Raw genomic sequence first — 144,179 nt, 5'->3', positions numbered from 1 at the left:
TTGACCCTGTACGCTGCCTTTACAGACGACGAAAACATCAACCCGGAATAGGTGCACATTGGCACTCTTTTCCTGCCAATTTTGAGGGTATCTTCAAGTATACACGCGCGTACCTTTATTCAACATCATCTCCAAACGTTTCTGATCAATTTGATATAAGTCTTATTGTTGAAATTTTCCGGAAAATAATGATGGTTGAATATGTCCCACAAGCTGTTGTGGTGATATGTAACACGTGGGTAAGATTAACCCTGCTATTAAACGTAAGCAATGTCTGAACCATCATCTCCGCTACATCAGTTGGCGTCACAATTTGCCGTGGCGGAGATGATTCTCTATAGGAATTCGTGTAGAAATATCATCTCCGTCACATCACCATCATCTCCATCACATCACCGGATCTTGAGATACAGCGAAGTCCAGTTTAGTTTATCAGAAAATGCTTACCAATTCTAGACCTTCTCATCTGTATGAATTTAATTTTCAAGTAGTGTGAAAACATTACTGAAATCAAATGTCTGTGACGGAGATGATTCTCTATAGGAATTTGTGTAGAAATATCATCTCCGTCACATCACTATCATCTCCATCACAGCATTGTCATCTCCATCACAATTGTTGTTGACCTTTATTTGACCTTTGACCCAGACAACATGGAATTTACTATTTGGAAATGTAATTGATATTGTATGTGTTTACTATGTCAATAGAAATTTATTTAGTTATTTCAAGCAAAATTATGAATATACTTAAGTTTGTATAAAAAAATACTAACAGACATGACATTTTCCGTACAGGCTGCCTCTCATTGTCCCAACTAAATGACGAAAGTACAAAATCATATTTTTTTAAATGAAAAAAGCAAACATGAATCAAGCAACTTACAAGTTATCCATAAAACTCATAATTAAGAGTTTTAACAATTTTTTGTCCTTATTTCTTTTTTGGCCTAAATGTGACGGAGATGATGCTCACCTGGCACAACCTGCAGATTACGCCCTCTATAATATAGAGGGCGCCCTAAAGATTGCGCCAAATATTGTTTTCATGCACTAGAGACTTACATCCTTACAGATATGTAAAGGAAACATTTTTATAATCATTTTCAAATTCATATTTGCCTATCTTCAAATAGTACACCTTTTCAGAGAAATACCCTTATATAATAAAATTCACTTTTTCGATACACTTTTAAAACAGGGTAAACCTATGGGCAATGCAACCACTCATAACATCATGCTGGCTAGAAGTAACAATTTCGGCTCTCCGGTTCCGTCGCCGCATCAGAAATTAAAAGCACAAAGAAACGAACCAAAGGGTGTGACAGCACCAGCACCAGAGCCGGAAGAGATTACGTTACCTTGCGAACGAGATGCATCACCAAAACCAGGGCCCGAAGAGAACGCGTTACCTTGTGAGCGAGAGAATAATTCAGATTACGAGCATCTACAATTTGATAAGCGTAGGCAGCAAAAGACTCTACGATTCGCCACCGAAGTGGATGGTCGCATTAAAATATTAGATCAAATCGACACGAATGACGAATGCAATGAAAGCACCTCTAGAGCAGCTCAAAATGATAGTGTCCGTGGTAAGACGCAATGTGCCGCGATCTCAAAATCTAGTGCGGCGAGACAGTTGCAACTGCAGATGTGCGATGATTGCGCATTTGTCGTGATCAATCCGAACTTACCAGAGTCGCAGAAGGAGGTCAAAGTGATCGACATGGTGCAGTATTTCAATACCAAGCATGGATATCGCGTTAGCGAGACTCCATTTGTTTTCCCAAAAGGGAAAGTTTTGGAGCCAGATGCCGCTATCAAGTCAAAAGTTAATCGCAAATCGCAGGTAGATTCGTCGAAGGAATCATACTGTGATAGTGATCGCGATGTGGTTACGCTGGAAATGCCGCAAACATCGCATGCGGTTGCGTATAAACGATGCACACCTTATGCAGGATCAGGAATGCGTAAAGAGGACGAGACACAACCACCCACAGCTATTGACATTAAACTACCGCGTAACGATGAGGGATACCAAAGTGATAGTGAATCGGAACGTGGTCCATCTGCCACCCACAAAAGGCAAGGTGGCGACCACGCTTCTACCAGGTATCTCGACGAGGGTCTGGTAGTAACCGATCATCGCCGTCCCGCCGCACTCCTCGACATCATTGCTGTGATCCCTCACCACCGTCATCAAACAGGGTACCAGACAATGAAAAACCTCTGTATTGTACACCAGTAGCCTCTTTCCAGACAACTCAAGATTTACTAAGTACCAGGCGACTTCAAGTTGACGACGCAGAATCAACTGCTGAGGAAGATATTACGAAGAATCGGATGCCGCTGCGCATGTGTTGGAAGAAAGATTGGGTGCCAGAGGCGAGTGCACGAAAGAAAGTTGAGGAAATGAAAACCAAGAATAATGCGAAAGCCAGAGAGCTTATGCAAAAGAATAGTCGACGTGAAACTTACCCGCAGAAAGATGAGATGAGGTAAGCTTGGATATTTTATTTTAGCGCTAACAAACTGCCAAATGACACCTTTAGATACTTTATATTAGTTTTGTTATTTGAGACGATAGATGCACGACAGCGGCTAAAAACAATACCTTTATTCTCATTCTTCAACACTTCAATTCAAATAGAAATATCATAAGTATATTACAAATTTTAATCAAATCAAATCCTACATTTTATAAGGACCTACCTAGGGCTTAAAATCGATCAGTCCCGATGTTGCTATGCGACTCCCGATTGGTTCAAATAGCGAGCACGCGTATCGTGTTGATGCACACGCGCTGACCCGTGTGATATCGTGTCATATCACACGGGTAAGAACCAATGAGATTGCAGGAACGTTCTCAAGTGTTTAAGAATGAGAATAAAGGTATTGGTTTTAGCCCCTGGAGTGTATCTATCGTCTCATATAACACGGGCGACATCATTATTTTAAGTAAAACAACGAGGCGAAGCCGAGTTGTTTTACGCCAAAAATAATGATTTCGCCCGTGTTATATGAGACGATAGATACACGACAGCGGCTAAAAACAATACCTTTATTCTCATTCTTAAACTCTTCAATTCAAATAGAAATATCATAAGTATTACACATTTTAATCAAATTAAATCCTATGCATTTTAAAAGGAACTACCTAGGGCTTAAAATCGATCAGTCCCGTTGTTGCTGTGCGCCTCCGATTGGTTCAAATAGCGCGCACGCGTATCGCGTTGATGCACACTCGCTGACCCGTGTGATATCGTGTCATATCACACGGGTAAGAACCAATGAGATTGCAGGAACGTTCTCAAGTGTTTAAGAATATGGATTAGAGCCTTTTGGCAATGTTGTATTGAAACTTTTAGTTTCGACTGTGTTTCAATAGCGAAACAGAATTTGACGCGTTTAAATTATTTTTTATTTCATCGTTTCTAGTAACGATTACAGTTCTAATTTGCAAGTGATTTTTATTACTTTGTAACTTATGCCATGGAAAAAAAATAAAGAGTTATTAATTGTTTGTGTTATATAACAAATGGCTTGATCACAAAGTGTTATGCACTATGTCTTTTGGGCAATATTGTACACGTGGAAACTTCTAGTTTCGACTGGGTTTCAATAGCGAAACAGAATTTTGGGTATTGCAAATTTCAGAACTCCTAGCTATATGCCTCAAAATCAGTAAAAATGTGGACCGTTGCTATCCCAGGTAAATAAAAAAAGTAATCAGTTACTAAGCTAGCCATGCGCGTCGCACGGGCTTATCTAATGCCAAGCCGCTCGCGTAGCGCAGCGATACTGCGCGGGTAACGCAGCACTACGCCGGCGCGCGCGTAAACCACGCAGGGTCAGGTAATGAATGATATTACGGGTGAACGACCGTAGACACGCTATGAGGGGAGGGCGTAATAAATATGGGAAAAAGATGTGCGTTAAAAAGTACAAACAACATGAAGTGGAAGGCCTACTATAAATATAAAATAAAATAAAATAAGGACAAAAAGGTACGATGTGTGGGTTATAGTTAGTCACAGTAAGAAAATGAAAACGGGAATAAAATGGGTTAAAGAAGGAAAGAAAGAAACTGATCATGTACGGGAAAAAGCTAAAATAAGATTAGGAAATTTAAAATAAAAAAGCTATTTAACTGAGTACAGAATTAAATAAACTAGCGGGATACCCGCGCTTCGCGCGGGTCCCCGCTAGATGAGTAAATGGGAGCGTTCACTATATAACAGGAATATTTACTGAACAGGTAAAATCATTGAAAAGGTACATTTTATTTATCTCAATCTGTCTCTTCTTACATTTTCTTTTTTATTTTCTTCTGCTTAGTTTGTGATTTTCCGTTTCCATGTTATTTATTTATTTAAACCCGTTCCGATTATTTTCTAAATCTGTTCTTTCTTACATTTTCCTTTTATCTGTTTTTTATTTGCTGCTTGCGATTTCCCGTTTCCATGTTTTTTATTTAATTCTGATCTCATTATTTTAGCTTCTTTTTTCCTTACATTTCCTGATTAGTTTCTTTCCTTCTTTGTTTCTTTCCGTTTCATTTAGTTACTTTAACCCGGGATTACTCGTACCTTTTTTGTCTTTATTTTCCTTTATAGTACTGCTTCATGTTGTTTATACAACAAACATCTTTTTCCCGTATTTATTACGGTACGTCCTCTCATAGCGTGTCTGCGGATGTGTTCACCCGCATAATCCCGTGATCCGTCCATGTACCTTTTTGTCCTTTATTTTTCCTTCTTTCCATATTATCATGTTCACTGGTCTCTGGCTCGCAAGTCGCGTGGCTCTGCGCCGTTTACGCGCGCATTGGCGTAGTGCGAATTACGCACGCGGCGCCGACGCGCTGCCGGCCAGCTGCAGTGACGCGTAGGCTGGCAACTGATTTTCATAACAAAAACCCGTTTTTACCCATATTTTCACTGTTTTTGCAGCCAATTCTTGACTGTTTTCAACCAAATAAAGTTTAAACACGTTCCCGTATATTCCCCGATCTCCCGTATGAATTTGGCGACATTTGGATCGAAACTGACGGAGCCTTTGATTATCTCACATACATAGTCACAACATTCCCCTATTTATAGTAAGACTAGCGGGATACCCGCGCTTCGCGCGGGTCCCCGCTAGATGAGTAAATGGGAGCGTTCACTATATAACAGGAAGATTTACTGAACAGGTAAAATCATTGAAAAGGTACATTTTATTTATCTCAATCTGTCTCTTCTTACATTTTCTTTTTTAGTTTCTTCTGCTTAGCTTGTGATTTTCCGTTTCCATGTTATTTATTTATTTAACCCTGTTCCGATTATTTTCTAAATCTGTTCTTTCTTACATTTTCCTTTTATCTGTTTTTTATTTGCTGCTTGTGATTTCCCGTTTCCATGTTTTTTATTTAATTCTGATCTCATTATTTTAGCTTCTTTTTTTCTTACATTTCCTGATTAGTTTCTTTCCTTCTTTCCGTTTCATTTAGTTACTTTAACCCGGGATTACTCGTACCTTTTTTGTCCTTATTTTCCTTTATAGTACCGCTTCATGTTGTTTATACAACAAATATCTTTTTCCCATGTTTTTTTTATTTAATTCTGTTCTCATTATTTTAGCTTCTTTTTTTCTTACATTTCCTGATTAGTTTCTTTCCTTCTTTCCGTTTCATTTAGTTACTTTAACCCGGGATTACTCGTACCTTTTTTGTCCTTATTTTCCTTTATAGTACCGCTTCATGTTGTTTATACAACAAACATCTTTTTCCCGTATTTATTACGTCCTCTCATAGCGTGTCTGCGGATGTGTTCACCCGCATAATCCCGTGACCCGTCCATGTACCTTTTTGTCCTTTATTTTTCCTTCTTTCCATATTATCATGTCCACTGGTCTCTGGCTCGCGAGTCGCGTGGCTCTGCGCCGTTTACTCGCGCATTGGCGTAGTGCGTATTACGCACGCGGCGCCGACGCGCTGCCGGCCAGCTGCAGTGACGCGTAGGCTGACAACTGATTTTCATAACAAAAACCCCGTTTTTACCCATATTTTCACTGTTTTTGCAGCCAATTCTTGACCGTTTTCAACCAAATAAAGTTTAAACACGTTCCCGTATATTCCCCGATCTCCCGTATGAATTTGGCAATATTTGGATCCAAACTGACGGAGCCTTTGATTATCTCACATACATAGTCACAACATTCCCCTATTTATAGTAAGACTAGCGGGACACCCGCGCTTCGCGCGGGTCCCAGCTAGATGAGTAAACGGAAGCGTTCACTCAAACAGGAGGAATTACTGTACAGGTAGACTCATTGAAAATTCCTCATTCCTTCCGAATCCTTATGATTTTTATCATCTTGGTAATCTCGTAACCCCATCCCATTAAACCACAACCCCGTACCCGTAATCCATCCAAAGTAGGCCTACCTTTTTATGTCCTTCTTTCTTTTCTTTTCCCCCTCCCGTACCCTTACGATATTTATGTCTTCGTAGGCCTAATCCCGTTATCCCATATCCCGTACACCATAACCCCGAGCGCAAGTTGGCTATGCGCACGCCGCACCCGTGCGTGCAAGTCAAGTGGCGCGCGTCGTGTACGCCGACGCGCTAATGGCGCGGTTTATGCTAGACATGTAGACGCGTTGGTTGGCATAGGCCGTAAAGAAACAACCGTTATAAATTTGCCCGAAAACCCCACTTTTTACTGATTTTGAGGCCAATTCTTGACCGTTTTCAACCAAATAAATTTTAAACACATTGTCGTATATTCCTCGATCTCCCGTATGAATTTGGCGACATTTGGATCGAAACTGACGGAGCTTTTGCGTGGACACACATACAACATTCCCCTATTTATAGTAAGATAACATGAAAACGGGAAATGACAAGCTAAGCAGCAAATAAAAAAAGAAGCTAAAAGGGAAATGTAAGAAAGGACAGAAAATAACGGGGACGGGATTGAATTGGTAAAAAAACATGAAAACGGAAAATCTTTATAGCAGCATTTTTTTTTTAAATGGACCAAAATGTAGAAGAAACTAAACAGAAAGAAAGAAGCTAAAATAGAAACGTAGAAACGTAGGGAGGGTCGGCCTCAGATAAATAAAATTTACCTTTTCAATTATTCTACCTTTTGAGTAATTCCTCCTGTTTTAGTGAACGCTCCCATTTACTCATCTAGCGGGGACCCGCGCGAAACGCGGGTGTCCCGCTAGTTTGTTTTAATAACGGGTTCAAATCGTTCTACTTTAGCCTGTGTAGTAATACCAATTTTTAATTATTCACACTTATTGCCTCAGAATTCGCACAGGAAGGTTGAACACTGGACCTGGCGTAAGATCTACAAAGTCATTGTCACCATCGGCTAGAACAAGCCGAGCGGCAACATCACATCCTGTAACGGCAACATCGCGTGACAAAGTTGCGCCACGACATGCGACGTGCAGTGGAAAATCACATAAGAACGCCTTTAGGATGGAGAAATATTCTGGTGAGTATTGAAGCTACATCTAGCTTCATCTGTTAATGAGGAGCAATCGTTCAACAAAGTACGCGCACGAAAACGTTACGGCCATTCTGTGGCTGCCGCTTTTTGTCAAAGTACAATCTTGACATCTTCTGTGTAAGCGTACATATACTCTGATCAGCTCGTAATAGGCCGTACTCGAAACATCATGGATTGATATAGAATGGCGTACACACAGCCAAGGATTCTCGAGTACTAATATACTATAGGATAAGCCACACGTTTGCGCAAATGAAGTCAATGCGCGACCATACATGTGATGGCATGCGCTGTGTAAGAGATTGACCTGTGGAAGAGTTGATGCATGTTTATTTTCATTCTGTAACTTAAAATTGCCGACGAATGAATAACGAACACTCTTTTCATTACTATTATATTGTGAAAAAACAAGTAGCTGAGGTGTTAGGTCAATATGCTAGGAAAATATTATAACCGATGATGACTTTGGCTAAATCAGCTGTATTTTTCCTGGAAAGGGTACGTAAAATAGCACTCGACATCCGCCATCTTGGATAAATTTGGTGTACTGAAAATGCCCAGCAACTGTCAATCAAATACGGGATTGTCAATTAAATACGGGATATTTCACTGTTGAAGCAGTACGCACAACGTTCGTAGTGCACGTACGTAAATTGTAGGCTAAGTAGCTTTAAGTGTTACTATGTGTACTGAAAATGCCTAGCAACTGTCACTCAAACTGCCGATGTGTCAATTAAACGGCCGTAAAGTGACTTCACTTTTTATACAGGCTTTGAATACGAGTGTCACGGCTCTGACACAGCTTGGCGCAGCACCTACGCGAACTGCGCTTTGCGTATTGCGTGACCGGTGCGCGTTTTGTGAACTTACACGATCGTAAGTTGGGACTTTATTGACTTGTGCAGTAACAAAAAATGAATATTTCTCGCCTATTACGAACTGATCATAGTATAGGCACCTATGATAATACACTTTACAGCTCCATGATACCACAAACAGCATGTGACTGATTTGTTAGACACGCACTATGAGCCATAATGATATCCTAGTAAAGCCCCTTTTGACCTCGAGTTGTTGAACACGAGGTTTTGTACGTAATACATTCAAAGGTCATTCTTTTTGAGTGTAGAAGCACGTTGGGGTTAAGGAGCTGTACGTGTTCTAGAGATTGTTATGTTTGCGTTCCTTATGTGACGGGCATTCAAACGATCGGCCTCATGAATATGCGAGAATTCTCAGCATACAAAGCAGCACGGGGACGTACTTTGCCTGTTGGCGGATGGTCTGTATTATGTTTTCGTCTATGGCTACACCGATGTGGCGGCAGGGGTTGGGGGAATAGCATTTAAACTGGGGTGGAGGAGTGTAGCTGTGTAGATATGTGTGTGAGGGAAGGGGAGCCACATATGGAGTTGCCACCAGAACTGTAACGATTCTAGTCAATTTCATCTATTGTTCAGGCCTGGTGGAATCCAGAAGGTCGAATCAGTGTACAATGTAATTAACAAAAACTAAGATAGCCTATTTACGATTGCGTCATCACTATATTGATAGCCTGCTCACATAATAATAAATAACGTCGTTGTTCTGGCAAAACCTCGTAACTCCAATAGCTGCTATGTGTTAAACATGTATATAATTAACACCTAGCAGCTATTGCAGTAACGAAGTTTTGCAAGAACAGTGAAAACAACCGAGGGCAATGTTGCTATTGAATAAAAAAGAAGATCAGTATGATATGTCCAAGCTAATAGTCATATTTTGAATATGTTAATGTTATATCTTTTTACAAGGGGAATGTTCGCCGCCTGATCCGCCTAGTAATGTACTAGACCTATCCAAACAGCACCTTCTGACCATGCTACACGAGGCCTCGGCTACACTCGTGAATGAGACTAAAATGGCGGAGAGAAAACAGGTAAAACATTTAGTCAGTCAATGAAAGCATCGATTTTTTTCCCTGCAATTTTGTTAAATTTTACGATGATCACGTGCATTCTACTTACACGTCGTCTCTATAGTATAAGGGCAAAAAAGCGAAAAGAGTGGTACATGGTATTAGGGACAGCTCTTAATGTTGCGATAAAATGTCACTGTAAAATTGTGTGCGCTATTAGGAATATTATCACCTCAAAATAAAAATTCGTTACAATATGGTAAAACCTGTCCATGGTCCAAAAACACGTTTTTTTACCATATTAGGAAACACAAGCCCAATGATAGTACGCGGAAAATCTAGGTGTTAACTACCCCCTATCAATACTGATGGTATGATAACTTAAGCCCATGAGAACTACCTGCCGATTGGTCAAAATGAATATTGTGTCCAATCAAGCAAAATTGCAAGTTTGACAATAAATATTTTAAAGCCTATTTGAAATAAGCAGTTATCAACCAAACAGAAATGATGTTAGTATTGTCCAGTCAGTAGTGTCCAGAGGGTTAAATTGTTGGCTGAATTTTGTTCACCCCAAGTTCGGTAGTGACGTCAATACTTTTCGCGATTGCGCCGCAAGCGTGTCGACAAACCGCCCCAGTACGCGTGCATGTACATTCAGCGCATTTAACACTACGGGTGTGATTCGATACTGCGGCGAGCGAAATACGCACGTACGTCACTACCGAACTTGAGATGAACCAAATTATAGTACACCATGAATGTATTACATGATAAAAGAACATTGATATTATGGGATGATGTTCTCCAGACGACAGAATTACCAACCTCCCATATTAATTATTACGTGATATTACCCGTATTTGGCGAACCTGGGGACATTACGTCTCTCGGGGAATAATGGCTGTCTGCAAGCTGTGGTATTTACTTCAAAAACATGTAGATGAATAAAAAACACGAATAAAAAACACACCTTATTATTGTTAAAACCAAACAGTGTCAATCGCAGCTGCATTATTACCACCAAACCTCACACCAACATCAACCTGAAAAATCATGGCAAAAGGCGATGCATCAATTAAAGCCTCATTATCATGACACTTCCGGTCTTACAAAGCCGAAGATTACAGATGCATTGGAATCGGAAAAGAGATCGATATCGCGACCAGCGACAGTGAGAGCCTTGGGTAAGAGTCGGCGAAGTGGCGCCAGCTCGGCAAGTGGAGGAATAGCAAAGCAATTGGGCCAACGTGTGACATACGAAGAAGGTAGGGTATTGTAGATCTTTATACCCTTAAAGCCATATTATAACATTTTCAAACAAAATAGATTAGCATTTCTTTGCCATAAAATGTTAGCTTTTACTGTCAGATATATCCCTTTTATTTTTGAGCCGAACAACTACGGCAAAGCAAAGAAAATTGGAATTTACTACCAGCGCACACGTCGCCAATACGTACCACTCCTTCGGTCATGTTGTAATATGACCCTTTGTTGTGTATATCACCGTCCCGCACACCGTGTACGTACTGTGTGTTATGAACATCGTGTATGCGTTCGACTAATAATTCCATTGTAATAATAAAGCGCCGGTTCCGGCGTTTTATTCTAAATCCCGGATTTTGACAAAACTACAGCACTGCACCTAGAGTCTTGATTTTTGCAGGATATATTGGTTTAATAAAGTACAATTTAATCGTGTAAAAAAGGAATTTTAAAAACTCAGTGAGGGCGTCTTCCTCAGCAAATGTTATAATATGGCTTTAATATAACATTGGTGCTTTTATGCTCAATTGAAAGTCCAGCGGGTTTTACATCAAATCAGTGTGCTTCGGGAACTTAATTTTCATTATTTTCGATGTTTTTATAATGTCCTTGATATCCCAAGTTGTATGACACATGCATTATTCTAGCATGTCGAGGGAGTATTTTAGCGGATGATTTTTGCATGAAAGAAGACAAGATTATGGCCTCTGTAAAATTTCTGAACGCTCAGAAGCGTACGTCTGGGCTCAATGGGCTATTCCAGAAAATAGATGCACACCCCCTATAGAGGAGTTCGGATATCCAGACTTTTTGTCCAGTCGTGACTGTTGGAAATCCAGACTTTTAAAGTGCCCAAAGGCAAAAAAATCCGGCAGAAAAATAGTTTAAAATCAGAAATCCTCAATTTGAGAGCTCATTTTCAGCATTTCCGTGATTTTTCCTTCATTTGATTGGATTTCCAAGCTTTTTCCAGTAACATTGGCAACTGGAAATCCAGTCGTTTTCAGAAAGCAGACTTGGAAATCCGGACATTTTTTGTTTGAAAATTTACTCCTGTATAGGGGGTGTGCACCTATTTTATGGAATAGCCCAATCCAACCCATTTGATGGATGAACGACAACTTGAATACAGTATTGTCATTATCAATGTATGGTTCTATTTCTAACTCTACCTAGGTACCCTAAATCCAAAAACAGGACGCCCGCCAACTGTCCCGCCCTCTAAGCAAAGGAAACAACCGGTCTTTAATATGGAATCGAGTCGAACACCAGACCTGCCAGTTGAAAAGGTCAATTATCGGCTACCAAAAATGAGTAATGATCAAACCGGAGCTTGGGAAACATCTAAGGTAAAGAAGTCATCCATATAATGTGGTGACTTGATATTGCTTATATTATATTTAATGATTCCTCGTCAAATGCTTAATGAAATACTTAAGTATTTGCAATAATTAAAAAGGAATTACAATCTTGAAATAGCTTTGGCACGTTAGACACAAATACCATTTATTTAGCTGTAATGACTTGGCATGTGGTTACATGTCTAGCAAGTCAATATTGTGAGTAAAGGCTCTAGTACGCACTAGGGTGGTTTCAAATACTTATGTGCGCGGGTTTGGCCTTTGTGGCATAAAGGGTTATCTATTTGTGTTATATTATGTCACGTAAAATCAGGGTATCTTTATATTTAACATACGAGTATATATTCCTGGGCTAATCCAATTGAAATCCTACACCACCATCGAAGACATGACCGTAACCCACAAAGTCACCCAATAATTTCCATTTGAAATTTACACTCCCTCTGTGGAAAATTAAGATCATATCTTCATTAGGTGTGTATGGATTTCAACTGGAATAGCCCATATCACCTCTGTTATCTTTAAAGACCGAATTAAAAAGACTAATTTGCGTCTGACGTCATGACAAAGGCGCGCCGTGATTGGTTGCTGACCTGCGCAGTATGGCATTTTTGGTCTGATTGACAGGACGTCATACGCAAACTAGTCTTTTTAATTCGGTCTTCAATTATATCTTAATACAGGAATGGAGTGTAGGATACGCACTGGAAAGGAAACTAAGCAACACGTTGAAAGGAGGTGATGTGATCGCACAGATGAGGAGAACACCGTACGCAATGTAGGAGGGGGAGGGAGACATCGCAATGGGTCACTCACATTCTTCTTATGGAAATGGTCGATATTTACGCCGTGGAGTGGGGGAAGTAACAAGTTTCCACACAGTTTCTCCATTGATGTATCTTAAAATTGTCGTGTTCCTCGCTGATTCCACATGTTTCTTAACATATTTTAATCATGTAAAATTTTGTGTTCCTCTCCCATCCTCTTCACCTTACACAAAATCGCGCCCCTTTTTCCTGGCAAAATTGTGTTCCTCCTACAATCCACCGACGTAAAAATCGACCAGTCCCAACAATTTTAAAACGTCAGGGGGAAATTTTACCCAAGGTTGAATCAACTATAAACAACTGTTAAAATGGTTGGGTAATATCTTTGCGTTTTTTCAATGCAATGTTTTTACCCAAGTTTTAAGGTTGTTCATAGCTGAACCAACGTTATGTAAAAATGACCCATCGTTTTCACAGTGTAAAGCAGGGTTGCCACTCTCTTGGTGGGAATTATAATCACTCATTGACATTGTAATCAGGTAATAAGCCAAAGTGAACTTCATATAGAAGTCCCAAATATGCTAATTAGGATTATGAATACAATGTCACGCTCAAACACACATGTAACACTGGTACTCAATAATGGAATGAATCTATATTCCTCATTAGCATATTTGGGACTTCTATATGAAGCACCTACCAAAATAAGTAGGCCCTATTAACCGTTTTGGAGAATGACGTCATTCATTAGTGCAGAACAATATCAGTTAGCCAAGGTCGTGTCATGCTTGTGTTTCTAGTCATAACAAATCTGACCAAATATTTGAGAGGAGCTCTAGGCAAGCAAAATATAATGGAATATGTTGGACATTTATTGTTGAGTTGAAATGACAATATTTTTTTTGTAAAATGTCAAGCTCTGATAGTTCAAAAAGCGCTGATAGTTCAAAATCGTTCGGATGGAATTTTTCAGATTATTAACCCTTTCCAAAAATATCAAGTCAAATTATGTCTTCTAGTGAGTTAATCTTAGCACCTTGATTCTTAAAGTTTTACCATTCCTGTGTATGGGCAGTTAGTGATGTGGAGCAATATGGCACCGTCGCGACGATGTGCATTGATGTATGACGTCACTCTCCAAAAAGACTGAATATAGACCTGAAATGAAATAAGATACCAAAGTTACCGTCTCCACTAAAGAGTATATACGCTCTGTTCGAACTGTTAAAGTCATAATGTACGATCTTTTTTCAGAATTTACCTTTATTTTTTTCAAAACCGATTTTTTGGCATATTTGTAATACTTACACATGTTCTAACTTAAATCTATGAGCAAACTGTCAAATTCGTCCTATTTGTAGTAAAACAGGACGATTTTCTGTTGGTCCGACATAAAGTCATAATTTTTAGATTATGACTTTATGTCGGCCACGATCGCAAACCGTAGTCTCGTACAAAACTAGCTCGAGTTACGCTCCCTCCACATGTGGAGGGAGCGTAACCAAACTAACCGCGTAGGAGACTAACTCTGAGGCCGCACTCGCTGTCCTAATCCAAATAGTGCGAGATGTTTTGAGTGATAGAGGTGAAGTTTATGATGTTGTTTCTCTGCAAATTCCCAATGTTTTTCGCGTCCAAATGTATTGGGAACTTTCATAATGATTGCATATTATCATTTTAGAAGAAAAACAGAAAAATCTAAAAATTTAAAAAATCGTACATTAAGGCTTTAAATCAAGTGAGTATTTTCCCAAAATATCCCGGATTCTACTTATTTCTGCAACATTATTTTAGAGATCGTGTTTTTTCAAGTCAATAATTGAAAAAGTGCATGATAAAACTAGTGTTTTTTTATAAATTATATATTAAATTATTTTGTCATGTTGTGATGTTAATTTGTCAATCAAGGCCTCAAAAAGAGCTGCAGCATCGGTCAGTATAATTATGAAAAAAGAATGACAATAATAAAAATGCGATTAGGTATATATGAATTCTTGATTTGTTGAAATGTTATGTTTTAAAGGAACGGGTATTCATAATTAAAATCATGTCATGTGTGTGAAAATAAAATCCCTATTGTCATAGACCTACGAAGATTATTATACCATTCCAGTTTGCGGACCCTTGAACTATTTGCTGACCAAAATGTTTCAATTCTCTTTTTACACTAATAACACAACAATAATTTGTGCAAGAATAACTCGATACGTGACAAAAGACAAAATATACAAACAGTTACACGTACATGACGTATTGCTAATAACAGGGTCGTGACACTCGTATCAAATCCTTATATTAAAAGTGAAGTCACTTCACGGCAGTTTGATTGACAGATGCTAGGCTTAGCTTAGCCTAACCTAAAATTTACAAACGTGCATAATTGACAGTTGCTGGGCAGTTTGGTAGAAGTTGACGAACACCGACTGCTATCAATTCGGACGCACCGCGCGAGAAGCTTAACGGAATGATTACTCAATCGCATCACGTGGGATGCTTGTTGTTGCAGTCGCTTTGTAGAGTTGGGTAGTGTTTACCAAACAATACTACTCTACAAGTACAAAGCGACTGAAACACCAATCATCCCACCACAGTGTCAACACGCTATATTATAAATATTTTTTTCCTTCATAAAGCCCCATACTCCGTTGGTGATCAATATTCTATTGTTGACACAGATAAAGAAAGTTTACATATGCATTGTGATATACACATGTGATCGAATTTTCTATTATACAAGCACCTGGATCATACATGTGTTCCTTTATATAATTGTAATTCTCAAAATTAAATATATCACAATTTTAACTTTCGATTTAAAAAATCGTTACACCAAAAATGCAGTAAAGATGTATCCAGAGCAGACAGTGATGGCCGCTAATTAGTGTATTTAATTTCAAGTTAGTGCATTTAAAACAAAACCTTGGTTTTGCCTCAAAACAAATCGAATTTCCTTGTAATAGCAACATCATATGGGCTACTAGAGCATGCGCAAATCGTAATAATGTGTAGACTAGAACTTGATGGTATCTCATTTGATAGTCGTACTATGCTTAGCCTGAGTCGCTCGGCCTATCTCGAACAAAATCGCCATGCGTAGCTATTGAAAAACGAGAGGATTCGCCGTACTATCACTGCAATTTTTGACACGATGATATAGCGATGATGACGTTGTGCCCACCTGATGCGATTGAGTAATCATTCCAAAATCACATACACACAAAACCGAGAAAAGAAAATAATTTTTCGCTTCACCTTCTTTCTTGCTTCACCAAAAAGCAGATGGGCGGTTTATAGAAACTATAGTTTGATCAGTTCGTAATCGGCGGGCCTTATCGCGCATTAATATCAATTTATATGTGCTTAAAAGGGCGTCAAAATTCGGAACTCAAAATCTATTATTTATTATCGAATTGAACTGTTTTTGTTTAATGAGTCATATGTGGTGATAGGCACTAAGTACACGCATAACTGAACGTTGCTTTAAATTACTGGATTCATTAGAATAAGACAGGAGTTACAGGTGTCAAGCAAGACAGGAGTTTAATACATAATCAATATGCTTCGACTATATTTATAAACTTATCAATACGCCGGGACCATCTCCGCGCTGCCATAACAGCTTGTGTAGACAGAAAGTCTCACACCTCGAAGTGACCTTTTACATAGCGGTGGTCTTCCTCTACATTTGAATACAAAGGCGGTAAACAACACGAGACTGTGTGCAGCAAAATTGTCTATGTTGTTCAATTTTACGATTATATTATAAACGTTTCCCTCGACAAACATTTTTTCGTCGGCAAAAGATACTTTCAAAATGTTGTTTGTGGTAACATAATATTATTACAAATTCGGAATCCCCCATATTTAATAATTCGCTATTCAATTAATACTTAAATTGGATGACATTTATCTTAAGGGTTCTTATGCTTTTCAATGACATCATGATTTGGTCATGCACGCTTGCTGGTCTTGGTATGTCGTGCCCATGGGTCACGTGCGTATTTACAAATACGCACTTATAAACATATTCGAAGGTAGCTGATAGTAAATAGCTTAGATCGTAGGTAGAGTGCAAGACCATCTACAGTGCATATTGCATGGTTTTGCAGAAGCAGCATTTCTCTGTATTCCAAAGCCGTTCATTTACAATTTTGACCAATATTGTATAGTTTTATTGGATTATTCAAGACGTTGATTAAAATTGCTGTAAAAATAAATTCATGATAACAAACAAACGAGTTATGATTAACCCTAACCTTAAATTGACCTCTTATTTAAACAAACCCTAACCTAAACCTCTACATATTTACGCAAAAATCAACAATGCATTGGTATTATTAATACTAATTAAATTTAAATACGTAATCAATACTATGTCAGTCATCAACTTCTAGATCAGGATCACAAGATTTCACACCACCAAATAGAATTATATCGTTGTGCGCCCTTAATTTCACTTCTTAGAAAAACCCATCTCAATTTAAGCATTAAAATGAGCAGAAATTTGCATAATTTTACCCAAATTTGGATTGGTCATGATTAGTAATATTATTGCCTGCAAGTGTACCACAGATGGGCGAGATCAAATAACTTTTAATGATTTTAAGCAGCCTTTTCTTTACAGAAACACTGGCATGGTTTTGCCTGTAAAATAGCCAATTCCCAGACATCGTAGACTTCGAGGGCCAGTCGTAAAAAATAATGAGGGATCAGGCAAGGGCTGATTTCAACCATCACAGCTGTCGCTTAAAACTGAGTCGCGCCTGTGAAGAAAAAATGACGTTTTCTTAAGGCAAATTTAGCACATATCTCTATGGGACTCTGATTTGGTGGTGTGAGATCACAATGATAAAACGTAAAAGCTGAAAACCTGACAGGGCTGAAGTCATTGACTTCCAGTTCCATAGGGCCCTCAAGACGCTAAGTTGCGGACGGAATCAAATTTTTGTGTGATAGGAATGATTTCTACATTATAATCAAAATATCAGAGGCATAATTTATATTTTGGTAAACTCTGCACAATTCTGCAGCCTGTATTAACGGCCATGTTGGATGTGCACATTAATTAAGTGTCAACCAGAACCATAAATTACATGGTGGGTGTGTTTCCAGCGGATATTGCAGGGATATGGCATATATTAAAAATAAGGTTATATTTATCTGCATCCTAGCCTTGATCAAGGCTTCCTCCTTACTTTTTCTCTATTCATGCTCTTCACAGGACCCATGTATAATCAGTGGTAGAAGTAGGCCTATCATTATACTGGACTCTCTAAACTTTTTAGTCAGGTCAGATTTTTTGTGTGGCGCTGGCAACATGAGCTAGGGAGGAAGTGTGCCTTGTGGGGTGGGCGTGGTGGGCATTTTGCTCAAATACTACCCCTACAGTGCACAGTATGCCTGGAGTAAAGTAAGATAAGAAAGTCAACTATCTGGCCTCAACAATTCAAATGTCAAATAAATTTGTACAAAGTTATGATGGTAAATAATTATTTCGAAAGAATAACTTTTAAAACAGAAATTTTTAGAAGATGTGGCAAAGCTTCCATGAATTTTACATTCTCTAACTATGGACGCCAAAGGACTTGAAGCAAGTCTATCTGCATCGTTGAGGTTTTGGCAAATAAAGTATGGTCTGTGTCAGAGGATCCGCTGCAAATGCTGGTAAAACGTGTATCAGTCGTGCGACGATTTTGACGAGTATTCCTACCGGATACCGTGACCATGGAGACCATGCTAACAACGCATGCTCTATAGCATCTGTTACGAGGTGGAGTCTCGGATCGGCACCTTTCTCTGATTCCTTAATAACGTGTTTCACTGGATGGAAAAACATATATAAAATGAATAATAATTTGGATAAAATTATCTTTGAAGAGAATTTAAACCATGATATAATTTAATCTTTTGATCATGCAGTAGCTGTTTTATGGTTGGTTAGGGACCAATTAATAAAGGGGACAGGTGAATTTCGGGTACACGATTTCAGGAATATTTTTACATTAAAAAATAGTGGGAGGGGCACGCACTTTTATCCAGGGGGGGCCGGCAAAGATTGGCTGAATTTTGACGTTGTCATTGGTTTTACACGTAAACACAAAAATGTCTCAAATTATTCCAAAACTGTACGTATGTTATTAAGCACTATTTTATCAGTCTAAATCCGTTGAGGTTCGCCAGTGAACCTCATTGTAAGTACTGTTTTTTGAATGTTTTGTATGAATAACGCACGGTATGTTTATGATATATACCTAAAATTTCCGCCATTGTGTATCACGGTTCGCTTGGTCTAATGGTAACGGGTCTCGCCTGCGGTGCATAGGGTCCCGAGATCGAGTCCCGCTCACTCCCGGCTATAATTTTTTTTTTCTTCACATTTATTTTGAATCCAAAAATATTTATTTTTGTGTGAAAATTTATACATTCACTGAGAAATATATTTTGTGCATTTTTTTTCTGTAACGGGGCCAATAGAGCTAAAAACACAACTCAGCACGGGGCGTCCAATGTCCAGGCAGTGTTGCCGTCATATTGTCTGTTTTGTTTACGATATTGGCTGTTGCCACAGTGAATAATGTAGTCCACCATCGTCTGCTTTTATCCTTGTAGTAGAGAGGCCACATCGGTCTATCTGCTCTAGTTACGGTTTTCGTGCTGTATTTGTTGACAAAGGTGCCAGCTGGGTTAAAATTAATCAAAAGAGTCTCATCTTTCTGATTAACCCGGCTGTTTGTTCTGAAAATTGACGTAAACTGAGATATTTGGGTTGAAAATGCAGTTTTTGTGATTGTTTTCCATTTTTAAAACCAAAAATATTACTCTGAAAGTAAATATGGTATGAACTTCATATTTGCTGTGGAGAATAGGCCTACGTGTCAAATATGTATTCAATATTTGATAACAAAAAAAAATTGTCTTTATATCTTAAAGGAGTATTTCTTGATCCTAGCAACCACTTTTTATGGCATTTTCACTAGATATCCACGAAAAAAGATTATTCCCAACATTTTAGTTGATTCCGATTTTGCGTTTGTGAGTTATGCATGATTATGTGAATTACACTGCTCCATAGACAATGTTTTATAATTTCGTTCTGGTATACCAGAACGAAATTCAAATTTCACGATATTTTTGCGAAACGAATTAACCTGCAAGAAATATTTTGTGCATAAACATAACGTAGCCGGAGGTTTCCAGTGGTATAAATATCTCAACTTTTTTGAGAAAAATGGGGGTATGAAGCTATGGATCACGGAATGCCCTTTCAATTAAAGTTTCATTTTTTCCATGCTTTACCACGTAAAATTTTTAGTCAAAATTAAGCAAAATCACCGAAATAATGTATGGTCAAACTATAAAGATGAAATATGAGTATTGAATATACATGTGACATGTATTCTACACAGCAAATATGAAGTACATACTTTATTTACTTTCAAAGTTATAGCTGTTTTATTAATTGACATTTTTGGTAAAAAAGGTAAAAATAATCACAAAAACTGCATTTTTCAAATCAAATATCTCAGCCCAAGTCACTTTTCAGAAATACCAGCCGGGTAAAATGAAAAGATCAGAGTGTGTAGATACATTTTAACACCATAAGAAGCTCTGTCCAAAAATGTTGGACGAAAACTTCAAAATCCCTGTGGCCTTTCTAAATCTTAGGGGGGAATTATACCCGGATTTTCATCAGTACCCCTCTTCTTTTTTTTCTTGCAAATTTATGAAGTACATAAATATGTTCATCACCTCATATCCTGAACTTATAAAATATATCTACATACAAAGTGCTTTTAAACCATTTTAGTTAGTCATTTTAGCCCTATATATTTTTTGTTTACTGTATCCTAGTAACTCAGATGTGTGTTTCATTACAAACCATAATTTATTCTATTCAACATGTTCAAGTAGGGTACATGAATAGAATACATTAAATCCTTTGTTATACTATAAATCTAGTGGTGCATGCAAAATATAACACTGAATAAATTAAATAAACACTTACACAATGGATGCATAGTCATTAGTCAATTTAATACTATAATGTGTTGTTAGGAGAAGAAAAGGCTATTAGGTCACCGTATGTCAGGTTATAGGTCAATTGGTTCAGGTCAAATTTAAGCATCAATTTTGAATACACATGTGAGAGTCTGTGATATCATAATGAGGCATAATTTTGATATTCTGTCTTTAACTGGATATAAATCGAGAAGTGCAAGGTGGATATACTAATATACCTTGGGATGTAAATGGTGAGTACAATTTAGAATGTCTAGTTGAGATGGATTTCACAAATAAATATAAAATAGTTACCAAAATCACAAAAGTTAAGCTTACGGAAAACTACCCAATATGGTGGTATAGGTGACAAGAAATTGCTGTAGTATGGTTGTGGTAACCTGTTACCTATGGCTTAATTAAGTTTCTGTGAAATAATGTCGCAAGTTAAAAATACAAAATATAGCTCAACATTGAAAATAGAAGCATTTTAACCAGTTCCTTTTTGATAGTTGTGGAGCACCAAGTTCATGAAGTCATAAAAGAAATCAGGAACCACTTATTCCCATTTTATATATCATCTTTATTTCCCTAATGTGTTAGCAACACATATCCAAAATTTTAACGAAATACGTTGATAGTAAGCTTTCCAAAATGAAGTGAATTTAAATCATCAGTGATGTACCATCTTTTGGCTTCGTTGATACCGATGCCACCAATAAAACGAGAAGATTTGCCCCTTCATTTTGCATACCACTTTGTCCAATTTTTTTTTGTAATTTCCTCACAAAATGCAAAAAATGCACAAAAAAAAAAAAATCAATGGGTGTAGTACCCCCTTAAATCATAGGACTTGTTATTGCGGCCTATGTATTTACATGTATAAAAGTGGAAAATCCAAAAAGCTATGAATTTCATGCTGAAATGGCCAATGGTTTTCTGGAAAGCATAAGTCAAATGGGTCACAGAAATAAGTCACTGAACTTTTTGAATTCAAAGATCCAGCTCAATACATTGATATCCATTTCTTGTCAAATAAATAAATTTTCGCTCCAAAAATATAGCGTAAAAATGGCCATTTTTGGTAAAAAAAGATAAAAATCATGAAAAAAGCATAGTTTAACCCAAATTTCACCTCAATATGGTATGATGGAATATTTTTGTTCACAGATATAAAATATTCATATGCCCTTTGTTACTCAGAACAAAAATTAAGGTTGCAGTCAATTTTCTTTTTAAAGTTTAATATGGCTGCTTTTAGATTTGACATTTTTGGGTAACAATTGGAAAAAAGTCTTAAAAACACATTTTTCAGTTCACGTCACTTTTCAGAAATGCCAGACGGGTTAATCAGAAAGATTGGACTGTTATAGTTAATTCTAACCCGACTGGCACCTTTGTCCAAAAATGTTGCACGGGATGTAGCCAGAAAGTGACATCTACTATTGCCCTTCTCTCCCCATCTGAATGGTTTCTCTTGTCAAATTTGACAAGTTTCTATAAAAAAATTAAAAGTATAATAATGATACATACATTCTTCTATGCACTTTCTGCCATAAAAATCCTGTTGACTCCGAGTCATTCTGTTCCAATTCATTTCAATTTTATCACAAATGTTGTTCGCATTATTTATGTTCGTTGCAAAGAACGCTGGTTGTACGATGTGAACAGAGACGGACGAATGACGCATTTGCCGTCTGAAAGATGACATAAACAACAAAATGTAATACAAGCATCAATGCATATTCAGGGGCGTGTCCAGAAACTGAAACCCCGGGGGGCTAAACTATATACCAAAAATTTCGGCGGGATGCAGGCGCTTGTCTGAGGATGTGCCCCCTTTAGAAGTAGAACAAGTGAAAGCCCCCAATGGAGCCATTTGGTGCAACATTTTTATACTTTTATTGGTTATTTTCGGAGCACTATAATTATATTTTAAACAGATTAATACATATTGTATTTCCAGTGGATGACCTGACTTCCGGGTTACCAAATTCAGGCACGGGCACATGCTATATGACTCACAACGTACTCTTCCTCTTTTTTTCTTGTTTTCTTCCTTCTTTTCTTTTCTTTAAAGAAAACAAAAACACTAGTAAATCAATCAAAACATTGATATCGAGAATGTCTTTGTACATTACATGTATAAGATGTTGATTTTCTGAAAGCACCATTTGCCCACGCGTTTTGAACTCGCCACCCAAAAATGGTGGTTTTGTTAGGCTTTTCCAAATCAAGATTCGTTGAAATTGTTATATCTCTGCTTAAACAAAAGGTATTGAAGTGTGTTGTAGCTAAATGTGTGCCCTAACAGACCTCCAAAGGAGAATTGTTTATCAGCTAAGATAGTGGAGTTAGAGTTGTTTGAGTTCAGAATGACCGAGGTGGGGGATGAGGCGGTGGCGGATGAGGCGGTGGCGGTATGTGCAAAGTCTATGGGAAATAAAGATTTTGTGTGTGCGCGTTGAATCAACTGATCATATCTTTGCATCCATATGGGCTACAGACATGGTTAAGAGCTCTTTTGAAAGATTATTTATCCTGCTAATCGTTTTTAATCATTTTGAACTCTTTATGATTGGTTTAGTCTATGAAATGCAAACTTTTATGTGCAAAACTACCTGTTTTCATATTAAACACTGTAGTAAGCAATGCGGATGTCTTCAAAATCTAAAAGTTGCCCTAAATTTTTAATTACTTATCCTATCACAGTCAACGTTTACATTTTCTGAGAGGAAATTTGATGTGGAATCTAAATATGGACTTACTTTTTTGTGTGTATGGGTTAGGGGTAAAATGCTTCAGTTCAAAATATGTTGAATTGTAAAACAATTTGAACATATTTTGGGACACCCTGTATTCCGAGATTACCAAACAGCTGTGATTTTTTCTTCCAAAGTCAGTAGGCTCCCCTAACCTCTAACCAAATCAATGTTGTTTACTTTCAGTTTATAACTGCAAGTTAGTAATAAGCAATCCATTAAGTGACCCATTTTTATTTGGATTTCTTTATTCCACCCTGTATAACTTCAAGGTCACCCTGTACAATGAGTTGAAATGTGTATATTTAAATTGCTTTTGCCTTCAGCTTTCCAAAAATGTATACTTTTGCTAGTTTAGGGTTGATAGTTGTGGAGATATTCTAATTTGAAACTTGATTGGAGTAAAAATTCATAATATTTGTGATGTAACGCTAAGGGTGGCGAGTTCAAAACACATGGCCATTTTTGAAAAATGTGATTATTTTTGGCCCAAACAAAAAGATTTTGAGAAGAACGAACTTTGGAAGGGTAGGAAAACGATTACTTTATTCACAGGTTTTTAAATTTTTCAAATCAACAAAATGCAAAAACACTGGTCGTACCTAAGGCAGTCAGAGAATGCTTCCAGACCGCACTTGGACATTTCATATCCGCCAGAGGGCGTTGGAGCTAATGTAATACCGCTAGACATATTCACGATACGACCTTTGGCCTTTCTCAGTAGAGGTGAGAAGACATTGGTGACCTCAATAGGCCCAAGCAGATTGACTTCTAATACTCTGCGGAATTCGTCTCTTGTTGACCATTCGTAGTAGCCGCCGTTTCCTAAAATACCGGCATTGTTAACTAGACCCCATAGACCTGAACAGAAACAGAGAAAGAACAAGCAAGGGGTGACACTAAATTCACGGTTGTTCTATGAAGCACGCATACCGAATGATAAATCCCGCTGGTTTGCTAGCTAGAAAATGAGGCCAGTTATCGATAAGTCGGTTATGAATAATTCATATTCGATCCCTTGATTATGTTAATTAAGACTGGCAAATAACGACGCCGTTGATTTTGCGAACTATGTCTGTTCAATGCGAGTAGCAAGCTTGAAAGCCCGTCCGCTTTAAGACCTGAGAGCAATCCGGTGGTAGCGTAATAGTATTTCCCATCAAGCACCAGTGATTTGTTTTTTACAGAAAGTCTACTACTAATTTGATAATGGAATGACCTTTCGCAATAGTAATGTCGAAATTAGTAATTGGTGTCAATAATACGACGGTAGTGTATCACTTGAATTTGATACGATATCAAGCCAGTAATTTAGCGATTAAAGGGAGTCTCCGGCAATCATAACATTATGACTTAGGCCTATATGTTAGAAAAATAATTATCAAGCAAGAATCACATTGTTTTATTTAAAACAAACTCATATTGAGCATAAACATTAATAAAAACAGTCGGCTCTCAACACGCGATATTCAAAATTCCCGCGCCGAAATTGTCTAAGTGCAATGACGTAATGGTTATTTGTGCTCAATTGTCGTCAGCCGTCATTGTATTACTGGGACGTCATTGCACTCGACAATTTCGTTGCCCGGGAATTTTGAATATCGCGTGTTGAGAGACGGATGTTTTTATTCGTTTGTATGGTCACTATGAGTTTGTTTTAAATAAAACCACGTGATACGTGCTTGATAATATTTTTCTTACATATAAGGCATAATGTTGTGATTACCGGAGACACCCTTTAAAAACCTTTGTAAACTGACCTGACCTACAGCACGTGAAGCGGCATATTCGTTTGTTCTTATTTCCTCGTGTGATAATAAATATCATTCAATCGTAAACGTAGTTTATTAGTGGCATAAGGAGTTTGTTTTTAACACCAAGAAAATAATCATTACTCTGTGAATTTCAGTGTTCATTTTGAACAATTCCAAGTAAAAACGAAGTTGATTTACTCACGTTTTTAGTGACGTTTGGCTTCTTCAGACTGGCAACTCATCACCTCTGACTGCTTGCTTTTATAGGCAACAGGATGCACCGTGGAGGGCGTGATGAGTTGGTCAAAGATGTTGTTGAGTGAGTAGATGGAGTGATTTGTAGAGGCCACATGATCAGTGATGGCGGATTTGCCGAGTCAATGGCTTTGATTCAAATTTCTCCACCTCTTTCTGGTGCTCTTTAAGTCAGATACCGAATGGGCGACCAGTTTCACCAATGTAGGAACTGGGGCAGTCACCGCAGGGGATCTCATAAATGGCTTCCGCTTTCTGTTGAGGGAGAAGTTTATCCTTCGGATGGACGAGCATATTGCGGATGGTACGATGTGGCTTCATGGCTGTGGAAAATCCGTGTTTTTAAACAAATCCGCCATCACTGATCATGTGGCCTCTACAAATCACTCCATCAATTGGACTCGAAAGTTATTGATCGTGAAGCCGACAAGACCACCAGGTGGCTGAAAGAAGCCATCTGGATCCGCCGAAAAGGACAAGACACTCTAAACAAGGACGAGGGGGCCTACTCACTCAACAACATCTTTGACCAACTCATCACGCCCTCCACGGTGCATCCTGTTGCCTATAAAAGCAAGCAGTCAGATGTGATGAAGCCACTATTGTAGTGGTGAAACGTCACTAAAAACGTAAGTAAATCAACTTCGTTTGTACTTGGAATTGTTCAAAATGAACAAAATTCACAGTTGATATCAACATTCCTAATGAACTTGTTCAAAAAAAAGTCATTACTCTATAGTGCACTTATGCTGCACAGCAAACATGATTCGACCTTTGCAGTACTTAAAAATGGTTAACATGAAATTACTCCAGCCAAATCAATCGATGAAGTCTAGTCTATCCGCCACATTGAATTATGGACTGCACTTATGCCCAAATATGGCACTTGCCAATCAATAATCACTCACTTGAAATCCCCTGGCTCGCTGCACTGACCAAAGTTATGGACAGATAGGGGAGCTATTTTTGCTGTTATCCGTCATTTACATATCAGGGAAGTACGATGAAGTTAATTAATGAAAACTATTGATCAATCGTTTTCCAATAATCAATCCCATCAAGTGATCGGAAAATACCTTCCCAATAAATAATCAACCCGACCGATCAATCGAATCGACCAATTCCCTTTCAAAATTTGTATGAAAGTTGATTAATGAAAATTATTCATCAATCAATTTTCAATTTAAACAAAGTTAAAGCTTACAAAACCATTTTTTTCTCGTCTTCCCAGATTTGCGACGGCCACACACTCATGTGCTAAAATTTTCAGCACCCGAGGTTAATTTGTTTCTCGAGAAAACCAGACACCAACATTCATGAACGAAGACATCATGACCTTGTTGATTATTCAAATTGAATTGCGCAACTAAATTTTTCAACAAAAGTGCCCCTTCACACCGAAATGACCACAAAATAATTTGTATGTGCATCCGCGGATACTGCAAATACAAAAGTGCAAATCTTAATCTTACCAGATATATGACATCAATCAATTCTGAATATCCAAATATACACAAATTAATTTTCGGAATTCCGAATAAAGAAGCCGCAGCATTCAAAACGCAATGGACTTTTTAAAATTTGAGGTAAATTACAAAAAGTGCAATTCTTAAGCTTAACGAAAATATGACATCAATAAATTCAAATTATCATAATATGCGCAAATCAATTTTCGGTATCACCGAATGAAGAAGCCGCACAGCATATCACAACGCTGTGGACTTTTTAAAATTTGAGGCAAAGGTGTCTGAATTTCTCGCAAAACAGCAAAAATTTTCCCCCATTTGCTATTTGTGTCCCGTAATAGAACGCCAATATAATTCCTCACACATCCCAGATAATATTTTTAAACATGGATAAATGGAGGGTCAGTCAGTCAGTGGAACAGATATTAAGGTTTACGACACTCACCAAGCCATCAACTCTGTATGTAGCGAATGGCCTTGGACGCCATTTTTATCTCAAAATTTCACACGTGTTTATTTTTTTAAACACATTTCTTTTTGTTTTCTCGACGTTGGTCGAGCTAAAATTTTTGACCAAACTTGTGCAGGGAATTCACTCTCAAGGTGGAGTTATTCCTACACTAAATTTGAGATGAAAAACCTATAAAACAAATTGAAACATTTTTTAAGCAAAACCAGATGTACTGTCCCTATTTAACATAAAACTTTTAAAACAGGGAAAACAACTTCTTGACAATACCACACTGGTAAGAGCCAATAAGATTGCAAGAATGTACTCAAGTGTTTAAGAATTAGTTTTCTTTATACCATTACGGTGTGAAATTCAAATAAAATATCATAATATAAGTATATGTATTACAAATTGTAATCAAATTAAATCCTACATTTTACAAGGAACTAATTACCAACGGCTTAGAATCGACTAGTCCCGTTGTTGCTTAAGTGTGTGATATCGTGTCATCACACGGGTAAGAACCAATAAAGTTGCAAGGACGTTCTCAAGTATTTAAGAATTGATTCTGGTGTATCTTAATAATATTGTTTAACATTAATTTTGGTGTCAAGTCATATTCCGATGTTTTGTATGCGATATGCAATTTTAAAACTTAATGTATCAACAGGATTGGTACCCATCAGGTTACATGCTCTGTGTGCTTTTTGCTAATGAAACATTAAACCCAACAGCCTGTGAGGTATTCAGATGTCAAGATGAGTGTTGTATTGATGGAAGAAGTGATATGAATCCATAGCGAGGCAAGCGAGGGAGACCTTTTTTGTGCTCATGCAGTGGGGTAAGGGGTTTTGTTTCAAAATTTTTTTTCACACTACTTTAAGATACGTCTGTGACTACAGGCTGGCTATCCAGTCTAACCCTAATCCTAACCTAAAATACCTTGAAACTTTTTCGGAATAATCTGCAACATAACAATACCGACTGGGGGAATGTAAATACCCCATCATCTCCCCACATTTCCCGGCTTACGGGGAGTTGGGGAAGTACATTGTAGACAAGAATGTCACATCCAAATACAACATGAGTTCCGCTGCACTAGTCGGTAAGGGAACAACCCACAAGTTCGATGAAGCCCTATAAACGAAAGTCCTTTCGTTAGTGGGGAGGGGGTCAGAAAGTCCGATTACGTTTGTAAAAAGTAGTTAAAACATCGGTCAAAGTTGATCTTTTTTTAAGGATTTTTATATCATTTTCAAATTTGAGAATTTTCCGAAGTACGATATTGACATTTTACAGTGGTTTCTTCAAAATGATTTCAAATCAATGGAGTGCAGTACTCGCAACCTACAACGTCATGTAAGTTCATTTTTAAAGCAGCTGTCCCAGCAAACAAAAAAAAATGTTATATTTTGGGGTTTTGGTTTTGGTAAAAACGTTTTAATAACATTAAAATGACGGGTTATATCAGGGAACTTCGATATCTGGGAATTTCGATTGAAAAAGGTCACGATTCAGACAAGTGGTATATCATCTCTACGAACTGAATTGACATAGGTCAGTTTATTTCCAGGCATTATATATTGGTCACATTTAATCAATATGATAAAATAGTTTAAATATATTTTATGGTATAAGAACTATTCTATAGTAAATCAGTTATACCAAGTAACTGATGAGGCATAATATACAGGATACTGGATATTATTCATCTTGCTATATATCACAAGGCGTGGCTTTTTACTTCCGCAAATGGCCGTAGTGGAATATCATCTCTTTTCAAATTGTGAGGTCCCGACATTTAACCTGACTCGAGCAGTCTCATCCCCCTGGTTATATAAAGGTCATGAAAACGTTTTAAAACGTTATGTATGTCAACACACTACAAAACTATTTCTAAAATGCCTTCAAAATGTTATTGTAAAATATTTTTTAAAGAACATTATGTTAGAATATTTGCAGGAGGTTATCAAAAATGTTTTTAAATAAATTATGAAAACGTTTTTTACCCTTTAGATACCCTTTATATAACCAGACATTTAACATTTTCTGGCAACCTTTTCTAACCTTTGGCGAATGATGTCGAAAACGTTTTATGTTAGAATATTTGCAGGAGGTTATCAAAAATGTTTTAAAATAAATTATGAAAACGTTTTTTACCCTTTAGATACCCTTTATATAACCAGACATTTAACATTTTTTGGCAACCTTTTCTAACCTTTGGCGAATGATGTCGAAAACGTTTTGTGCGATACTACATTCTTTTTTATTTGAAAATCCAGCAAGTCCTATTTTTTTCCATGCCAAAAAAGATAATGAAGAAAAATATTTTAAAATTTCTTCCATATATACCTGATCAATATCCTAGCATTGTCACATCCCCTCCACAACCCCATGCACCATAGCGACGACCCCTGTATCCTATATGAATACGGGTTGGAATTTCCGATATTTGTCACTTACGTTAGAGGGGAGGGGGAAGGGGGTTAGCCTTCTAACGAAAGGACTTTCGTTTATAGGGCTTCATCGAACTTTTGGGTTGTTCCCTAAATGTTATAAGATTTCATGAAATTTAAATTTCAAGAAAGAACCAATGTCCCATTAAGGGGATTCTTTTATTTTAAACATTCAAACCAATGGATACGAAATTACAGCCTTATTCTCTATATACTCTTAACCAAACTCACCAGGTTTGTCAATGAGCACTTTGTCTACCACCTCAAATGCTACTTGTATACTCTCACTATTGCTGACATCCATTATCATAGCATGCAGACGAGCCGAAGACACTTTCGTCAAGGATTCTGCTCCTGCTGACGTCAGACAAGTGGCGAAAACATGACATCCTTTCTTGTCAAGATTTCTGGCTAGAACATTGCCAAACCCACTATCGCATCCGGTAATGAGAATATAGCGGTTTTGAGGATTGAGTTTTATCTTGTCTAGAGTCCACATCAGTAGAAACACCACAATGATAAGAACGCTAAGCCCTAAAAGCCACATTGCTGTAAGTAGCGTTTCTAAAGAAAATTATAATGAAAACACCATATCAAGAACAAAATATGCAACAGATGAAGAGAATATCGATGGCTTTCATCCAGGACCTTTGACAAAAGACGCATGTCCATTAGCTATAGGATTGTGTGTCGTGATTTTTCGCTCGTACATATTGCTTACACGTATGCACATTACATGGAATCATACAGCAAATGGTTACGTGTTTCTGCGTCTTAACCAACGCGTTGATGCTGTCACTATTAACGCCAAACGAAATGACCTTGAATTTGTGGAAACTAATAAAAAATAGTGACACAATTATTATCAGTCATATAATAATCCTTGTTTGCACAGCATTTGTTCTATATTGCACACAGCTGACGACTGAAGAATATCAATGACTTGATAATTATTGTATTTATTCATAGCTTGTCGTAAGTCACGGCCGAACACAATATCTGAAAATGATGAGGATATAAAGAGAGTGCAATAACTAGAGCGCTTCTCCGGTTGCGCGGTTTTCGGCCTACGCGTTTGGTGGGTAAGGTTGTTAAGTTATGACATGGTTGTGGGTAAAAAGCATGTGTGGTGACTGTGATGGTGTTTATGTGCATGTGTTGTTCTGTGCAGAGGGTGCATCGCTCAGTCCGACACGCCGCTAGTCCGACACGCTTCTAGTCCGACACGCTGGCTAGTCCGATTACACATATTCCTTATATACATAGGGGTGCGCCAGTCCGAAAATGAAAAACACTGCCTTTGGAACGAGGACATGTCCCGAGGGATATTCCGAGGTTCAAAGAAAAATATTTAAATTTTTCACAAAGCCTTCCAATTAACTGATGCGCAGTTATTAACCTATAATTACATTAGGTTCTCACATTGTGTACCAAACTATTCAAAGCTAAAAACTGCAACTTCTACTTACCTTCTAATATAAAGATGTATTTTTTCACGATACTGATATATAGTGCAGGGTCTTGCTTAGACGCGACATACAGTGAGCGTAGAACGTACATGTAAAATTAAGTGATAGTAACCTTAGTGCTCGGTAATAACTGTCAATAATAAATAATGTAAAGGTCCAAAATTCAATAGATTATGATATAATCATTTGGCAAATACCTTAGTACTGCAGGTTAAAGAATTAATTGAGCCCAAAGTGATACAAGCATCAGAATTTGCACACTGTGGTTCACTTATTGGGAGTAAACCCTTCACATGCGGATTTGGTGGTATGAACCCATGAATGACCAGGTTAAACTTTCCTGGAATGACGACCATCTTGACAATTTGCGTCGCATTTTTTTGCGCCCATCTTTGATTTTTTCCCCTGCAAAGTGATTCAAAGGGAAGGTTACTGCAAATGTTGGTGCTTGTATGGCCATCTGATCCTTTATAACATTAATATTTATCTTAGCTTATCTTTTCCGGCCGGCCGTCTTGGAAATGGTGGTCATCTTGGATTTAGAATAAATTGGTAACGTTTTTAGTGACCAAGAACGAATGCAGGTACGAATTATATAGCACGTATACCAAATTCTACTATCTCCAATCTGACAGAGTCAGCGCCACACAGCCTTTGCATCGGGGCTTGAGATTGGAATTCCAATTTCCTTTCGCACGAAGTAAGGGCTAAGAGTAAAATTGTACAATTGTGTTTGGGAGTGGCCTTCTCTCCTTTCACCTTTCCCTTGCTTTTTTCTTCCATTTCTTGCTTTGTTTATCAAAGCTATCTGGGCCAGCATGCATATTATTAGCATACACTAGCAATCCAGGCTTACGCATTTTTATTGTATGAGCTTGGAACCGTCCATGGTTTTCCCATGGATTAGCATCATGTGTCCCTCACGGACCAACTTGAACAAACAAACAAACAAACAAACAAACAAACAAACAAACAAACTTACTTGTTGAGAAAGCCAGGACTGAAATAGAGGTAGTCATTGTGACGTCAACGCCGCCATCTTGTGGGTACGGAGTGACTTGTTGTTAAGATCACCGCGTTGACGCATGACTGAAAAGGTGCATCACGCGCTGCGACTTCCGCGTTATCAGGGGCGTAATGTATAACGCATGACATGCAGAACGGCAGTACCCACAAGATGGCGGATCCCGCGGAAAAGGCTGACGGCCTCTATTGGTAGGACATACTCCGCTTGCGATGAGCCTGACGATGAGCCAGTAAAAGAGTATGCATTGTATGTCCCAACTCACGGCAAGAGGAAACCCGGACGGCAACGAACCTTCTTCTGGAAATACAGCCTGTCTCAAAAAGAATTGTGCAAGTGAAAAGCGCCCTCTTTGGCAATTAGAAAATACCGTTGTGACACAAACGTCACGGGCGCAGTCTTAGCTCTCAAATGCCGTTTGTTTTGCTCAATTTGCTTGTTCCAATTTCGAGATATGTTTATTTAACAACGAAACGGTAAAATCACAATTGTGCCACATTTACTAGGGAAGAGAGCTGTACATGTAAATCAATGATAGCTGATGTTGATGCGTCTAATGCACTCCCCCCTTTCGGGCGCATGCATTAGACGCATCAACATCAGCACGCGTGCATTATTTTGTCTAATATCTATCCCAACAAGTAATACGCGTTCATTAACCTATAACATGTATAAGTGCGTAATATTTGTTTGTCTTATAACATGTCTTAAGTGACTAAGAGAACAGTATTTACCATGATAAAATCATTGACATTCACATGCAGAACAGCAGAATGTGAAATCCATTTTTACAGCAGAATGTGAAATATTTATTTATCTTTTAATCTGTTTTAAGTGGAAAAAGAGAATCATCATTCCTGCATCATAATCAAACAGTAAAAACAGTCAAAAAATGTTGTATTGTGTAATTGATGCATTCTTTTGATTTCACGAAGGAACTCTTGATAAACTTGATGCTATCACAATTATAGTGTTACATGTAAAGCCTTCTTCCCTAGTAAAAGCGGCACAATTGTGATTTTACCCTTTCGTCTTTAACTAAACATATCTCGAGATTGAAACATGCAAATTGAACAGAACAAACGGTATTTGAGAGCTAAGACTACACTCTTGACTTTGATGTAAGCAATCTGTCACAACGGTATTTAATCTAATTGCCAGAGAGGGCGCTTTTCACTTGCACAATTTTTTTGGAGACAGGCTGTACATCCAGTGTCTTTTGGGGGATATGGACAGCATGCTGGGTCAAGGTCAACTATCAGCAATGGCTCCTGACCGCTGTAGCTGGAGGAAACTTGTAGTCGCCTGCTCCGCAGCCGAATGATGATGATGATGATATAGCACGTGTCACCTTGGGGTTAAATATGGCCCAATAATATATTAATCTGTAGTACTACCTGTTCCACTGTATAAATACAGACAGTGTTTTACATTCGATTACTACGCAAAATGTGTGACTAGTTCGCCAAGTAGTAATTATTAAAGATAAAGTTCAAGTATAAGCCCACACTATGAGCCAATATACTCTCATTCCCTATTGCAAATTTCATTAACCTCCATTTCACCATCATAGCCCAAAACTTGACCTCAAGTTATTGAGTATGATTTTAGTACCCGATATATCAAAGGTCTCTCCATGAATGTACGATCATCTCAAGTTATTGAGTATGATTTTAGTTCCCAATTATATAAAGGTCACTCCATGAATGTATCATCATCTTGGGATCATAGAACTGTGCCCTGACAGATGGGAATATTGGAAATCCTAGTGCCAATTGGTGTCTTTTGGGAAGTACATCTCGTACCTATTTGGCTATTCCAGTAACCTATACATTCCTATGGACCAGACCAGACCAGACCAGTCAGCTTCATGTAATTCTGCACATGCTGCCTGGCTCAAGAGATGCTTACAAGTCCTACGGTCCAGAGCTGCAGCCTCAGCCTCCTTCACAGTCCACCCAAGTAGGTCCAGCCTTGAGATGTCTCTGTGGATGACGTCTCTCCATGATGTCTTAGGACGACCAGGTTTGCGTGTCCCATGGGTTGGCTTCCAAAGATAGAGCCTCTTGGTGGTGCGTTGTTCATCCATTCGTTGTAGATGGCCAAACCACTGTAGGCGGCGCTTCCGGATAATATAATATTGATATTACGATCCTTCAACACCTTGTCCAGCTCTCTGAAAGCTCCTGTGGCTCTACCAATTCTGTTGTTCAGTTCTTTGACATTAAATGTAGACCCGTCAGCACTGCAGTAGGCACCAAAGTACTTGAAATAGTCGACTACTTTGATGAGACCTTCATTGCCTAGAGGGACAGCTGGTTTTGTAACATTGGCTCGGCTGATGGACCCGATCTCTATCTTCTTATAGCTCATCTGGAGTCCTAATTTACTGGCAGTAACACAGTCTCTTCAAAGAGAGTTATATCATCAGCGTAATCTAGATCAGCTAACTTTTCTTCTGGGTCTCTTGAACTCCTCCTTGGCAGTAGGATTAATCCTCTGTTGTTGTCATCAACAGCCCTCTTCATGGTGAAGTCAATGGCTAAGTCAAACAGTAATGGAGACCAGATATCACCCTGTCTGACTCCAGTGATGATCTTGAACCAGCTAGAAAGATTCCCTTCTGCTTTCACTGCACAGGTTGTGTCCCGATATGAACTGCTTATGATGTTGATTATCTTGGGAGGGAATCCGTAGATGCGGAGAATTTCCCACAGGGAGGGCCTGTGCACTGAGTCAAAAGCAGCCTTGAAGTCAATGAAATTAATGAGGCAGGGTAGCTGTTGGTCCAAGCACTTCTCAATGATCTGGTTTAGGCTGAAATTTGGTCTTGACAGGAACGACCCTTTCTGAAGCCTGCCTGGTAGTGTCTCATTTTCAGGTCCACTTCATCCTTTACTCTCTGGAGTTGAATGGTGGAAAAACTTTTCCAGCGATATCAATGAGTAGGAAAGGTCTCCTTCTTTGGCAAGGGTAGTATTATGCCTTTTCCCCACTCTGCTGGTGTAACCTCGTTCTTCCATACATGCTGGCAAATACGGAGCAACCATTCTCTGGTGGCATCTCTGCCGTCCTTTAGGATTTCGGGAGTGATATTGTCTACTCCCGGACCTTTGTTTGTTTCGTTTTAGAAGACCAATGGCTTTATCAACCTCCTCCCTAACTGGTGGATCCATATTGATGTTTAGTTCCTCTGCTTGGGTGAAGACAGAGAAATCTATGGTTTCCTAAGGTTCGTCAGCATTGAGCAGACCTTTGAAGTACTCAGACCATCTTTGAAGTCGTGCAGCTTTATTCTTGATGTTGTTGCCATTGACATACCCCTGACATACTCCAATCTTCCACAGTGAATTTTAAATGGGGTTATGTGTGATTTACACCCCCTGTCATGTCTTCTACAGGGCATGTGTGGATTTCAACTGAAATAGCCCATTACAGGGGCTATGCAATAAGATCTGCCCGGAAAAATTTCAAAATGACCTGTCAAAAATGCTTTCCCCCTCACGGCATGCCAAAAACACCTTGCACCATCCTCTCGAATTACTTGTACCCCTTGTTCATTTGTTAATATTTGCATATAAGAACGTTTCCGTTTTCCGTACTGTGTTTTCCTAAGCCTTCTTAGACCGTTTTATTCAAAAAAAGTACCCCATATTATAAATGTGTGCCAAAAACCTCTTGCCATCATTTTGACATGTCAAAAATATCTTGCCCCCCCTTTCGACTTGCCAAAAGTATTCTTGTCCCTCCTCTGTTTGCCCATCCTGAGGTACAGAAAATTATTGCACAACTTTACCTATAGTACTACTCTTGGAAGGTTGCTGATTAAAAATAATGAAAGATGACAAGCAATGTCTTTTAAAAAGACATCCACGATAGTTTGCGATCTTGGCCATGACCTTGGTATGACTGTTAGTATTAAGACGGAGTTTATGGTAATATCAACTGGTCGTGGCCAGGGTAAAAAAAAATCATATTCATATATTTGGGGCCGACATTTCAAAAAAAAGAAGAAATTTTGCGTACAAATATTTGTTACCATGGTAACGGCCAAAACATGTTTTCGCCATATTTGCCCATTTTCCAGCTATGGAAATAAAATAAAAAGGTCAAATTCAACAGGAAGTCCCGGATATAAAGGACTTATATTTTTGTATTGAGTAATATACCTCAAAGGGGTGGTCTTTACACATTATGCTGCCAATCATTGGTTTGCCAGATATGTTGTCAATAATATAGACCGCTAAATCGAAGACTATGTTGGCAGATTTTCAAAAATAGTAATTTTTGCCTGGCTTTGATGGCATATAACAGCTACGATAATAAGTCAGTTACAATAATATTATGCTATATGTGACCTGTCACGGCGAATGAGCCGTAAATTCCTCCCCCGGTCAAAATTGTTTTATTTTGTGTTTAGAAAATATACATCATAAGCTTTAAAATGGTATATTATTTGACTTCAAACGATATCCTGTAGCGGAGTTATGGTTTGTTGAACTTTGCTCCTTCAACAAAATGGTAGCTTTTTTCGTTTCTACGTGTGTCTCTTTTTCCACATTGCTGGCAATAAATATCAAGCAGTCATAATTGGCGGTCATATAAAATCATCCCCAAGTCAACGAGGTTCAAGAAAGTTCTCTCATTGTTAATTGTTGGTTATACATACCTATACAAAATACAATGTCTGGTAACCCACCACTTGAACAGGATTTAAGCCAAAGCAAACAAAGACCAGAGCTATTAAAAATTCTATTGCCATCTAAGGTAGAAGCTTATTATCCTCTTCAATAATAGGATTATTGATTGGAGTTTGACTATCAAAATGAGACTGATGTTGCGCCAGCTAGAGATATTGATGAATACGACCTGCATGCAGATTTTACACTGTAACTCAGAATATAATTTAGGGAATTTACGGCTCATTCGAGCTGTACGGTCACATATGTATATTGGTCCTTGGTGAACCCCTATATGAATTTGCATCTTGGGCAACGTAATTATACAGTTACAGTGTTGCCATATATGTTGACTATATGCGGTTTTTAATATAAGCCTAAACATTTACTTAAATCTTTAAGATTACTTATTTTTTCCCTATACACACTTAGGTAAAAAATGACTCTGGAGGTTCTGCATACAAAACAACTGCAGAGAAAAGGGTTCTATGAAATTGTAAGAACACCGAAATGGTTCTTTCTGCATTTTACAGAATTTAGTTTTAATATCTGAAATTATTCTTTCTGACCTTTGCGCAACCCATATTAGTTCTTCATAGAACTATTTGAGGTTATATATACAGGACAACTTAAGAACCTTTTTAGGTTCCACTTTGAACCATTTTCTAAGAGTTAAAGATATGTAAAACCGGTTTCCAGAGGAACTTCGGGCCTAGCAAATTTACAAAGATATTTTAGAAGAAAGTATCCAATTAATTTGTATGATATCAGTATTGCCAGTATGAAATTAATAATTTTGCACCATTCACTCACTATTACTTAACAACATGATTTTCACAAAATGCAGTTTATGGGTTAATGGCATCATATCAATTTATAAGCGCTCTTTAACAAAGTCATAGTTCATTGAATTTACAACCGTATGACAAAACAGGCGAACATAATAACTTTTTGCACAAGATTTACAATTTAAAGAGAATTGGCCATTGCTCATTAAAATTAAGCTAGTGTATGGACAATATAAGTGTGCTCTTTCATTTAATGACATAAAATTTGAAAAATATTGTAAGGACACTTGAGGTTTTGACTTTTAAAACCTACATTTTGGTCAAAAATTGTGCTGGATAATCAGCTTCGAAATAAGGCGCGTCTTTGCGTCAAATACCCATGAAAGTAGGCGCAGACCCGCAAATTTCATACGGTATGGGTCCGTATGACCCGTAAAAATTGAACCAAGCAAAGAGCAGAAAATCCTAGTTTTGTTGTTCCACTGGAAAATCTGGTTCACATGATACGTCCAGCTCCCTGAGTACACTTTCATTTTAGTTTCCCATCAAGTTTTCAACCCGGGTTTCAATCTACATACCATGATCGCCGTAGCTAATTCTCTCTCTTGAAATTTCAAAGGCAAGGGATTTTTTTTTCTTATTACGAGGCCTGGCTGGGACAGGTAGTTTTCAACACATTTACCACATTCGCCTTGCTATAAACATTGAATTGCGTTATCTGTTGACCTAATGAAAAAGGGGTTTTTAGGGGAAGTGTTTTCGTTCGATATAAAAAAAATTCTGATTCGATGAAGGGAACACATGGAAGTTTTCACAAAAACCAATCACAGATGCATATTTTCCAATAGATATTATGATGCTATGCACTCAACCGTGTAGTATAACACAGACTGCGTAAAGACTAGACTCGTTGCGCTTGGAAATTTCTGTGTGCTCGGGTGTATCGAGGTGGGAACTGTGCGTAGATGCATTTACAAGAGAATCGTTTTTGTAGTCAAACCTTTTCATATATTAAGGCATTTATGGCAACTTAACAAGAAACATATATCATGTACATACAAGGAATCTGGTGATGAAACATACGCCTTGATACATTCGCCTCGTTGTTTTACTTAAAATAATGATGTCGCCCGTGTTATATGAGACGATAGATGCACTCCAGTGGCTAAAACCAATACCTTTATTCTCATTCTTAAACACTTCAATTCAAATAGAAATATCATAAGTATTACAAATTTTAATCAAATTAAATCCTACATTTGACAAGGAACTACCTAGGGCTTAAAATCGGTCAGTCCCGTTGTTGCTATCATGCGCATCCGATTGGTTCAAATAGCGGGCACGCGTATCGCGTTGATGCACACTCGCTGACCCGTGTGACATCGTGTCATATCACACGGGTAAGAACCAATGAGATTGCAGGAACGTTCTCAGGTGTTTAAGAATGAGTCATGTGTGGTGATAGGCAAAGTACACGCATACCTGAACGTTGCTTTAAATTACTGGATTCATTAGACTACAGTGATCTTGTCAAGCAAGACAGGAGTTACATAATCAATATGCTTCGACTATATTTCTAAATACGTATTTATAAATACGCACGGGACCATCCCGCGCTGCCATAAAAGTCTATAGCGAGTGGTCTTCCTGTTCATTTGAATGCAAAGGCGGTAAACAACACGAGACTGTGTGCAGCAAAATTGTCTATTGTGTTCAATTTTGAGATTATATTGCAAACGTTTCCGTCGATAAACATTTTTTTCCGTCGGGAAAAAAATACTTTCAAAATGTTGTTTTTGATAACATTATTACAAATTCGGAATCCCCTAGGTGTAATAATTTGCTATTCAATTAATACTTAAATTTGATGACATTTATCTAAAGAGTTCTTATTCTTTTCAATGGCATGATGATTTGGTCATGCACGCTTGCTGGTCTTGGTATGTCGTGCCCATGGGTCACGTGCGTATTTATAAATATAGTCGAAGGTAGGTGATAGTAAATACCCTAGATCGTGGTCAGAGATCATCTTCAGTGCATATTGCATGGTTTTACAGAAGCAGCATTTTTCTGTATTCCAAAGACGTTCATTAAAATTTTTTTACCAAGATTGTATGGTTTTATTGAATGATTCAAGAAGTTGATTAAAATTACTGCAAATAAATTCACGATAACAAACAAACGAGTGATGATTAACCTTATAACCTTAAATTGAACTTTTATTTTAAACAAACTCAAACCCAAACCTCTCCATGCCCACGCAAAAACCAACCAATACATTGCTATAATCAATTAATGCTAATTGAATTTAAATACGTAATCAATACTATGTCAGTCAGCAACTTGCAGATCAGGACCACAATGAGAAAACTTAAGGTTGGTCTGAACCCTGGAATCATGGAAACTTTCGGGCCTCATAACTTCTAAATTGTTCATAGTAAGGACTTGCAACTAATGAAGTTCCAATATTCGCCGTAGAAATGACGTGATAATTGGATTAACTAACATTACAATAGATGAATACAATATTTGAATAGAACGCCCTGCACTACACGCAGATTGCACTCTTGCCACTCAATACGACGACGACGACGACGACGACGATGATGATGATGATGATGATAATTAATACACAAACGACAAAGAGGAACAAACATGCCTAGCATGTAATTCTATTTTTAACATGGAAACATTTGACCTCTTATCGCAAACTAAGATTATGCATATCTTATCTCTTCAATAAACATTGTAAAAGTCGATTTGGCCTTGGCACGTGGGCCTTGCCGAAAATATGTCACATGCTGTTCAAATTATAAAGACACAGTTTATTGACCTTATAATGTCTGTGCACTCATAAATTGACCTCTGAGCGTATTGGGTATAAACGCGTCATCCTCTATAACAGCAGGTTAACTTTCTTGTTGAATGGAGGCCTCGAGGTCACTGAACTGTGTATTTGGAGATGATGTATTTTTTGCTCATAGCACACGTGTTAAGCAAAAACATATACATGAGAAGTAAAGCATAAATACTAAAAATAAGTTGTATAAGAGGTATGTACAGAAACCATGTAATGAAAGGCTTAATACATTCTAGAAAATTTAATACAGAAACAAATTAAACAGTTTAATACGAAAATCTAAAAGGGAGTATTACAAAAGGAAATTTGAAACAGTAAAGCATAATTTACGAAAAACTTGGAAAACAATCAATAATATCATTGGCCGTAATAAGAAAAGTAATATTCAAACTCAATTCAAAAGTACACAATTAGGTCATGTGATCTCAGATCCTCAAATGATTTCCGACAAATTTAATGACTTTTTTACAAGCATTGGGCCAAAATTAGCATCCACAATAGTTACAGATGGGAAGAACTATTATGATTACTTGAAAACACCATCAAATAGTAGCATGTATATGAAACCAGTTGTAAAAGAGGAAATTGTAAAGATTATACATAAGTTCAACCAAAATAAAAGTGCCGGTCATGATGATATAGGCAATTTTGTTGTCAAAAGGATAGCAAATGAAATATCAATACCTCTCACTGTAATTTTTAATATTTCCATTACTACTGGAAAAGTTCCTGATGAATTGAAGATTGCAAAAGTAATCCCTATCTACAAGAAGGATAGTCATGACGTGTTTTCCAACTATCGACCTGTCTCTGTTCTTCCATGTTTTTCAAAGATTCTTGAAAGACTAGTGTTCAACAGATGCATGAATTACATTAATAAATACAATATTTTAAATGAAAAACAATTTGGTTTTAGGTCTAATCATTCTACGTATATGGCAATTTTGGAATTAGTTGATAAAATCAGTACTTCAGTTGAAAATAATGAAACTACAGCAGGAATATTTTTAGATTTGTCTAAAGCCTTCGACACAATTGATCACAGCATTTTGTTATACAAGTTAGAGTATTATGGGTTCAGGGGAAATGTATTAAATTGGTTTACAGATTATTTGTACAATAGGAAACAATATGTATATTACAATTCATGTAAATCCACCTATATGAGCATTTCGTGTGGTGTACCTCAGGGGTCGATTTTAGGCCCATTACTATTCATACTGTATGTTAATGATATTGTAAATACTACCTCTGTTCTAGAATTTGTTTTGTTTGCAGACGACACTACTATTACCTATTCACACCCAGATATTATATCTAAACTTGATCTCATTAACAAGGAACTAGAAGAGGTCAATAATTGGTTTAAAGCAAATAAGCTGTCTGTAAATGCAAGCAAGACAAATTACATGCTACTCGGTACAAGTCGTAAAACATGTATTTATAATGATAGTGTTAACATTGTATTGGATAACACGAATTTGGAAAGAGTTAAAAATACAAAATTTCTTGGAGTAACTATTGACGAGAACCTGACATGGAAAAACCAGATCGATAACATTGCAAAAAACATGTCTAAGGGTATAGGAGTCATTAACAAAATTAAACATTTCGTACCTGAGCATATTCTATATTCATTATATTGTACACTGATACTTCCTTATGTTAATTACGGTATTATAGCATGGGGCAGCACTTGTAAAACATACTTAGATAAACTTTTCAAGCTGCAAAAGAGGGCACTTCGAATTGTATCAAATAGTCATTACCTAAGTCATTCCGCTCCTCTGTTTCAGAACTATAAAGTACTTAATGTCTACGATACCTATGGTCTTGAATTAAGTACTTTTATGTATAAACATTTTACAAATCAACTTCCAGAAGCATTTCAAAAGTATTTTGTAAGGCAGAGTACTCTGCACAAGTACCACACGAGAAATAATGAAGATTACCAGGTTCCTAAATCTAAAACGAATTTCGCTCATAAAACCTTAAAAATAGCGGGCCCAATTAAGTGGAATTCACTTGAGAAACATATAAAGAATATCAAGACGATCAAGCATTTCAAAACCAAAGTGAAAGATAATATTATTCTTAATTACATTTAGTATTTTATCTAATTTCCTTGCACGGCTTAAAGTAATTTAATTGTGTATCGTATTATCTGTAATACAGTTAATGTATAGTATTGAATTTATCACGGTAATTCTTTTTTGCATATTCTTGATCACAAAACAGGCTTTTTTGGTTTTTTGGTTAGGGTAAATGAGGGTGGGTGGGTTGTGCATTGACATTTTGCGGTATATTTTGTTGTTGTTGTTATTTTGAAACTTTTTTGTTGTTGCTAGGACAGGGGGTTCTTAATACAGGCCATCCGGCCTTCCGAGAACCTCCTCATTCAATGTATGTGTTTAATTGTTGTGCTGTTATATTTTATATTTGAATGAAATAAAGATGAATGAATGAATACTGTGATCATCTTCTCTGCTGTGAGTGATACCATAGAAACGTGCTCTTTGTTTAAACATTACAAGTAACATGAGTGGCAAACATTAATGTTTCATATTGCTTGCAACCCCTCTCCCCCCCAAAAGCAATGTTGGAGCCAATACTAGACCAATTGTCCGTTCCTGTCTCAGTATCAAAACAACATTGACTGGTGGGTGCGGGAGGGGGGGGGTTGAGAATTTCATACTAAATTAAATCCCTCATCACTGCCAACATCGTCACCATCACGACTCTAATAATCATCTGACATCAGTTGTATTATCCATCATCATCATCATCATCATCATCAACATCATCATCATCATCATCATCATCATCATCAACAACAACAACAACAACAACAACAACAACAACAACAACAACAACAACAACAACAACAACAACAACAACAACAACAACAACAACAACAACAACAACAACAAAAAACAACAACAAAAACAACATCATCATCATCTAAACCATCATCATCATCACCATCATCATCATCATCGTCGTCATCATCATTTACACTATAGCCACACAAATAGAAATCTTACATTAACTGCAAGTCATCAAAAAAACAATATATTTTAAACAAATTATTGTTTTATTACTTGCGCACAGTTTGCAACAACAACATCAACTGCTAGATTATGCTCAAATGAAAAATACAATAGACTCTCAAAAATCTATAATGAAATAATATTTTGTTATAGAGTGTTTTTGGTGAAAGCTAAAAAAGTTTGAGCAACTAAAGTACCGATACAAGCGTATACGAACAAATATTATAGTAAAGCCAATCAATTGTATTGGCATATTTATAGCTGTATGGTATAAATTTACCTTTAATTAAAATCACTTTATATGCTTCTAGACGAGGTTTTACGTTACCTGTGTATGTCTGCAATCATAGATTGAATACAATACCGCTCTTTTCAAAGATACTTATCATACAGGTGCGAGTGATCAGCATTTCTTTGACGGCTATGGTTCTATGGACAGGTACCGCGCGCGTGAAAGTTGTAGTGCATTGCGATATATTCAAAAATCTATTGCTATGGTAGTTAATCCGATTATTACGTCACTTATACCAGTCTACGGCGAATAGAAGAGCCCGGAAGACTCTAAATGGAATTTTGGTAGTGTATCACAAGTTAAGGACGGAGTCAGATTTTTGTGTGATAGGAATGATTTCTACATATAATTAAAATATCAGAGGTAATTTATATCTTGGTAAACACTGCAGCCTATATATATTAACGGCCATGTTGGGTGTGCGCATGAAGTGTCAACCAGAACCATAAATTACATGGTGCTTATGTTTCCTGGGGATGTATAATCCATATTGTAGGGATATCGCATATAATAAGGTTACATTTATCTGCATCCTTGAGGTTTTGGTAAAGATATGATGGCCTGTGTCAGAGGATCCGCTGCAAATGCTGGTAAAATGTGTATTAACCGGGCGACTGTTTTGACGAGTATTCCTACCGGATACCGTGACCATGGATACCATGCAAACAACGCATGCTCAATAGCATCTGTTACGAAGTGGAGTCTCGGATCGGAACCTTCCTCAGCTTCCTTAGCAACGCCTTTCACTGGATGGGAAAGACATATGTAAAAAGAATAACAATTTAAATGAAATTATCTTTGAAGAGAATGACATGACATGACTTATTCTTTGATCCCCCCCAAGTTGATTAAAAAATACGTATGGTAATAAAGTAGCCTGCTCCATGGAAGAGCTATATACATGTAACGTGGATAGGAACCAATTAATTAAAGGGGACAGGGTAAAATTCGGGTACACGATTTGTGGAATATTTTCAGATAAAAAGAGTGGCAGGGGACACTTGTCCCTGTTGCACTAAACGCTCAAATAAGCGTGCAAATCATGAAATTGATAATCACTTGAGCTTATTTTAGCGAATATGTTGTTAGATCTGCCACCTTTCCCGGGGGCTTAATTTCTTTTGTTGCAACCAACACAAATTAAACTAGACATAGCTGTGGTCTAAGCTGTGGACCCCTTAATGACATTTAACACCAAAATCTTTGAACACCCTATAGACATTAGCTAATGTCAATGCATGTGTGCACGTTTCATCACTCTATGTTATTTGTGGCAGAAGAGGCATTTTGAAGGTTTTCGTCTCTGACCTGAAATGACCCTTAATGACCTTTGACTCAATTAAAAATACCACGTGTATACTGGGTTACATCAATTCATGTGTGAACATACCGTCACTGTGCTATGTTTTTGGTTTTATACCGGAAGTGACCCCCAAATCAGTGTATGATTCATAGACACTGGGTAATAGCGATGCATGTGTGCAAGTTGCGCGACTGTCCTACGCGTAGCTGGTCGAATCCAACCAAAAGTGTCCACGGGCCAAAAATAAAAGTCCGAAATAAAAATGTCTCCACAATTTTTTCCTTTTGCCCATTGATTGATGACATATTGGCCTTATAGGAACCAAAAGTGCCATTACTAATCTTGAAAAATAAATCCAGGACGTGTGATAGTAAATGTGATACCAAAACCCAATGTTACCTACGAATACCACTAGGATGCTTTCACTATCGCAATACTAATCAACCTAAAACAAATGGAATATTCCCATTAATGCTTTTTTCGTGTAATGTAGATCACAGGGTGTCAGGAAAATGCTAACTCAACCAGAAAATATTTGTTTTTATTTTTATAACGTGATCAATATGATCTTAGTCAATTTATGCTAGTTTATTTTTGAAAATGAAGTTTAGGTCAGTTTCTGTATTTTATTTATCAAATGAGGATGAATCAATTTACACATTGTATAAGAACGAGTATGATATATGTTTTCAAGAATATTGGGAATTATACGCATACACCTAACGCTTTATACAATGAAAAGGTGAATAAACCCGGGTATTCGTAGGTAACATGAGCGATTTAACAATATCTATATTGAGTTTATAGGTTTAAATTTTGCTATTATGGTAATGAATTAATAAAATGGTAGTTTTAGATCCCTTTCAGATGGTACGTCCAAATGAATAAATGCTATTACCTTAGATCAACATTTTTTTGATGCTTTTAGCAAGATTTTGACCACTTCATTTTGATATACAAGTAGTTAATCAGCAATTTTACATAATAAATAATTGTTGAATGAATCCATATATGGGTAATAATAGTGTCCTGGGGTACCGCTTAAAGTTTTTGACAATTAATTTCCATTGGTAGGGACACTTCATTACACATGTCATGTATTATGCTGTATTCGTAAGTAACATTTCAGTACTTGTAGGTAAGAATTAGACTTTTGGTGGATATCGCAATCAAAACTTCATTTTATAAAGCACTTTGAATGTATTATTTTCTTTATGTGCGTTTATTGATACTTTAGACCCTATCATGTATTAATAATGTCGGTTCACAACGGTTGAAAGAGGATTGAAGTAAGAAACAAAGGCACTAAAGTGACTTTAATTTGCTTAATTGCACACAAATCGCCCTAAAACCGTTATTGCAGACTTGTGAAGTCCATCTTGGAGTCAGTTACGTCTTGTGGCCTTTCGTTTGAGGGCAACTACAATTAGCTTTATACCAGGGTCCATCAATGTGTTGTCTAGATCATGAGACAATGAGAACAGTCGTTTTTTCCATGGTATTCGTAGGTAACCTTAGCGAAAACGTCAAAAGTTACCTTCGAATAAATCAATTTGGACACAAATTACTAAGAAACCAGAAGGTCGGTAACCATTTAAAATGAAGCACACATGACAGCTGACAAATCCAAGTATTTATCCCCTTCTAATCTTCTTTGAATCTGATTTTTCTTTCAAATGAGCAGACCGTCGTCTATTTCAGTACATATTTTTCACCAATTAAGCCGTATTCAGTTTTGCATGGTGGGCATGTATGTGAATTCGCAACTTTCATTGACATATGATTTGATAGCAAACATACAGGCCTTCGTTATGTACCAATATGGGCATTGGCATGAATGGCGGTGTTTCACAATACTGTCATGATGTCAAAGTGTATTCGTAGGTAACATTCGGTTACCGAAATTTACCTACGAATACTTGCTTTTATTGTTGACTTCTCAGAAATATTTAAACGCAGGTTATTGAAACTTGGTAGAAATAAAGAGTGTATTACCCTGCACCTATTGCTTAACTATTGTTTACTATTCTCTCACTTTGTGGAAATGGCACAGCTTTTAAAATGTATTCGGAGGTAATGCATATTTTTACCAAACCTACCTTTGTGCCATTTAGAATTTCTGGCAGCTAAACACAATAATAAAGATGTCCGAATGCAATGCATTTCAGTATTGGACATATCAAAGCTTGTATCAATTGCGCATTTATTAGTGATTTCCATTTTTAAAGATATATCTAGTGCTATGAAAAATTGTATTCGTAGGTATTGTAAAAAAATACCACTCAAAGAATTATCACAAAAAATTCATAATTATGTACAAATATGTGAAAAATTGAACAGGCAATCTTTGAATACACACCTTTCAGGAAATCAATTTAGATTCAATCCAATGACTTCTTTTCATAACTGATTTAGATGTTTTTAAAATACTTTAAGAAATATTTTGAAAAAATGGGTAAAAAATAGCATGTTTTGGGGTCTCTGTGTCTAAGTTTTTCACAGAAGGAGGTCTTATTATATATGGCGCGAAGCGTATGATCAAGACGAATAAACACAATACAAAAACGAATGCCAATTGATTAATACTTTTAAGTTATGGCCCTGAACATGCCGTGTACACTTTTCGTTGGATTCGACCAGCTACGTAATTTGGGGGAGAAGTATCATTTTGAAGGTATTTCGTTTTATACCGGAAGTGATCCCTTAATGACCTTTGACCCAAATAAAACACATATTGATTGCGTATCCACAATTTATGTGTGAACATACCGTCACTCTGCTATGTTTTCTTAGCTTATCAAAAAACTGAAGGTACAGGGTGTCCCAAAAGTCTCGATACCTTTTTAAACCATTGTATCTTTAAGAAGAAATAGTATACAGAAAATATGAAAATATATTTAGAAAGAGGACATTTGGGCCATTTTTTTGGTACCAAACGTGCTAATATTTGCATGTTGTAGTATGAAGATACGAGCAAATGTTTATCATATTGGAAAATCGTTCTTTCAACCGGAGAAACAAAAACACTTAATTAAATGCAAACGAATTGTCAAATTAACACCATCTTCTGCATTTGCTCACAATCCTAACAAAGTGACTTGGTAAAGTAATTTTCCTTATCTCAAGGATTTAATAATGTTTTGATTGAGTTGATACCCTATCATTACTGAATTGTCACATTGAAACTCCCCTTTTCATGCTATAAAGTCAGAAGACATTATGCATGAATATAGCGCATATGCAAAAATGGTTAATGGGAACAAATCACCAGGAACATTGTCAAATTGAAACACTATTCCCAACAACTTCACATTATTTTTATTTTGTTCTTCCGTAGTTTGGACTTTTGTTTTGTTTTGCAAGTAGTCTATTCGGAATATGTTCAAGATGTCCATCATATAAATTCGCACACTCGCGTACTCTGACGGTGAAGTACTGAATGACGCTTCTGCAAGTGTCTCTTTCAAGTTTTCTTATCTCACTCTTTATGTTTTCCTTCAAGTCTGGTATGCTGCGAGGTTTTGTGCTATACACTCGGTCTTTGAGATAACCCCACAGAAAAAAATCAGGTTGACTTAAATCCGGAGAATGAGGTGGCCAAGTTTGATCAGTTTTGAGGAACATGATCTTCTCATGGAAACGATTTTCAAGCCATTGGAGAGTCACTTTGGCTGTGTGTGGAGTCGCACCGTCCTGGTGAAACCATTCTTTTGCTCTGCTACCCCCCCCATTCAAGCGCATTCAAGCGGTTTGTTTTTGCACAGTGCTGACATTTTGTATGCACGAATAAGTGATAAATGGCGTTGTATCAACATGACTTACAATATTCAACAACACGTACACATTCACATTCTTTGGTTTTATGCCGAAACGAAATCGGTCAAACTTACTCAAAAGAAGTTCAACGAACATTATCAACTCACTGGACATGCTCGAGCACCATCAAAATGCTGCATAAAAACATTGTCAACATATTCTTTAAGACAGGATCAGTACGTGATTCAGTGCGCTATGGACGTAGGAAGACAAGGCGATACACGAAACATTGATAAAGTAAGACGTGCTGTATCAGCAAGCCCAAGAAGATCTGTGAATGTTCAGAAAAGGAATGACTGCTGTATGGTACTACGCGTTATGTGCCTATACATTCATCTAACATTATTTTTAAGTAGGAGGCACAAAAGGGGGCAAGTTTGGTACCAAAAACATTGCCTAAGTGTCTTCTTTCCAAATATGTTTTCAAATTTTTTGTATACCATTTCTTCTTAAAGATACAAAGGTTTAAAAAGGTATCGAGACTTTTGGGACACCCTGTATTTGGTTTTACATCGGAAGTAGCCCCTTAATGCAAGGCCTTTGTAATAGTGATTGGCCATACTAATTAAAGATGAAGGTCATTTACATAAATGTTGATGATACATACATTCTTCTATGCAGTTTCTGCCATAAAAGTCCCGTTGACTCTGAGTCATTCTGTTCCAACTAATTTCAAGTTTATCGCCAATGTTTTTTGCATTAGTTATGTTCGTTGCAAAGAACGCTGGTTGTATGATGTGAACGGATACAGAAGAATGGCGCATTTGCTGTCTAAAAATGACACAAACAATAAAATGAAATACACACATGTTAATATATTTTATTGCATATTCAATAGTACTATAATATTCCGATCAGCTCGTAAAGGTGTGGGACTTTATTAACATATTGACAGTAATAAATTCCGAATAATTCTCTTCTGTTACGAGCCGATCACGTTATAGCTGGCTATAGGATATCCTGCTTATTTATCCTGAATTTATGCTAAAAGCAATTGGTTTGTTGCCAATGAGGTAACACGCTTTTTTTGCTTTGAGAAGTGCGCTACAACATTGTACAATGTACCTCATTGTATGCATAGATCAAATGTCAATCGCTCGTCGCTCAGCGATGAAGTATAAATTCAGCTTGACAGAAAGAGAAAAGGGAAACTAAAGACTAAAGTGATAAAAGTGAAAATGAAATCTTTGTTTAAGTCACAGAAAACGTGTTGAAAAAGGTTAAGACAGTAATTGAATATTGGAATGAACAAAGTAAACAATTAATACTGGTCGTACCTGAGGCAGTCAGAGAATGCTTCCAGACCGCACTTAGACATCTCATATCCGCCAGATGGTATTGGCGCTAATGTAATACCGCTAGACATATTCACGATACGACCTTTGGCCTTTCTCAATAGAGGTGTGAAAACATTGGTGACCTCAATAGGCCCAAGCAGATTGATTTCTAACACTCTGCGGAATTCGTCTCTTGTTGACCATTCATAGTAGCCACCGTTTCCTGAAATACCGGCATTGTTAACTAGACCCCATAGACCTGAATAGAAACAGAGAAAGCACAATTTATGGTAATTAACAACACTTACACCAGTGGTCACGCGATCACGTGCTAACCACCGATGGGACCAGGCTCAAGCTAAGCTTAAAAGCTTATACATGTATATTAAAGCATGCTGGCCTATATGAAGAGAAAAGAAAGAAACAGAATTGAAGAAAAAGAGCAAAGAAAAGAAAGGTCACTTCCAACAAATCAATTGTACAATTTTGGTCTTAACCCATGGGTCGAGAAAATACATAGGATCATTGAAAGGCTGTAGGACGGCAGGCAAACATACGTCGTGAGGAATAAAGTTAAATCATTTTCTTCTTGCAAGGTCAAATTTCATTTATGACAAATGTTATGAAATTTTAATTTCAAGAAAAACCAGTGTTCCATTTGGAAGAAGCGGACTCTTCTTATTATAAACATTAACACCAATGGATGCCAAATCATTTATACATTGATACAGCTTTATTCACTCAAATACTCTCAACCAAACTCACCAGGTTTGTCAACGAGCACTTTGTCTACCACCTCAAATGCTACTTGTATACTCTCACTATTGCTGACATCCATTACCATAGCATGCAGACGAGCCGAAGACACTTTCGTCAAGGATTCTGCTCCTGCTGACGTCAGACAAGTGGCGAAAATATAACATCCCTTTTTGTCAAGACTTCTGGCTAGAAGATTGCCAAACCCACTATCGCATCCGGTTATGAGAATATAGCGGTTTTGAGGATTGAGTTTTATCTTGCTTAGAGTCCACATCAGTAGAAACACCACAATAATAAGAACGCTAAGCCATAAGAGCCACATTGCTGTAAGTAGTGTTTCTAAAAAGAATTGATGATTATAATAAAAACACCATATCAGGAACAAAATATCATAAAAGAGAATATCTAGGGCTGTTACCCAGAGCCTTTATAGTGACAGAAAAACGCATGCTCATTAGCTATATGTGACCGTACATGGCGAATGAGCCGTAAATTCCTCCCCGGTCAATTTTGTTTTATTTCGTGTTTAGAAATATACATCATAAGTTTTAAAATGGTATATTATTTGACTTCAAACGATATCCACAAGCGGGGTTATGGTTTGTTGAACTTTGCTCCTTCAACAAAATGGTAGCTTTTTTCCCTTTCTACATGTGTCTGTTTTACCATATTGCTGGCAATAAATATCAAACAGTCATAATTGGCGGTCATTTCAAATCAACCCCAAGTCAACGAGGTTCAAGATAGTTCTCTCATTGTTAATGGTTAGTTATACATACCTAGACAAAATACAATGCCTGGTAACCCACCACTTGAACAGGATTTAGCCAAAGCAAATAAAGACCAGAGCTATTAAAAATTCTATAGCCATCTAAGGTAGAAGCTTATTATCCTCTTCAACAATAGGATTATTGATTGGTGTTTGACTATCAAAATGAGATAGATGTCGCGCCAGCTACAGGTACCGATGAATACGACCTTCATGCACATTTTACACTGTAACTCAGAATACAATTTAGGGAATTTACGGCTCATTCGTGCTGTACGGTCACATATGCGATTCATGTGTCGTTATTTCGCTCGTACATATTGCTTGCACGTATGCACATTACAGCAAATGTTTCCCAGCAAACACAAAACGTTTTTAAAACGTTTTATACATGTTATATTTTGGGGTTTTGGTTTTGGTAAAAACCTTTTAATAACATTAAAATGTTGGGTTATATAAAGGTCATAAAAACGCTGTAAAACGTTTTGTATGAAAACACACTACAAAAATATTTGTAAAATGTTTTAAAAATGTTATTGTAAAATATGTTTTGAAACATTTTTTGCTAAATATTTTGTCAACATTTAAGGGATCTGGAATAAGCGTTTTGAGCGTTTCGACAGTATTTTTTGTGGGACATGAGAGCACATCAGACATATCGAATTGCATTCTGAATACGAAGAATGTCTTTCTGATACAATACAAATTTTATGACAAATTATTAAAATTTGATATTTTTCACATTTTTGATATATAACAGTCCCCGAAGTAAATTTTATAAATCTAATGACATATTCTTAAAGTGTATGTAGCTGGGAGGAAAAGCCGACGATCAATTGACAATTTTGACCTTTCATATTGAAGATATGGATTTTTTCCCAAAAGGACATAATTTATTTTGATGTTTTGGGAAAAAAAATCCATATCTTCAATACGAAAGGTAAAAATTTTCAATTGATCGTCGGCTTTTCATCCCACCTACATACACTTTAAGTATAAATCATCAGATTTATAAAGTATAAATCATCAGATTTATAAAATTTCAAAATATCAAAATTATTTGATATCAGAAGGACATTCTTCGTATTCAGAATGCAATTCGATATGTCTGATGTGCTCTAACGTCCCGCAATAAATACTGTCCAAACGTTCATACATTCAATAACATTATGTTAGAATATTTGCCATAAGTTATCATAAAATGTTTTTAATGTTATGAAAACGTTTTATACCCTTTATATAGATGAGGTGACATGTGTTTACATTTGATACGCCCTCTATTGGCCTGAGATCAAAATTGACAGGCAAAAAACACTATAGTTTACATGGAAGAAGTTGATTTTGTTTCATTAACTTTGGTTTCAAAGCAAATAATAATAAAAACATTATTAAACTTGTTTACAAATGCATCAAGCTATATTTATAATATCACACAAAGAGATATATGTGGTCTGCCATAGACACTCCTGTGTTATTTTGCCTGGCTAGAAACAACAGAGGGCGGTCTGAATGTAAACATGTGACATCATAGGTCACCTCATCTATACCCCGGGTATATACCCTTTATATAATCATTTAAACGTTTTCTGGCAACCTTTTCTAACCTTTTGCGAATGATGTCGAAAACGTTTTGTGTTTGCTGGGTTGTTTCTTCCCCTTAACCAACGCTTTGATGTTGTCACTATTATTAACAGCAAACGAGAATGACCTTGAATTTGTTAAAGCTAATCAAAAATAGTGACACTATCAATCATATTATAATGCTTGTTTACACAGTATTTGCACCATTATTTGCTGAATCAGGAAATGATAACTAAATGACTTCAATCTTCAATCTTTCAATCTTTTATTTTTCATCAATCTCATAAAGCATATAATGTAACAACAGAGGTAAATTAAATTATTGCACATTAACAAGTATTGATGAAGGCAGGTACATCACAAGGCCAAGAGGCCTGAAAACGATGTACCACCTTATAACATATAATTGTAATTGTACATTAAATAATCAAAACATTAATTATACACAAAAACATAAAAACATACTAAGAACCCATCTTAAGTTATAAAAATGCAAATTAAAGCAACAAATAATTTAGCAGTGTTTGATAATACATTATGGTGAATTGTGTACAGAGTCGGCAAAAACAAGAAATTATGAGATTATGAGAGGTATTAATTAGATTTTAAATACCTTATAATGCTATTTTTGAATTCGTTTACCCGTTTAGCTTCTTTAATTTCACTTGGCAAACTATTCCATAACCTAGGACCAAGTGTTAGAACATCAGTCATTTTATTGATATCAGTACGATAATTCTCTTTCTTTCTGGTATTATAATTGTGAATAGACTTCATGTTTATGAACAAATTGTCAAATGATCTTGGTAATAAACTCATATGATATTTGTACATAAAAATACCCAGTTCTTTATTAAATAATTGACATATATTAAGTAAATTGTACTTTTCGAACAGTGGTTTGGTGTGGCAAAGATACGAACTATTTGTGATAATTCTAACTGCTCTTTTTTTTTTTTTTTTATTCTGTTTAAATTATAGTTATTAGCAGAACCCCACAATACTATACCGTAAGTTAAATATGGTAAGATTAGTGTACAATACAACTGATACAAGCTTGGTTTAGGTAAAATAGCTTTACTTTGTTTAAGACGCCAATATTCCTAGAACAGGTCTTACAAATGTTGTTAATGTGTGACCTCCAAGTAAGATTTTCATCAAGTGTAATTCCCAGAAATTTGACATCATACACACGTGAAAGTTTGCATCCATCGAGAAATACATTGTGAACTTCAGTTATATTTTTTGTTTGATGAGGTGTTCCAATAAACATAAGATTTGTTTTACTGGCATTTAAGGATAGCTTGTTACACTTAAACCAGTTAACAATTTCCTTCAACTCTTTATTTAAATTATCACAAAGCCTCTGAATATTGTTATCAGAAAGAAAAACAGTTGTATCGTCTGCAAATAATATGAAAGATAGAAGTTTCGATGTTTCACTGATGTCATTCATATATACAATAAATAGTAGTGGCCCCAGGATGGAACCCTGTGGCACCCCACATTTAACACTGGTATGAGATGAATTTGCAGAATTAAAGGATACATATTGTTTACGATTTGACAAATAGTTTTCGAACCAGTCATATGATACACCACGAAAGCCATAATGGTACAACTTTTGTAATAGAATGTCATGATCAATAGTATCGAAGGCCTTTGAAAGGTCCATGAAGATACTTGCAGTACACATATTTTCATCAATAGCCTTATTTGTATCTTTAATAAAGTCTAATACAGCCATATATGTAGAATGTTTATGACGGAACCCGTATTGTCTATTGTACAGTAATTCTTTGGCATTTAAAAAGTTACTACATCTTTCATGAACAATTCTTTCAAGAATTTTGGAGAAACAAGGCAACACAGATACTGGTCTATAATTACCAAATGATTGTGGAGAGTCTTTCTTGTATATAGGCACTACCTTTGCTATTTTCATGGCATCAGGAACTATTCCTTCTGTGAGCGACTTGTTAAATATGATTTTCAATGGATATACAATTTCATTGGCAACCAATTTTACCACATCAGATTTTATTTGATTTGGATTTCATTTTCGTCAGTTGGTTGGAAAAAACAAGTAGAGTTGCTGCTATTAATTAGGTATTCATCAACATTTTTACCTTGATGTTTTATAGAAGCAGCTAATGAGGGACCAATGCTTGCAAAAAACTCATTGAATTTGTTTGCTACTTTAGGGGGGTCAGTATAATGGTATCTATATATTATTTATATCTTATCCGTAAGTCACGGTCCAACACAATATCTGGAAACGATGAGGCAATAAAGAAAGCTCAATAATTATGTAGACAAATCCAAAATTCTACTAACTGTTACACAGTTTCGTCACCCATGTCGGTCTCCCAGTAATGCGATAATCATGACAATGAACGAAAGAGATAAAGGACAAACTCCAAACAGTCTCAGCATCACCCGATAATGAAGGCCGATTGTTCCATGAAATGCGACAGGCGAAACTGGTACGCACGTACCGCGTATTTTACTTCCTTTCTCGTAAACGCTAAGCTCTGGCGTTATCGTTTAGACACGGCGCAATCGAACGATCGGCCCTCATGAATATGTGAGAATTCACAGCATACAATGCACGGGGACTGTTAATAAATAGTCTGTAGTCCCGTCTGTAGTAGTCTGTGAACGCGATGATTCCGTGAGAATTATCATCCTTAGCATGTTTAGAGTGCACAGGGTTCAACAGTGGACCGTACATTAAAGGCATACATTCTTTAAATCACATCATAGTAATCTGCTGTTGAGAACTATGCACCTCAGGGATGAGAATTCTCGTGTTTATTCTTTCCAGACACGCGTATTTCTCCGCGCCTAGTAACTCCGACCACCCGACCAAAATCACCTTGGATACGTGGCTTCACCTGCTGCCATGGTTTAGGGATGGGCACTCTTAAAGTCTAGGTGATATGTTTATGGCATTGGCTCGGGCAGCTAAAGCAGCCTCGCGCGAAATAAACCACGCAGACGACGTGGACGCATCGTTGTTAATCGGTGATGAACAACGGTGAAACATGATTGAATCCCTAGTAGAACACTGATAATTTTGATGAATATGGTATGCGTTTTAATATGATTTTCAATTTCAAGCTCTTATTTACACGCGATTATGTAATTATGTTATGAAGCTGGTCCTTTTTAAATTGCATATTAAACCGGTTGTTCACATTCACGCTAAAAATTGCAGCTTTTACTTACCTTTTATAGAGACTTAAAGATTATATACTGTATTCACGATACTAAACACTGCACTGATGTTGATTGTGTTGAGGCATGCAGGTCTTTTGTTACTGGGTAATAATTCTTGCATACAGTGAGCGTAGAATGTACATGCATTGAAGTGAGAGTGACCTTATTGCTCGGTCAATCGGGTAGTAATAATAACTGGCGATAATAAATTACTCAAGTTAAGGTCAAAAATCAATTTCAATAAATGTGGATATATTTGGCAAAATACATTAGTACTGCAGGTTACAGAATAAATTGTGTTCAAGGTGATGCAAGCATCAGAATTGACGCCTATTGTTGATAGGCCACTTATTAAATGAAAACGGATTTGGTGGTATGGTATGGACCCATGGTCGATAATATAGGCCTAATATAGGCCTAATGAATGACCAGATTAAACTTTCCTGGAATGACGACCACGGTTTGATGGGATCATCATTTATTAGTTTTTCAAACAAAACATCATGTACAACCAAATTTTAGGCTTAAACAGCTAAATGTGATATCATGCTAATGTATACAGATGCTTTTGAGTCATTCTCAACTTGAATTTCCCCTCTTTTACAAAATTATTCACTTTTATAGCATTTTTATAGCTTTTATATTAATCTGCAGTACTACCGGTTCCACTGTATAAATACAGACATTGTTTTACATCCGATTACTACGCAAAATGTGTTACAAGTTCGCCAAGTAGTAATTATTAAAGATAAAGTTCAAGTATAAGCCTAATTGGTGTCCATTGGGAAGTACATCCCGTACCTATTTGGCTATTCCACTAAGTTAAAATCTCTACACCCCTATGGAAGACACAGTGAATTTCAAATGGGGTTATGTGTGATGACTCCATTTGAAATCTACACCCCCTGTCATGTGTTCCATAGGGGATGTGTGAATTTTAACTGGAATAGCCCGTTATAGGGGCTATACAATAAGGATCTGCCCCCGCAAAATGACCTGTCAAAACGCTTTCCCCCTCACGAAATGCCAAAAATACCTTGCAACCCCTCTCGACCGCCCCAATCGCGTGCCCCACTCTTGGCCCGGCTGCCAAAAATTACTTGCACCCTGGTTAATATTTGCATAATAGAACGTTTTCGTTTTCCGTATATTTTCCATATATAAGTTTTCTTAGAGCGTTTTATTAAAAAAGGTACCCCATATTATAAATGTGTGCCAAAAATCTCTTGCCGTCCTTTTGACATGCCAAAAATATTTTGCCTCCCTTTCGACCTGCCAAAAGTATTCTTGTTCCTCCTCTGAGGTACAGAAAATTATTGTACAACCTTACCCTTTAGTACTATACTCTGGGGAAGGTTGCTGATTAAAATGAAAGATGACAAGAAATGTCTTTTAAAACGATAGTTTTGCGATCTTGGCCATGACTTTGACATGACTGTTAGTATTAAATTATTAATACAATGAGATCATCTTACTATGAAATCGTCTGGTCATAGTTTTGAACTTCTTAATTTTCATTCACTCACTCATTCATTCATTCATTCATTCATTCATTCATTCATTCATTCATTCATTCCTTCATTCATTCATTCATTCATTCATTCATTCATTCAATTTCATTCATTCATTCATTCATTCATTCATTCATTCATTCATTCATTCATTCATTCATTCATTCAATATCGATGTTTATTCAATTTGAGTACAATTTAATCAACATTGACAGTTCTATTCACTCAATAGAGTGATTTTAAGGGATGGGTTTATATGTGTGTAAATGGAGGAGAAATGGGAGGATTTTGGCATGTTTGCTGTGATTGTTTGCCTAGCAATATTGATCACAAGTACACAATTGATGGTGCATATCAAGGACCAAACTCTATAGTTTTATATTTGAGCACGATCACTTCTGTAAGGTCATGGGAAATTATGTAAATCGGCTTTTATATTTGATGTTGCATATCGGCTCACGCACTTTTTTTGGTACCCAGTATTTCACAAAGTCCCTGTACTCTGATGACCCTATGACTTTTTGCTGGTATGTTGAGCACTTTAAACAATTAATTATAGTACTTACCTCCTACTTTAGGAACATGCATATGCCTTAATGTATGTCGACCATGTCAACAACCCAGTGTAGTTTTACATGGTTGGAAAAGTCTATTTCCTTTCGCTATTTTGCCAATCATAATTCATAAATTGTCCAACTTTTTGACAAAAAGAGTTTTGCAACTATTCCGCCAGCAAGGAAACACAAATTTATGTGTATCCAGTGCGTCCTTTACGTTTAAATAGTTCAGTTTATTGTCAAGTTGTGCCTCTATACGCCATATTTACGGAATTGATGATACGAGCTGATACGGAATTTTTGAACCCAAATTTCTTGAAATATACATTACCTTTTTAACTTCTCGCCACGAAATTGGATTCATAAGAAGGTCAAATACAAGCCTTCCATTATGGCTGGTATCATCATCTCGATTGGTGTCTTGTGTTAGTATTATTCCATATTTTGCTGGTAGAAGTTCAATGAAACCCTCCATAATTCACGACTGCTGTCACTTGTGTTATAAACTCGATGTGTTTACTATATTGTCGCTCGGGTCCGCGACTAATCGCAGGGACCGGTCTATCATTAGCTATTCTATACACTTTTCAATATCCTTATTGTGATGTGTGGGAGTTTTAAAAGCCGAGCATGCATGAACAAAATATAATGCGAGCACCCGGGGGGCATCAACTTTAGAGGTGACGGTATGTGCCTGTCAATATATGCCCCTCTTTTGAAGCCGACTATACCCGATGACCAGGCACCTTCAGTTTTCAAAATATTATACCCAATGACCCCTTTTTCATTTTGATTGTACATAATGACCCTTTTTTTTAATAAAAAAAACCCCCAACGTTTTGTACTGATATGCGCCTACTTCGCGACGCTTGTAGGCACATATACCCATCAATTCTAAAGTTGAGTGCCCCGGGGCGAGCGCATACTGCGGGCCAATGAACAATGAGATAGTGGCTTTTCTGATATAGCTTTGAGGAACTGTTGAAGTATAAATCAGCCAACGAGTAGGTGTGTCCAAATTGCACATCTTGAATTGAGACCAAGACATGCTGTTATTTCAATTGTTATACCGTTCCGGTTGGTTTATTACCTACCATTGCCTACGAGATGCAGTTCTAAGGTGACAGAGGGACAGGTCTGCAATTCGATTCCACAACCATTCATCTGTTTTATTGTATTATCGTGCGAATTGCTCCGTGGTACCTTACGGGTACCTGAATTTTATTTGAATGAAGGTGACTCTGTCATGCTCGACGTCATATTGCATAATTTCTATACAGTATATGCAATAAACCAACCAGAACAGTATAACAATTGAAATAATAGGCAGTTCTAAGATAGGTTAAGAAGAATATAACGTCACAATTCTGTATTATTATTCAAGGTTGTAACGTGTGTCTATGCTGTCATGTAGGCCTACCTGGCAACAGACACGCCCCGGTACAAACAGATGAAATTTGTAGAAAAGCGTGATTATGACAAAAACATTAAAAATGATACTTTGAGGTATTGTTTTTTAATTTTTGTATGGCAGATCATACATACACATGTGCTGAGGTCAAAAAGGTAAACATTTTGTTTTTGACCCCTGACTCACCTGTCATTCCAAACAACCCCTTAATTTAGGTGTATTGCATATTAATTCATAATTATTATTACTTTATTTTTTGTCCTAAGGCATTTTCACAAAAGAATGTCTGGATGTGCCGACTATATCCCATAATACTAAAAATGGTGTGTCAAATCAAGAGGTACCAGCTAATCAACCCGGATGTGATTTGAATTTTCATTCCCATAATTGACTTTTTTGATAAATCCCATAATTTCTGGCGGTTAGACCCCAGATGTCGTCATTCGACGTCACGTCGATGCCTACATTGTATAGCGTCAAATCACGACATATCCGGGGTCTAACTAACGCAGGGAATTATGGGATTTACCGAAAAGATAAATTGTCTCAGTTTCTATATAGTGCAATCACTGTTAATAGGTATTTTGGTTTTGATATGAAGTAACTGCAGAAGCATAGGGATTTACTGCGTGCAATATCCGTGGGGTGACTGAAAAGTGATCTGCGGTATTTCGAAATGAATATAACGACGATTTGTTGCTGCGTCTGCTTCGAATTGTTTATCAGTTTTATTTTACGTGTGCTAGGAGGTAAGTGATTTGAATTTGCTCGGATTTTTCGGATTTCTTTCTAAAATCTCTAACAAGTGCATGTGCTGATTTTGACCCGATTGTAACACAATCATTGTGTTGTCTACCTCACATTAAGACAAACATTCTTATTCTAAGTTTAGAGTTAAATCGCTTCACCGATTTGGATTATAGAAGCAAAAACTGTTTACGCCCTTTCGCCTGATTTTTCATATCCTTTTGCGTGATGATGTCCCGGATGATGTAAATGCGGCGAAGGTAAAATAATGTAGATCTTGTTGATAAAATGTAAAAGAGTGTAAATATCACAGAGTACTACAGAGTACGTATCAACAATCAGAGTCCCCGTGCATATTTGTATGCTGTGAATTCCCGCATATTCATGAGGGCTGATTGTTCGATCGTGACGTGTCTAACATCACGCCAGCGTTGCGTTCCTTCGCGTATACGCGATAGCGCTTTGCGTATCTTCGCGTTTACGCGAAAGACCGTTAAAATACGCGGTATGTGCGTAGTAGTTTTGTCTGTCGCATTTTCATGGAACAATCGGCCCTCATTATCGGGTGATGCGGAGACTTTGACTGCTCGTACGCGGTCTGTTGTCTTTTTCGTCCATGGTAAATATATACAAATTTATGGAGTGCCTAAAGCTAATTGGTCACTCCAATATATTGTTCACTTTTTTGAGTGATTTCACGTAATAGCCTCCATTGGGGAGAGTGATCGATGTAAGCACTCTTTTAGAATGAAATTCACTCTTTCCAAAATCTTCATTTAAAGAGGTTAAGTCGGCGGCAGCTCCACTTGCTTGTTATAAGAAACATGTTGTTTGAATGAAACCACACCGATGAAAAATCACGTATTTCAGCTGTCTGGCTTCATTAAAATAACAAGTTCATCCTCAAATCATTATGATGAGAAAGTGGAGCTGCCATCCACATTTCTCTCTAAATACAAATTTAAAAAGAGCAAATTTACTCACTATTGAAGAGTAATTTCACTCTGCAAGAGTGACTCCAATGTTTTTTTTTATGTTAAATAGATAAAAGAATATAAAATAATAGGAATAAATAAATTTATTTTTACCATTGACGAGAGACAATAAATTTGTTTAATATTGATTTTCCATCTTCAACCTGTTCAAATATTTCAATTTAGTTGACTTGCACGATATGAAAATTATCAAATAAAAATCTACCAGTGATCATACTTTTATCCCTTGTAAGCCAAGCCCATTTAGAGTCTCATTTAATACAAATACAATGTGTCAACTATAATATTCTGTAGTTATGATCAAGTTTATTTAATAAATATCAGAGAGCGAAATTATTTACTCAAGCACCTTCTATGGCTTAATATAAAAGGGTTGACTTATTTGATTTAATAATCTCAATCCTTTTATTAGACATAATTAATTTAGATTGTCATATTTAATTTTTATCAACCTATAACTATATTAGGAATAGTATAAACTATATCAACCAATATTGTAGGTAGTTATACTTTACACTGTCTATGCATACATTAAAATTGGACGTTTTATTAGATATTGAATGTGAAGGTTTTTGAAAGGTGTTCCGACCTTTCATATGGTGTTTTCTATGCATCTGCCAATTCTATCGGTGGTTCGGAACGTCAATTTTGATTACCCAGCATAAACGTGGTGATGATACTGTCAATCTGGTAACCTATCCAATTGGTGGGATACCTTCCACGCTATGGTAGGAACCCGACTGCGTTTCAGTCCCTTTATGATAAACAATTCACTGATGATGAATCTTTATGATAAACAATTGTTTCTTCTATAAAACACAACACATCCCCAAACTATAAATAAAAAATAGTAAAAATAAAGGGTGAGTAAAAAGTTAACAGAGCAACCAAATGAGTCAAATGGAACGCAATATTGATTACTCAATGAGTACAATTTAATCAACATTGAGTTTAATTCACTCATTTTTTGTTGCTTTATTCCCTTTTTACTCAACAGTTCAGCCTCAGCACATTTTAAGCAGCTCACTATAAATCATTGCGCCCTTTTCTGCTTTTTTAAAGCATTACTCTTTTGTTTGGGTCGGAAGAATTTTTTGTTTTTGCCGCCGAATCAATCAACTATCTAGAAAGTGCTCTTTTTGTTACTGATATAAATATATTTTTAATTTTAGCTTTAATGTACTGCTAAGGATGTCACCGATTTAAAGGAACAGTCCGGCAATCACAACTTTTATGCCTTATATGTTAGAAAAATAATTATCAAGCACGAATCACGTGGTTTTAATTCAAACAAACTCATATTGACTTTAAAAACGAATAAAAACAGCCGTCTCTCACCATGCGATATTCAAATTCACCGGGCACCGAAATTGCCTGTGGCAATGACGACCCAATAACACAATGAAAGCTGACGACAATTTAGCACAATAACTATTTTGAATATCACGTGTTGAGAGCCGCCTGATTGTATTCATATTTATGGTCAATATGAGTTTGTTTTAAATAAAACCTGGTGATTCGTGATTGATAATTGTTTTTCTAACATATAAGGCATAATGATGTGATTACCAGAGTGCCTTAAAAAGATATAAAGGTATATAAGCGATTTATATAAGTGTTATCTCTAAAACAAAAAGTGTTTTTCTTATTTTGATTTACGCCAGAATCTTACATATCCAATGTCGAGTTTGAGTCTACAGCCAAAGATAACAGTGGCAAGGTGGTTGTGCACTACAATGACACGTGGTACCAGCTATGTCATACGGACGGGGATTACAGTGTAGAAGCATATGTGATTTGTAGGCAACTGGGGTATTTAGGTGGCTGGTTCAAGCCCTATGAAGATGATAATGCGTTTGGGATTGAAATCGAATGCCGATCTACGGGTAAGTAGAGCTGGATTATATGTTTGGCAGTCGAAGCTCAATTGTAGAATTGAGGCTAATAAATTTGACATTGTTTGATTGAACATATTCTATACTAAAATAAGAAATCATAAAGGTAACTTATATCGTCACTGGGCGGAAAAAAAACCTCATTATGAACATAAACGTGGATGAAGCAATCCATTCAATATATTAGTCTACACCTACAAGGCTTTATCCATGTTCAAGGGCCAAAAGTACATGAGGTTTTTCCCGCACAGTGACGAAATAGTGGATTTGTTTTATTCAACGGGTAATCCACTGCCATTCATTGAGATACATCTTTTCACTTCAACATCTCTAATCAGCGCTTTGGTTATTTTATCTTCCCATAACACCTCCGTACTCATGCGCACAACACATTGGCGCTAACGGGATTCGAACCCACGACCGCAAGCTACCCCTAATTCGGGGCGTTTGGAATTCAACTGGGATGGTCCATTTCACGCAATAGCCGAGGCAATACCTTTCAGCCAATTATAAGACCTTAATTAAGTTTAAGCTGGACATAAAGATATTAACAGTTCACGTGTATTCTCTGTGTTCACTGTATACATCGTCTCTGTGTTCACTGTATACATCATCTCTGTGTTCACTGTATACATCATCTCTGTGTTCACTGTATACATCATCTCTGTGTTCACTGTATACATCATCTCTGTGTTCACTGTATACATCATCTCTGTGTTCACTGTATACATCATCTCTGTGTTCACTGTATACATCATCTCTGTGTTCACTGTATACATCATCTCTGTGTTCACTGTATACAACATCTGTGTTCACTGTATACATCATCTCTGTGTTCACTGTATACATCATCTCTGTGTTCACTGTATACATCATCTCTGTACTCACTGTATACATCATCTCTGTGTTCACTGTATACATCATCTCTGTGTTCACTGTATACATCATCTCTGTGTTCACTGTATACATCATCTCTGTGCTCACTGAATACATCATCTCTGTGTTCACTGTATACATCATCTCTGTGTTCACTGTATACATCATCTCTGTGTTCACTGTATACATCATCTCTGTGCTCACTGAATACATCATCTCTGTGTTCACTGTATACATCATCTCTGTGTTCACTGTATACATCATCTCTGCGTTCACTGTATACATCATATCTGCGTTCACTGTATACATCATCTCTGTGTTCACTGTATACATCATCTCTGTGTTCACTGTATACATCATCTCTGTGTTCACTGTATACATCATCTCTGCGTTCACTGTATACATCATATCTGTGTTCACTGTATACATCATCTCTGTGTTCACTGTATACATCATCTCTGTGCTCACTGTATACATCATCTGTGTTAACTTTATACATCATCTCTGTGTTCACTGTATACATCATCTCTGTGTTCACTGAATACATCATCTCTGTGTTCACTGTATACATCATCTCTGTGTTCACTGTCAGCGTTCGAAATAGGGCCGGTCAGCCGGCCATTGGCCTGTAACTTTTTTTGGCCTGGCCGGTAACTTTTCTGACTGGCATCTAGTTGCCGGCCCGGCTGGCCGGTAACTTTTTAAGGTCAAGCCCGGCTGGCCTGTAACTTTTTGAGGCATATTTCGAACACTGTTCACTGTATACAGCCTGTCTCAAAAATAATTGTGCAAGCGAAAAGCGCCCTCTCTGGCAATTTGAAAATACCGTTGTGAAATAATGCTTACAGCAACGTCAAGGGCGTAGTCTTAGCTCTAAAATGCCGTTTGTTCTGTTCAATTTGCTTGTTTTAATCTCGAGATATGTTTAGTTAAAGACGAAAGGGTAAAATCACAGTTGTGCCACTTTTACTAGGGAAGAGGACTTTACATGTAACAGTGATAGCATCAAGTTAATAGCAAGAGTTCCTTCGTGAAATCAAAAGAATGCATCAATTACACAATACAAAATGTTTTTGACTGTTTTTACTGTTTTATCATGACTAGCGGGACACCCTTTTTAGTTTCTTCTATACATGGGCTAATTTTGTTCAATTTTTTTTAAAATTTTTGCTGCTAAGCTTGCGATTTTCCGTTACCAAGTTTTTTTTTTTTATCCCGTTCCCGTTATTTTCTAAATCTGTCCTTTCTTACATTCCCCTGTTAGCTTCTTTTTTATTATTTGCTGCTTAGCTTGTGATTTCCCGTTTTCATGTTGTTTATTTATTTCTGTCCTCGGTTTATTAGCTTTTTTTTTTAATTTAAATTTCCTGATTTTATTATAGCTTTTTTTTTTCTTACATTTCCTGATTAGTTTTTTTTTCCTTCTTTAGCCTATTTTATTCCTGTTTTCATTTTCTTACTGTGAAAATATAACCTGACTGTCCTCATTTTGTTTTCTTTTTATTTATAGTAGGTCTACCTCTTCATGTTGTTTGTACTTTTAAACACACATCTTTTCCCCGTATTTATTACGCCTCCGGTCGTTCACCCGTAATATAATTCATTACGTGACTCTGCGTCGTTTACGCGCGCCATGGCGTAGTGCTGCGTTACCCACGCGGTATCACTGCGCGACGCGAGGGGATTGGCATTAGATACGCCCGTGCGACCCGCATGGCTAGCTTAGTAACTGACCGATTTTTTTGTTTACCTAGGATAGCAACGGACCACATTTTCACAGATTTTGAGGCCAATTCTTGACCGTTTTCAACCAAATAAATTGTAAACACGTTCCCGTATAGTCCTTGATCTCCCGTATAAATTTGGCGACATTTGGATCGAAACTGACGGAGCTTTTGCGTTCACAAACCCACAACATTCCCCTATTTATAGTAAGACTAGCGGGATACCCGCGCTTCGCGCGGGTCCCCGCTAGATGGGAGCGTTCACCATAACAGGAATAATTACCGGTACTGAACAGGTAGAATCATTGAAAAGTTACCTTTTATTTTTCTAAACCTGTCTCTTCTTACACTTTCTTTTCTAAACAACAAACATCTTTTTCCCGTATTTATACGTCCTCTCATAGCGTGTCTGCGGACGTGTTCACCCGTTATCATAATCCCGTGACCCGTCCATGTACCTTTTTGTCCTTTATGTTTCCTTCTTTCCGTATTATCATGTCCACTGGTCTCTGGCTCGCAGTCGCGTGGCTCTGCGCCGTTTACGCGCCCATTGGCGTAGTGCGCATTACGCACGAGGCGCCGACGCGCTGCCGGCCAGCTGCAGTGACGCGTAGCCTGGCAAAGGATTTTCATAACAAAAAACCCGTTTTTACCCATATTTTCACTGTTTTTGCAGCCAATTCTTGACCGTTTTCAACCAAATAAAGTTTAAACACGTCCCCGTATATTCATCGATCTCCCGTATGAATTTGGCGACATTTGGATCGAAACTGACGGAGCCTTTATAGGCATACATAGATAGATACATACATAGATACATACATAGATACAACATTTCCCTATTTATAGTAAGATGCAGGAATGATGATTCTCTTCTTCTACTTAAAAGAGATTAAAAGGTAAATAAATATTTCACATTCTGCTGTAAAAATTAAATACATGTGCATGTCAATGATAGTCACTTAAAGGTCCGTAACCCGATCGACAGCATCATCCCCCGATTTTTTTCATTGTTGATGAGGTTTTGGTATCACATAATAGATACTATTTTTCTCATTACTATCCTGAAATTTGACGCTCCAAGTCGATGTATTTCCGGAGAAATCATGAATCACAGCGGTTTTACAGGTTACCAGTTTGTAAACAATAAAAATTTCTTCGGATCATGGGAAGAGAAAAAAGCGAACTACGCTAAGTGTAGTCTCGCGGCCAGACTGTATGTGGCTATCACGAGGATCGACGAGTGTCAGACCGACGCAAACTGGCTGTGTAGGAGACTACGCTAAGTGCTGAGGAGACGGTCCGCCGTATATAATTAAAACAATTCCTTGATTATTTCAGTTGGTGAAATAGCTCAATTGGCTAGCGCGCCGTTCTTTTACCCGAGAGGTACCCGGTTCAAAACCCGGTATCGGAAGGTTTTTTTCCTCTCCATTTTTAACCCAAACTTTTTTATATGGTCAATTCCAGCCAAAGCGGGCCAAAATTCTCTCTGGGGCCATTTTGAAAATGTTTTCCTTTTCAATTCTAGACTTATCAAATGAGACGATCATGTCTAGTGAATCATCAGGTGGAAGTGCCATCGGATTGAAAAATAACTTTTCTTGCTAGACCAAATAAAGTGTTAAATGCGCATATGCATGTTATTTACCCACGAATTCAAGCATTTTTCACCTGTTGTACGCCATAAAATTTCACTTTCTTTAATATCTTTCAATATTTTATGTGTGACTCATATACACTAGAAATCGGTGAAGACTTTGAACGTAAAATAGAATTTTATTACATATATCTACAAAGAAATATTTTGGTTATTACAAATTTTAAGAAAGAACCAGGTGTACAGTTAAGATTGTGTCAATTCTTCGAACTCTTTCCAAAGTGGCTGTCATTTAACATTACTGTATTATTTCGAAAGATTAGAATAAATGCTTCATATAAATATAAAGTTAGATTTTGTATCTCGTCCAAGGATGAGGATCTCGGATGGATTCGTGGGTAACAGCGTCTGGAAAATAGCAATTCCTATTAATTTTTTAAAATAAAAATAAAAAATACTTTTCCGTATGTCAATAATTCAGGCTGCAATGGCACTAAAATGAATTTTAATCAACATACAAACTACATGGAATATTTAGAATGGATCATTATAGCATTTTGGGTATAAAAATTTTGAGAATAATGAAGTTGCCAAATTCAAATAGACAGAGCAAACAGTTTTATATTATTATTTTAGTAAAATCATTCCATATTTTCATGCAGCAATATTCTATTAACTCGTGTTTGACAGTTCCTATGAACTAAAAACTATCAATACATTGTTAACTATAATTTAAGTAGGGATTCGTGGGTAACCAAAATGTTCGTGGGTAACACATATTTGAAGGTATGTATTGGTAAGCGGCAAAATAGAAAATATTACAGAAGGTTGGAAACCACCATGCGGTTATTCATCCATTGTGTTTCAATGATTCCCGTTTCTCTAACTGATTGCAAAAAAAAAAAAATGGTAATTTAGGATAATCAATCAAAACTTCATGATACAGCTTCAGTATACCTTCAAGAGGACGCTATTAAACAGGACTGTTTTGGAACCTATTTCGCATGTTTTCAAAATGTTAAGATGCATAAGAAACATATAATTTACGAGTAAATCCTTGGATTCGTGGGTAACGCCGAATTCGTGGGTAAAGCTATAAGTACTATAGTACTGTTTGGGGTTTGCGTTTCTTAGGTGTATAAACTGTAAGTACTGTCAAAATTATAGCATACCCATGGCTTGAATATGTGCTGATTTAAACTTAAAATAAACAATCTCCTTATTTTTCAAGGTTAGCATCTATTCGGGATTCGTGGGTAACAAAAGTTTAAACCGTCGTAGATTCTTTTTTAAAGCGGTGAACGTATTTTTACGATTTACAATTTTAAGCGCTTGTCAAACTAAATTCAGTGTCCAAAGTTATTAAATGTTAATTTAAGTTATGGCAATTATATTAGCTGGACTCGTGGGTAACAGTTGATACGTGGGTAACGTCAAATTTGATTTTATGGAATTTTATGGGTAAAATGTATTTGCATAAAATAATCACTTGGACCTCAGAATTATAGAACGAAACTTCGTTTCATGATATAGTCATTTATGGCATATTCACTTAACATTTTTCAGAACGATCATTTTATTTTTGATACGCGGGTAACAAAATTATTAGCCAAAGTGACTTAATGGCCTCTAGAGTCCACAAACTTTGGTGGAATTCAATCGTTTTACATATGATGAGAGATCATGCAAACGTCTTTCTAACGGTAATAATTTCATTTTGATTGAAGGACATTCAATGACATATATGGTGCTTTATCTTTGAATTCGTGGGTAACGCCAATTCATTTAAGCTATCATAACTTGTCCCCTGGTATGACTTGCTAGTAAAGGCCTATATGCACAAAGAGAGCACATTGAACGTGACATGATATGCTCCATCAATAACGTGATTTCCTTTATTAATGACATTTTAACGTGGAAAGTTAACATAGAGAGAATTTTGTCCCGCTTTCGCTGGAATTGACCATATTCATTTGAAATGTACATATTGCAAGGGGAAATATATTTTGTTTCCTTTTTTTCTGAAACGGTACGAAAAAACAAAAAAAAACAAATATTTTCCGTTCAATACGGGCCGGGCATTGCAGCATGTCAGCATTCGTCATACGAACGGGAATTGTTGTTGTTGCATGCCTACCCAGAATGCAATTCACGTATACAAGGTATTGGATTGCAAATTTGGCTATTTATTCACATTTACGCTGAAAATGCTCTCGTTTTTTCACAAAGCAGCATAAAGGGGAGATATTTGATATTATTATGTAATTTTAAAGACAATCCATATCCAAAACCAATAGGGTTACCCCCTTTAAGACATGTTAAAAGACAACAAATATTGCGCACTTATACATGTTATATATAGGTTAATGAACGCGTATTACTTGTTGAGAGAGATATTAGACAAAATAATGCACGCGTGCTGATGTTGATATGATGCGTCTAATGCATGCGCCCCGAAGGGGGGGGGGGGGGGGGGGGGAGTGCACTAGACGCATTAACATCAGCTATCATTGATTTACATGTACAGCTCTCTTCCCTAGTAAAAGTGGCACAATTGTGATTTTACCCTTTCGTTGTTAAATAAACATATCTCGAAATTGGAACGAGCAAATTGAACAGAACAAACGGCATTTAAGGTAGCACTATCGGATATAGATTTTTTTCTAATTTAAATATGTGAAAGTCCGTGCTCTCTTGATTACAAAACTGAAAAATTTATTTTAATCGGACCTTTGGTTCTCGAGATATGGCCTGTCAAAATGGCGCGAAACCAACAAATTGGCAACAACTTTCTTTTTTTTTCTTTATTTTTGGCATGCAGTGTTGCCAGGTAATTTTCTAATTATATATGCATGAATTATGCAAAGTAAAGTTTTCAGATACAATTAGAAGAGGTATGGTACTGTAACTTGGTACATGGGTAGTACACATGATATGCAACAAACCTACGGTCGCGTTTGGCAAATTTCCATTTGCATAATTAATTAGGGCCCTAATCAACTTTTCTAATTAGTGTCCCTAATTAATTATGCAAATTGAAATTTGCCAAACGCAACCTTAATTTTGTAGAACCTTGTGTGTACTACCCATGTACCAAGCCTCAGTACCATAGCTCTTTTATTTCTATGTGAAAACTTTACTTTGCATAATTCATGCATATATAATTAGAAAATTACCTGCAACTGACAAAAATATAGAAAATAAAAAGAAAGTTGTTGCCAATTTGTTGGTTTCACGCTATTTTGACAGGCCATATCTCGAGAACCGAATGGCCGATTGAAATAAATTTGTCAGTTTTGTAATCTACAAGGTAAGAGCTTTAACATATTGAAATTTAAAGAGAATCTAAATTTTTTGCATTAGCCGATAGGGCCACCTTAAGAGCTAAGACTGCGCCCGTAACGTTGATGTAAGCATTATGTCACAACGGTATTTTCTAATTGCCAAAGAGGGCGCTTTTCACTTGCACAATTTTTTTGGAGACAGGCTGTACATCATCTCTGTGTTCACTGTATACATCATCTCTGTGTTCACTGTATACATCATCTCTGTGTTCACTGTATACATCATCTCTGTGTTCACTGTATACATCATCTCTGTGTTCACTGTATACATCATTAATGAATCTTTTCTCTTTGAATATCACTTTGCAGGTGCAGAATCTTTGAATCATTGCAATATACAGACAGGTCCACAGAATTGCACAAAAAATACAACATTTGGCGTCTGGTGCTTCAGTAAGTGTATTGTCAAAATCAGGTGTATTTAATTAGCATAAATGTTACTATTGGTAAATTTTGTTTTACAAGTCCAATAATTTACTCACGTTTTTAGACGTTTCATCTTCCGATCGGAAGACTTCATCAGTAATGCGATGAACCAGCAACACTCCTACTCTTATCTCCAGAGTGTACAGTTCTTTGCAGTAGCTGATCGTATACATGATTTAGAGAGTATGTCTCTTCATCGCGGTTGATAACGTTGCCCCCCCCTCATCGCATTACTGATGAAGTCTTCCGATCGGAAGATGAAACGTCTAAAACCGCGAGTAAATTATTGGACTTGTAAAACAAAATTTACCAATAGAATGATACCTAACAGTCCTGATGAAGTTATTCGAGTTAGCATAAATTTTATTCTCTTGTATAATCAGTATGAATGATTATTTATTAAAACTGGTGTTTTTATTATTATTATTATTATTATTATTATTATTATTATTATTATTATTATTATTGTTATTGTTTTTATTATTATTATTATTATTATTATTATTATTGTTATTGTTATTATTATTATTCTTCTTCTTCTTTTTCTTTTTCTTCTTCTTTTCTTCTTCTTCTTCTTCTTCTTCTTCTTCTTTTTCTTCTTCTTCTTCTTCTTCTTCTTCTTCTTATTGTTATTATTATGTTGTTGTTGTTGTTGTCCATACAGATCACTCATCTGTCCATTTAGCAAACAGTCCACCAGATCGTCCAAACATTGGACAAGTACAGGTGCAATATGATGATATGTTAACAGAAGTATGCTTTACTGGACGACGCAAAACACCATGGACATTCAACAATCTAGCTAACCTGAAGGTTCTTTGCAAGCAACTGGGGTACCCAGGGGCACTTATGACGTCACAAGTTACAGGGACAGGAATGATCCAAGGAAAAAATGATTCCGTTGCCGATGTATACACAGACGACTACAAATGTCATGGTGGTACGTAATGAATTTATTGCTATTTAATTTTATAAAATACATCATTGTCCTCAGGAATGCCATCTCAAAAGCCACTGCTTAGGCCTATAATGGACATTCGAAAATATTCTGAGCGTAGAATACATAATAATATGATCACCAGATTCATGTGTTCTGTGTTTCATTGACTCATATCCATCATGTCCATCTCATTGTAAATAAACACTCATTTTGGACCATGTGAGGGTTTTATGTAAAATTCCATAGTCCATATGCACTTGGTATTTAAGATGACGATTGATAATATGTTTTTAATCACATGAATGTCATTCTCTATTTGTAACAATATTTCTCTGTACTTAACGTGACTAATAACGCGGTTAATATTCGACATTTAAATATGGGTGTGTATTATTCACTTCATTATTAATTCATCAAGAAACATTTGCTCAATATTATGGATTTATATTTTGCTTTAAATTGTAATGTCCTTAAGGGCCCGGATAGCGACATTTTCACGTGTTTTGTGGGACCTGAGAACACATCAGATATATCAAATAACATTTTGAATTCGAGGAATGTCCTTATGTTATCAAATAATTTTGATTGGCAGATGATTAAAAGATGATATTTTTGAAATCTAACAGCCCTCGAAATTGTATAAATCTAATGTTATGTATGTAGCTGGGATGGAAAGCCGTCCATCATATTATGTTCGTATTGAAGATAAAGATTGTTTTCTCAGGAACACTAAAAAAATGTTTTTGTAGGACAACATTTATATCTTCAATATAAAAGGTCAAAATGTTCAATTGATGGTCGGCTTTTCATCTCAGCTACATACAGATTATGTATATATCATTAGATTTATAAAGTTTACTTCGAGGACTGTTAAATATCAAAAATATCAAATTTTAATAATTTGCAATAAAATTTGTATTATATCGCGAATAAAATAAAAAATAAAAAAAATAAAAATGATTTGATATCAGAAGGACATTCCTCGTATTCAGAATGCAATTTGATATGTCTCATGTGCTCTCAGGTTCCACAAAAATAATGTGCAAACTTTCCTATCCAATTTCCTAGTGAACCTTTTCAAAACTCGTCTTTGTCTAATACTTTCCTTTTCCAATGATTGTTTCACTTTAAATTGTTGAAAAGGTGACGAGGGACTCCACAAATGCCTGCCTGGTATTCCAACAAATGGACCATGTGTTGGCAATGCTTATGTACACGCTGTTTGTGCCGGTAAGAAGTAGTTGAAGCTATTGATTTGTTAACCTTAGTTAAAAGGGCATTTCGTAATCCACAGCCTCATCCCACACTTTTCTCCAAAAAGGTTGTGATTTTTATACTACTGGAAACCTATAATAGCTACATAGTGTTTATGTGCAAAATAATGTCTCCCGTTTTGCAAAAATTATCATTAAATTTGAATTATGAATTTGAATTTGAATTTGAATTATGTTCTGGTACACCAGAACGAAATTACAACACTTGCCTATGGAATAGTGTAATACACATAATCATGCATAACTCGCAAACGTAAAAGCGAAATCAACTGCAATTTTGGGAATAAGCTTTTGTCGTTGATATGTACCGAAAAATGTCATAAAAAGAGGGTGCTAGGATCATGAAATACTCAGTTGGTTCCAAGTATTTGAACACAGTATTTTTGTTTTCTTTCATAATGTTACTACTAAAATGGTGACGATAATGAATGGTGATGATTTCATAGCTTTTTGAGAATAGATAAAGAGGTATTATCAGCAACAAATACTTATGTCTATAGTTTGAAAAATACACTTATTTAATTTCTATCATATTTCCGGTGAACAGCTCCAGAATACTTTGGTTGTTTCAGCGGCAAATCCATCGATTTCAAGAACGTAAATGATACAGGCACCAGTGATAGCATGACCACGAGATACTGTATCACAAAATGCCAAATGTTAACCGAGACTATGCGATATGCGGGACTGCAGGGCGGGAACAGGTGCATATGTATACGAGGAGAAATGACGACGGGATGAAGCAGTAGATGACTTGGAATGTGATAGGACATGTCATGGGGATAAGTATGATATTTGCGGCGCAGGAAGCAAAGTATCTATTTACAAAGGTAAGTGTTGTTAGCATGGTTTATTCGCTGGTGAAGTGATGCAATAATCGAATTAACTACCATAGCAATAGGGTAAAACAATTATTGAATATATTGCGCTGCCCTACAAGCAGGTTGCACTCATCACCTGCAGTCATCGTTTGAATACAATACCACTCTTTTCAAAGATACTAATCTTACAGGTGCGAGTGATCAGAATGATATGGTTCAATGCAGAGGTACCGCGTGAACATAAACACTGTTTGAGAGTTGCGTTTTGTTTTTGGTAATGATAATGGTTATCAAATTCATGATGATATTTTTGTGTAATTTGAGATGCTACTTTTTCTCCCTTTACATATGCGTTTATCATTTATTCACAAATTATTTATAAATTTTGTAGAAATTTAGGATTATTATTTCGACTAAAACATTAGTTTCGTTAGTGTTGTTCACTTGTTTTATGTTCATGCTCTTCACCTCATTTATGATGTTGTCCTTTGTAATATGAGCAGTTTTACAAGTCTTGATCACCTCTAAATTAGGCTAAAATAAATAGCGCCCTCAATATTCTAAACTAGTTAATGATTACACACATTTCTATAGGACCAAACCAGTGCTACTTATATATTATGATCAGCTAGTAATAGGAGAGAATTGTTCGGTTTTCTTACTGCGTCAGTCAATTAAAGTTTCAACTTTAGCGCGTGTAAATTCTCAAAAGCGAGCGTCAGTCACGCAATACGCAAATTGCAGTTCACGTATAGGTGGTGCGCTCAGTTGCGTGTACGCATACACATGTTATGAGTCCCGCCTATTACGAGCTATCAGAGTATGGGTTAACAAATGCGTATCACTTGTTGGGAGTGAAATTGTACAAAATTGCGTACAGAGATGTCGATGAGTTTAATGCACGAGCCCGGAAGGTGTGGTGGGGGGAGGGCACAGTGTCAACACCCTATATTATAAATATTTTTTTCATACAGCTCCATACTCCGTTGGTGATCAATATTCTATTGGAGACACCGATAAAAAAAGTTTACATATGCATTGTGACATAGACGTGTGATTGAATATATTCTATACAAGCACCTGGATCTTAGGTGAATGGGCTAAATGTGTTCCTTTATATAATTGTAATTCACAAAATTAAATATATCACAATTTCAACTTACGATTTAAAAATCGTTACGCATAAAATGCAGTAAAAATATATCCAGATCAAACAGCAATGGCCGCTAATTAGTGTATTTAATTTCAAGTTAGTGTATTAAAAACAAAACCACATGTGTAGAATAGAAATTCACAAAATTAAATATATCACAATTTCAACTTACGATTTAAAAATCGTTACGCATAAAATGCAGTAAAAATATATCCAGATCAAACAGCAATGGCCGCTAATTAGTGTATTTAATTTCAAGTTAGTGTATTAAAAACAAAACCACATGTGTAGAATAGAAACTATGATGCTTAGCCTGAGTCGCTCGGCCTATCTCGAACAAAATCGCCATGCGTAAATACTGATAAATACTGAACTTAGCGTAGCTATTGAAAAACGAGAGGATTCGCCGTACTATCACGGCAATTTTTGACACGAAGATATAGGGATGATGACGCTGTCGGGGGAGTGCATTACACACATCAACATCTCAGTAAAAGAGCATTATTTTTCATAATTTCGCGAGCAATAAATGATACGGATTTTGAATATTTAACCTATTTCATACACGAGAAACAAAAATCCATGATTTTTGCTATTTTTCTAACGCCTGTTCTGATTGGTTCTCGCTACCCTAGAGTGTATGAATAAAAGGTTATTCCATCTTTTATTTCAGTCGCTACACCATCTACAACAGATGCTAGCGAGACAACCGCTCAAATCACAACTCAAAACAAAGTGACAATGGTAACCAAAGCTTCCGCAGGTAATTTTGCAAAACAATTGCTTCATTCGAGTGTTTGATGTATAATTTGTAACTCGCAGACAAAGAAAAATTGGTCGTTTTTGTAAAGTTTTTATAATCCGTCGTAATTAATTCCATGTACGTACGTAGTAATAGCGCAACGTGTGGCGGCGCCAGAATTTTTTTCGGGGGGCATGTGGTAGGGGCAAAGTGAATTTCGGAGGGGGGGAATCAACAAACTTTGCACAGTCTAGGAAGTGATGTGAAAATGTACAGTACCTTAACCAATGTTTAGGGACGCACCATTAGATATTATCGAGGGGGCTAGGGAGTTTATTTATTATTACATCATATCCAGGCTTTTTTTTTCGCTGCCTTGGAGGAATTTTTTCAATTTGTTTCCAATTTTACTTTACTGTATAACTTTATACAAAGTTGGGTAGGGATTTTTTTCTCATCAGTGAGGCATTTTATATCATCTCACTAGTGGCCAAAGGTTGGTTTTCGTCTCTCCAGTGGGAGGAGTTTGTTTTCTTCAAAAAAATCCCTAGCCCCCCATAACATCTAATGGTGCGTCTCTTACTATACTAAAAATGTAAACCGTTTTATTTTCAATTTTAGCGTCAACACACCCCAACGATACCACTGTTCCAAACTCCACTCAAAATAAAGTTGCAGTGACAACACAAGCCGCTGTAGGTAATTATGCTACACAATAGTATGATTCAGGTCTTTGTACGGTGTCTGATCTCCGCCAAACTCCCCCTTTTATAATTCATATCCCCAAATTTTAGTTTTCCCTTTTTGCGAAATGCTTTCCCCTTTTTCAAATATTTCCCTTTTAACTTTCCCCGTTTTCAAATAGTTTCCCCCTTTTCAAATAGTTTCCCCCTTTTTTCCCCTTTTCAAATAGTTTCCCCCTTTTCGACTTTCCCCCTTTTCATTTAGTTTCCCCCTTTTCGAATTTCCCCTTTTCATATAGTTCCCCCTTTTCGAATTCCCCTTTTCAAATAGTTTCCCCCCTTTTTTTTTTTTCCCCCTTTTCAAATAGTTTCCCCGTTTTCGAATTACCCCTTTACAAATAATACCCTTTTTATTTTCACCCATTTTGTAAATAGTTCCCCTTTTACAAATAATCCCTTTAACTTTCCTCCGCTTTTCACAAATAGGTTCCCATTTTAAATAGTTTCTCCCTTTTTAAATAATACTCCCTTTTTGTTTTTATTACTCCCTTTTTGTTTGGATACTCCCCGTTTTCCGTGCGTAGGCTTTACCAGTAAGCCTGGACCCTGGAGAGTACCGTGCACTCACTAGAGCTCATTTCGCTACATCCATTTTTGGAAAGGCGTTCTACATGAATTTGGATACCAACGTAGGTAGATTTATAGCCTGTTGTGCAAGCGCCGCTAAATTCAATGGGTTAGGGATCCGTCAACTTTTATGCACGTTTATAGAGGGGCTGTACAAAGAGCAAATCCGATATGATTGATAAACCAAATGATGTTCACAATGTTAAACGGGTGAAATGGCATGCATAAATATTTATGCTGGTCAAATTCATAGCAATGATGTTTGAAAGTCTGTGAAGAACTTGTCTATAAACAGGGATATGTCAGAGACAACAAACAACTGGCTGCCATTGTTACAGAAGCCTAGATAATAAGAATTGTTTGTGCTATATATTCAAAAGCTTTTTTTTAAAGTTAGCACCAAAGTTTAAAACAAGCGGTCTTAACAGTGAAATGACAATAAAAGCATACATTTATAAAACGGGCCTGGACAAAATGGGCATTGCATATTTATGACAAGTGTGGCTGTGTGATTTTATGCAACTTTATTTTTAAGCCAGTTCCGAGTAATTTTCGCTATTCTTTGTTTGTCAACAATCCCGTTAACAATAAAAATGTGCTTTCTAATCAAAGGCTCTATGGCGTATATTCAATTGACCAGACAAATGAACCAGGGACTTCGGTCAGTGGTGCACGCCTCAAAAATCCAAAAAGAATTAGTAGGCCCTATTATGTTAGATGAAGAATTAAGTAGCAATTAAGGGCTGGGGTATGAACGTTTGGACAGTATTTATTTTGGGACATCAGAGCACATCAGACATATCGAATTGCATTCTGAATACGAAGAATGTCATTCTGATATCAAATAATTTTGATTTTTGAAATTCGCACTTTAATACACATTTTATGGCAAATCATTAAAAATTGATATTTTTGATATTTAACAGTTCTTGAAGTAAACTTGATAAATCTGATGATTTATACTTAAAGTGTATGTAGGTGGGATGAAAAGCCGACGATCAATTGAAAATTTTGACCTTTCGTATTGAAGATATGGATTTTTTTCCCCAAAACACCAAAAAAAAAGGACTGTTATATATCAAAAATTTGAAAAATATCAAATTTTTATAATTTGTCATAAAATTTGTATTATATTGTGATTTTCAAAAAATGAAAATTATTTGATATCAGAAAGACATGCTTCGTATTCAGAATGCATTGATAGGTCCGAGGTGCTCTCATGTCCCGCAAAAAATACTGTCGAAACGCAATAAACGCTCATTTTAGATCCCTTAAGCCTAGTCTTTTTTAAAAGTCGAGACAAGTCCAAAATAATAACGATTAATAAGCCAATCTAATTGATTCGAATTCCAATCTCCTGGCCTTTTCCTGGGTCTATATTTAGTTGCATGATATTCAGATTATGATTTTTCTTAAATGTAGATCTATATCCTATAGAATTCATAAATTACATAATAAGTATCATTTTATTCATTTTATTTAGCTCAAGAATTTGTATCAGACAATCACGTGCTTTCAACGTGTAGGCTGGACCTATTTCAATATCGAAGTAGGCCTACATGTATGCACGATCGAAGCATGAAGGCTGGCACTCCACGTGGTTAGAGGCGTGATTCTATAAAGCCTATAAAACACAGCCATACGCACATCAAAAAGCGGGGAGAAAAAACAAATCGGGGAATCGAATTTGAAAAGGAGAAAGTAAAATGGGATAAACCATTCTTGAGTGTAAAAAGAAAAAACTATTTACATTAAAGGGTGAGTATTAAAAGGGGACTATTTACAAAAAGGGGAAAGTAAAAAAGGAACAACTATTTTCAAAAGGGGAACTATTTGTAAAAAAAGGGGAAATTTAAAAGGAATTATTTATTTAAAAAAGGAGAACTATTTACAAAACGGGTGAAAGTAAAAGGGGATATTTACAAAAATGGGAACTATTTGTAAAAAGGGGAAATTTAAAACGGGGAATTATTTGTTAAAAGGGGAACTATTTACAAAATGGGTAAAAATAAAAGGGGGAACTATTTACAAAAAGGGGGAACTATTTGCAAACAGGGGAATTAAAAAGGGGGAATTATTTGTAAAAAGGTGGGGGGGTTAAGTAAAAAGCGGGGAATTAATAATAAAGGGGGGCATTTGGCGGAGATCAGACACCGTATCTTTGATTTAATAGGGATGTCCCCTGTCAACACATTTGCACCTAGAACAGTTTCCCACTTATTGTGTGTGAGCAATCACCCATTTACGATCGTATTGTCATAGCTGATAAATGGCGCACAGTTACATGTTTTGGTCAAATTTAGGCATAAAACAGGGTGTTCCAAGAAATTCCTTATTCCACCAGAAAACACTAGCCAAACTCTTTCCCGATTGTTCAGTAAATAGAGATGACCTTCCTTTATCAAGGGATCAACTTTCTTAAAAGACAAAATCAATGAGATGAGAACTACAACAGGTTGAGGTGACATCATTTTGTGCATCAGGTGTTGAAATGCAATTTAAATAAAATTTAACAATTTTTGAAGACAAAATGTGCAGATGTTAACAAATTGAAGAATGTTTAAGCCTACCAAAACCCATCTCAAACTATGCATTTCTGACCACCATGTCCATTTCAGATATGCTACTCATCATGGCTTCCATGCCCACACAGTCTATTGCTCAATGTAGTAAAGATAACCTTTGAGTTTGAGCAAATTTCTCAAAATGAGTATTGATTAATGTTATCAAACTTATGTCATGATGAAATATAATAATTTTTGAAGATAACATGTGCTGATCTTAAAAGATTGAACACTGTTTAAGACTACCATACTGCAGTTACTGTCCGTTTTCCTATACACAGTGCTCTCACCATTGACGCGCGACCTTTACAAATAGCGTATGTTAGAAGTATAGGCATTTGCCTAGTTAACATCACTGTGTGAAAAATAACCGGCTAATATTTAAAGTATTCTCCAAACTTCTAGCAAATATACTTCTCTAACATGACCTAAAATTACAGCTAGGTTAGATGTTGGAAGGCATAGCTAGCCAACTCCCCGTGTTAATTGAATGGAGATTTGACCGAAAATATTGGTAACGGACCGCTCCGCTCATTTCTGAAGGATGCCACAAAAAAAGGTACAAGCTACATTTAAAGTATTCTTTGAAGTTCTAGAAAATATAGTTTTGTAACAAGTCCTAAATTTTTAGCTAATTTAGGTGTTTGGAAGTATTCGCACTTTTGTGTTTTAGGAAGGAATGTAAACGACAGATAACACCAAAAAATATGAAGAAATGATTTCCAAACCGTGTTAAGTCAACAATCATTATGTTGCTCATTTTCAAGAATGCTGGTTAACAATAAGCAGAGTATTGTCTCATTTCGTGAACAAAGGCCCGCATACCATTGTTACCTTGCGTTTCCTTTATAATCGGTTACCCAACTGAAACTATAATACAGGGTGAGTCAAAAAAAGTGTAATAGAGAAAAGAATCCATTTTTATTTAAGAACCGATTTGAACCTTTTAGGTTTTAAAACATTTGATAAATGATATATCCATTAGTGACCTTTTGTGAAAAAACCAAGGAATTAGCATTTACCGTTTTGTTTTTATGATCCATTTTATAGCGATACCCAATTTTAATGTTTATCCAAGAAACGTCTAAAATTTGAATGTCAGCCCACTCTGTGTAAGGTAGATTTGGAACAACTGCTATTTTCTTAACCTCATTGGCATTGAAATAAAATGTAGCACCTAAATTGTTATTGTCCTTGGTCTTGTTTAAGAAAAAGAAACATTATTTGTTGTTATTTTCATTTTACCTTTACTTTAAATATGTTTATTCTCTATCAAAAACAAACACATTTTGTAGGCGGATTTTTTCAAATGTTGAAATGAAATGCGCGCAAATTGAAGTGGAGTGAATTATAAAACATCCAGTTGTTGGACATATTGGGATTTAAAAAGCTGGAGTTGGAGTCGAGTGAGGTATGAAGGACTTATGTAATGTTAGAAAGTTTGTTTGAACAGAAAAAAGAAATTGAAATAACGCAAAAATCAACCTTATTAAGGTAAAGTCAGTTTCAGAGCTGGTGCCTTTATCGTGCATTGTGTGCTCCCATTCAAAATACATGGTACCTTGTGGAAAAATAATGAAATTGGGTATCGTAGCAAAAGGACTCATAAAAATTAAACGGTAGATGTGATTGACTTCATTTTTGCACAACATGTGACTATTGGAATTGGAAAGTTCAACGTGGTTCTTACACAAATATCGATTCTTTGCTCTATTGCACTTTTTTTGACTCACCCTGTACCAGCTCATTGCGATACCGCACAGATAAAACAGAAACATGTGTACAACCAGAGAAGATCTGATTTAATCAGTTGAGCTGTTTTCAATGAGTGTTATCTTGGTTTAATAGCTTTTAATGGGGTTTAAGTCCTGCAAAGGTCGTGGTGAATTCTACTGTAGACTGCATCATGCCACTATTCATTTAAAATAATGCACTTATTGTTCAGCTCCTCTATGGAGATATTTTCCATGGCAGCCATCTAGGATCATGCATAATGTTTCCACCAAACAAACCATGCGTTTTGAGGTGTTATATTTTTTGTTGTATGTCAACAAAACCGTTAATTTTTCAGGATAATCTTATTTCATGCTGTTATAAGCAAATATAATGTTCCAGATAATGCTAGTTAATAAATACATCAAGAAAAAGTACCCTAAAGTCATTAAGGGATCTAGAATGAGCGTTTATGGCGTTTCGACAGTATTTTTTGTGGGACATGAGAGCACCTCAGACCTATCGAATTGCATTCTGAATACGAAGCATGTCTTTGTGATATCAAATAATTTTAATTTTTGAAAATCACAATATAATACAAATTTTATGACAAATTATAAAAATTTGATATTTTTTCAAATTTTTGATATATAACGGTCCTCGAAGTAAATTATATAAATCTAATGGTATATTCTTAAAGTGTATGTAGCTGGGAGGAAAAGCCGACGGTCAATTGAAAATTTTGACCTTTCATATTGAAGATATGGATTTTTAAAGACCTAATTTTTTTTGGTGTTTTTGGAAAAAAAAAAATCATATATTCAATACGAAAGGTCAAAATTTTCATTTGATCGTCGGCTTTTCATCCCACCTACATACACTTTAAGTATAAATCATCAGATTTATAAAGTTTACTGTTACCGAGTACTGTTAAATATCAAAAATACCAATTTTAATGATTTGCCATAAAATGTGTATTAAATTGCGAATTTCAAAAATCAAAATTATTTGATATCAGAAGGACATTCTTCGTATTCAGAATGCAATTCGATATGTCTGATGTGTTCTAATGTCCCAAAATAAATACTGTCCAAACGTTCATACTCCAGCCCTTAAGGTATTATTATTCCTTTTTGGACTTTAAATTTTTAACATGTTCTAGCAGCCCTATATAAAACCGTAACACTCGAAAGGCCATATCTCTGGAATGGAACGTCCGATTAAGATTATTTCAATACCAAAATGTTTGTTTCATCAAGTCCCAGCCAATAAGTTAGGTCTAAATAAATTTAAAAGTACTTAACATTTTAGTGGACATGCCTACTTTGATAGACAACGAGTAACTTTAAACAGACAATTTAATTGTAAATATATACCTCCATAATATTGAAAACATAGGTCGTGAGAATGCAAACTACAGTTTTTACAAGTGTTTGCAGGCTTAGTTTATCGGAAGTTTATCTAAGTTGTATTTACAATGTTTACGAAATTACAACATACTGATTTTTTTCATAGGGTCCAAAGTGGTCCTACTTTCCGAAACATATCTATACGTGCCGAAAAAATACGGTTTGAGTACAGCAAAGAAATTTTTTATTTTTTTACAGAAGTGCAACTTACGACAAACCAATCTAATGAAACATTAGCCGCTATTTTATCAAAATCGAAAGATACGACAGTTATAGGTAAGTAGTGATGTAACAGGTATAATTACCATAGCAATATGTGAAAACAATTTTTGACTGTATTGTCCTTCAATATACAGCCTGCCGATTGCAAAGGACATTTCCTATTTTCCTAGAATGACCGTTATTTTTTGGCGTCTTTTGCTTAAATTTCAACGGATTTCTCCAGTTTTTTTTTAAATTAGATTTGTTGTAATATAGGTAAAATATCCTGTAAAATTTACCCCAAATGGTGGCCGAATTTAAAAAAAAATCACGAAAATTAAAATCTGACACGCTGGTTTAGAAACTTGCTTCCCTTGCGTGCACAAAGCTCCCGTCTGCGCAAAATCCTGTAAAACTATTCAAAAGGGTTCAGAATATATTCGGTATGCAGTAAATAAGGGCACTTTTCCCCAAGTTTATCAAAAAGTAGTAATAAAACTTGGTATTGGCGCAATTTTTCAACATAAACTCCAAAAAAGATATCTTACCCTTCCCAGAATCCTTTTCAACATAATACATCCCGTCATTTCAACAATGACGCTCCCATTACTTATGTACAGGTTTCCTTTGTTTTTATATTGAGAATAGACTTTCTGAACATGGGTCGCTAGTCAAGAAATAAATATATTTTGCAAGATCTGGATGTGCTCTGTTCACTGAGGTATAATTTCCAGTGGCATGCCAGAAATGATTCACTATCGACCCATGTGGCACAACATAGCAAATCAATACAGACAATTGAAATGGAAGAGATGCATTATGGGAAGTGTAAGATGTGTTCGTTGTTTGTAAGCCACAACTGTTCCTTGTTATACATTACATTGCATTGCATTGCATTACATTACATTACATTACATTACATTACATTACATTACATTACATTACATTACATTACATTACATTACATTACATTACATTACATTACATTATTACATTACATTACATTACATTATATACTATTATATTACTGGTATATATTATCTTCATCGTCACACAGTGTCATCGCCCCGATATCTTCATGGCAGAAATCGCCATGATGGTATATCGAATCCACAGCCACGCATGCCCATTTTGTTCCGACCTGTTTAATAGTTTTGAGACGCATAATGGACCGAGGGACATCCGACTAAGGCTATTGACAATAGCCTGGTGACTCTCTGTGAACATGGTACGTCATCTGCTTTTAGACTGCCTCCATCAGTGGCCCACGCTGCGCTATAGTACCATGTATCTTCTATGACCCGAGTGTTTACGAATGAGGGCAGCTGTCATTTTTTGTTCTGCACATATAAAATCAGTTTTTGAGTTCAAAACGCACGGTTCTTTGTCAATACGCAAGCTAACGACTATCACATTCTTTCAACACATATATTCAAGTGCATGCCTTAAAATTGACTTCTTTAGAAACAAAAAATTACGGGAGATATACATCAATTTCTACCCGTTATCCAAAGATTTATCGTCTGAATATCAAATCATGCATAGCAGTTACACGTGTATTGATTTAGTTTCATTGCCTGTACAAATTAATTATTTCCCAGGCGTCGTCGCTGTGCGTCACCGGTGATCAACAACGTCGTGATTATGAATGCATTTAACCTTTCATTACAGGATCAGTAATCGGCGTGATTTCGATTATAGTACTGATGCTAATTCTCTTCTTCGGTGTACTTGGTATCATTTACTGCATTTTAAAATGGTAAGTTTCATATGATGAGCTTTGTCATCATTACTATAATGTGAAGGTTAATTTAAAGGTGTGAGAACAGATCGACAGCCTCATCTCCCAATTTTCTTAGCTTGGTACTGTATGTTTTTTTTCAAATCCTGGTGTTACACTTAGATGTGAAATTTAGGCTTCTAGTGTATGATTTTTGATTTTCACAGGCTTCAACCTGCCCCCTTTTGTACTCAACCTTTTTGATTTTCCAAGTAACATAATTCGCTAATGAAATATATTTCCCAACTTCATGTGTCAAACTTGATGCTATCATTAATTAACATGTACAGCCCTCTTCCCTAGTAACAGTGGCACAAATTTGATTTTACCCTTTCGTTGTTAACTAAACATAACAAAACAGCATTTGAAAGCTAAGACTGCGCCCTTGACGTTGATGTAAACATCATGTCACAATAGTATTTTCTAATAGTTAAAGAGGGCGCTTTTCACTTGCACGCTTTTGTTTTTGAGACAGGCTATATAGACCCGTACAATGTGCCTTATAGAGTTGGGAAAAATCTTTCTTTAGCGAAATATATTAGTTTGAAACGCGACGTTTAGGTCTGTAAAAATAAAAAATCATACCGTAAGACATAATTTCATGCCTAATTTTAACACCAGGATTGTTTTTGAAAAAAGGTATATCGAAGCACTATGTTGCTTGAGAAATGCGTGAACAATAATTATGTTTGAAGATATATTCACAAAAAGAAAGGTGTGAAAAACATTTTTTGGGAGATAGATTGATGTATTTTTAAACTTCATTGTGATTCATCTGCCATTGTATGAAAGAACCTTTGTCATCCACAATTGACCGTGCAAAAGGTCATCGTGGTTTATGATGTCTGATAAAGATATTGTTTTCTGCGCGCGTTTGTGGAAATTATTTCATTCTTCGGGTTTCATCGGAATGGATCGTTAATCATTTTGTGATCTTTTCATTTATTCCAGTCGAAAAATAGAATAGAATCTTTGCGATGCAAGAAAGGAAGGACATTGTTGTATACTAAACTATTCGTGTTCGACCTATGACCTGACTTGCTCGAGTTAGATCTATAGAGCAGTGTAGCCCTTCGGCTTCCTCCGATTCATTCTTGGTGACTCCAATCTCTCTTGGGCCTGCTGTTTAGCATCCTGTAGCGGTATCCCTGTGCTGTGTTGTACTTGGTCGACCTGGTGGCATAAGGACAGTGACGCCGTTTTGGTAGGCTTGGAGATGGTGCTTAGGCATACCTACGACATGCCCAAACTAATTCATCCGTCGTTGGGCTAATTCGTCAAGAATAGTTGTTGTTACGTTCAGCCTGCGTCTGATCTCCTCATTCCCTAATAATCAGGTTATCTATTAGTTTAATACCAAGCATAGACACAAATACTTCAATGTTGCTGTAACTACTTGCGAACTGAGACGAGTATACAACTAATTTATTATTCATTCGTTAATTCTAGTGGAGTGGATATTCACACAAAGTAGCATAAACAAAAATGACCAAGTATCATCATAAAACTGCACTAATTTATCTGGAAAGTTTTTCCTAGGTCATGGCGTCTTCCGCAGATGGCAGTGCTGTGATGATTGTCTGTCTACCTTTGAGATTTAGTCAAGAAGTCCCTTCTTGACCTTAAATGCCTTAAATATAGAGGCTCTTTCGGAACAACTACGAAGAGCATCAGAACTGCCGGTGTACGGGTTTCCACGATTTACAAACTTGTTAACAAGTTTCGGAATGCTCCTGTAGCCACCAAGACAAGACAATTTTGTGTTAATGAAATTGCTTTATCGGATCGATGGTGATGCATTATTCGCTATCGTAGACATGACGTCAAATTGGTGTTACCATAGCGACTGGATCACGCTTTTGTGAGAAACGCAATGGCGATATCAATGTATTAAATTTATAAATCATATTTTTAAATTACCAGTCATATTTAAGCCCTGAAACCTCATGACATCTTGCAAAAGCTTACTAGGCAGTGAAACCCATAATAAATGGCTAAAACTTGATTTTCAAACAGCAGAACATCGACGTGTACAGCGTAGATGGCGCTGTCATGCAACCGCTTGATCCATCACTACGGAAGTAGTTGTGACCTCGGCAGGAAGTGACGTCGGATACGATAGCGAATACAACGCAGAGTATTATCAAGAAAGAACGAGAAAATGCTCAAAGAATACAATATGTGCAACACCATTAACAGTTGAACACTGGCGTTTTAAGTCTGCGGTAAGGGATCACGTAGTCCATCTGATTGTGTGGGACAACTTTAAAGTGTTGGAGTGGGAGTAAAAACATTAAATCCGAGATCGTGAAGTTCTGGAACCATCCACATAAGAACAAAATATCCTAAGCTGCAATGGACTGGATTTAGATCCAATTTGGGATAACATTCTTATTCCTAGGGAGGGGAAGGGCGGTGAAGCAACATCGAAACATATTTTAAAAGAGTTAAAGAATTAAAGAGTCCATATGACTTCATAATTAAATGGACTACCCAAATGGACTATTTGCAATCAAGTTTAAACTATGGGATTATTTACATATATTTCCGTAAAGAGCATATTTTTGAATAATAAGGGAAATAGTGGGGTAAATAAAAACGGAATAAACGGCATACTCATATAATGACGTATGTCATTAGGGTGCACTACACTAAATCCTTCCGCATTTGGTGTAACCCTACATAGTCCCGGTAAAAAATAACGCCTATGCAAAATATATCGGCGTCCCGAGGGAACCGAATTTGAGTGACTCTTGGTTGTTTGGATAAAAACTACAAATTTGTTCAGAAAATGTTCCGAATCGAATGTGCATGGGTGATAGGCTCTCGGAAAAATATCATGGCTGGAACTGGTAAGGAGGCGCGAGTGTCGGCTGAAATCCGGGATGTTTGTCTTAACTTGTTCTAAAAATCAAATTCAAATAAAAACAAATTTAATTTTTATTTAAGACCTTGGTTCAATCAAAATATTAAAAATATTGTTACAGTTCTAAACAAACTAACTTTCTTGTATTTTCACTTGTATTTCAATGGGACGTTTATTTAGTGGTGTGAGTCCTTCGGAGACTCGTTTTTATAGGCTAGGACATGATTAACCCTAAAACTACTGGGCCATATTTTGTAACACGGACTACGAAGGGGGTGGGTTGTTGCAACCCCCCTAATTTTCAATTATAAACGTCATATACACTGTAAAAAGCGCTGACGTGTGACGCGTTTAGAAACTAAGTATGTGAGATGTGACGTGTATAGAAACTGAACACAGTGTTTATCTGGTAAACACATAAATAAAGATTGATATGCTAAACATGGTGTTTAAAATAGGTGACGTGTGACGCGTTTAGAAACTAAATATGTGACATGTGACCAAGAATGTGACGTCCAGTAGGGTTACCCCCTTTTAATTTCGATATTATTACAACAAAATCATTATATTCCCTTCTCAATTGATGAGGCCATGATAGAAACCTTTACGGTTCGAGCGACGCTTACATTCGCACTAAATAGGCAACGTTCGTTAAACTAACGCTTGCTTCGAACCTTTATCGAGGGGTCGGTTTGAGGTTTCATAGTCATCTATTACCTATATTATTTTTCACCCTGATGTGGCAGTGACGTCAACGCGATGAAGCAGCTGTTTCGCTCACGCATCTTTGAGCGCGCGTGTTTGTACACCAGCGCTTTGCCCGAACGCTAGAAATTTGAGGCTGCGCCTAATGAAATGCCACTGTACTGACGTCACTGCAACATCAGGGTGAAAATGGTATAGTCTATTGCAAAGCAGCCAAATGTGTCATAGGTTTGAATTCCTAGTAGAAAAACCGTCAATTTAGGGTCAAAAACTCTTACACATCCAAGTAGAGGTTTGTCGTTAACGTGATCGGTAGCCATTTCTAGAATATACTCCTACATGCTGTGGACAAACATGGTCAAATGTAAGTAAATAACTAAAATCGCTTAAATGTAATAATACCAACCAGCAACGGACATTGAGTCAAGACTACGTGGTAAGTTTGGTGTGAGTAAAGCTTTTCCTTGATTTTTATAGCATGTCCAAAATTAAACTTTTTATCACAATGCGATATATTACAAAACTCCATATTGAGAGGGTGTGGTTGTTTTAATTCTAGTTTAAAATCTTTTTATCACCTGCGGTCTGATACGGTTTCAGTCTAGTGAACTAATGTGGATACAAACAGAGGAAGAGGCTTACGCATCATACACCATGTACACGGGACAGGGGCGTAGCCAGCTTTCTTGGTCGGGGGGGGCAAAATACATTTTTGGGGCACAGACGAAAAAATTGCAGTTGCATCATACAATACATAGAGACTGTATGTCTTCGAGCTTCCCGAAAAGGGCCTTATTGGGATGATGTGCGCGAGTAGCGCGGAAAAAAATGGTATTTTACACTATTTTCGCCCATTATCCGGCTAAAAAAGGGCTTTATTGTTACAATGTGCGCGCGTAGCGCGGAAAATTTTTGTATTTTACACTATATTGGCCCTGAATTTTGCTAGAAAAGGGGCTCCTTGCCCTTTTCTTTTCCTTTGCCCTCCTGATTTTCTCTTTCATTTTTTGTCAGAGGGGCACTTTTTCTTTCATTTTTTGTGGGGGCACTCTGCCCCTTGCCCCCCGCTGGCTACATTACTGACACTGGAACAGGGAAACATTCAAACATTACAAACTAATGCACGAGATCAAATAAATGATGCTTAATCGTTATATCAATATACAGGGGAAAGAAGAATAACGCATCGCACACTAGCACATTTAAACATGAATTTACAAATGGAAACATAACATGTATAGGCAGATATACTATAGTAAAAACTCCGGACATACCTGCCTGTGCGGGGACTTGAACCCCAGACCTCTCGCTTGTCGGGATAGTTTTTAATGTGGATAGTTTTTTAGATAAAAATAGATACTGTTAAAAATATCGCTATTTTCGTAAATATGATTGTCTAATAAATTAAAATCGCGAGAAGTAATATCAAAAATTAGTAATTCTACATTCCAAACGGAAACCGCCTTTCAAAAACATAACTTTTTCGGGCATTCGCTGAAACCGAAATATGGAATTCCAGTCATCTGTAAAAAAATGCGTGAGCTTAAAATGGGTATGAACTTGAGACCCCACAATAATATTGTTAAATTGGTGTCAGAACTGTTATAATGATACAGCAGCTATCCCCATGAAAGTGGATTTCATTCTAACTGCGATACTTTTAACCTTTTTAAGCTATAAATAATTATTTTATCGGAAAACTGGGAACGGAATCGTCACGTTTAAGGACAAATCTCTTAACATCCATAATGCGATGTCGCAAACTCGTCAAGATAGTGTTTGACGTATACAGTCTTAAAAATACTATACATATAAACATCTCAAAAAAAAGTAACTAACCCCCTTGAATAATAGCCATTATTCAAAAAGAGGCTATTGTATTACCAACCTGTAAAATGCGTTGAAAGCGGAATTTATTTCTACGCATTTTGACACCTCATTTGATACGATAGCCCAGATAACAATAAAACACCGGTCAATTTAATGTAGTGAGGTCCAGATTTGAAAGTTGCACTTACATACAAATCTTTACAATACAAAAACACGCAGATATCATTACACAGATTTCCTTCCATTACACTGAATGCAAAATCAATAGAATTTACTGCAACTCTCAAATCTTGGGTTACATTTATTTAAATGTACGCAGTGACGTCAATATTTAGTCAATTGCTACAAATGAGGTGTCAAAATGTGCAGAAATAAATTCTGCTTCCAACGCATTTTACAGATTTGTAATACAATCACCCGTTTTTGAATAATGGTCATTATTTAAGGGGGGTTAGTTACTTGTTTTGAGATGTTTACAAGGTCTGCACTGTGCATGAGCATGATGAATATTCGTGTCTCTGTGTGGCTGTTTGAGTTGATTGCGCGCAGTAGGAATGCTTGGAAAATATAATTAACCCTAACGCCCTAGCTGCTTTTTGACGAGGAGGAAGGAAAGAAGGAAGGAAGTAAGAAGAAGAGAAAACATTTTTCTTGGGTGCGGTTTTGAACCACCGACCGCTCGGGTGCAAGACACGTGCACGGGCCTACCTTTCCACGGGGGTGTAGCTTGCCCGGCCAAGCTTTCCGCGACCATATGGCTGTTCGCATGTTGACGCAATAGCATCACGTGGGATACCTGGGATTATAGTCAATATAAATTATAACCAGTAACAACAGTATAACAGGTGTTGATTTAAGGTAAGTACGTGAAAGTAAGTATTCTGAGCAAATACAGTATAAATCATTGTCAGTTTATAAATTTAGCCGAATCTCTGCAAGCAAAGTTACACAATTTACATGGTCAAATTTTTTTGTTTTCTTAGGATATTGACAGTATTGTATTTCTGCCATTACTTTGCTGTCACATCCCAAGATCGAATAACATTAATACAGATAAGAGTCAATGAACTGAAAACTCGGCCGGCCATTGTGATGTAAAACAGCAGGACCAATGAGATGCCTTGTTACATACTAACCGTCGTTTTATCTTTTCAGTTTCTGTTTCCGTATCCGTTTTTGTAAGTCATTGTTATTCTGAAGTGGCATTCTCCCAGGTGTGACCAATCTTTTATTCTAGCCTTTTGTTAGTTACTGAAATTTGAAGCTCGTGAATTTCAGTTTTCGTTTTGGTAAGTTATATTGATTTTTTACATAAAACCTTGAGATGTGCGGTTGGGTGCTAATCTAGACAAAAGAAGAGTCTAAATTTTACGGTCCTAAATTCGCGGTAAATTGTACGGCTTCAATTGACTTGTGTTTGGTGTATATGCACTTACGCCTAGACGTAAGTGGCTCGTAAAAATTGTCTTGCATTGAAATATATACTAACCATGTTGCCAAGTTATAAGCAAAAGTCTTTCATATTGACGATGAAACGAGCGTCTGAACTAGTCAAATATCTCCCAATGAGGCGCGTACAAGTGGTGATTTGGTAATCATGTTTTATATTGAGTGCAATACAAAAGAATTGCACTGGAGCAAAGATAATGTATTCTATTCATTCGTACCAATGGCAAGCTAATCTGATAATTGGTTGGGCCTATATCAGACTCGGGTTTATTTTAAATGTTTATTTTTGCAGAGCTTATTTTCAGTCATGGATCATACTGATAAAATTCGCAAGGGAGGGGGAGGGGGAGAGATACTTGAGACTGAACAAGTGAGAGTGGGAGGGGTGAGGAAGAAAGAGAGGAGAGGGAGAGACGGAAAGACTAGAAGAGAAAGCTCGAGAGGAGAGAGTAGGGACCGGGGAGGGAGTGGGGAGCCTAATCGGGGGGGGGCAGGAGGAAGCAAAATAGGAGATAGACATTGATACGAGGGAAGGGCGACACTGTGGCCCTGCACAAGTGCATTGGGGCGCGACAGGCTCATAAGCGGACCTTTTGTGATTTAAGGGCTTATTTTCAAAGAAAAAAAAAAAAAAAAGTGGACATTATCATTCGGATTGGCATACATTTTGTCAAATTAATATAGATCAATTTAGCAATGCAAAGACGAGAGGGCGCTAGACCATTAAAAACATCGGTCTTGTCTCTCCCGCTTTTATTGACATAGGCATCTGCCTCTATTGAAATACGCTGATTGGTACAATGAAGTCAGATTACAGTAAACTTACTGAATCACTTGCGTTTTCGTATCTGAACAATAGACTTACGGAAACTGAAAAGATAAAAAGACCCTAAACAGAGGGTAATTGTGTCTGTTACATATCCTGGCTTCCATGTACTTTCATGACAATTTGATAACATGATGTACATGAGACAGCATTTTACCTCTTAACAGTATCTTTCTCACACATATAATTCACGCTTCAAGCAAACAAACAGGATATGCTAGGAACTAGTACTGAGTGTTTTGATCGGTCTGATTTATAAAACCACCAAAATTAAATAGAAACAATTCATATTGAGAACAATGACATAGTTTACTTATATAATATAGCTATAAATAAGTATCGTAGATGCATTTTCTTTATCTTTTTCTTTCTGAAAACGTGTACTCCAAATGCACGCTGACGACAAGCTTGGAGTGACTTTGCTGTTAATGTAAATGGATTAAATTTAAAATGTTTTTAAATGCTATTTTCATAGTATTCAAGACACGCACGTATATTCATGTTGAACAACGTAAACGCACTATGTAGGCTAAATTTGGACCAACTTTATATTAGTAAACAAACTTGAACCAACTTTAGTATAAACCTTTGTAGTAATTAAACGTTTACTGATCTTGCATAGTTGGGTAAACATGGCAAACGTTTTGGCAGTGTACTAAATATCAACGAAGAAGGAAGTTAATATGTTTTTGTCGAAGATCAATAACCTATTACATGTAATAGAAACAACACTAACAAAGAGCAGAAAAGGGTACGCTAGTTTTCCCACTTCCTTTAATATTTTGGTTAATTTAATTTTAATATTTCAACTTTTGTTTTCATTCAACATTTTGTTTGTCTTACATTTGTGATTTGTAGTCAAACAACAACAAACAACAAAAACAACAACAACAAAAACAGCAACAACAAAATGATACAATTATTAATATAATACATGTGTTTAAAGAGTTAAGGTTTTGTTGTTATATCAAAATATAAAAAATATCAATTTTTAATATCTTGCCACAAAATTGTGAATCGCAATTTTCAAAAAATCAAAATTGTTTGATATCAGAAGGACATTCCTCGTATTCAGAATGTCATTTGGTGTGTCTGATGTGCTCTCAGTCCCACAAAAATATTGTGCAAACGTTGCTATCCGATTCCTTAAGTAGAGCATTGTAGCATTAAATGTGCACATTTTGGCGCGCTTTGATTGCATTTGTCACAGTAAAGAACTTTTATATAGCAGCGGGCCAGCGGAATGGTTTGGAAACCCCCCTAGATCTGTAGCTCCGATACGCACCTGGCTTCATTAATAAACAAAATATAAAAATTGTACTCAATCATCGAAGCAACCATGGGTCAAAAACAAGGAAGTAGCTGCACAAAATGCAAATAAATACAACTCTACAATACACTCACTAGGATCCACAACATGTTCATCTATCAGGGCACAGTTCTTTAACCCCAATACATTTGTACAGTCATTGAATGACCTTAGAAATTTTGGTTTCAAAAACTCATACTCTGCAACTTGAGGTCAAATTTTGCACTATGAGTGTTTAATTGAGGTTATTAAACTATGCCACTGGGATTAGGCTTTTGTGGTCCATAGTGACTATAGGTAATCATATCATACTGCTTCACTGGTACACACCACACAAACGTGCATAATTTGCATGCACGGTATGTGGTTTGTCTTTATGCCGGATAAGTCAAGAATTTAAAGGCAACTTTATATACCAGGATCATGCCAGGATGAAGTCATCTGATGTCGGTGTATGGTGCCTACTGCTTTGGTCGACCATCATATTTCTTGTCCGATATGTTACATGTACAGGTATGTATTCAAACGATACATATGATAATGCTAAATAACCAAGTAAATTAGCAATGTTCAATTACAAAATAAAAGACAACTTTAGTGTTAAAGTGAACTACCTGTTTATGTTAGCAACGTTTATAATTATACAGGCTGTATAAAAATGATTGTTACCTTTGAAAACCTGCCTTTTTCATTGCAACATTGGATACTCGTGAAATGTCCAGAAAGTGTAGTTTATGACTTTTTATCTTCAAATTATATTTGGAGCTTATGTTGAATTTCAATGTGTCAGATCAGAAAACGGATGGGTACTAAATTACTAATCATTTTGATACAGCTTGTATTATATATTACATACAGCGGCTTCTTTAGTGTGCTATTACACAAGTCCAATCATGTAAGTGGACGTAACTTCCGTTGTCTTAGGAGCTTCTAGGATTCAAATTGTATCATATTTTGTATCATATTTCTCTGAATACAGATTTATCTGATGCCGAACTTATTAATCGAATATTCGATACCGTCGACGTCGGTATCATAATACTAAATACAGCTGTATCTGATGAAAAAAAAACCATATTAATCAAAATATACAATAGACCTTTTCAAATCGAAGTTTTTCGAAGTTTGTAATGGATAATCCCGTTTACAATTCCGGGTCATCGACGCAAACGCAACTATTACCCCGGTACGTCTGAACACAAATCTGCGTGAAAGACACGGTCAAGCGATGGGTATGGCTTGTGCAGATTGATATTCATATTGCGAAGACCACACGAAGATCAAATCAAATGTGCCGCAGACGACAAACATTTAAATTTTTCTTTCTGTTACTGTCACATTGTGAAGTGCCAAATAGTGGAAGTGTTAGTTCAGGGATAGTTCAATACCTTTGGAAAATATTTCTCTGTGATGACTCATGTTGAGTTTGGGTTGCTCCTTCATGTAATTATAAATACGCTGTATTTTCACACAAAAGGGTACGTGATTCCACTTGATTCATTCACGGTGCACCAATTTGACCCCCTAGCTTACTGAATAAATACTGCGGTTTTCCGATCTTGATTTGAAAAGGTCTATACCGGCGACTCAAATTGTATCATATTTCTCTGAATACTGGATTATCTGATGCCAAACTTATTGATCAAATATTCAATACCGGTGAATCAAATTATATCATATTTCCGTAAACACATGTTTATTTGATGCCAAACTTAGTAATCAAATATTCAACACCGGTGTCTCAAATTGTGTCATTATTTCCATAAATACAGGCCTGTTTATCTGATGCCGAACTTATTAACTAAATATTCAATGCCGGTGACTATACAGGGTTATCTAATTTCAAACTTATTAAACAAATATTCAATACCGATACCTCTAATTGTACCATATTTCCCTGAATACAGTTTTATTTAATGTTAAATATTCAACACCGATGACTCAAATTGTACCATATTTTCCTAAATACAGGTTTATCTGATGCCAAACTTATTAATCAAATATTCAATACCGATGCCTCTAATTGTATCATATTTCCCTGAATACAGTTTTATTTAATGTTAAATATTCAACACCGATGACTCAAATTGTACCATATTTTCCTAAATACAGGTTTATCTGATGCCAAACTTATTAATCAAATATTCAATACCGATACCTCTAATTGTATCATATTTCCCTGAATACAGTTTTATTTAATGTTAAATATTCAACACCGATGACTCAAATTGTACCATATTTTCCTAAATACAGGTTTATCTGATGCCAAACTTATTAATCAAATATTCAATACCGGCGAGGTTAGAGTAGAATATAATGGAGAGTGGTGTGCGGTATGTACAGGAATGGACTACACACGTGAAGCTCATGTCATCTGTCAACATCTTGGATATTTAGGTGGATGGACTCAATCTCACCAGAATAATGCGACACAAAATGTTGAAATTGCTTGTGCAGAAGGTAGGCGCTCAGATAAAATCTGGCTACTGTTTGTCAATGACTATTAAAATCAAGATGTGTAGTCAAAATAATAGTGATTGATGGGACCATTATTGTATGCAAGGAACGTTTGTAGAAACGAAATATTGTGAATGATATAGGCCTACTGTTTTAATTGATCGAAATAAAAAATTTCAAATATTTTGCTTTGGCATGAATATATTGAATACGATTAAAGTTTCAGTTACTTTATCATTGTGTGTATATTTTTTAATTCAAAACTATCCGATCTGGAAATACGTCTTTCTGGCAAATGTTTTTAGCGTTTTAATTAAATGTGAGTGTATATATCCCAATATTCACTGTTGTTCCTCAGATGTATTATTTCTCAAAAGATTTCATATTATGTTCTTTTCAAAAATGCAATTATTATCACAAACAACGACATACTTTTTTTTAAATTCACAAATGAGATCAATATCATGATTATGGAAAAACAATTGGAGTTCTGTAACATGTACCATAAACCAAGTCCATTATGTTTTTATTTCCACATTTATTCAGACATTTCAAATATTAAAAAATTCCTCATTACTTTTCAGTGAACACACCACTGGAGTCGTGTGATGTTTCATCGAAAGAAAGTGTCCCGGATTGTACTAAAACACTAGGAGTACAATGTTACAGTAAGCTACCAATATGTTAAAAAAACATATACATTCTTTGGTATTTTATGGCATTTCCTGTGTGTTCTTGGCGGTATTTACCAATATATTGGTATTTCCGACCGTAAAATTATTCCACACACAAAATATACAGTAAGCAAAATAATTAAGATACCACTTATGTTCACCCTCTGTATATCCTAACCAAAGACAGATCTGTCATAATTGGAACAGCCAGCTATTAGCTGCATCTTTTAGCTCGAATTTAAGCCATCATTTGTTGAAAGCGTTTAATAAATAAAGACACGATGATCCAAAACCCCAAGGAAGATGCAAATTCAAAAGTCACAGCTTGCTCCATTGCATGCCCTATTGATTTGTACACAAAGCGTTCTCGAACAAAAGAACTTAAGCCGTGCTTCCATTGATTAGCATGATACATCTAGCGTCGTGCTTTGACTGATTAGAACACAAAAGAGCAACTTTTGATTTCGTTTATCCTTAGATGTTAGATCACCGTTTCATTATTTTTAAAACGATTTCAAGAAATGAGGTCTTAAGGCGATATAATACCCTGATTTTCATCAGTACCCATCTTCTTTTTTTTTTTTTGCAAATTTATGAACTATATAAATATGTTCATCATTTTATGTCCTGAACTTATAAAATATCTCTACATACAAAGTGGTTTTAAACCATTTTAGAAAATCATTTTAGCCCTATATATTTTTTGTTTACTGTATCCTGGTAACTGAGATGTGTGTTTCATAACAAACCATAATTTATTCTATTGAACATGTCCAAGTAGAATACATGAATAGAATACATTAAATCCTTTGTTATACTATCTATAGAAATGTACTCACTGATTATAACACTGAATAAATTAAATAGGCCTAATCTCTTCCACATAGACAATTTAATACTACACCATGTATGTATCTTCTATAATCTGTTGTTAGGAAAAGAGATTAAAAAAGGCTATAAGGTCATCAAAGGTCAGGTTATAGGTCAATTGGTTCAGGCATCAATTTGGAATACATGTGATAGTCTGTGATATCATACATGTCATGATGAGGCATCAATTTTGATATTGTGTCTGTTACTGGATATATAATGGAAATGTGTGAGGTGGATATACTAAAATACCTTGGGATGTAAATGGTGAGTACAATTTAGATTGTCTAGTTGAGATGGATTGGGCAAATAAATATAAAATAGTTACCAAAATCACAAAAATGAGGCTTACGGTAAACTACCTAATATGGTGGTATAGGTGACAAAAAATACAATCTTTTTCAACATTGCTGTAGTGTGGTTGTGGTAACCTGTTACCTGTGGCTTAATTAAGTTTCAGTGACATAGTGTCGCAAGTTCAAAATACAAAATATAGCTCGACATTGAAAATAGAAGCATTTTAACCGGTTCGTTTTTGATAGTTGTGGAGCACCAAGTTCATGAAGTCATAAAAGAAATCAGGGACCACTTATTCCCATTTTACATATCAACATTATTTCCCTAATGTGTTAGCAACACATATCCAAAATTTTAACGAAATCCGTTGATAGTAAGCTTTCCAAAATGAAGTGAATTTAAATCATCAGGGATGTACCTCCTTTTGGCTTCTATCTTCAAAAGCATGTAAGCTACATTGATACCGATGCCACCAATAAAACGAGAAGATTTGCCCCTTCATTTTGCATACCACTTTGTCCAATATTTTTTTGGAATTTCTTCACAAAATGCAAAAAAATGCACACAAAAAAAATCAATGGGTGTAGTACCCCCTTAAATCAGAGCTAATGTGTACAGGTCAGGTATTGGCTGCTTGTTTTTATTTTGACATATTTGTGTTTAGGATGTACAGAATTGAATATAATTGGTACCTAAATTCTTTTGTTTACTGTATTGCCAGCATTGCAGGCACTAATCAATGCAATTAAATTATGAAACATGATCTTCATTCGTGCCGTTGTCCTGTTCTGTTTGACACTCATGGTAATGCTAGTTTTTGAGAATGTAATGATTAATTAAATGAATGGAAACAGGAAATTAGTGTATGAAAACATGTCAAAGTACATGTTCATGGACGAAACCTAGACCCATTCAGTGACCTCAGCGCAGGTGTAAAAAAATAAAATTGTTTATAAATTGCTTAAAAGTGAAGGATAAGTCATTCAAATTGTCATTTGATATTTTTTAAATGAAAAATATGGCCAAAGAAAAGAAAAAGAAAAAGAAAAAGAAACAAAGAAAACATCAGTATTGACGAAGTTGAAGCCCCATTCAAATACATGTAACTAATAATCTATAAACAATATGTAAATTACAGATCCATGTAAATGCATTTTTTTTGGTCTTAATAACACGGCTTTTGGCTGAACCACTAGTAGGCAATGTTAGCACATCTATGACAATGACAAAGGTACCAAAATCTGAATTTTAATGATCTTTATGATAGTCCGGATGAGAAAATAACTGAATGGGCCTTTAATACAGTTGCTTGAAGTAAACATGCTATTAAAAAAAATATCTACGATTCTGAGCGAATGGATGACACAATAGTAGCGTGACGGACAGGATATCATTTACCACCGTTGTGACAACTTACACAGAAGCTACCTGTTTATTTGAATATAAGCCACATTTTGAATACAACAACTGCAGATGTTATTTAAAAAAACATGTCAAAATAAGTCAACAATAACACAGAAATAGATTACATTCTATTTGAAAGTGAGACAGGCAGGATGGCTGTTTTGAGACAGGCAGGATGCTCATGTTGTGGACAGCAACAAATTTACTGACATAAATATTAAATTAACAAACTGTTTTAAAAGATAATTTTTTTAAACAATTAACAGATAAATCTTCTTTCTGTTAATTTGCATCTATTAAAGGCCCATTCAGTGATTTGCTCATCCGGACGATCATAAGAATCATCAAAATTCAGATTTTAGAACATTTGTCATTGTCATAGATGTGCTAACAGTTTGCTAGTAACAAAATAAGGCATTTACTCACTTATGAATCTGTAATTTACATACTGACAGTATATAAATTAGCTACATGTGTTTGACCGGGTCTTCAAATTTGTTGATACTGCTGTTTTCTTCGTGTTTGCCAAATATTTCATTTCAAAAATACCAAATGACAATATGAAGGACTTATCCTTCACTTTTAAGCAATATATAAACAATTTTAATTTTTTACACTTGCGCTGGGATCACTGAATTTTTCTATAAATGTTGCATGTTTTCGACACAAATCTTGTTTTTAAAGAAATACGAAGTCAAGCAATTATGTTACTGTGCGACCACTCAAATGAAAAAATCTTTTCTTCTCTTTCTTTTCGTTCCATGTTATTGTCGTATATGTATATATTACCAAAATATCATCTATTTTCCAATTTCTATAAAATGGGACGTTAATGTGGAATAAGGCACATGTAAATAAGTTTACCATGTAGGCATATATGTACATATTCTACATGAATTGGACTCTAAGGTTTTATCAGCTCGTAATCGGCGGGTCTTATAACATCGCGGATTAATATCAATATATTTTATTTGAAGAATTATCTTGTGACATCTCGCCAGAAGTATTATTATCAATTCAAGTCCTGAACTCTGTCAACATTCTTCAACACGCAATATAAAGACTGGGCATATCAACTATATCACTCTTAACGTAGATCTACTTTACGGCGTAGTGATAAAACATAATAATTCCCGCCGATTACGAGCTGATCAAAGTATATTATTCCAAGATGTATTCCATCACTCCGCACTAGGATCCACAACACCCTCATCTATCAGGACACAGTTCTTTAACCCCAATACATTTACACATTCATTGAATGACCTTTGAAAATTTGGGTACAAAAACTCATACTCTGCAACTTGAGGTCAAATTTTGTACTATGATTGTTTAATTGAGGTTATTTAACTATGCCATTGGGATGAGGCCATTGTGGTTCATAGTGCCGATTCCTTACCATAGATTACAGCGCAGTTTACCTGGTTGATAACCCACCCGAGCGTCCAAACATTGGCAGACTTCAAATCCAGTACGATGATATCATGACTGATGTATGCTTTATGGGACAAGGCGATGATCTACCATGGGATGATTCTAAACTTAATAATATAAATTTGAAGGTTAGCATAGTACTTTGTTTACAGAGTTATACAGATGGAGTCCTACAATGTTGAGTGCACAACACTAATATACTGCTCCAAAAAGTATCCTTACACCAGAGAAGATGAGAATCATCTTCTCTGCTTACACTTATCACAATTTCAAAACTGAACCATATTGAGGTGAATTTTTTTTTAAATAGATGCACTATCGAATCCAACACATTATGACACCTCATTGAATCCAATGTGACTTCAAGAAGCAAAGTTACAAGCAATTGATCAGACGAAGGTCCAGTTTTAAAAGTGACAAACTGGCCTATTAAAATTCCACGAACTAGACATCTGGTTTGAGAGTGGTAAATAATGGCTAATTTGTGCGTGCCTTTAATTAAAACAAAAGGAACAAAAGAAAAAAAAACTGAAACAAAAGAGCTGACAAATAAAACGGAACTTATGAAAAGTACAGAGAAGTAAAAACTGAAATAAATACTGCTTTAAATAAAGCTTCATTGAAGAAACTGTGTTGTTTCTTTATTGCGCTTGTTGGAATCTTTTTCCGCCAGGTATAGGCCACTTTGTCACTTTTAAAACGGGACCTTCGTCTATTCAATTGCTTGTAACTTAGTTTAATTCTTGAGGTCACATTGGATTCAATGTGGTGTCATAATGTGCAGGATTTGACAGTGCATCTATTACAAATTTACCCCAATATGGTTCAGTTTTGAAATTTTGATTATTTTTCCAAGTGTAAGGATACTTTTGTGGCGCACTATACATTCCCCTATAGGTTACAAGATACGTTACTCTGTAGAATGTCAGATATTCAAATACAATTTTATCACAAAGCAAAGTTGTTTCAAATAATTATACATCATAAAAAAGGTGTTTGATGAAGGGTCAAATCTTGAAATACAACCCGTGTAATGGAATAGCCCGGACCTGAAACTGTATTATTATTAGGGACTGATCGTTATTTACGGCAGGGGGGGGGGGGGGAATGGGTGTTTTGGCAAAATATCGACAAAAATTTCGCGTTCCCCCCTCGCGTCCGCTCAAAATTTTCGCATTCCCCCTTGTTTTCCCATTTTTCTCCATTTAAAATTTAACAATCCCCCTCCTGGTTCAACTAAAAATTTCAGGTTCCCCCCTCAAGACCACAAATTTTTTTCGTGTTCCCCCCAAAATTTCCCCATTCCCCCCCCCCCCGCCATAAATAACGATCGCTCCCTTATTGAGCAAAATCGTATCTCGAAAAAACCTCAAAATTTTCCCAAATATGACAATGAAAATAGTTTTAATAGTCCTGGTATAAGCCCTTATTTATGACTTGATAACAAATTTGGTATGGCTTCTTTATGGGAATTTTCTTGCACCGATTTGATTAATATAATATTTATATCAGTAACACACACAAAAAACACATTACTTTTATTACCTAGCTGGGGGGTTTTCAACCCCCCCGAGCTAGGTACTGTTTTGCTATCCGATTCTTCTTTCTTTCTTCTTACCTAGCTGGGGGGTTTACACCCCCCCAGCTAGGTATTCTAATGCTATCCGGTTCTGCTTTCTTCTGGCAGCAAAAACTAGGTAATTTCAAAATGCTTCTCCTCCTACATGTTACACCCTACAATTACGTAACTTGCACATATGTATCGCCTATATCCAGTGCCCATATGGTTCAAACAGAATTGGGATCAAAGGTCATTAAAGGGGCATTTTCGGTATATAACCAAATATCTTCAAAATGCTTCTTCTGCCACATATTACATAGCACAATGACGTCACTTACACATGTGCATCGGCTTTACCCAGTGCCAATACCTTGCACACGGAATTGGGGTCAAAGGTCATTAAGGGGGTAAAATCTTACAATTGCATTATCTGGACATCTGTAAGGAGTATGGGGCTCAAACTCGATACAATAAATCTCATGACCAGGGGAACATTTTGCGGGGGTCAGGTCAAAGGTCATGCAGAGGTCAAATTTTAGAAACGTATTTCCTGGACATCTGTAAGGGGTACGGGGCTCAAACCTGGTGACAACAAACTTAATGATCAGGGGAACATGTTGGAACACTTTCAGGGGTCAGGTCAAAGGTTATCTGGGGTCAAATCTTTATAACTTCATTTTCTGGATATCTGCAAGGGGTATGGGGCTCAAACTCGGTGACAACAAATCTCATGACCAGGGGAACATTTTGCAGGGGTCAGGTCAAAGGTCATGTAGAGGTCAAATTTTCTAAATGCATTTTCTGGACATCTGTTAGGGGTACGGGGCTCAAACTCCACAACAACAAAATTACTGACCTGGGGAACATTTTGGAACACTGTGCGAGGGTCATGTCAAAGGTCATCTGGGGTCAAATCGTAGAATTTCATTTTCTGGATATCTGTAAGAGGTACGGGGCTCAAACATGGTGACAACAAACCTCAAGACCAGGGGAACATTATGGAACATCATGCATAGGTCAGGTCAAAGGTCATCTGGGGTCAAATCTTAGAATTGAATTTTTTGGATATCTGTTAGGAGTACGGGACTCAAACTCGGTGAAAACTAACCCCATGACCAGGGGAGCATTTTTGGAACATTTTGTAGGGGTCACATACCTCCACAACACCAACATGCCCCAGCTAGGTTTGTGGTCTATGACCACCATTTGCCACTAGTTCTTCTTCTTCTTCTTCTTCTTCTTCTTCTTCTTCTTCTGGCAACAAACTTCAAAATGCTTCTCCTCCTACATGTTACACCCTACAATTACGTAACTTGCACATATGTATCGGCTATATCCAGTGCCCATAGGGTGCAAACAGAATTGGGATCAAAGGTCATTAAAGGGGCATTTTCGGTATATAACCAAATACCTTCAAAATGCTTCTTCTGCCACATATTACATAGCACAATGATGTCACTTACACATGTGCATCGGCTTTACCCAGTGCCCATACCTTGCACTCAGAATTGGGGTCAAAGGTCATTAAGGGGGTAAAATCTTACAATTGCCTTATCTCAACATCTGTAAGGGGTGTGGGGCTCAAAATCAGTGACAACAAATCTCATGATCAGGGGAACATTTTACAGGGGTCAGGTCAAAGGTCATGCAGAGGTCAAATTTCGAAATGCATTTTCTAGACATCTGTAAGGGATACGGGGCTCAAACTCTTGTGACAAGAAACTTACTGACTAGGGGAACACTTTGGAACGCTGTGCAGGGGTCAGGTCAAAGGTTATCTGGGTCAAATCTTAGAATTTAATTTTCTGGGCATCTGTAAGGAGTATGGGACTCAAACTCGGTGACAACAAATCTCATGAACAGGGGAACAGTTTGCAGGGTCAGGTCAAAGGTCATGCAGATGTCAAATTTTCGAAATGCATTTTCTGGACATCTGTAAGGGATAAGCCTACGGGGCTCAAACTCTTGTCACAAGAAACTTACTGACCAGGGAACACTTTGGAACGCTGTGCAGGGGTCAGGTCAAAGGTTATCTGGGTCAAATCTTAAAATTTAATTTTATGGGCGTCTGTAAGGAGTATGGGACTCAAAGTCGGTGATGCCAAACCTCATGACCAGGGGAACATTTTTGGAACATTTTGCAGGGGTCAGATACCTCTAAAACACCAACATGCCCCAGCTAGGTTTGTGGTCTATGACCACCATTTGCCACTAGTTAGAAAATATATTTGCCAAAGTGTGAAACTGCACAAGCATTAAACATTGAATTTGCATTATTGTACCACCCTACCCCCAGCAGGTTTTTATACCGCATAATAAAATGAGTTTGTTTACAAATGACTTAAGCTAATCGTAGAACCATCTTTGCACTCATCTTAATGATACAAATTTGGTGAGGTCTACCATAGGTCCCTACAGTAAAGTACTTTAGTTACCTAGCTGGGGGGTTTACAACCCCCCGAGCTTTTGCTATCCGATTCTTCTTTCTTTCTTCTTCTTCTGGCAACATACTTCAAAATGCTTCTCCTCCTACATGTTACACCCTACAATTACGCAACTTGCACATATGTATCGGCTATATCCTGTGCCCAAAGGGTGCAAACAGAATTGGGATCAAAGGTCATTAAAGGTGCATTTTCGGTATAGAACCAAATACCTTCAAAATGCTTCTTCTGCCACATATTACGTAGCACAATGACGTTACTTATATGTAACGGGCACCAGAATGGTTGGTTTTAATAATAAGGGTAGGGTTTGAAATGTTAGGACTTAAGGTAATATCATTATTTACCATGTTTATTATTTTGTTCATTTTGTGTGTCATTCTTAATTAATGTATGTAGGTTTTGGTTTCAAATCAAATTATATTTCTATCTGTTGTGTAATTAATCGATCAGGATCATCATCAAGTTCAGTTATTTTCCATCGTAATCATTATTGTCTTTGAAATCATTTTAATAGATCATGGTTTAGTTTTAATTTGAAAAGGTCATTCACCTCATGCATTGATCATGAAAACGCTGCATCCTTTGATTCTCAATTTTATGAGTTCTTCCAAAGTTTATGTCTTTATTGTTTATTGTCTTCCATTCATAGAGGTTTAAGTTAAGTACACTTAAGGTATTTCAATTGATTCCTTTGATATGACTGTGTATTGTCATCCCAATTAGTTAAGTGTGATGGAATTTATGGCCACTTATGTTTTAGCTTGAGATTGAGTGTAGGTGACCTACTTATGAATTATTCATGAGAAAGTTTTATCTCTTTATCAGGTTATGTAATGTTAAGATTTGTCATAAGGTAAATGCTTTGTTAGGGATATTATTTATGCTGTTGTAGAGATGGTACTTAAGTTGGTTTTCAAGTGTTTTCCCCATATGAACTTGTCTTAGATAAATTTACTTCACTTCCATCTGAGCATTCAACTGATTAACATCAAATATTCCATCTTAGCTGCCAACTTGTCAATATCAATTCAATCGTCATCATATTATTATTGCATCGATCTTCATTGGTTCTATCATCATATATTAAAGCCGGAGCATTAACAGCGTATATTTACAAGTCTTCCATCGTGTCTATTTATTTTGTGTAACGGTATTGGACATTTATTATCGCCCGAGTAAGCCCCTGGATCCAAAGTTGAACAAAAAGAAAATCACCCTAAAAGCCTCTACCGTTACATTGGCGTCTTCAACGTGGGGCTAAAAATCGGCGATAACTTTTCTTCAACAAATTGGATCAGGGCACCCACGACCCTTGGACTACATCATGATCTCTAATATTATTTCACGACTAGAAGCCCTGGAAGCTGCAGTGAATCATCTTCGTCATCTCCATCACCTTAGACAGCGTTTATCTCCATCATATCTCGCTCATCAAGTATCCGGACATGTAAAGTGGTTCAACGTCAAAAATGGATATGGATTCATCACCCGCGATGACACTGAAGAAGATGTATTTGTGCATTGGCGTGGAATCACCAGGAACAATCCAGCAAAAGTTCAATCAAGTGTAGGCGACGGTGAAGCGGTTGTATTCGATGTTGTGCTCATTCCTGGAAGAACTCCTGAAGCCATTCACGTCACCGGCCCTGGAGGCACATGTGTTCATGGAAGTTGCTATGCCATGGACAGACCAGATATTAATGTACAACATCAACCTGTGACTTCTTATACGCAGACAGATCATGAGAGCCATTGTAGTAACAACTCTAATCTGGATATATTGGACAGTGAATCTGATCTTGAACCTGAACATGTTGATAATGACACTGATCATGATATGTTTGAATACAATTCCGATGACTTCCCGTTTGACACTAGTGATCAAACATCTGAACACTCTATCCATGATGACATTCCTCCTGAAGATTCATCATCTGAACCATCTGAATCTGATACATGTTGTGACTCTGAGTCTGAACTGATCCAACCAATAGCAGCAACTCTTGATAATCACCTGGTTAGTGAACATGATAAAATTGCTATGTCTGAAGCTTGGGAGAAATTGAGTAATTTACAAACTGATGATTGTTGCGACCAATTACTGGACAGAAAGTTTGATTTCTTGATACTATGTCAACTGGAAGATATTTCCCGTCGTGTCCCATCCCAAGATATCTTGGAAGTATTATTATGTTTATGCCAACACCTTCTGGACATTGACCACCATGGACATCTTCGTGATATTATACCACCATTTGTGACAGTACTAAGGAAGTACCATGCTTTTATTTCCTGTGGATATGTAGCCATCAACTCTCACCCCTCATATCGCAGTTTATATTCTGATGATTCTGCCGTCCTTACATCATATTCGGACTCAGAAATTGCAAATGCAACTAGTACACATGCAAGTAAAATACTGTTGAACTTTCAAGGTAACAACCTAGAACAATATGGACATTTGCTGGATGAATTATGTCACCTATTTTACATTAGTAAGGAACAAGAACTCATCGCCACTACATTATACAATTGCTATCGGAGATGGAAGATATATTACCAGCGAGCAGCAGAACAACAAAAGTAAACTGACTTTTGAAAAACACTTCAAATGACATTATCATACAACATTTAAATTTCAAATTATTGTGCGATTTACATATTTTTGTCATCTGAATAATATCATTCAAAGACTGACTCTATCAAAATATCGTATGTAGTGTATGTTGCTAAAATCTACATCAAAGTTCAAACATTATTGTCATCATGTCTTAAACTGTCATAATTATATAAATGTCGAGGACGCCATTTCCTCGCAGCAGAGTTGAATGTAGCCGTCTGAGTAACTATATATTATGTTTGTCAAATAATGGTTCTTAATGCTTCGTTTTATGATCATGATTAAGTTTGTTGTCTTCTTTGTGTACAACTTAAATGATTATTTAAAGGTGTTTATCATGTTTATAGTTTTGCAAAGAGTAAGTTTGAACACGTGCACTTATTCAAACTTAGTTCCTCTTTCAAATTAAGAGTTGCGGTTCTCTTTTGCGATTCTACATTATTTTGCTCATTAAAATCTGAGTATATCAAGGCATTTTATTAATCATGTTATTGCTTTGAGTTTGAAGCCATTGTTTACTTCATTATTTTATTTCACTCCATGTTTTATGTAGGCCAAAGGAGTTAAGTTGAGCGTCATAACTGCTCACAGCCAATTTCTCTTCAAAACAGAGTTTTTGATAATCTCCTGTTGTTTTACATGTTTATTGATTTTCATTATGCAAACTGATGTTTTATTTTAGATTTGAACAGGTTTCCAAATTAAACCTATTGTTGTGGTATTTTGTGTTTTTGGCATATTTTAGATCATTACCAAATTTGATCCAATTTGCATGCAATTGTCAATCCAAAATTATCATCAAATCATCTCAATATTTGTTTGGCATCAGTTATTTAAACAAAGCATTTTGCATTTCCATCATGATACCATCTTGAGTAATTTGCCAACCAATTTATCTCATAATTTATTTTTATTTTTCCATGCCATTTGATATGAGCTAAGTTATGAGCTTTAACATTGCGTTCAGAATCATATCATAAAGATTATGGTTTGCTAAGATTGTATTTGGTTCACTATTTTGTTTGAGTAGTGTAGGTTATGTAAATTTAACCTATATTTTATCAATTATGTTTTTGGCATGAAGATCACAGGAAAAGATGATCTTAATTTGCGCAACATGTCATTACATTTTTTTTTCCAAATAGCTACTCACCAATGTTTTATTATTTTATGATATCATGTCTCATTCATCATCATGATATTGATTTTATTGATATGTCATCTGCATGAAAGAATTATTTGTAGAACCATCAATCATGTTTTCTATTTTGTTCTTGATTTCATTGTCAGGAATATTAATGATTAGTTAATTATGTATCTTCCATCTTAAGTTCATTAAGTTCATAATTATCGTGTCATCTTATAACTTGCTTTATTTCCATCATACCAATAGTACATTGTATACATGCAAAGTTATTCACTTGATTATTTTTGATCTGTGTCATTTTCACATGACTAAATTATAAGTAGAATATCAAAAATATATTCTACATTGATGTAGGCCTTTATTTTCTTCCAAATTAGTCTTGTTTATCATGCTTAATTTAAAATGAGGTATTGCATCGAAAACATTGTGAAGTTTTGTTTCTTCCAAAGTGTTAATTGGTTTATCATGAAAAGTTTCTTTTGATTTCTAAGTCAGATTTGGATGTGGCCATGAAAGTCATAAAAGTGAAGTGTGGTTATTGATTCTTTTGCATTGTTTGATATTACAGCAAAGTGTATCTTTTGGATTTCACACCAAATTAGAAAGTCATAAATGCACTTTAAGTTGGAAAGAGATAGTTACATCACTTATGTACATGTATTTGATTAGTATGTTTTTGTTGAAATTTACATTCTTCAAATTATCATCTTCCAAATTTCATGTAAAATGCCGAGACGTCATTTTCTTTGCAGCAGGGGTGAATGTAACGGGCACCAGAATGGTTGGTTTTAATAATAAGGGTAGGGTTTGAAATGTTAGGACTTAAGGTAATATCATTATTTACCATGTTTATTATTTTGTTCATTTTGTGTGTCATTCTTAATTAATGTATGTAGGTTTTTGGTTTCAAATCAAATTATATTTCTATCTGTTGTGTAATTAATCGATCAGGATCATCATCAAGTTCAGTTATTTTCCATCGTAATCATTATTGTCTTTGAAATCATTTTAATAGATCATGGTTTAGTTTTAATTTGAAAAGGTCATTCACCTCATGCATTGATCATGAAAACGCTGCATCCTTTGATTCTCAATTTTATGAGTTCTTCCAAAGTTTATGTCTTTATTGTTTATTGTCTTCCATTCATAGAGGTTTAAGTTAAGTACACTTAAGGTATTTCAATTGATTCCTTTGATATGACTGTGTATTGTCATCCCAATTAGTTAAGTGTGATGGAATTTATGGCCACTTATGTTTTAGCTTGAGATTGAGTGTAGGTGACCTACTTATGAATTATTCATGAGAAAGTTTTATCTCTTTATCAGGTTATGTAATGTTAAGATTTGTCATAAGGTAAATGCTTTGTTAGGGATATTATTTATGCTGTTGTAGAGATGGTACTTAAGTTGGTTTTCAAGTGTTTTCCCCATATGAACTTGTCTTAGATAAATTTACTTCACTTCCATCTGAGCATTCAACTGATTAACATCAAATATTCCATCTTAGCTGCCAACTTGTCAATATCAATTCAATCGTCATCATATTATTATTGCATCGATCTTCATTGGTTCTATCATCATATATTAAAGCCGGAGCATTAACAGCGTATATTTACAAGTCTTCCATCGTGTCTATTTATTTTGTGTAACGGTATTGGACATTTATTATCGCCCGAGTAAGCCCCTGGATCCAAAGTTGAACAAAAAGAAAATCACCCTAAAAGCCTCTACCGTTACATATACATGTGCATCGGCTTTGCCAAGTGCCCATAACTTGCACACAGAATTGGGGTCAAAGGTCATTAAGGGGGTAAAATCTTACAATTGCATTATCTGGACATCTGTAAGGGGTATGGGGCTCAAACTCAGTGACAACAAATATCATGACCAGGGGAACATTTTGCAGGGGTCACGTCAAAGGCCATGTAGAGGTCAAAATTTAGATATGCATTTTCTGGACATCTGTAAGGGGTACGTGGTTCAAACTTGGTGACAACAAACGTAATGACCAGGGGAACATTTTGCAGGGGTCAGGTCAAAGGTCATGCAGAGGTCAAATTTTAGAAATACATTTACTGGACATCTGTACGGGGCTTAATGCCAGGAGAACATTTTGGAACACTTTGCAGGGGTCAGGTCAAAGGTCATCTCAGGCCAAAGCTTAGAATTTCATTATCTGGACATCTGTAAGGAGTACGGGACTCAAACTCGGTGACAACAAACCTCATAACCCGGGGAACATTTTTGGACCATTTTGCAGGGGTCAGATACCTCCACAACACCAATACGCCCCAGCTAGGTTTGTGGTCTATGACCACCATTTGCCACTAGTTTTATTTTATTTTCTTCTTTTGAATTATTTTAAGCTAGGGATATGGACTTTAAACTATGTATATAGATTACACTTTGTATGATTACTTATGTTATTTTGTCATTAATGCTTTCAATATAACGAAGTGCTGATTTGTCAACAATCCAATTTTGTTTTTAAATACACCTGCAATGATAAAAAAAATACTCACTCTCAGGCAGGCTTGCATAAATAGAAGTTACGAAGTAACTTTGGAAGAAAGAAAGATGTAATTGGTATTATGGTTGATAATGTGCTTTTATCATAGGTTCTTTGCAAGCAGCTCGGGTATCCCGGATCACTTCTTACGTACAGTGCTGGATTAGCTGATAACAGGTCTTCTGATGCTATGTATACTGAGGATTATAGATGTAAAATTGGTATGATATTTGACGCCCTGTATTTTAGGTCGTTATGATGTCACGATGTAGCTAATACAAGTACAAGATTGGGGCAATTACATATATATATCATCGATATTGCAATTTCGACCGCGTGCATCGTTTTGCTTTGCACACTTTTGAAAATGCACTAACTGTCATATTCTGGTATCAATCTATGTCAATTTAGAGTGTTTGGTAGCAAATTTGGTATCAAATTGGAGCTAACAAGATTCTACACACGACCTTATCAATCAAATTGTCATAACAAGAGCGGAGTTTCTTTATTTGAGGTGTTTAATATGCACTCTCCATTTCCATTTTGAAAATACTCACATTATACTTCACTAAAAAAATTAATTAACCAGTAGCACCGAAGTTGCCTGTAGATGCTTTAATGTCAGATGCCAGTACATAAATTGACACGTCAAAGCAGCAATTTTATTCCTACACATTTAATGTAAATTTCATTTTGTGTTTCATTTGTGCTCAGATAGTACAGCTTTGTACAATTGCGTCCACGATAAACCAAAGACTGGACTATGCGCAGTAAATAGTTATGTTCAGGCAGTTTGCGCCGGTAAGTATGCTCTTTCTAGTGTCACTATCGTTAATGGTTGAACAATGGATTGGTGATGTAGTGATATCATAAACCACAAAATCAATGTTCTAACATTTCCATTATTATTTTTCCACAAAATGGTAGTTTTCACTTATGATCCCAAAGTTATACCCCCTTGAGAAATGAGGTGAACAAAGAAAATCACTAGTTTAATTCCAGCCCCTACATATCGCCAATGCTTGCATCATTTTTAATGAAGTCGATCGGTTTAATGTGTAATAAGCAATAATAAAGATGTACCGCAAGGACGTATAAATAAGACGTATAACATACAGAATAAAGGGTCATTTATACGCCAATACGCCAATTCACACATGCATATTAGGCATATGCAAGTGCGACTAATCGATCATTGAATTAAATCTCGTACTACGAGGTCATGGTGATTCTATTAAAAAATTCTTGCCATAAAATACAGTATGTAGCCTGAGGCCTTTTTTTGGACAGTATGTTATTAAGGGCATGAACGTTTGGACATTATTTATTTTGGGACATTAGAGCACATCAGACATATCGAATTGCATTCTGAATACGAAGAATGTCATTCTGATATCAAATAATTTTGTTTTTTTGAAATTCGCAATTTAATACACATTTTATGGCAAATCATTAAAAATTGATATTTTTGATATTTAACAGTACTTGAAGTAAACGTTTATAAATCTGATGATTTATACTTAAAGTGTATGTAGGTGGGATAAAAAGCCGACGATCAGTTCAAAATTTTGACCTTTCGTATTGAAGATATGGATTTTTTTTCCCAAAACACCAAACAAAAATAATGTCTTTTTGGGAATAAATCCATATCTTCAATATGAAAGGTCAAAATTTTCAATTGACCGTCGGCTTTTCCTCCCTGCTACATACACTTTAAGAATATATCATTAGATTTATATAATTTACTTCGAGGACTGTTATATATCAAAATGTGAAAAATATCAAATTTTTATAATTTGTCATAAAATTTGTATTATATTGTGATTTTGAAAAATGAAAATTATTTGATATCAGAAAGACATGCTTCGTATTCAGAATGCAATTCGATAGGTCTGAGGTGCTCTCATGTTCCACAAAAAATACTGTCGAAACGCAATAAACACTCATTTTGGATCCCTTAAGGATTTAATATAAAACCTTAAATTTTATTGTAATTATAGCATCTCAGGCTTAGTGTTTTACATGGTATTTTAGTACATCATTGGACATGATGGGCAATACAATCATGCAAAAAGTAGATATTCAAGAAAAATTGAGGGCGTTGCTGTGGAGCAAATCACACACTATGGCTTTAACATTCTTTTTTCTTTTTTCCTCTATGTTGTGTCAATGCGCCATGAGCATCATCATTCATGCCCGGTGCATAACAAATGTCTATTATTATCACTATTTGCCAAATAAGTTACCACTGTATTTTATCATATTAATTTGTTAAGGGGTATTTCGTGTTTTTAACATTCTCCTTATGGTCCAATTGGGTATACGGTTCAAAAGATATCAACGAAAAAAAACTTATTCCCCAAAATTTCAGTTGATTCGGACATTAAATTTGAATTTGCGAGTTACGCATAAACATAAACAACGAGACTTGCAATAAAATTTATACAGTCGACAGCCCGACAATACAAATTGGACGATATCTTTGTCACTTTGTCAAACGACGACTGAATCGGCAAGAGATTTTAGTCGCACAAACATTATAGTCCTTGGGTACTGATGGTAGAAAAGTATCAACCTTTTTGGAGTAAATTAGGGCGACGTGGCTGTTGATATACTGATCTATCGATTACAAAATGCCCTTAAACTTTCACTTTTTATAAAGTAGTTCATGATCAATAATATACCGGTTAATATTTCCAAATCTTATTATTTACAGTTCCAGGTTATGTCGGATGCTTCAGACGCAATAACATCGATATGAACGTACTCAATATTGATTCTAGTCAAAACATGACATCACGATTGTGCATAAACCTGTGTCAGAAAGAATATGGTACTCTACGCTATGCGGGTTTGGTTGACGGCAATATTTGCAAATGTCTCGATGAAGACTTTCTCAAGAATACTCCTGATATGTCAGAGGATATCAATTGTGATGTTCCTTGTTCAGGTGATGAAAATGACGTTTGTGGAGGCGCTTCAAACTGGTACTCTGTTTACGATGGTACTTACCTTGTTTAAATACGAACTATACTTAAGTAAAAATTGTAAATATTGCAAAAGTATATTAAACGTTTCTAATAACTTATAATTTGGTAAAATACCAAGATATTTAAATTGACAACAACATTGTTGCTTGGTGTGGATTTCATGATTACAAAAGCCTATATGTGACGTGTCATGTCAAAAGGAGACACTTTTGGGCAGGATCGTAAATGGAGAAATAGCCAAAAATCTGACCCGGTGTGATTTTTTTCACAATTTGGGTTTGTTGCGAATTTGTGATGTTATTAATGTTAAAAATATTGTCTGATAGTTTCAGACCGGAATATAACTGGCATCTTTTATTTTTTGAGACTTTTTCAAGGTAATTCCTACTCTCAACATTGTCAATAATATTTTTAAAAGGCCGATATCTCAATTTCCAATTTTTTAATATCATAACTTACGAACTAAATATCTTCGATTAGGAATGTCTGATTTCATGGGGGAAAACGGCGTTCTGAAGCAAAATATCTCTATATTTAAGATATGTAAAAACCTCAAAATTGATAACCTGCCCAAAAGTGTCTCCTTTTGACATGACACGTCACATATGTTTCAGTGCCGAACGTAATATTCTGATTGCATTTGAGCATGATTTCCAAATGCCTTGTACCTGAAATCCAAAACAACAACAAAACAATGATTTATATTTATTTCGAAGTAATTATATGTCACCACTTCCTATTTGTATCTTTTCAGTCACATTAGGAGTTTGTGAAGATCCTGGTGTTCCAAACAATGGATCTGTTAGGAATAATGTGACTAGGACCTTCCAATTCGGCAGCATCGTTAGCTTTATATGTGATACTGGTTTTATATTGGTTGGATCTCCATCCATACAATGCATTCTAGGTACAATGCCAAACGAAACCAAATGGAATAGTCCAATTCCTATATGTGAAGGTAAGTGATTTAAGAAAGATAAATTTCCGGTAACACTTCCGGTTGGGTGTAGGCTTTAAGGTTGCTTTAGAATGACATCTCATACATTGATGTTGGAAGTCAAATTTTATTACTTATGTTGTTCTCATACCAGGGTTGTTTAAATCACGCCGATTTAAATCACTTGATTAAAAAAAAATCACTGATTTAAATCAACTTTTTTCATTTGTTTTTTTGTCTTTCAAAGCCCGTGAGGGTCTTTATTTTATTTTTTTTAACTCACAAACATTACAAAAAATGCAAATACAATAATATCATAAAGTAAATACAATGTACCTTAATATTTCTATTTGCATACAAAATAAAATAAAACACACAACTTTTTTCATTTGTTACCATTTTTGATAAATGTAAGTTAATTTCTTTCTTAAATTGACTGTTTTACTTCATTCCCAATGTTTCTACAACTTTTGGATACAATTAAAATACCTCTATGATGTCACTTTATCTATTGCTAAAAATTCAAGGTGCATAATTCAACAGGTTTTTTACCCATGATTTTACCAAATATTAACATGTAAAAACATGTTTTGATTTTGTTTTGTAAATATCTAGTAGGATTGTGCATATGACTAGCATTCCACTGGTACTCTTTTGACTTGATCATGGTGTATAAAAAAGTAAAAAAATCCGATTTAAAATTTTTAAAAATCTGATTTTTTTTTTATTAAAAAAAAAATAAATCAACAACCCTGTCTAATTATAAAATTAATACTTAATGTTTTGTTTACATTCTTACCAACCCTGGACAGCGATACCAACGACAATCCCACCAACGACATCACCGACATCTCTCTCCACTGGTTAGTAAAACCCGCTCGTGTTAATCGATATGTCATGACTCATGAGTTTCATTACAGTACTATTAAACCTGACGCTCTTTTATACTTATATACATGTATATAAATTAATTGATATGTCATACTAAAACAGATAAGCTGTCTCTTAGTCTCAACTCAATGAAAGCAAGTTCACTACTTTTGTATTCCCATTGATCCCAGTTGTGTTTGCTGTGGGCCTTGGAAATTGTCATTTTTGGCTATCTAACTTTACCTACTTCTTTGTATACATTAGCTGTTTTTTCCCTCTGCGCCCCGTCTAGTCTGTATTTTTTCTTGTTTCCCAACGTCAACTTGGTATACCTTGCCCCTTTTCATTCTAATATTATATTCATTTTACAAATGCATGTAATTATTTAGTAAGGCTAAAAAGAACTACGATTGATATAAAAAGCAAGTTTTGTCTTTTAACTATTTTAAACCAAAGAGGTAAGTTTAGAGATTATAAATAATTTCATCGCATATTATTTAAATGAGTAACATATTGCTCATATTGCTAAAATGAACGCAACGGTAAATGTTATATTCTTGACCTTTCAGATGTTATCATCGGTGTTGCCATATCAGGATTTTTGTTATTACTTGTGTTCGCCGTGATGGTCTTTATAATCATCAGGTAAACTAAATTTGTTCCTGGAAGTGAGAGATAATTACCAAGAAGAAATGTGTCTGTATTAGCCTGGTCATTGCCATTATACCTGGTTATAATTTTACTCCTTTTGGGGAGTTTGGAAAATCAAGAAAATTCCGATATCAACCACATTAAATCTTTGGTTTAACTTAAAGGTCAGGTCTATTACAAAAACAAGTTTATCTCTCTTCGAAGAGAATAATAATGTAATAAGTATTTGTCCTGAAAAAGGAGAAATTGTGTGGGTAACGTTCATCCTCGTACGTGTTCTTCCCCCGTTTGAAGCGTACGTGTTCTCCCCCCGTTTGGTTGATGATGACGTAGGTAAATGAAGCGGACACTATATCATGCTGTCATCATACAATCACAATCACATTGACAAGTTTGACATTAGCAATAATGAGTTGTACTATCATTAACCATAACAATGCTGCATAACAACATGCAGACTATTGTTCTCATTTTGCAAACAAAGCAACACAGTATTGTTACCATGCGTTTGCTTTGTAATATTTCATCCAACTGAAACTATAATAACTACATGAGTTTGTGGACTTAACACGGTTTATATGCTAGTTTCAGATGAAATTCTAAGCTCAAATTATTTATTTATTTTTTAGGCCTAATATTTCTCATGATATTGATATACATATGAAATGTAATATTAAAATTTACTAATATATAAAAAAGAAGCGGCTGATTTTATCCATATGTTTAAAAACCATTAAATTTGTATTACTTGTTAGAGTTTATTTTCTGTGAACAACAACAGTATACGTTCTGTCCATTGAGAGCGTTTATAGTCCCTTTTCTCAAAGCGGGCACATCTCATTTCATGACGTCACCGTTTTTCTAGGCCAAATCTGTCTCGTTCGAAGGAACTCATCGCTTAAGTTGGTTTTTGCGAAATATCAATTTTTTAACGTCTTATTTTCTCAAAAAAGGAGTCATTGTCATTGTACTTACAATATTAGCTTGCCAATGATATGATGTTGTTTTTGCAATAGACCTGCCCTTTAAGCACCCACATTACACTCCGATTTCTGCTTCTGTAATCGGTTGCCTCATACGTCTATTTAACCAATCAAAATAATAGACGCGATCAAGCAACTATAGCGAAACAAAGGAAATATTTCCTTTTCTTTCCTGTTGTTTTGGAAACTATTTAATTGCTCATGTCTTTGGAACTGGTTCTTTAAATTTCAATGGAGTTTTCTGAAAAATACAGCTTTGTAAATGTGTTTTACTATCCTAAGCCTATTCCGGCTGATTTTGCTTGATCGCCTCACATAATGTCTGCAGCAATGAGAAGCGAAACAGCTAAGAATAAACTGTTTTATACCTCGATAGTGCAAACGTTGTAAATTTACAATGCACCTTCGGTAAATCCCATATAGTTTGATCAGCTCGTAATAGGCGGGGAATGTTAGGCTTTTACCACTACGCCGAAAAGTAGACCCACGCTAAGAGTGCTATTAGTTGACCTTTTTTTTTTTTATTAAAGAAACTAGACAAAGTATAGGACTTCAAATTAATAATTCGGGATGCTTCTGGCGAGATGTCACAAGATATTAATCCGCGATGTTATAAGGCCCGTCGATTACGAGCTGATCAAAGTATAAGCCTTTTCGATAGATGACGTCACGCATCTGCGGATATCGTTACTGCGCACTTCAAAGCTCTGAAATGCGCAGTAATGTTGTTTTCTAACGATGTGCACATCTGCGTTACATTAAATGATGAAACTCGGTGTCCACACACAAAGGCTTATTTGATTGAATGAATACGTGAATATATATCAGAAAATAGGAATTGAAGTTAAGCAGTACGAAAAAGTAACACATTTTTGCGACTGCGCCAAAGTGTCTGACAATGACATAGGGATAGCAGATTTAACACACATTTATCACAGGTTTTGGAGCAGTTCCCCACCGATAGTTGCTTATATGTGACGCGATCAAGCAAAATCAGTCGGAACTCGGCAATATTGATTTTGAGATATAGCCAAACAAAGCGAATATTTCCTTTTGTTTCCTCTTGTTTTGGAAACACTTTAATTGCTAATATCTTTGGAACTGGTTGTCCAATTTCAATGGGTTTTTCTGCAAAAGCAGCTTTGTAAATGCTTTTTAGTAGCCTATAAGAATCTGAAAATTTAATATTTCCGAGTTCCGACTGATTCTGCTTGATCGCATCACATATGAAGATCGTGAAATGTAATTCGTTCAGTGCTACATTCATTATACACTATTTCGCCAAGTTTATAATTATTAGAATTATTTAATCCTGATCTTCACTTTGTTGTAAAGAATATAATTATGCTATAAATATGTAATTAAGCATTTGGGCAATTAAGTGAATTTACATTACTCATTTGTTTTTATCTCACCAGAAAATGTCGCCAAACCACGTCAACCAAAGACAATGCAAATAGTACAAATTCTTCGCTAACTAAAGGCGAATCGTATGCCAATGTTCATCACAATTCAGGGAACTCTGCAGCTCTCAACAAGAATTCTGTATCTGACATACGGCATGAATACGCTGAAGTTAAAGAAACTGTTCAAAATACCAAGCAAAATGGAAGTACAAATGATAGAATACAGTCTCAACATATCTATGCCGATACTGGTATTGTCTGCTCAGGGAAAGCTTCAGTAATGACTGACGGCGATCCATCCGGTAGAAAAGGTAACACATCGGCACAAGCTTCTTACGATTACGCCGACTCGAAGAAAATACATCCAAATATGAAAGCGTCTGGTGCGGAAGTTGCACCAGACCTTCAGTACGCATGCGTTGGCATTGATACATCTAGCAGAAAAAAAACGCATCACCACAAGCTCCTTACGATTACGCTGAGGTCACTACGAAGACATGTCCAAATGTGAAAGCACCTGTAATTGGTGCGGAGGTTGCACCTGATCCTCAGTACGCATGCGTCGACATTGATACTTCTACCAGAAAAGTAAACACATCACCACAAACTCATTACGATTACGCTGACGTCACTACGAAGACAAGTCCAAATGTGAAAGCGCCTCCAATTGGTGCGGAATCTGATGCAGGCATCCAGTACGCATGTGTCAATGTTGGGAAAGGCAATTCAGTATTTAGAAATGATGTCAGTAGTCAGTCATCTGTGTCAGATATGCCTTATGCATATGCCGATGTAAAAGGAAGTGTACCTCAAAATCGACAGCCATCCGTTCATCTCTATGCCTATGCGGATTTGAATAATACAGCCCAAGAAGCAGGACCACCTTCTGTAGGAAACAACGAGAGGGAAGGCTGGTCTGATAATGTACTGTATTCCACATCTGGTGGCCCGATGAATGGGAATACATCAGGGCAAGAACAATCAGATAATGTGGTACAGGATCAGACAGTGAGTAAAAGGGATGGATGGAAAGAGAATAGCATATATGCTGAGAATTGAAATTGAGTGAATGAGAATCTTACTGAAGACGTGAGAAATATGCTCTTTGAGTGACAATTATATTTCTTTGCAATGTTTTAGTGAAGCCGATCTTATCTAGGCCCCCTATATTTGTAAACCAAAACATGGCCGCTTGAGTGCACATGCCTTCCTCACGGGAGTTTGGGGGCCTCCAAATTTTGACCTGGCCCAGGGCCTCCAAAAAGGTATATCCGGCCCTGGTAGCTAGTCGGGGTCGCGAAGGGGGAACAACAGTATCGACATCCCATACTAATAAAACTGGGCAAATCGGTGAAGTGGTTCTTACTTTAGTCCAAAATTTACATAATTTTGACACATTTAAGGGGGTACTACACCCCTGTGGTAAATTTGTGACTTCTTTTGCATTTTTTCAAAAATAATAACACACTGGTAACAAAAGTTATGTATATTAGCAAGGAATCCAATTACTACACTGAAATTACAGTAAATCAAGACAAGCGGTTCATTATATATGATAGGAAATGAGGTACATCCTAGCGGTACCTTATTTCTTATCATAAATAACGAATCGCTTGTCTTGGGTCACTGAAATTCCAGCGTAGTAACTGGATTCCTTGCCCCTAAAATATGTATAACTTTCGTTACCATTGTGTTATTAGTTTTTGAGAAAAATGCAAAAATAGACTCAAATTTATCGAGGGGTGTAGTACCCCCTTAAGCATTGATGTTGCAAATTTGTCCGTGCTTTGCGTGTATTTGTACCAATAAACATGGTAAAGTCATTTTGAAATGCCCACAACATTGAAAGCTAATGAAGGGACCGTCACTGACGTGATATCGAGTTGACAAGAACACTCCTCGCTAAAATCATGTTTTTTTTTGTAAGTACATTTACAACTTTGAGGCAAATTTTGTGACAAATTATTAAAAATTGATATTTTTGATATTCAACAGTCCTCGAAGTAAACTTAATTAATAAATCTAATGATATTTACTTAAAGTATATGTAGCTGGGAGGAAAAGCCGACGATCATTTAAGAAATGTGACCTTTCGTATTGAAGATACACATTTTTGTGTGTACCTTCAATACGAATGGTTTAAATGATCATCGGATTTTCCTCCCTACATACACTTTAAGTATATATCATTAGATTAATTAACTTTGAAGACTGTTAAATATCAAAAATAAAAAACTTTTAATAATTTGCCATAAAATTTGTATTACATCGCGAATTTCAAAAAATTAAAATTATTTGGTATCATCAGGACATTCCTCGTATTCAGAATGCAATTCTATATATGTCTGATGTGCTCTCATGTCCCAGAAAAAATACTATGCAAACTATGCTATCCGAGCAGAACAGTCTGTCACAGAGAGAATGTTTTGTCAAATATAATTGGATAAGGCTTATCATTTTAAAGCCCATACTCCCCCTGTATATCAAATGGAAGTTACCCACTTTGCTATTATGTTTGAATCCCATACTCACTCTGTGAAAGACTAGCTAAATCTTTTATAGGCGGATTGTGAATTTCAAAAAATAAATTCAGTTATTAATTTAACCATTTTGTCCATTATCAATTAGGAAAACACTCTAATATAAATTAAAATAATAATACTCATTGAACAAATATATTGTTTCTTTTTCATCAATACAATATTTATTCAGTTTAATGTAACAAAGATATTTTCTATTATCATGTAAACAAAAGTAATGGTGAAGAGATATTTCATGCCATTACTTCGTGTAAGATGTAAGCACGCGCTAATAATGCTACCACGCATGGATGCTAAAGGGTTAAAAATACCCTAAAATTACAAAACATTTCTTTGCATAACTTTTAAAACTGGACCTTCGTCTATTCAATTGCTTGTAACTTTACTTCTGAATGTCACATTGGATTCAATGTTGTGTCATAATGTGCAGGATTAGACAGTGCATCTTTTAAAAAACATTTATTCCAATACGGCACAGTTTTAAAATTTTGATTAAACAGTATAAAAGCTAGTTTAGGCGTTTTACACAAACCACACGATGTCTGCTTCAATTGATCTATTGTCATAATGTGACTACGTTACTCTTCATAGTAAACAAACTAGCCCATAGATGCTCTTGGTATCTGGGAAATAACTCTGTCTACAGAGATAAGACATTTTCAAACTTGCTCAAAATGTGTTGAAATAACCTACTATACAAATTAGACAATTTTTGCGTTATTCTTTTCATTAATTTAAGGCATTGCTGGTAGAAATCTATTCAGTAATCCCGGAGATATGACATGATGAATGACAAACCAAATATTTGGTAAATAAAAAAATGCTCGTTGCACAAACTTATGTTGTGTGGAAATCAATGTAAGTAATCTGAAAAAGCCGAAAGTGAAACATCTACTTTTTGAGATGATGTTTCTTAAAAATATATTCAGATTTTCTGAAACAAGTTATTGGTAAGGGAATAACACGCTATTAGACCTTTTAAGTTTCATGACAATTAGTCAATGTTTCTAAAGTAACTTATTGTGTATTGCATTTCATATGGAGTATCCATAAATAGTTTCTTGGGTGTTGAAAGATTTGGAAATTTAATGTAAACTATTTTGCCCCCCCCCCCCACTTTACACGGTCTTAAAACATTTTTTAATCCATTTTTACGGTCTAAAATGTTGAGGTTTTACACTAATGTGTATATTACATGTCAGGGTGAATTTTGTTTTTAAACATGACACGAAAATGATTGCCTTTTTAGTATGTACAAATTACCCGCTATTTAAAAGCAATATTTACATCCATTTAATTAAAATCAAGGTGATCTTTTGATTCAAATTTATTTAGTCTCCCCCATGTCTTTCAACCAAGGTATTTATGAATACTACCTAATAATAATAACAAATGGTGTAACATTACATTAGTAATCTGGATAAAACAACATCAGCATTAATGGGCAATCATATATGCTATAATAGGTTGTACGCTTACATGTTACGGTATGTTACATAAAATGAATAAATACTGTATACGATATTGGTGAATATCCCCGTAGATTTCTGTTCCAAAGGTTTCATTCCCGCGATGGATAAAAGTAGATTTTTTTTCCGCGAGTTGAAAATGTGTGATTCTCCCATAGACATTATACAAAATTTATGGTTTATTCTGTTGTCAACAATACCTCTTCCTATCTGTTTGCAACAATAAAACCTTTAATATTTCAAATGTAAGAATCGCGGGATGGGAAACTTATGAATACGGTTTAATTTGTAGTTTATTTGAAAATCATTTTACTGCTGTATATAATGTTATTTCTAACTCAGAGGATGATTTAAGCACTTCCCAGCAAGTCTTGCGGTTAGCACAGCTGTGTGAGTGAACATGACACCACTGCCCGCCCACTGCATACACACGTGCATGGTTAAATTTGAATTTGGACAGATATATTTACAGTAAAAACACCTTCAAAAAGTTGGTCGATTTCACATTTTATGTTATCTACAGAAGGTGTAAATAATCCTTCATGCATACATCACTTTAGATCTGAAATCGACCAAGTAATAATGACACACGGGCAATTCTAAAACAACATCTTTTGCACAGAGTTCAATGGGATTTGAAAAGTAAAGTGGCAGCTGAAACTCTAGTGATAACACTTTTACAGTGCATGATGGGGCTTCCTTAAATCATCCTCTGTTTCTAACTGAAGTTTGTTTTAATTCAGAAAAATTTGTGTTGTTTTACATTCACCAACCGAGTCGCTAATATATTATGAGTGGTGAATCAATGAGAGTCTGGCAAAAACGAGGAAGCAAAACATAAATTTGCGGTGTTTTTAGTTTTAAATTTTTAAGTGACGGAATTACATAGGAATTGTGAATGAAAAGGTAGATTCTTTCGTAAAAGAAACTGGAGTAAATTCAAAATATAGAAGTTGCATTTTTAGCACTTGCATTTTTTTATAGTGTTTAGGTAACACCCCATACGGTATACTGAAACAAAAATCTACAGGATTTCGCCTCACTACTTTACATGATCGGAGTCAGATTTCACAAATGCTTCAAATTCACCTGAGCATCTCTCTTAAGGGGTGGGGTATGAACGTTTGGACAGTATTTATTGTGGGACATTAGAGCATATCAGACATATCGAATTGCATTCTGAATACGAAGAATGTCATTCTGATATCAAATAATTTTGATTTTTTGAAATTCGCACTGTAATATACATTTTATGGCAAATCACTAAAAATTGATATTTTTGATATTTAATAGTACTCGAAGTAAACTTTATAAATCTGATGATTTATACTTAAAGTGTATGTAGGTGGGATGAAAAGCCGTTGATCAATTGAAAATTTTGACCTTTCGTATTGAAGATATCGATTTTTTTAAAAAAAAAAAAAAAAAAAAATTAGGTCTTTTTGGAAAAAAATCAATATCTTTAATATGAAAGGTCAAAATTTTCAATTGATCGTCTGCTTTTCCTCCCAGCTACATACACTTTAAAACTATATCATTAGATTTATCAAATTTACTTCGAGGACTGCTATATATCAAAAATGTGAAAAATATCAAATTTTAATAATTTGTCATAAAATTTGTATTATATCGTGAATTTCAAAAAATGAAAATTATTTGATATCAGAAAGACATTCTTCGTATTCAGAATGCAATTCGATGTGTCTGATGTGCTCTCATGTCCCACAATAAATACTGTCGAAACGCTCAAAACGCTCATTCCAGATCCCTTAATCAAACCATAAAATAGATCTTCACACAAATGGTTCGATGATTAAAGAAGGAATTAACTCTTATGGTGCACGATAAAACAGTTTGAAATCTGACTCTGATTACATGGAAAATGTTTAAACTACAATTAAACTTTAACTATTTTGTGTACACTGCTTACACCGTTAATAATTACTGTTCCCTATATTCAAATATATATATCGTTCTAATGCTAAACACAAGTTTGTTTCCCGTGGGCATGATAGGCAATTTATTTACATGCAATTTACATGCAAATCACATCAATGAATTCTATCAAAATCAATCTATAATTTTCTAATTTTTTTTTATATAAAGAGTTTAGATGCAAAACGTGCATCTGAGTACGAAAATGATTTTTGTATGAACGTATTAAACAGGTTAAAATACATCTTTTGGTCTTTGTTTCACATTCATATCTTTTTCCGTTGTCGAGATATTCTAATTATTAGTTTCTGGAAATCTTCATTATTTTCCGGAAAATGTGGGGAGGGGGAATTTGAATAAAAACAGCTATAAGAGACCAATGAACGCACATTTTAATGGGTTTTCGTTCAATTAGTCTACGGAACACTGTTCTTTTACATTAATATCCTAAAAATACCATTAAAACAAAAGTATGTCAAAATTGAGCAAAGATCGAAAATCACAATAATTTGACAATTTTGTTAATTTTTGCTAAATGTCAACAAAATTCATAATTAAAAAAGGAATTGAGATTTTTGATTGTTTTTGAAAAGTTGCCAATACTATTAAGACTGACATACTAAATTAAGATTATAAATGGTCAAAAGGGTGATACTAGAAAGGCTGTCAATCTGTTTACTCCACTAATTGGTTTAAACAAAAGTATAATAAAAACTGTTTAAACATAACAATTAAACCCATTATTTTGGTTACTCATGACGATACCTTAACCCACAAACAAAATTAACGAAATCAGCTGAACTAAATTGCCATATCAGAAAAACGTGCTTTCCTCAGAAATCTAGCCTACTCTGACTGGGTTGGCAATAAATATTTCTAACTTCAGGCATAATGTTGCTATAAATTGCAAACTTATGATACACACAATATACCGTAAAAACCCGATAGTTAGCATAATGTGCTTACTATCAAGAGCTTTTGAAAACATGAAATTGTACGGCGCTTTGCCAACTGAGCTAAGGTTGAGACACACATTTGCAGGTTTACTTGTTCGTATATAACTGTGTGTATCGATGATTTGCTCAAACCCTTTACACTTTTGTGGATGGTGCTTTTCATGTTTGCATGTTTTAAAAGCGCTCGATAGTATAAAGCACATTATGCTTTAACTATCGAGTTTTTACGGTACACACATACAAGTTGAAAGCATATACGAGCCAATAAACACCCCCACACACCCCTATGTGTACACGCACCTACATGGCCGTGTGTCTTATATTGGGACCCTTAACAGGGTGGAGGCGTGACTTTTGTCTTGAAAAAAATGAAATGATAATGATATTTTCAAAATGAAGATGTATACTTGCAACCTTCATGATGATCTTGTTTATTTAAAGCATAGTTCTTTGCTCTTAATTTTCTATTGATTGTAATTAATTTTATGATCAATTTAGCTAACGAGTTTGCAGTGTGGATGATGTGCGGACATGGTACCATAGAAAGTCTATGAAAAAAGTTCACAAACAATTATTTCATGACATACTTTTTCTGCTTTTATGTTGAGTTGAAAACTAAAATCCATGATTATTTAGTACCAATTGATGTCAGTTAATTGTAGAAACTAAATAATTATGTACTTTGTGTAATTTCATCTTGATCTTGTTTATTTAAAGCATAGTTCTTTGCTCTTAATTTTCTATTGATTGTAATTAATTTTATGATCAATTTAGCTAACGAGTTTGCAGTGTGGATGATGTGCGGACATGGTACCATAGAAAGTCTATGAAAAAAGTTCACAAACAATTATTTCATGACATACTTTTTCTGCTTTTATGTTGAGTTGAAAACTAAAATCCATGATTATTTAGTACCAATTGATGTCAGTTAATTGTAGAAACTAAATAATTATGTACTTTGTGTAATTTCATCTAATTAATTAGACTAACGAGCACGTTTGCAGGTGCGTCCATGCCTTTTCCCATAGGCTTCTATTTTTGATTTAGAATGATTATTTATGACTGAAACCAGTTACTTAAAAATATTTATACAGCTAATTAGCACTAATTAATTTCCCATACATTAAAAAGTTTATTTTTACACCCTGTGTATCTTCTAGTACACCCTGAATATTGACTTCAGTAATTGGTACATGATGGTATAACAATTTACTCAACGTTGAAGTTTTCAGCTATGAAAATAGCATGTCACGAAAGAGGGTCCCAACTTGTGACACATGGCCATATGAATATTACAAGGCCGCTGTTTCCCAATACAGACATATTGTTTACGCATTAGGGACGCACCATTAGATTCTCAGGGGGGCATGGGATTCTCACTTGTCTCACTAGTGGGCGAAGTTTTTTTTTTTTTTCAAAAAACTCCCATGCTCCCCCTGGAAATCTAATGGTGCGCCCTTATACTTGTTATCCTATTCAGTGGTATTTTCAAGGTGACCGTATAATATTTATTTGGGAACTGCACTAAGTATTTGCATTTTGTTTATTAGGTCACCCACAGGAAATAAACTTGTGTTAATAGCCTAAAATTGCATAATAATTGGTTACATAAAAATGTTATACAGTTGTTTCTTAATGCAGATATATTGTTTACGCATGTATAATATTTATATTATATATTTGTTATCCTATTCAGTGTTATTTTCATGGCAACATATTATATATGTATATTGGAACTGCACTAAACTCAGTATTTTGTTTGAAGTATTAACAGATAATTTCGTTCATTTTCAGAGCAGACATATTTGACACAATACAAATCTGTGTATAAGTACTGTCTGATATAGGTGCATATCCCCGCGCGCTATTCGATGCTGTGGCTAGCGAAATACGCACCTATGTCACCACTGAATGTGCAAGGTGCTTGCAAGGGCATGTCCACAGGGTACTCTAAAAACAGTAGAGAATAGGGTGAGACTACATAGAAAATCTGTTCAGATTTCCATCAGCTTAGGCCTATTTGTAAATTTTTCGAACAGAAGAAAAACCTGGTCGACTAACTTGAGCGAGCAAAAACTTTGCTCAGAAAAATAATTCCTGGTATACTGTATACATTCAACGAATGATATTTCATTGAACACTTCTTTTGCTTAGGAAAAAATAAAATAAGAAAGAGTTTCAATTGAACTAATGAATGCTATGAATGCTATGAAAATAACACTTTACAGACAGAAATTGTTGAGATTACCAAACGTTCGAGTCGCAATCCGAGTACAGGTTCATGATATCATCATATGCGCGTTAAAGATCTCCAAACTTCGATTACGATTGATAAGCAGATAGGCCAAAAAAGGGTTGTCTCTATAAATATTTTCTAAAATTGACTAGGTTCCCCGCCTACCCGTCTAAAACTATGGCCATTTTTATTCGGCATTCTTCTGACCTTTTTTGGCTTACTCTGATATCACTGGTACCTCGACCACTATTCCACATACATTGGGCTGTTCCACATCTTTAAATCCACCAATGGTAGGCATGACCTTAATCTTCCTTAAGATTTTAAATGGAGTCACCAATTTGAAATTCACACTCCCTGTGTGGAAGATTAAGGTCATATTTTCACAGTGGTGTATGTATTTCAACTGGAATAGCCCATTGTTAAAACATTTGAAATGTTGGTAGGATAAGTAATTTGTCCATGGGCAATGATCTTTTCTGCCATGTTGGCAAATTCGTAACACGCGCGGCCGCAACTATTTACGCTATTAAAGAATTTTTGTAATTTTTTACCCCAAAATGTCACATTTTAACTAGCAATAGCTTTAAAACTAAATTGAGTAAAAACTTCACATTTGGTGTGCAGAACACATGCCACATTGATATACCTATGAACAAAATCATCACTTATTTCAAAATATATGATTTATTGGTGAAAATTCATTTTTTGGTGATTTTTATGCACTTTTTACAAAAAAAAAAGTATTTTTTTCATTGGATTTTTTTTTGAAAATGTTTTGGATCCAAAAGTTAAAATTCATAAGTATAGGCATAAACTTCACGTTTTTTAGTGATTTGGTAATTTTGGCCAAAAATGGACCCTTTTCAAGATTGTATTAAAAACCAAAGCTTCATATTATTGATATACAGGTATTCATTAATTTTAAGCTATTAAGAGAATTATAATAGAAGGCAGCTTCCATGGCAACGGCCATTTATGCTAATTTTTAATCAAATAAAAAGTAGCACATATCGACTGTAAAATCGACAAAAATTGGTGTAAATGACCGTAATGCAAACAAATTGCCATAGGTCACAAAAAATGTTGTGATACTTTTTTTTAAAACAAAACATCCACCTTAACAAATGATCAGTTTCAATGATGTGTAAGTCATTAAAAAAATCTCATGTAACAATTATCTTTTTTGGATCAAAACTACACAAAAAACACAAAAAATGTAATTTCACCCATAAATCAAATATAATTATTGAATTAAGTGATGATTTTGTTTATAGATATTAAATATTTATGTGTTCTACAACCAAATATGAAGTTTCTGCCCCATTAAGTTTAACAGATTTAGCAAATTAAAACCTGACATATTTAGGCCTAAAATATATATAGGCCTAAAATATGACAAAAATCCTTTAATAGCGTGACCGCTGCCATGGAAACGGAATAAAGCACATGAGCTGCAAATTTACCGACATGGCAGAAAAAAATCTCCAGACACTGAACATTTAGATAAATGTGATTTATCCATTTGAAACATTTGTTTAACGACACGAAAATGTCATGGGGCTGGCCCCTCTACTGATAGCTGAAATCCCAGATACCAGCACTCGACCGTTTGGCATCCCAAACAACTTATGCCCCAGAAATAGAATACACAATGTTTTCAAATTACTTAACCTTAAATCCTCAATAAAGAAGAAACTTTTCACAATTGTTTGGCAGGCAAATGGTTCCAAATGATATAAAAATATTAAACGTTTTAATAAACAAAAGTGTGTTGTATAAGGTTTGCAGAAATATATAGGTCATAAACATGACAAAGGCCACACATAGCTAAAACTTAATTTTAAAGTGGATTAATGCCCGGGGATTAAATGCCGGTACTATTAACGTTTTGTCCCTCATCCATACGTTTGTTACGATACTATAGGATCATTTTGTGATACGACCTGAAACAGTCGTAACCCGTGAGTCGTTATATTAATTTGTCGTAACTTCGACATAGGCGTAAGTAGCGGTGGATGGAGGCGTAAGTAGCGGTGGATGGAGAGATTGTATCCTTGCACTATCCAACATTCGAGGAGGGTGATCCATACAAATATATACCCCCATGTTATTCTAGTACATTATAAGCTCATATTTGAGTATAAAACTTTGTCCAATTAAATGTCATATTTGTCCTTAGCTTAAAAGTGCCAGTTCCACGAAAAGACACCACTTTTGCTACACTTCGCGGATTTTACAACAACATTCACCCCAGTTTATAAAAAAATTAAAGCTACTAAATCTCGAACGTAAGCTTTGATCCTCAAATTCATTTTACATTGACCATATTAATTGTATATCCTTGGCAAGCCAAACCAAACAAGTGTAAAGTTTCCTTTTTAAGTCTTTCCATTAATAATAATGATGCATTTTGATACAAAGAATTTACTATGCTACGCTATATTCATTATAGGCATTACACATGGTGTCCCAGAACTTTTTAGTACATGTCAATACATATAAATAATATTATTTCCCATTTAGGGGCATAAATGTCATATCTATATTGATCATATTGTTTTTAGATCGAACTTCTATCCTGCGCTGTGGCGCTAAAGAGAGACGCTCAACTTAACCAATCAGAGTGCAACTCAGTTAGCCAATCTGATCACATTTCTTGCGGCCAATCAGAGCACATAATTGTCAAGCATTCAGAAGATGACATTGTCCGACAACTATTATTCATATCGATGCTTTCTTTCCTACTTCAGAACCACGCCTATCGAAAGCTCGTCAACCTATCCAATTCGAAGGTGATTACCTTGTTACTTATTATTAATTTCCGTCGTGAAAACCTCTGTTCTTTTAATAGTAGTCAGAAGATGACACTAAATTAGTATTACAGGGTGTCCCAGAAAAAATTACCGAGTGAATAAAATTGACCGTAAGTCGAGAAATACACATCAGAATCAAAATATTAAAAATGTAGCGCATAGCCTATTGTATTGTGCATTACATACGAAAATTTAATTTGATTCGGTTCACTGGTTGCAAAGAAATTAACGATTACATAATACGCGCATCAATGCAGTTCATTCCAAGTTTGTTCAACAGGCGCTTCTTTCATACTAGCTCACCGCTTCCTAAAGTGTGTGTATCTCATTAAATTTAGTCCACATTATCTATTTCGTAATCCGACGGTGTTATGTTATTCATGCTTTCACTGAAGATGAATAGCAGTTTTTCCGAGAAAACTTAGATTTCTGCCATTGCAAGCTTTCCAACTTCTTTAGATTGTGCAATTATGTTACATTTTGACTTTCCAAAGAACATTTGAGCCAAGAGTGACAATTATCAAGTGCTTACAACTTTACATGTGATATTTGATACCTCGCAACATTTATGTTGAAGTTTTAAAAGTTTAAACTTTGCATTACAATTTCTTGGAAATATTCCAAAAACATTAATGTGTGAGAGAAAATTTTAATCCAGCTGGAATTCTTTATGCAATAATTCTTTTTGCAACATTTATATCAACATTAACGAAAAAAGATATTTACAAGTAGCGAGCATCATCTTACATGCAAGCTTTCATTTTCAATATCGTGCAGGTGTAACGTTTTCAAATTTAAACAAAACCTAATTGAATGTTTTGCAAGAAACATTATTGTTTAAAAAGAACGAAAATGATTGCGTGGAACAAATTATGAAGCCCATTGACAGTTAACCAGTGCGCATTGTGTTGAATGATCTTTCTTTCAAACTTGGAATGAAGTGAATTGACGCATGCGTTACGTAATCCCTTATTTCTTCGCAATCAGTAAACCTATTCCAGTAAAATTGACGTATAAGATGTAGAACAAGATGGGCTACACGCTGATGTTTAGATTTTTGGATTTGGATGTCTATTGATCGACTTACGTCCAAATATATTCGCCCGGTAATTTTTTCTGGGACACCCTGTATAGGGTCAATATTAATTCAACTTCATATTTCATCAATTTTCAATACAAACACCAAATAATGTCACGCCAACTCAAATTAAGATAGAGAAATAGGCGACATATATGTAAAATAAACATTATTTAAACATTTCAAAACAGGGTAAATTATCCTGTTCTGGGACACCATGAATGTATATTTACAATACTAATGACATCACCACCAGTTATTACAATGTTTGTATACTACACTTTTATTTATGTCGTATAGTGCCTAATTCTACGCTATAGACATGTTTTTCCTATATCCCGGCATGCACTATTGCAATGAGTATGACGTAGAATATCAACGTAGATCGTGTGAAACCGATTACCAAGGGTTGTATTGATATGGGCATACCGAATCCGCATCGTAACATCAATCTGCGTAAAGTAAGTAAAGTAAAGTAAGCCGACAGTAAGGACATCTGCGTGTCAGGTCATTTGCGCCACTAGGCCTATTAATTGTCTAAACAGTTAGATTTAGGTCTTTTTTGGTTTCGTATCATCTAATAAATAGAACGCTGCACTTGGAGGATGATGTATGTAGCAACACTCTGTAATAGTGCATGATGGGATAGAGGGACAACAGTCTATTATAGTCCATTCTTCTAATTGACACGAATCAGCAGAAGACAAAAAGAAGAACAAACTGATATGATCTGATCCAATCAGACCAAAGAAGGCAATAATTGGTTTATTATTTTTAAAATTGACCTGTTACCACTATTAATTTACTGAGCTGAAATTCTGACATCTCTACTATACATGATACATTGTCTTTTATATTTTCTTAAGTATTTTATTGAGTTTTGTCTATTTTTTGCCAATAATCACGAAGTAGAAGTAAAACCGAAATAGAAGTCTGGTCATTTAAAAACAAATGATTTCGGTTTCGTTTTAATTTTATATTTCTGCGTGACTATCACATGTCAGAGCTAATAGTGTTTACCCCATCTACGGCTGAATCGTGACAATTAAAAGAATGGTCCCTGCTTTGCTATACTCTGCAACATTTTCTTTATGTTTTGTTTGCTATACTGCAGTATATACAGCCAGTGGCAGCGCCATGGGGACGTACGGCATTAGGGAGTACTGGACTCGGTTACTCCCCTAATCAGGACCACAATCAACCAAAATCCCACTTGGTATGGCAAAAACTACAGATTTCATATTTTGCTCAGGTTTCACTTCCTCCACAATCCCCATCTTAAAAGATCCTGGTGCCACCACTGTATAAAACCTGTCGCAAAAAACTTGTGTAACCAAAAACAGCTGCTTTTATCCTAAAAATTTTAGTTATACCACCCAAATTTGTACCCGATGCAAATAAGCTCAAATATGCGCCAAAATATGCGCCAAAATAATTTGAGCTGGTAGAGGGGCAAGGTAGTTGACTATTCATATTCATATACAAACGTAGTGGAAGGGCGGGGGGGGGGGGTGTCAGGCCAACGGACATTTCTTTTTATTCATTCTATAATATAAATGTGAGCTTAAACCTAATACTTATAGTGAATTCCTCTCATATTGAACCAAAAATCCGAGGAAAACATTATGTTTGTACGATGTTTTACCCAATAATGAATTGTTGGCCTATGTTTTGTGCAGAGCCCAAACTTTTCAATTTCGGAGGGCCTTTTACATTATGACAGGACATTAGTAAAAATCTTAAATATAATTAACATACTAAAAAGACATAACTTACGAGGGATAAATGGAGAGATACTTCACAGATTGCGATTTCTCATTTAAAGTTTACTCATTCTAAGCTTCTCATTCAAAGATTACTTCTATAAGCGTACACCAGGTAAACAAATTAAAAATCAAAAGAGAGATTTTCAATTTAATTGTGTTGGCATACGTTTGTAAGTTACCGTATGGACCGTTCAATATTTCTAAATGAAGAAAATGGGAAAACAAGGGGAATACAAAGAGTTTGCGCGTATGGAAGGGGACGGGCGAAAGTTTTTGTCGATTTGTTGGCATTTCTCCCACTCACCCTGTCGTAAATATTGAACGGTCTCTTAGCGTTGAAATCTCCATTAAGCTTCTTCCATGCATGAAACATGTATCTTTAGATCTTCTATTACGATTTGAAATTAATAGTAAACATCGGTAATTTAAGCCTCCTTAGCTCTAATTAAAATACTTTATCTGCCAAAATTGTTCAGTGTAATAGAATATTACAAACCACGATAGTACGTGTTTCAAATTTTAATATTAAGCCAAGACTGTGAGCTATGGAGGTAATCAAATTAAGGTAATATTATAGATATATTATTTTTATAATTATAAGAATCAAACCACTATAAATGGAAAGATTGGTGTAACATATTGCTGCTAAGGTCGGAAATTGTCTCATTGGGCTCAAAACATCATTTGGTCCTGAAAAAAAAAATCAACAGAAATAGGAAATAAACAAAAAATAACAACTTGTTAAGTATGGTATCGAGCTATTAAATGAATGGCCGTCAAGCTTGTGAAAGCTTCATACAAAAGCTTTTTCCAACAAAATGTGCATTTAAAAATGGAAGTTAAACTCATTCGGAGTCAGTGTTTCAGATATTTTTAGATAACCGGCCATTGTGAACTATATAATCATTGGATTCACTTCAAACTGACTCAAATAAGCATTTTATACCATGCCATTTCTTAAAACTAGAATTGTGTTGCAAATAGTGGGTTTACATTGCGTTTCAAGCAAAAGGCTTGAACTGGAATTAAGTGCTCTGGAAGTGTTCAGCCTCAGCTTGGAGCCTTGATGTTTTTAAGCCCGGGCGGGCTGCCGGAATCAAACACAAACAAACAAACAAACAAAAACATCAGGCCGCAAACCCGGGGTTGTTCCTTAATGTAAGGATCGACCCAAGCCCGGTAGGGCTGAGCCGGTTAATTGATGTTGCTTCTTGCCATGTTAACGTGGCATCAAAACGCTTCTCCGCATTCAGTAAATTTCTTGGTTGATATTCATATTCAATTTAATTCCATCAAAATCACACACATAATAACACAATAACACATATAAAACCAACATGGGGTGCAGCTAAAAGTAAACGCTTGAGAAAAAGTTGCACCACTTTTAACCCTTAATGTACGATCTTTTTTCAGAATATACCTTTATCTTTTTCAAGACCGATTTTTCCTACTTAAATCTATGAACAAACTGTCAAATTCGCCCTATTAGTAGTAAAACGGGATGATTTTCTGTTGGTCCGACATATTATCATAATTTTTAGATTATGATAATATGTCAGAACGACTCGCAAATCGTAGTCTTCTACGAAAGCCAGTTTAGTTACGCTCCCTCCACATGTGGAGGAGCGTAACCAAACTGGCTGCGTAGGAGACTAACTCTGCGGCCGCACTCGCCGTCCTAATCCAAATAGTGGGAGATATTTCGAGTGATAGAGGTGAAGTTTATGATGTTCACGTACAAATGTATTGGGAACTTTCATAATGATTGCGTATTATCATTTTGCAGGAAAAAAAGAAAAATCTAAACATTTAAAAAGATCGTACATTAAGGCTTTAACAATTAAATTAAACACTCAAAACTAAACAGACAAACAAGACATACCTGCGGGTATCTCGGAACTGAATACGGATACGAAGCCTGAAAACAAAAGAAATTGTACTGTATAGAATGTATGACATACATACTTTTGACTTGATTTTTTGATAATGATCATTAAGATTAGCACTTTACTGCGCTCCTTCTAGATTCACTAATAATTCTATGTGTCTAAACTATTTTCATTCGTTACTTTTGATAGAGATGATGTAATATGCTTATTTTGATATCATTTTTGTTCACTAATTAATGCAGATTATGGTATGGATATTTCAATTTCATACACACTAAGATAGCGCGAACCAATCAGAGCAATTGTTAGAAAAATCCAAACCATGCATTGATTGTGTATATTGTGCACTCCGCGTACTACGCGCAGTGCTTGCACACACGTTCGCGTCGCGTAGGCTTGATTCATTTTTGGGCGGGTTGATGCATTTATATTTGGTTCTGTTTTCCAATATCTTTAGTGATAATTTTGTTTGAAAAACAGCAAAATTCATGTTTTTTTCTTCTCGTGCATGAAATAGGTTAATAAACGCGTATTACTTGTTGCTCGAGAAATTAAACAAAATAATGCACTTGCGCTGATGCTGACTTTAGCATCCATGCATATAATTTGTTGTTGATATGTGAGTCGTGAGGTTTATGAGTGGCAGAATATGGACCTGTACATGTAACATTACAATTTGTGTTCTTGCCCGAGGAAATTTATGAGACTGTAGATTTCAAAACCTATGGCCCGATTGGAGCTTACAGATTATTAGCTTATTTCAAGCACTTTGGTGGGATGTATCAATCAGTGAGGTAGCTAGTGGGGGCAGCGGTCGTACCCTCCCCCACCCCCGCTCATCATGGACCGTCGGTATATCTTAGGTCGTCAGCACACGATGGTCACTGGTTAAAAAATGTAGCCAACAATGTACAATTTGTGCGATGTGCATCTTCCCTGTCGCCTGTTTACGTTCAGAATTTACCACATTTTGGCAAATTGCATGGCATATTACCGTAAACGTTCGCCTTAAGGCGCTATGGGCTCCCTTAGACACAAAATAAAAGTGACATTAGGCGAACGTTTACGGTATGTTGCTTTATGATAACTATAGGCCTAAATGTTTAAAAAAGGAGTAAGTTTTGGTTAGACCCCTCTTTTATATTCTTGAGCGCTCCGAGCAAAACAAATTGGGTCAACAATTCACAATTTCTCAGTCGGAAAAAAATCCCACGGTAGTTTCACAAGTTTGCGTTCAACCCTGCTCCAAAAACCTGGTTACGCCACTGGGGTGTATGTTTGCTCATATCTTCTTATTGCCATCACATGGACATTCAGCGAGACATTCAGTAGACTTTAGTGTACATAATGACGGTTAACCTACCAAATCAAGCGTGTCTAGAGTGGGGGTGGCTGGCAATGCTGGTGATGAAGCAGATCTGCGTTGTTGGATAAAGTTTCTGAACATGCATGAGGCTATGGCTATCATACTTATGAATAGAACGAAAAAGCCAATACCGATCAAAACTCCCTGGGCACTGTCGGACAATCCTGCAAACATAAAAAAACAAAAAACAGTGGACAGTATTGATTAGAAGGTTTTGGTAGTTCTCAAGGAAATAGCAACACGACTGGTCCAGGGATGTAGCAAGAGCTTCGGGCCCATGGACAAGGAGTAGTGTGGGGTCCTTTTACCATCTCTTTTATCAGCCATATCCCTAACCCTATTCATTTTTGCTTTTGCTCGGGGCCTCTGAACTAGACTTCGTCCACCCTGTCCATCCGCTTGTAATGCCCCTGGACTGGTCACAAATTAAGATACCAGCTGACTCCGTGCTTTTATTATAACGCATAGTAAATGTATATTTATTATATTTTTCAACGTTGCAAAACAAGGTACACGAACATACTTCCTAATGCTATTAATGTAAATTTTCTTACGGGTTCGGTCACCCACCTTTGCACATAATTTTGTGTGGCACCTAATAGCACATAGAACACACCAAATTTTATTCTGAACACGAAGAACGCTCTTCTGATATCTGAATACGAAGAATGCCCTTCTGAATCTGAATCTTTTTTTATAATCCATCAAATCAATACATAGATCATAAGCAAATGAGTCAAGGAAGGCAATATTCATATTTATATTTATATAGGTCTTGCGGTTCTTGAATTAAAACAAAAGTTTTTGGCGTTTTCTCCCTCCCTATATAAATCATATGGGAGAAACATTACACCCCTTATAATCAAAACCTTGGGATTTCCTTCATAGGACAACAATACATTCCTCTTGTGTTTTTGCTTTAGTTGTCTCAATATTTGAGTGTAAACACCGCTATGACATACTACAATCTTAAACCCCATAAATTCGTTGTTTTTTCTTCAAATTTTCTAACATATAAACATTTAGATTTACATAAAATGTTGGCTACCATGGCAACCCCAAAAACATTGCTATTGGCAATAATTAGATATTTTGATGCATCCGCGTCATCTATGCCAACATGTATTCGTGTTCAAATCATATGATTAGTTGTCATTAATAGGAAGTAATGTACAACCTTTAAAGGAAATGAAAAATGCAGTAACAGAATTAAACGGGTATAATCGCTCCCGTTACTCAGCTAGCGACACGAGAGCAAACGCGAAACGCGGGTCGGAAGATAATTATAGTATTTACTGTAAAGTAATAAAGCAAATAGCCTCTATGTTATAGTTGGCTTCATTTTATTTGTTATGGCAGAATTAGACTTATGCCATACCTTCATTATCTTGACACTGTTCTCCTGTAAATCCTGGAGGGCAAAGACAAACTCCTGATGGTGAGCAGACGCCTCCATTTACACATGAAGGGGAACATTCCACTAAAATGCAAATAAGAATATTGGATCGTTAAGGATAGAGAGTGAAATGATTTTCATCAACGCCTCTGTTTTTCTGGCAAATTTATGAAGTACATTATGTTTATCACCTTGGAGATATAAAATATAAACGAAATCCATTGATAATGAGCTTTCCAAAGTGAATTGATTTTTGATTAAAAAAAAAAAAAAAACGATTGCAGGAACGTTAACTAAATATCTTCAGTTGGAATAAATTTAGTCTCAGACTGTTTGTAGCTACGTCTTTATGGCTCATTCAGGAAGACATTTATTGCATTGCTGTAAAGTAATTTAATAATAAGGAAATATTATTGGCTTGGGGTAATGTTTGGTGTGGTAAAATCAAACGTAAGCCATACCTCGATACCATCTCGCTAGGGATTTAATTAAATAACGTCAGTTAAAAATATTCTTCGTCTCGGACTTTCGGTACTGCAGTGGCGTAGCGGGGGTCATCCGATTGGGGGGCACGGACCATGATTGGGGGGAGGGGGGCACCTATTCTGATTGGGGGCATAAGCCGTGTTTTGGCAATTTTCCTATATGGGATTTTCTAAATTGTGCAATCGATTGGGGAGGCACATTTTAATAACATAAAAGCGTTTTGTTTAAAAAAACACTACAGCAATATCTTTTTAAATGTTTATTATTGTAAAATATATTTTTGCAAACATTTTATGGCAAATGGTTGTTAACACTTAATAAATATTATGTTAGAATATTTGCATTGGGTTATCAACAAAAGTTTTTAAATGTTATGAAAACGTTTATACCCTTTATATGACCTTTATGTAACCCGACATTCAAACGTTTTCTGGAAACCTTTTCTAACCTTCGCAGCTCGTCAGGAAGGTTTTTTTTGTTTGTATTATTACAAAGTAATTTAACAATAAGCAATTAGCTTCTATCACATAGATTACTTCGTTTTGTTTTGGTACAATTAAACTTATACCATACCTTGATCAGGAACTGTGTTTTGACACAGTTCTCCAGTAAATCCAGGAGGGCACACGCAAAATGGTGGCAATGATGGTGAGCAGAACCCTCGATTTATACATGGAAGAGAGCATTCTAAAATGCAAAGAGTAATATTTTTAGATCGTAAAGGATACCGAGTGAAATGATTTACATCAATGTATCGAGACCATGAGGTTTACCAATTGGGAAGTCAAATATTTGGCATGTGCAGGGGATAGGCAATAAGATAAATCTGTGATGTATAGTTACGTTGGTAGAACTGATAAACAGATTTTACAGGACAATTGCCATGGGAGACATGTAACTTTTTGGCCAGGCAACATATTTAATATACATCTCAGATATTGTTACACATCTTTTCCTCACTGCCTAAAGCTTAACAAACAATTTAGTACAAGTTTCATGACATTTGGAGCAACTTTAATTTTTGACGCCTGTACAATTTAAATTGATCTTCGACCCATCATGCCCATTTTGGCATATAACTCCACAACTACAGGTCGTACTCGCACAGACGGATAATTGGATATGCTAAAGAGTGAAATCGGGCACTTTTTTACCCAAATATAACCCTATGAGTTCATTTCTGGACTCAAAATAACGACTACTCGTCACCTGTTTGGGATTCAGCAGGTCCAAATTATAGGTTTTCAACGTCTACTAACAAAATGCCTTATGAAAGCTGAATTATTGAAATTCTGTCTCCCGGTTTTGTCTAGAAGATGTGAGACTACAATCGTTTATGCTTTGCAGAATCCGGAAATAAGTTGCCGATGATTGGATTCTCTTGAGTTTGACTCGTTTTGATGCAGCAAAAGAGACATGTAACCCATGTCACAGGTGAAAATGAAGTCACATTAATGTGTCTTGATAGTGACGTTTTAACCAATTACATGTTACGATTTAACAGTTATACGTTTAATCAACACGCTTGAACCAACCCTTGCTGTGTAAAACAAAATTAATATTTGCACAGTATTTTTGTGAGACCTTATAGTTTATCAGGCACACCAAATTTTATTCTGAATATGAGGGATGTCCTTCTGATATCAAATAAGTTAATCTAATGATATTATACATGAAGTATATGTAACATGGAGGAAAAACCGACCATCATATAAACATTTTGACCTTTCGTAATCAGCATATATATGAAGTTTAATAAAAGACCTACAGAACCCATTCACAATGATTCTCCAATGATACAGTTCTTGAGAAGAACCTATGACGGTTCTATATTGAGGACAACATGAACATGCAGTGGCAGCGCCAGGATTTTTTTCAGGAGGGGGGCATGGGGGAAAAGTGAATTTGGAGGAGGGAGGAAATTCGCAAAAAATGGTAATTTTTGGTGTTTGACTCAAACATTTGTGAGGCAAACTGGGGTCAAGAAAAATATTTGGGGGGGGAAATATCCCTTCATCGACCCGACCCCCCCGTTGCGCCGCCACTGAACATGAAGAACCATTATTTATGGTTCTGAGTTTAACCATGTATTGCTGAGAGTGTATGGAATTAAATGATTACTTCGGTGGCTTCGGTTTATATTTATTGTGGCAGAATTACACTGATAGTATTCATTACCTTGCTTATCTTTAGATGCAGAGTAATTTAATAAATAATAAGCAGTATCCTTTTTAAAATTGTCTTGGGCTTAAATGTTTGGTTTGGTGGAACTAAACGTATGTCATACCTGGATCAGGATCTATGTCTTGACACAGTTCACACCAAATTTCATTCTGAATACGAGGAATGTCCTTCTGATATCACATGGATTTTTGACATTCGTGATATGATACAAATTTCATGGGAAATTATAAAAAGATTACATGTTCGACTTTTAACAGTCCTGGAAGTTAATTGTATAGATCTAATGATATTATACATAAAGTATATGTAACATGGAGGAAAAACCGACCATCATATAAACATTTTGACCTTTCGTAATCAGCATATATATGAAGTTTAATAAAAGACCTACAGAACCCATTCACGATGATTCTCCAATGATATAGTTCTTGAGAAGAGCCCATGACGGTTCTATATTGAGGACAACATGAACAGTGGCGGCGCCAGGACCTTTTTCAGGGTGGGGGTTCATGGCAATGGGGAAAAGTGAATTTGGAGGAGGGGGAAATTCGCAAAAAGTGGTAATTTTTGGGGGTTACCTCAAAAGTGGGAGGCAAACTAGGGGGCAAGAAAAATATTTGGGGAGGGGAAATACTCCCTGGACCACCCCACCCCTTGCGTCGCCACTGAACATGAAGAACCAGTTGAACCATGTATTGCTGAGAGTGTATGGAATTGCTGCAAAGTATTTGTTGTGGCATTACCTTGCTTATCTTTAGATGCAGAGTAATTTAATAATTGATAAGCAGTATCCTTTATATCATTGTCTTTGGCTTATGTTTGGTTTGGTGGAACTAAACGTATGTCATACCTGGATCATCTATGTCTTCACACTGTTCTCCAGTAAATCCAGGACGGCACACGCAAAATCCTGATGATGAGCAGAACCCATTTACACATGAAGGAGAACATTCCACTAAAAAACAAATAAGAATATTTGATCGTTAGGGATACTGAATGAAATGAATTTCATCGATATATCTGGTTTTTCCTGGCAAATCTGTGAAACACAGTGAACATTATAATCACCACCTAAGGGATTCACAGCATTTACAATCTCTATCTACAACATGCTTTTGAACGCGTGTACAAAATTTAAAACGAATTCCATTGATAGTCAGCTAACTCTGCGCGCATACCTTGCTGTTGCAATCAAAAATTCCTTCTTTTCATCAAGCGCACAACCGCACACATTTCTTGACCTTTTCGGACAATTTGTTCTGGGTGTTTGTGTGTGTGCGGAAGGGCGTCATAAACATTTCCAGCATACATTTACTGTTAGAGATTGTTAAGTCCACTTTTTAGGAATTTTAGTATTCATAGTCTTTGATGATTTTTAGCCATTAAAAGTGTCTTAATCAAATTTGAGGGCAGACAGTTCTTAAGTCCAAAATTAATATATATTCGTAATCAATTTCCCGTATTTCAATTTTATCCATGTTGTTCATAAACAAATTTACTCTTAGAAATTTTACTCGGATCACATTTTTCCATGTAATATCATTCTAAGTTACATTTCCTATAAATATGCAAAACTTCAGTGATATATCTCTTTCCGTTAACTCCTACAATATTTTAAAACGAAGGGCTGTAACTGAAAACAACAAGAATGGACTAAAGGCCAAAAAAATGTTGTCCTCCACCGCCCGCTTCTCAGTTTAAGGCCTGACCATTTTTTTTCTCATTTTTTTAATAAATAAAAAAAATGTGTTGTTTTGTTTTCAAATTTGGAGTATCTTTGGACTTAGCTAGAGCTAAATGCTAGGATTGTTCATGGTTGAAAACAATAAGCCCCCAGATATAATTTGTGTTCATGTCATAGTCTATTATTATTAAGTTCAAAATACATTAGATTTATATCCATTTTGAAATCATTAAAACACTATGAAATGAACACAAACTATAACTTTGTATATTAAAGAAACAAAATGTTGTTTTTATAAATCACCATGAATGATTGTA

At 35.9% G+C, this 144,179-nt stretch overlaps 7 protein-coding genes across 8 annotated transcripts in view; 5 read left to right on the top strand and 2 right to left on the bottom strand.

Moving 5' to 3' along the window:
- Window positions 1-2,247, top strand: part of LOC140139820 (uncharacterized) — a 6,770-nt gene extending 4,523 nt beyond the window's left edge. Inside the window, exon 5 of the mRNA XM_072161556.1 lies at window positions 1,201-2,247. Within this exon, the coding sequence (XP_072017657.1) occupies window positions 1,201-2,247 (1,047 nt within the window). The remainder of the gene's footprint in view (window positions 1-1,200) is intronic.
- LOC140139821 (uncharacterized) lies at window positions 2,226-14,018 on the top strand. The gene is made up of 6 exons (XM_072161557.1): window positions 2,226-2,497; window positions 7,299-7,489; window positions 9,298-9,422; window positions 10,399-10,669; window positions 11,844-12,016; window positions 12,712-14,018. Exons 1-6 carry the CDS (start codon window positions 2,343-2,345, stop codon window positions 12,808-12,810), a joined length of 1,014 nt encoding a protein of 337 aa, XP_072017658.1. The 5' UTR covers window positions 2,226-2,342; the 3' UTR covers window positions 12,811-14,018.
- Window positions 14,019-18,108: 4,090 nt separating this feature from the next.
- On the bottom strand, window positions 18,109-30,484 carry LOC140138951 (retinol dehydrogenase 16-like). Its single transcript, XM_072160731.1, has 4 exons — window positions 30,169-30,484; window positions 24,158-24,416; window positions 22,327-22,490; window positions 18,109-18,615 (listed from the first exon to the last, which is right to left on the bottom strand). Exons 1-4 carry the CDS (start codon window positions 30,482-30,484, stop codon window positions 18,392-18,394), a joined length of 963 nt encoding a protein of 320 aa, XP_072016832.1. The 3' UTR covers window positions 18,109-18,391.
- A 4,327-nt stretch (window positions 30,485-34,811) lies between these two features.
- LOC140138950 (retinol dehydrogenase 16-like) lies at window positions 34,812-51,576 on the bottom strand. Its single transcript, XM_072160730.1, has 5 exons — window positions 51,261-51,576; window positions 50,496-50,754; window positions 49,826-49,989; window positions 44,736-44,845; window positions 34,812-35,177 (listed from the first exon to the last, which is right to left on the bottom strand). Exons 1-5 carry the CDS (start codon window positions 51,574-51,576, stop codon window positions 34,812-34,814), a joined length of 1,215 nt encoding a protein of 404 aa, XP_072016831.1.
- A 9,253-nt stretch (window positions 51,577-60,829) lies between these two features.
- On the top strand, window positions 60,830-87,182 carry LOC140139819 (egg peptide speract receptor-like). 2 transcript variants are annotated; one of them, XM_072161554.1, is made up of 11 exons: window positions 60,830-61,054; window positions 63,712-63,933; window positions 71,796-71,879; window positions 72,577-72,852; window positions 73,996-74,082; window positions 74,674-74,956; window positions 76,774-76,863; window positions 77,464-77,541; window positions 84,037-84,114; window positions 85,711-85,798; window positions 86,771-87,182. In XM_072161554.1, exons 1-6 carry the CDS (start codon window positions 60,982-60,984, stop codon window positions 74,865-74,867), a joined length of 936 nt encoding a protein of 311 aa, XP_072017655.1. In that variant the 5' UTR covers window positions 60,830-60,981; the 3' UTR covers window positions 74,868-74,956; window positions 76,774-76,863; window positions 77,464-77,541; window positions 84,037-84,114; window positions 85,711-85,798; window positions 86,771-87,182. The 2 variants fall into 2 exon arrangements, with proteins under 2 accessions (XP_072017655.1, XP_072017656.1); XM_072161555.1 differs by lacking the exon at window positions 77,464-77,541.
- A 7,842-nt stretch (window positions 87,183-95,024) lies between these two features.
- Window positions 95,025-102,122, top strand: LOC140138949 (galectin-3-binding protein-like). The gene is made up of 4 exons (XM_072160729.1): window positions 95,025-95,317; window positions 97,058-97,264; window positions 97,846-97,929; window positions 101,911-102,122. Exons 1-4 carry the CDS (start codon window positions 95,236-95,238, stop codon window positions 102,120-102,122), a joined length of 585 nt encoding a protein of 194 aa, XP_072016830.1. The 5' UTR covers window positions 95,025-95,235.
- Window positions 102,123-108,845: 6,723 nt separating this feature from the next.
- Window positions 108,846-120,572, top strand: LOC140138948 (uncharacterized). The gene is made up of 8 exons (XM_072160728.1): window positions 108,846-108,926; window positions 112,334-112,445; window positions 112,939-113,025; window positions 114,941-115,228; window positions 115,969-116,172; window positions 116,964-117,014; window positions 117,591-117,666; window positions 120,074-120,572. Exons 1-8 carry the CDS (start codon window positions 108,846-108,848, stop codon window positions 120,570-120,572), a joined length of 1,398 nt encoding a protein of 465 aa, XP_072016829.1.
- The last annotated feature ends 23,607 nt before the right edge of the window (window positions 120,573-144,179 follow it).

Source organism: Amphiura filiformis, chromosome 18 (assembly GCF_039555335.1).
Source record: "Amphiura filiformis chromosome 18, Afil_fr2py, whole genome shotgun sequence".
Classification (NCBI taxonomy): Eukaryota; Metazoa; Echinodermata; class Ophiuroidea; order Amphilepidida; family Amphiuridae; genus Amphiura; species Amphiura filiformis.
This window is presented reverse-complemented; position numbering and strand designations above follow the sequence as displayed.

Coding starts and splice junctions, on each gene's coding strand:
- LOC140139821 (XM_072161557.1), top strand. CDS start 2,343: ATGCCGCTGCGCATGTGTTGGAAGAAAGATTGGGTGCCAGAGGCGAGT. Junction 10,670..11,843: donor ACGTGTGACATACGAAGAAG/GTAGGGTATTGT, acceptor AACTCTACCTAG/GTACCCTAAATCCAAAAACA. Junction 12,017..12,711: donor GAGCTTGGGAAACATCTAAG/GTAAAGAAGTCA, acceptor ATCTTAATACAG/GAATGGAGTGTAGGATACGC.
- LOC140138951 (XM_072160731.1), bottom strand. CDS start 30,484: ATGTGGCTTTTAGGGCTTAGCGTTCTTATCATTGTGGTGTTTCTACTG. Junction 24,417..30,168: donor AGTGCTCATTGACAAACCTG/GTGAGTTTGGTT, acceptor GTTTCTGTTCAG/GTCTATGGGGTCTAGTTAAC. Junction 18,616..22,326: donor CAGAAAGTGCATAGAAGAAT/GTATGTATCATT, acceptor TTTTCCATCCAG/TGAAACACGTTATTAAGGAA.
- LOC140138950 (XM_072160730.1), bottom strand. CDS start 51,576: ATGTGGCTCTTATGGCTTAGCGTTCTTATTATTGTGGTGTTTCTACTG. Junction 44,846..49,825: donor CAGAAACTGCATAGAAGAAT/GTATGTATCATC, acceptor TTTCCCATCCAG/TGAAAGGCGTTGCTAAGGAA. Junction 35,178..44,735: donor ATCCATGGTCACGGTATCCG/GTAGGAATACTC, acceptor ATTGACTTCAAG/GCTGCTTTTGACTCAGTGCA.
- LOC140139819 (XM_072161555.1), top strand. CDS start 60,982: ATGAATATAACGACGATTTGTTGCTGCGTCTGCTTCGAATTGTTTATC. Junction 71,880..72,576: donor ATTTGGCGTCTGGTGCTTCA/GTAAGTGTATTG, acceptor TTGTCCATACAG/ATCACTCATCTGTCCATTTA. Junction 74,083..74,673: donor TGTACACGCTGTTTGTGCCG/GTAAGAAGTAGT, acceptor TCCGGTGAACAG/CTCCAGAATACTTTGGTTGT.
- LOC140138949 (XM_072160729.1), top strand. CDS start 95,236: ATGAAGTCATCTGATGTCGGTGTATGGTGCCTACTGCTTTGGTCGACC. Junction 95,318..97,057: donor CCGATATGTTACATGTACAG/GTATGTATTCAA, acceptor TCCTAAATACAG/GTTTATCTGATGCCAAACTT. Junction 97,265..97,845: donor TGAAATTGCTTGTGCAGAAG/GTAGGCGCTCAG, acceptor ATTACTTTTCAG/TGAACACACCACTGGAGTCG.
- LOC140138948 (XM_072160728.1), top strand. CDS start 108,846: ATGATTAAGTTTGTTGTCTTCTTTGTGTACAACTTAAATGATTATTTA. Junction 116,173..116,963: donor TCCAATTCCTATATGTGAAG/GTAAGTGATTTA, acceptor AACCCTGGACAG/CGATACCAACGACAATCCCA. Junction 117,667..120,073: donor ATGGTCTTTATAATCATCAG/GTAAACTAAATT, acceptor TTATCTCACCAG/AAAATGTCGCCAAACCACGT.